This window comes from Brienomyrus brachyistius, chromosome 14, assembly GCF_023856365.1.
Source record: "Brienomyrus brachyistius isolate T26 chromosome 14, BBRACH_0.4, whole genome shotgun sequence".
NCBI lineage: Eukaryota > Metazoa > Chordata > Actinopteri > Osteoglossiformes > Mormyridae > Brienomyrus > Brienomyrus brachyistius.
This window is the reverse complement of record NC_064546.1, coordinates 194,701-309,143: the sequence shown is the minus strand read 5'-3', so window position 1 is coordinate 309,143 and position 114,443 is coordinate 194,701. Positions and strand designations below refer to the sequence as shown.

Here is a 114,443-nt window from a genome sequence, read left to right as displayed (position 1 = left end):
GATAGACTCCAGGACGGCTGTGTTTACTGGTTAAGCAGCTGGGCGATGATGGATGGATTTTGCTCAGGCAAGATGAAACGAGCTTCCCCTGTATGCCTTCTCCACATGCTTTCACCGTTTGACACACTTCATGCATCTGGATTTTCTAGCTTCGTCAAAACTCATCTGTGCCTATTGATGATTTTCATTATTCCACAACCAGGGGTAAATGTTTCATTAACAAAAATTAGCAAAAGTAGCAATATCACTAAATGTTTGCCTGTAGCGACTGTTTCTGTATTTTTAATCAGATATAATTTTGCTGAATTAAATCCTCGTGTGAAACAACAAGAAACTGATCTTGAAAATGCATCCAATGCATGTATAAGCTGAGTTACGGCACATTTCATGTCCTCTTAGGGATTTTGTGTGAACTTTATGATACTGGACATACAATTTAAGGTTTACTAACTATATAGTACAAGTCTAAATATTCTTTCTGGACATCCTTAGTAAGCGAGGTATCAGTATACAGGGTGGTTCTCCTGTCAAAGAGTGAAAAATTACACTGAATTTAGTATTATCAGCTCTGTATTGCTCTGTGAGATTAGTCTATAATTTTGGTTGCCCCAAAGAGCAGATGTTCTCCTTCAGGGGAAGAGGGGAAATTGAATGGCTCCCCTTTCACAAATTACTGAAGTAGTCCAGTAATTGTTTTTTCAGCACCAGTCCTTACATGCAAGAAGACGAGAGCTCTTTTCCTGGTCAGGGTACGGACCCGTGGCGAGGATGGGCTCTCTGTAGCTGTACTTCAGGGAACATATTCAGTGAAAAGGTGCTGGGGGTAGACTATCGGATTTTGCATTTGTGGCTGTCGGGAGAGGTCTCACTGGAGGCCGGCAATGAAGGATGTGTTGGCCCAAGTTTTCAAAGTCAAACATGCATATTACTTCTGAGCCTGGCTGGATGTCAGACTCGCAGCGCTTGTGGATAAATGACTCTCATTATGTAGTAATTAATTCACTTCAAGTTTTGTGATGTCATCACAAATGATTGATGAGATCTTGCTACTAGTTTCATGTTGGATAATAGAAGCATCAAAATATCTGTAAAAAGGTTTAGGTTTAAGACGCTGTTCACCGGCAGATTTAGGGTAGGGTTTGGTGGGAGGGAAAGGGTTATCAAGCCACTTCAGATTTAGAATTTACCAATAGTACCAACAATACCAGGTCATTCATATAGCTGGCACCAGTTTCGTGCTAGTTTGCTTTTGCGTATTACTCGAATTGCTGCCTGCTGTCTCATCACACACTCCTGGCACAGTTTCAGTCACCTTAGATGCAACAGAATGAAGATTTCAAACCAGTTTTCTTGTAGCCACCACTGGTCTCCTCTCCGTGCCGCTTTCCGTGAAAAGCGGTTACTTTATCAGTTTTTGCTTGGGGTGTGAAACTAAGGGTGATTCACTTTTATTACACTTTCTTTTAGGCATGGAGAGTGTGGGAATGGGTTATTGGAAATTAGATTTTTATTTTTAATGGTCTTGAGAAAATCAAAGCAATTTTAAGTGCAGGTCTCTAGCATCAATTACCGCATCAGTGTTGGAATATAGTGAATTGAGAATGAAGTTCTCTCTGTTCTATAAAATGCTGAAAAAATCAATGTCACCCGTGTCTTTGGGGGAAGCCACTTTTTAATAGATTGACTTCAATTGCTGTGATGATGTCTGTGTCTCCTGGCAATGTTAAGAAGCTGGATCACAATTCTGATGACCAGATGATTGTCCATGTCTCTAAAGCCATTAAGAATGAGATTTGTCCAGTTAAGGGTCTCATAAGGGTTTGTTTTCAATGGAGAGTCGTAATTGTACAGCTGCAGGTTTTATGCAAGTCATTTAGAAAGTGATGTAGAGCAGGTCAATGATGCCTGATTCAAAAACCGCTGAAAGTTGTAATTATTGATAATTTTTAATGAGCTGGTGATGCAAGAGTGTGTGGTGATGTTCCAGTTTTTTTTCTAGCCTATGTGTAAGGATGTTTGTTTTTTGTCATGAATGTGGCAGTGGCCCACATAAGGACTGCGACGCAAAGTGGGCTGCAGGCATGCAGGATGAAGCTCTGACGTGCTGTCAGGAAGTGATCCCTTGCCTCTTCATTCATTTCCATGAGCTTTGAATCTGGCAAAGCTGCTCATCAGCATGTCCAGGCGTAACCTGATTAATTACCTTGCGGGCTGTTTAATCGTGTTGCGTTGCGTGTGTTGGTTATTTGATAATGATGCACTTTATTTTGTTTGCATTTATAAATGGGTACACAGATTGCTTTTTGGAATAGCCGTGTTGATCATTTGTGTGTATGGTGGTGGGGGGGGGGGTCTAACTGTCGCCTCGTTCTTTTAACTAAAAAACAGAAGTCAATGTGCAATCACTGGGCTTTCAGTGTAGGGCTCTCAAGTGAAAATGACGAAATCGGTATACAGTGAATTTCAGAAATTTGATTAGACATGATTATAAAGAAAGGAAATTGCATCTTTGGTCATTTCAGCATGTTTGTCTTTTTAAGCTGACAAAAATATAGGCAGCTCAGGTTAGATCAGATGGCTGTCGGCCTTTCGTAATCACATAGTAATTGGAAGATTGGCGGTTATCTTAGATCAGTATATTCATGAATTCCTGAACTTATCCTTGCCACTTCTCCAGGCAGACACGTTCATATCTCTGGGCTGCTGCAGGAATGGCATCTACTGTGTATAGCACACCTGCCACAACACATAAAAGGCGTATATGCAGATTACTCATCTTACACCAGGACACGCTACTCACACCACCTTCCAGAATCTTCTGCTGAAACAGTGGCACTTGTTACTCAGACCCCCCTTTTTTGTTAATCTCAGACTTTACTCCTGTGTATGTGTGAGTATCTCCTAATCATCTATTACAAGAAACTCCAATACAAAGCATTAAGTATGTAATCAGTAACAGCTACTTGTTGTATGTCTGTAATGTTTCTTTTCAGCAGGTTATAAAGCATTAGCCCTGGTAGGGTAGCTATGCATAATGATATTAAAATATCGCTGCATCACAACCTGGATGCTAAGTGTTAGTATCTAATTTGACATTGTAGCAACAGTAAACAGAAAGCGTTTCACTTGCTAGGTCCTTAATGTTCTCTCTCTCAGACTGGGTGGACGTCCGCTTCTGGCCAATCAGGTGGACTCCAGTTTGCAGAGTGGACTGTATAGTTTTTTTGCTGCCTTTAATTTGTAATAGTCATCATTGGTGTGCAGTGCAGCTGTATTTTCAGCTCCTGATTCAGAGCAGAGCTTGTTGACACTGCCCTGTTTCCATCCAAGTACATGTTGGCATGTATCTCAGGATACACAGGACTTTTATTGCATTTTTTTTTTGTTTAAAGTTTGAAATTTTTTATGTACATACTGTGGTGGTGTATAAAAATTACACCACTGATTTGATAGAATGTGAAAGTCTCTGTGTGTGGGGGGGGGGGGGGGGTCAACCACACAAACTAAGGCATGTGCCCCCCTCCCTATCCATTTGCATGAATGATCTCCCCAGCTGGCAGTTCTCCACCAGGGGGCTCCTGCAGTGGGTAGATGGCTGAATGTCTGTCGCCATGAGTGTATTGCAGGCAGACTGGAGCAGTTTGCTGAACGGATTCACTGGAAAGCTGCACATTGCCTGTCCTGTTCTTCTCTGTCATCTTTAGTGATCCCTCAGATGTCCCGATTGGTCAATGGCCCTGAGGCCTCACCGAGTTCTTTCTTGATGTGGTTCCAGAATCACAGTTTCATCCGACTCTGCACTTGCAGAAGGCCCCAGGACGCGGCCAGATGTCTCCTAACGCATCTCGTTCCAGCAGATCCTGTGAGTGCGGTGGCCTGGAGACTATAAAAGCATACAGTAATATGGATTTAACTTGGGGCTGGGCGATATGCAGAAACATTTCATCATTTTTCTCATATCAGTCATATTGATAATTAGGGTTTCTTGTAAATTGAATTGGCTGAAAACTGACATCTAATTTAATTAACTAAAAACTAAAAATTTATTTATTTTTGTAACTTATGTTTGTAACTTCAAGCACTTGCATTCTTTATGTTCTGCTGGTTGGCAGTGCTTCAGTTGGGACATACTGTAAGTTCATGGTATTAAAAGGTTTAGTTTTCAACAGAATCTACAATAGATACCAGTCTGTGTGCTGGACTTTAAATAGCCAAAGTACCGCCACACCACTCATGTGTTTTTGCCTTATTCTTCCTCACTTTCTCCTTTTTTTAATAATGTGGCTGCTGAGCTGTTGCCTTCTCCTCCGACGTTTGAAGCTTCCTCCGAGGGATCACTCATCTCTTCCCTGACTCATGTATAGCCGGGGAAAAAAATTAAGAGACCACTGTATATTTTTAATCAAATCTGCATTTTTAAATCCTGGTTTAATCCCGGTTCTGCTGGCAGAAGGATACACTGACCGGCAGGATGCTTCCAGGTGAGAAATGTCTAAGACAGCAGGACACATGAATAAGGTGAAGCAGGAGACACTGGGAAAGACTAGAAAACAGCCAGGTGGGGGGCAGAAGGAACTTCCTAATGCCAGAGGTGACTGTCAACTTATCCCACAGTTTCTCATGAATCGAAGGGTGACATCCAGTGTCCTTCTGCTGGAATGGCAAACATTACAAGCAGGTGTGAAGTGCACTGCTAGGATAGTTTGTATCAGGCTCCTAGAAGCAGGACTGAGGTCCCATAAAGGAAGGAAGAAGCTCTTCAGTAATGAGAAACAGGGAAGAACCAGGCTGCAGTTTGCAGAAAAATATATATAATTCGCAGACGCACAGCCATAAACTGAGAAATGAGTGACACAAAAAATTGTCCGGTGGTCTCTTAATTTTTTCTGCGGCTGTATATTACCAACAGTAACATATGCATATAAGTGTATATATCATTTATATCGCACATGCTGACTGGCTTATGCCATTTCCTGTCTAGTGGTGTTCTTGGAACAGAGCTGTCAGGTCCTCTTGCATCTGCTATCGGGTGAATGACAAATAAGATTTTCGCAAACTGACAGATGGCGCAACCAAAAAAAATGGTATTTTGCAGTTTTGTTTTTAATGAATACATTAATAAAGTTACCATATATGTGTCCAGAATGCATTACATGTTAATTTTTATTTGCTTTTTGCATTTTAGATCAGTAGTTCAATTATTTGCAGTTGCACCACTTGTCTTTTCAAGCTAATTTCAGATTAATCATGTCCACTTGGACACCTGCACAAACTTTCATCCTTGATATATACATGTTTATACATACAGTTTTCAACACAAATAAAGAATTTTATCAAATAACAACATGATCATAGTTTTCCATGAGTTGTACTACCTGACATGAAAACATGATCCCAGCCATGAGTTGAAAATGGTCATTTTTGTCAGTATTTAAGTTATATCTACTGACTTTCTCACTGTGCCCTGAAGATCACTTGGGGTCGTCTTTATGATGTAGCATCCAGTCAACTATTTTATAAAAATTACTTTTAAATAAAGATCTCCCATTGTGCCACCTGACATTTGAAGTAATATAATTTTGCAGACTGATGTTTTCCAATTATCTTAATGGTGCTTTGTACCTTTTTCATCTTTGTAGAGGTTTCAAGCATAGAATTTTGCTAAGTTAATGATTTTTTTGAATTTCTTAAATGCCAGTTTTAGTAGGTTTCATTCTCTGCCCATTTGTTCAGATGGTTGCACTATCTGACGTCAAAACTGTACATTATTTGAATTTTTAAAAAATATATATCCACATTAAAGAGGTTTCATGCAATAATGTTAGGATTTTTATGTACTTATTAACTAAAAAGTAATAATGGACTGGGGCACAGAGATATGCATGTCATTTTATTCACCCTGTTTCACTTACAAATCATTCCTGCTTCATGTAGGAAGAAAAATTTCGTATGGTTTTGATTTTCAGTCCTCTCCCAAAGGCTTATTGTGTGTTATGAAGTGTTTCCACAATCAGGCTTTTCTTGCAAAAAAAAAGAAAAAAACCTAAGTTCGATATCTTAATGTACAGTTTTATACCAGATACATGATAATATTCTGTCAGCTTCTGTGTAATACTGATAGATGGTGCTTACATCAGCTTTGTGAGCAGCTGAGGGACACTGCAGAAGTGAGGGTTGATGTCAGCCAGGCAGACCTATCTGGTTTCCATAGGCGTCAGTGAGGAAGCAGTTTGCTGCCGTGACCTTCATTCCCTTCCCTCTTCATGAGTGCCCTCCTGCCCCCATGACTGTCACATCACCCATCCAAAGAGAAACAGCTTCTGCAGAAAAAGTACTGACTTTTGACAGAGACGTCAAAAGTGTGAATGTTGGGATGTACCTCTGTTCGCATTTAACCTGTTATCGTTCTACATTTTTGATTGTGAACAGTCTTGTGAATGGATTTCACCTTTTCTGTCTCAACAACAGGTTAATTGTTTGTAATTTGACGCGGTGGTGATGGGGCAGTTTTTTGAATTGCAGTTCTCAAAGGATGAAAGTTAACTGTAATCAGCATAGTGGCAAGGGTGTGAATGAAGGTCAGAGAGACTGGTCTGCAGTGTTATTCTGTCTTTTGTGCTTGTTAAACGCTTACAATGAGCGCTCCTTCTGTAAGACAACCCCAGGCTATTTGCAGTGGTGAGCGTCTCCACGTTCTCCTTCAGCCTTGGCTGCCTAAGAAGTGGTGCCCCCACTGTATTCACTGCTACTTCTTGGGGTGTTCTGGTATTGTGTTTGAAGAAAGAAACACAAGAGGCAAAGTACGTTTTTTGCATATGTATTTTGACTGGTCACTTTGGTCCTATTCTGCGTGTACTGGCACCACAAAATATAGCAGATGCCCAAACAAACTTGGAATGTTGTAGTGGTGTACCAAATGTGGAAATTCAGATTTTTCGCCAAGCTTGCCGTTGCTGATTAGCAGAATGATGATACGTTTTTTAGCCTCTGTGAAAAAGCCAGATCTTGGTTGCAGGCTGGTACTTTGAGAGCTTCTGGTGAAACTGGTGAACTTTTGAGAGAGCTGGTGAATGAGTGAATGAAATCCCTCATCCTCCACTATGGAAACTGACTGATTGTCCAATTCAACCATTCCTTTATTGTAGTAATATATTTACCTCTGATGCTGCTAGCTTTCAATTTTACCTAAAGTCTAAATATTAGCCATTAATATTGATCAAAACTGACACCTCAGATTGTTGCCGATGGCTTAACGTTTTACAAACATTGTAAAGAGTTGATTCGGATTTGTTATCAGATGTATAACAGTAGATCAAAAATAGTGTAGCCTGCTTGCATCTATGTTGTGTTTTGTCAAACAAATGAAATCTGGGAAATCTGTTTTATCGCCTTAACATATAGCTGGTTAATATGGGAGACTCTTCTGTACAGTAAGGCTGGATTTCTGTTTGTATCTTCCTGGTTGATCCGCTCGCATGTTGGTTCGTTGTCCAGGCATTACTTCCGGCAGTGCTAGCTATCTGAAAGGCCAGGCATTAATAAGGAATAGGAATGTAGGGTGTTAAGTAAACAGGTGTGATGCAATCCATTTATGTGTCGGTACTGAAATGTCAGATGCGTTAAGATCTTAACCTGTTCAAACGATATCCTTCATTAGATGACGGGGTTATATTTGAGTGCCCACAGGAACTTGCCCATTTACATGTCTTTAAATTGGAGCTTGAGCGTGAGTGAACAGTGTAACCTATCGTAGACGAAGATTTTAGCCCATGTGAATCTCATTTGTAGTTTTCCCATACAAAATTACAAGGAATGAATATGAATTGGTTGTGCACTATGTTTAGACTATTTTTTAGATTACAGTTACTTATCGATCTTGCATCCTTTATCGATAATAATTGATAAATCGATAAGTGGTCCCAGCCATAAAAATGTCTGCAATTTAGCATCAAGGTTCACAATAGTGCAAAATTTATTTTTTGGGGAATGAGAAGGTTCAGAGTTTTGCAAAAAGGGTGAATCAGATCTGCGAATTGTGTCTAACTAGGTGAACATCGTTTAAGGTTTTGCCAAATGAGTGATTGATTAGAAAATTGTGGTGATTGACAGTTTTGTTCCATGAACGGGGTGTCGCGTTTTAGAAATTCAGAAATGTTGTAATAGTCATGCCTGCATTATGAGCACTGGTGGGAATGAAAGTTAAAATGCCTTCTGAAGTGTGGCAGTTTAAGCCTGAGGACCAAAAACAAAAAAGCTATTTGCAAGCAGTATTAGAGGAGTTTTTCAAGAAAATTGTGGGATCATTTGAAAAGCTGATGCCCTTCCATCCGTACAAGCAAAGGAAGACGCATCTGTAACCAGCTTCTGCACATTTTGGAGGAAAAGGTCAACCTGCATTAAGCTAAAGGCATCACAGTCTAGATTGTCGATATTATGGTGGATGGATTGCCTATTAACACAGTCAAGAGAAAGTTATTTAATAAATTAATCAGAGTATTTGCCCCAAGTGGCCGGACAGTGTTAGCATTAGAGATAGATGTGATTGGTAAACAAGATCAACACTTGTTTTATAATCACGTTGCAACCCTGTCCAAAATAATGGATGAAGTTTTCTAATTAGTGTTGTTTTAAGGCAGAACAGAATGCATTTAGCCTTTGGAATCTGAATTTGCCATCTTGACCACAGGTGGTTCTTTGTACTCCAAAAGAGAACATGTTGTCTTCTTCTGTAATTTTTAAAAATGACTTGCGGTAACATTCCGGACAGAGTTGTCTGTGATATGTCTAAAAATGGTTTCTGAGAAGTATTATCAGCATTGACAATGAGGAGCATGTTTGTATGCTTGCTGCACATACATGGTACTGTTGTATAGGCTGTAGGCCCGGTGTACAAGAAGGGAGAGGTTCTCCAATCAGAACTGCCGATTGTGATGTGCAGTGAGAGCTCAATGGTGATGCTTGTCATCCTGAGCGGTGAACACTATCCACAATGATGGAAGTGGTCGTGTGGGGTTCAGCTCTCATGATCAGCCAAAAACCGCCATTACCTTCACTGTTAGCTCACATGGATCAACTTTACCTTGATCTCTCCTTGACTTGCAAGATTAAATTTTATATCAGGAGTGCTGCTTAATATGTCTGGCTTTCTTTCCATACGTCTGGTGGGTTATATAACGCACTTGATGTAGGGCTTACGCTGGAGCCGGCTGTGGACTAAAAATAATCTAACATCACGGTTGAGGACATCTGCAGTGTTCGTAAAATTGCATGAGATGGGGTATAATGTGGGAAATAAGCCTGAGGAACAGAGACAGGGGGAAGATGGGCACTGAAGAATGAGATTGAACTACTACCTCCCTGTAGCAGTGAGAACTCCTTAAGCTCCTGTTTCAGTACCATGACAGTTGAGACTTCTTAGCTGCCAGGTTTGAGGACCTTCAGGAAGTCCAGAAAGCATAATTTACTGCTATAAAGATAAAGTACCTGACAAGTGGATGTTGAGTTTATTTTCCACTTTTAATGAACTATAATTATCAGCCTCTACTTTGATACATTACATAATGCACTGGACATAAAACTCAATTTTTCTGATGGTGCTGTAATATTTTAATCTCTCCTGGCACTTGGCTAAATGCTTTGCTGCCTCTGATGCCATATTCACTAGCCTTCTGTTCTCTGTGCTTACCTGTCCGTGCATGATCATGCAGTCCGGATGATGATCTGGGACAGGCGTATTAAAAATTAAACCTGATAAAATCTCATTTGTGTATTCTTAAGGAGCACAAAGAGCTGTCCTCAGCCTCGCAGCCATCACAGTCACCCCACACCCCCCTTTCACGGGCAGCACACTCGGCTATGCTGGGATGCTCTCTCTCTTTCTGTGGTTGGTGTTTTTTGGTTTTTAAAGTGGCCTGACTGGATCTGGAATTTTGTGCAAAGATGCTTACTTGATTCTTCCAAAGCAGCAGTAGGGATTTATGCAGAAGGTTCAGACTGGACTCGGAACATTCATTGCTACGTGCTGTCTGTCTCACTTTAGACAGAAGCGTCTGCTAAGTGAAGTAAATGTAAATATGTGCTTGACTTGTGTGATCGGGTTGTTCATATAAATCTCATGCCACATTACAACAAGATTTCTGATATTCTGATAGTGGTGGGGGTCCATTTGTACTACTTGTACTCGCATTAACCCCCTCCCACATTAACCCCCTCCTACATTTTCATACCGGCCAGTAGGAACAGCAGTCAGTGGGGCAACCAGCCTTATAGGTTTTGTAATTCTGAAAAATGTGATGACAGCATTTTGAAGTGGACAAATCTGTCCTAAGGGTTAGACCCCTGAATGTACACTGATGTAATATGAAACAAAATTTTTTTCCACATTAATCATGATGAATAAAGAACTTCTGTTCCCCCCCTCCCCCCCCCATGTGATATTGGAATTCAAGGCTCACGTAGCAATGACTGACACGAGGAGCAGTGCCTGCTCAGAAACCAAACATGGGGGGGGGGCTCTTATTCAGTCATGTTAAATGGCTTTTCGGATAATAATGCTTCTAATGATGAGCAATCTGATGGCAGCCTGTAGGAGACAGGACGGCAAACAGCTGCGCGTGTGTTTTTTTGGGGGTTGGGGCTGTTTACTTACAGACCAACAACAGCAAGAAATAAATTAATCACAGAATCAGTTAACGGATATCAACGACGGTTTACTCATGCCTGTATTTATCTACCGCCCCCAGCTTTTTCTGCCCCTAGCTTGTTTTGCTCCTCTCTTGTTGTGCTAGTGTGTGGTTATGCAATGCAGCCTCTGGGGCTGTAGGACACAGGCTGAGCAGGAGAAATTCACCCCCTAAGCGGTGCCGTCCTGTAACTCCACATCTTACTACCTCCCCTGGATCTTAAGGAGGCCGCGAGTGGCTCAAGGCAGGAGATACTGTAGTCCCCATCAGCGAATGGCCATTTGACAAGTGTAGTGAATCACCAGGAGCGCCCTGGGACGCATCTCCCGTCTGACCTTGTAACCAATTCTCCTCGCACAGCAGTCCTGCTTCCTGCACTGCTCTGAAGCACATGGGCTGCTCATCAATTCTCAGCTTTCAAGGAGCCCGTCTCACCCCACCCACTGGCAGCAGAGGTGGTGCTCATCCCACAGCTCAAATTCTTATGCTGATTTCAGTGACCTTTTGTTGGCAAGGTGCTGTGTAATTATGGAGAAAAAAAGTGACTAATCTATTAAAGCTGATTCTTTGTTATTCAGATAACAAGAATGTGTTAATGATGAACCGCTTTTTGGCTAAGAGTTAACAAAGAGTATTAACACGGAGACTAATTTCAATTACATTATGCTGGTTTCATAATTGTTCTTTTTGACAGCCCACAGTGTGAGATGCAGGAGAGGAGCTCTTCTTCCGCAGAAGCTGAAAGCTCTTCTCCCTGAGTGCTCTGGGTAGCTTCCTTAGATCCAGGCTTATCGGTTTTCTTTTCCCCCCAGTACTCAAACCCTAAATACACAGTAGGGAGCTAAACGTCAACGGGTGAAGGTGTTGAAACAACTGATGAAATTGTTGTGGTGTTAAACCTGGCCTCTTGGGGGGGTGGTCAGCTGCCCGCTCATTTTAAGATCGGGGTTTTAAGAGGGGATGGTGTTTATCTCTGGGGCTCACTAGTGCATTTCTCACAAGACAAGCATTCAGGACGATCAGTACTAGTCATCGCCAGAGCTGGTCAGGGTGAAAATGATCTGATCATTTAAATGTGTTAAATGTGAGGTGCTTTTTTTTTGGTGACATTGACTGTATCTTAAATTAGTTTGTGTAATAAGCTTGTGCAAACTTAAATGTAACTTTAATACCAGCGTCAGCTGCAAGCAGATATGGAGATAAACACAGTTCCATCTATCAGTCTTTCAACTGCTGATCTCAGTCAGGGTCGTGTGGGGTGGGGCCTGGAGGCTGTCCCAGTCAGGGTTGTGGGGGGTGGGGCCTGGAGGCAGTGCTGTACTCTGACTGGAATGGCAGTTCATCACAAGGCACATGCGTGCACTCATTCGCACACACAGTCACACGCTATGAGCAACTTGGAGACACCGGTGAGTCTAAAAGCATGTCTTCAAACTGCAGGAGGACACTGGAGCACCCAGAGGAAAACCATGTGACACGGGTGGAACATGCAAACTCCAAATACGGCACCGAGGTGAGAGTCAGGCCACCAGCTCTGGAGGCACAAGGTGACATGCTGCTCCACACAATCCAGTTTGTCCTTACCTCAGTGACAGTGACATCCTAAACCATGATCTAACAAAGTTAATGAGAACAGGATTGTTTTATGAGGTAAACTGACAGTGACTATACCCCCTTCCCCCCACACACACACACACCTGAGTCCAGATGCCAGTGCAGAGCAGCAGGAGTGGAGGGTGGGCACATCTGTTAGTAAGCCCATGCCAGTTCTGCAGAGCAGTCACCAGCAGCTGAAACACTGAAGCTTCAGTTTACAGCTGGCCTCTTCAGCTCCTCTCAGGGTTGTAGATTCATGTCTTTTGGTCCAGCAGCATATCTATAAAATAGCTTGATTGTTGTTCTTCCTGCAGGCAGTGCATTTTTGGAACACCCTCCATATGTAGCCTGACATTATTGCAACCCCCAGTAATCTGCAGCAGCATGATCTATGGGGACATTGGTTCCTGTTTTAGGCATTGGTTCAGTCATCACTCTCTGTGCTTTATGGTGCTATCTGACGAGTGTGTGTATGATTCTGGGAAAATCAGTCACATGAGTCGTAATTAAGAGGGTAAACATACATAATATGTATCAATTTGTCTCGCTAAAGTTGTAGAACTTCAGAAGATCCCAAAAGGTAATAGAATCAATGATGAAACTGCACTATTAATCATCATTAGGTTTGTGTGTGTGTGTGTGGGGGGGGGGAACTTGTTCCTGCCCAGGGACTGTGACATTTAATTCAGAATAATCTTTCAGGTTAGTGGACTTGGCAGAAATGCTCTTGATTCATGCTTCTCAATCAGTTGGCCTGCAAAAGTGCCAATCCTCATTAGCAAACACTGCTGTCTGTGACACGTGCGCATGCTTGAAGCACATATCGTTAGAAGTGGATTCATTAAAGGCGGAAGAGGCATCGCAAACCATCTGTCCACTTCTCTCTTTTGCTGCCCCCCTCTGTTCCTTTTGGCAGAGTAATTAGAAGCTGAGTCGGTGTTTCTTCAATGCGATACGGCGCTGAAAGCCACGTACGTAGTGCTGGGGGGCGTGTGTGGGGAGTGGGGTAGGCATGGCTTACAGGCCTGGCAGATACTGCTGTCCAGGTGCCCAGCTGCTGCAGACAGGGCATCAATCCTTCCTCTCGCTGTCCTTATAAGAGACAGGCTTTCATCTTCAAGATTACAAACACCAAAGCCCCTGAAAACATTACTTTCTCTGTAGTATTACCTTACGATCAAAAACCCTTTCATCTGTATTGGCGTTTATGCTGCAGATAAGCGCGGTAATTTGTGGAACCAGTATTCAGTCATGCTGCATTCTCTGTCCTGCTGATTTTATATTTGTTGTCGAGTTCAAGTAATTTTTTGTAGTTTAAGGTTTTTGATCACAGGGGCTAACAATATCCTTTTATCAGTATATTAGAAGGAACTCAGGAACTTATACCGACAAGCCATCAGATTGCCAAACACCTCTGTGACAGTTAATTTAATACTCGCTAATTACACCACACACTTTGAGCTACTCTATATAGATACATACAGTAGTATTGGAACATGCGTCTTAATCATAAAACTCAGGTAGTTCATTCAGATGCATTGGCACAGGTGTGTAAAATCAAGCACCTACCCATGCAGTCAGGTGTGCAAACATTTCTGATTGTGAAAGAATGAGCTGTTCTGAAGAGCTTTGTGAATTCAAGCATGCTACAGTTCTGCCATAGGATGCCACTTTTTCAATAAGTGAGCCTGTGAAAATTCTTCCCTGATAGATATTCCGTGGTCAACTGTATGTGGTATTATTGCAAAGTGGAATTGTTTAGGAACAACAGAAACTCACGAACTGGCAGACCACATAAAGTAACAGAGCGGGATTACTGAGTGCTGAGGCACATAGTGTGTAAAAGTCGCCAACGCTGTTGATTCAGTAACTGCAGAGTTACACACATCCACTGGCATTAACTCCAACACAAAAATTGTGCACCGGGAGCTTCATGGAATGGGCTTCCATGGCCAAGCGGCTGCATGCAAACTTCACATCACCAAGCTCAGTGCCAGGTGTCAGATGGAGTGATGCAAAGCTTGTCACCACTGGAATTTTGAGCAGTGGAAACGTGTTTTGTGGAGTGTTGAATGAAGCTTCTTTGGTGGGCAGTCTGATGGACAAATTTGGGTTGGCAAGATGCCAGGAGAACATTACCTGCCTGACTGCATTGTGCTAACGCTAAGGTTTTCTGGAGGAGGGATAATAGTATGGGGTTGTTTTTCAGGAGTTGGACGAGGCCCCTTAGTTTTCAATGAAGGGACCTTTTAATCCTTCTGCATACTAAGATGTTTTGGACAAATCTATGCTTCCAGCTTTGGGGAAGGCCCTTCTCGGTTACAGCATAACTGTTCCCCAGTACACAAAATAATAAAGACATGGTAAGGTGAGCTTGGTGTGGAAGAACTTGACTGGCCCACACATAGCCCTGATCTTAACCCCTTCAAACACCTTTGGGATGAACTGGAAAGGAGACCGTGGGCCAGGCCTTTGCATCCAACATTCCCGGACACACTCAAAAATATTGTGCAAAGCCTTCCCAGAAGAGTGGCAGCTGTTGCAGCTGCAAAGAGGGGACCAGTTCCAGATTGATGCCTGTGGATTTAGGATGGGGTGTCATAAAAGTTCCTGTAGGTGCAGCTGTCCCGATACTTTCGTCCATATAGTGTACATTGCACTTTTTTCTTTTTTAGTATAAATTTCTGTCACTTGTTTATTATATAATTATGTTGCCATCTTTTTTATTCTTGTATTGCTATTACTGATTTTAAAGGCAGTGATGACTACCTTTCATTTCACTGCAGCTTATAGTCTATGACAAAAATTCTCGAGTATTAATCCTTACAGAAAGATGCAGTGCTTCCGACTGAAAATTTTAACTTGGGCAAGTTTCCTTGTCTTTTTGCTGGGAACCTTCCAAGGGGGCCTTGCATCAAAGGAACAAACAGCCACGACCTTGTTTCCACTCATGTATGTATGTCATCATTTCAATGGCACAGTGACCTCATATCCAGTGACTCCCACCGGCCACCGTCCCTGCAGCCCAGGCTGCTATGAAACATGGACTTTGCTGGGTCTGGGCCCAAAGAGGCAGGCCAAGCAGAAGGCCAGGCGCATGGGCGGCACGACGGGAGGTAGCAGGGAGTCGTAAAAGCGGCCTGCTAATCTTCCAGGCTCTCACCAATCTCCCGGTGCGCTGGCATTCACACGCACGGCATGAGTATGACATGACATCAGCGGGTCACATGGACACAGTATCTGTGGCAGGGAGCTTGTGGGTGACCAGTCTGAAAGTTTTGAAGGTGAAACTAAAATGGAAGTAGCACCAGCTTTCAGCTCAAAGGAACATACAGCCCAACTTTTATATAGAAGCTATGGTGACTGACCTTCAATGATAAGAAGTGTTCCCTCTTGCAAACTGCAGCATGTTTAAGCTGTGGCTGCAGCAGTAAATCTACCTGGCCCTCGTCACCTCCATGGACCAGTAGGCTGCTGCTGTGCTTGTTTAAAATCCAGCATAGACAGCCTTCTTTTCAGGCTGATTGGTGTGACTGGTTCGGACTGCAGCCCAGCAGTGATCCATCATTATGGGGCCCAGCTTGTTGCTTCGTCCAAAATGTGTTTAGTTATTTATCTGACTTTGTCTGAATGGCCTGTTGCGAAGAGAATATTGATCATGATGGTGAGATCCTGTTACTAGCAGAAAATTCACATGCTGTTTGTCAGAAGGGGAAGTGAGCTTTCCCGTTGTGCCTGTTGTCGAGGGACAATCAAATAGCAAGACAAAGGACAAATTCTGCCTGGGCCCTCAAAGCAGAATAAAACAATGAAAACCTATACATTTCCCACTTGTTTTGATTGTCAACTAATTAGATTGGCAAAGAAAAATGGATATTTTTCCAATCAGAAGGACAATTTAAAATACAGTTGTTTTTAATTTTTTACTACTGCATTTTTGTTTTATGATGTTGATGTTAAAAAGAAAAAAGAAAATGCTGGAAACGTATGATTTAACTTGCAATGTCTGTAAAAGCTCCTCAACTCTATCTGTGGACGGTGTCCTGGAAAGACTGGGAGCTGTTGCTGCTACACGTTCAGCATGAACTCAGGCTGAATGTTTCTACCCTTAAGCTGTCCTTGTCGCGTTCAGGTCCTGGGTTATGACTGTGTGCGGTGAGTGTTAAATGACAATTATGTGCTGTGTTCACTGCTATATCCCAGGGGTGGTGAGGTAGCAGCCAGGGAAAGCAGGAGTGTCAGGAGGAGCCCCCTTGACTTTTGGATGCAGGGATGAGGGAAACAGCTGGTTAGTTTCACCTCCCTCAGCATGCCAGCAGAGTCCAGCTGATTTCCTCACTACATAGGTTTGGCTGTGGGAGAAACAGCAGCCCGATAGCACAAACGGTTTAGGCCTGTCCTTATAAATCAAGCAATGGATTGTCCCCCTCTGCTAAATCACCAATACATCTTTAAAGTGGGGAGGCGTTAGAGGGCCGCCATGTGTTAAGCTGTGCTCTAAGCATGGATGGTCACTCTACGAAGGAGGGGTTAAGCTCTGAGCTGGCTGCTTGCATGTAGTACATAAGTCTTAATACTTTGCCTATATCAGTCTCTTCAGAATGATACAACGGCACGTTCAATAGCAGCACCATGGGCCATTAGCTCTTTGGAAGGTCAGCCTTGAAAGATCTGTAAGTAATCTGTATTTTTTTCCCTTTGGATATACATGCTGCATTCATTCAAACTTACAGCATCAGTTCAAGCAGAAATATTTTATTGCAAGTGGGTTCTTTATTTCCCCCCTCAAAAGAAATACACAGGTTAGCAAAGCTACTACATACAAATGGCCATACAACAGCATTTATTCCCATTGGTGACTTTTTGAATGGTGATTTCTTAGCAGTTTAATTGTATTGTGAAGATTTGCAGTTGGGTTGCTGCAGTTGGAGAGAAACTGAATAGAATTTACATGTCCCTTAATTTTAAAACAAAAGCCACAAAACTAACCTTGGTACATCTGCTTGTCGCTAATCCAGGAAAACTACAGCACTACCATACTAGAAAGAACAGAAATGGTTTTGCATAGCTTTGTCATGTCAGTAAGGCACTTTGATACTTGATAGTAGGCATTTCAAAGCATGTTCAACCCTTTAGCTCAACTTCATTTAAACTGTTTTTCATCTGATCAGGCAGAGTGACAGTTTAAATATTACAACACTGTGTATAAATCTACGCGTACAACCATTTGGCATAAGTCTCAATTTCAACATTCTGTGAATATTGAAGTGGTAATTCTTGTGCATAATTAGGACAGAGATTGAAACCTCATTCCAAAACCCTACACAATCCAGTGTTTGTCAGAGACGAAAAATTTTATGCAACGGCTCGGTATTATTCATAAGAAAGGCAACATGTCAAAAGAACAGACTGTTCCCAAAAAAAAACAAAACTTTGTATCTTTTTTGTAAGTTTTGGTACACCGAAATGTGGCACTGTACCATACAATGGAAATATTTAACGCTGATACAGGATGGTTTCACTTTAATACAAAATAATAGTATGACTTTTGCATCTGGTCTCTCTGATGATCGAGGGCTTATGTTCTCTTAAGTTCAGATGTCTGAGGATACCTGTGGTGCAGTTGTATAACAGTTTGGAGGTTCTTTCATGGTGTCTGTGTGTTTCTTCAGCAGTTGACAGGGAACTGAAGATACAAGGTCTGATCTACCCCAGTTGGTCCTCGTACTGCTTGCGGAAACAGTCTCCGGCAGGGAAGAAGTCCCAGCATCTCTCCTGATACATCTTCCACACGTACGACTCCTGGAGACATCATAAGATTGCGTATGAATGTGTGCTCGTAGGAGTCGAAAAGCGCTATATAAATACAATCCATTTACCATTTACCACATAAACGTACAGAGCAACCATAGTGTTAAACAGGGACATTGTAGATGCGACTGTTCAGAGATCTGTTGTTTAATTGTTTTGAACTATATGGCTCGGTCAAAAAAACCCAGGTATCTGGGCAGCTTAGTGATTAGACAGCATTGAAGGTGTTCCAAAGTCACGCCACGATGGCACCATCAGCATAAGTGGACCCCCATTCCTGTGCTTTTTGCTAGCCAAAGACAATGCATGCTTCTCATAGTGACAGAATGAATCACTTCCATTTATTCTGTCAACATTAAGGGCCATTGAACACCCACAAACTACTCTATTTTTACTGGCAGTATCATTACAATTTACCTTGACTAACAATCTAACAACTTTGGTTCTGATTATTTTGCACGTCAGCAATGACATTTATATATATTACAGACAGTCAGTATGGAGAACTGGGCCTGTGTACCTGACCAGTGTGCTCCGTCTCATCTTTGTTGACGAGGTACATCAGGAAGAACCTGCCAGCACAGGGGAAGGATCAGAGCATGGCAGCAGTGAAGCTCTACAGAAGTGTTTCTCAGTCCCGTCTTTGGGGACCTCCAGATGATTCACATGTTTGCTTCCTCCCAGATGGTTCACATTTTTGCTTCCTCCCAGCTCCCCGCAGCAAAAATGTGGTCTGTCTGGGGGTCCCCAAGGATCAGTTTGCGAAACACTGCTCTATAGCATTCAGCTTATACATCGGTGATCTCTAAAATAACCTGGGCTTTTTAAAGTCACTTATCACCACAATGCCATTACGTTCTAATGGAGTCATTCTGTCCTGCCCTACTTGTGGTTTGAATGAGTATGAAAATGTTTCTGTAAATTGGTAAGCTCCTGGGTGACTCCAATTCGATCAAGCTGCTGTTGTCAAGGGAACGGCAAAAACAGAAACTGTTCCCCCCACTGTGGATGTCTAAAAGCTTCAGCCTAAAGGTATCTATAACAGCACTAGATGAACATTTGCTAATGGTGCGCCATCACCACAGATCCCTTGGAGAGGAAGTGCCATACATCTGCGTGTAAAAGAACCCAACAGTCATAACCATTACCACAGACGTGCAAAACACAATCTAAGCAGGGTCAACCAGTTGTAATATCTGGACTCAACAGATCCAAACTGTCCACTGCTATGTACTGGATTGGTGACAGGTACTCACAAGTAGTTAGCCAGGTTGTGCTCCTGTAAGGTGTGTGTCTCAAAGCCATGTGGTGTTGTGTCAAAGTAATCATTTCCAATTCCACAGATGAAGCATTTGGTCTGGGTTTAAACAAAAGGACATGGATTTGCATGAATAATGGATAAAGATGTAAAATAGTAGCTTTTGCCAAGTACCAAGCACACATTAACATTTTGATTTAACAGAAGTGATCTAGAGATAGATTTCTTAGCAAAACAGGTTACATCTCTACATACTCACCTCCATGTCTTCTTTCACTTGTTCCTGTTGATCTCTTAGCTCTCCAAACGCATCAATGATTAGACCTGTTTCAGCACACAGACAGCTTAGGCATGCATGGAACAGCAAAGAATTTTACTGAGAAGTCATTAGATCGAAATGTGAAATTGCATGAATGTCAGTGTGATATCGGTGGAAGGGAGCTGGGACTATGCATTACAGAACCTCAGTGTGAATTCTCTTCTCCACCCCACCAGGTCCTACGATTTATCACTGTGCAGCCAGAAGGTCTTCCTGGTAAACAGACATTGACAGAGCCCCATACCTTGGATGATAGCCAGCAGGATGACAATGACAAAGAAGAAGAAGGTGATATCAAAGAGGATGCGGTAAAGCTCATAAGGGTCGCCTGCAGGGTCCTCAATCTCATCCCCGATGCCACCACCGGCCCTCACACCCACATACATGTGGAACAGGTAGCACTGAAGGGGGAACAAGATGACTTCAATGACACTGCTCATATTATCCAAAGCAAAATACAATTCTTATTTACATTTACACATTTTATTTAGCAGATGCTTTTGACCAAAGCAATGTATAATTGTGGATCAGAGACCAGGCTCTAACAGTATCCCTAGAGTAATTGGGTTCATACGCCCTGACCAGGGAGCCAGTGGCAAAATCATTCTGCCAACCATGGTATCTGAACCGGTGACCTTGTAATCACAGGTAGCGTGAGCCACTCAGCACTTATTGACTCTTTGAAATGGAAAGGATGCAATAATTTCTTCTGATCCTCCCAGGAAAGTGAATGAGAGAGTTATATGTCACGATCCTATTTTGGGTGAGTAGTGAAGACACCCGCCTAGGTAAATAAGTGTTCTGTTTTTATCTGCTTGCCAGTAATGTGGAGCAAGAGTGTGTAGGAAGAAGTTTTATGGAGAATAACAGCCACCACTGATCCAGATACTGAGTTCAAGTGTACCAGCGTCCCCTTCAACCTTTCAAGCCACCTAACCACTTTAGCTACTGTTCCACAGCATTTAGAATAAGGAGATAACTTACGGTCATCATGTCATCACACTTCATGTCTGGTTCATCTTCATCCTCGCTCTTGTTGTAGAACTTGCGGAAGAAGTTAAAGGCCACTACAGTGTACAGGTACACCACCACTGCCAGCAGCCCTACCGTCAGCACCAGCTATTTTAAGGGGGAAGAATTGTTACTAATGCATGGCTGTTGTACAAAACAAGGCTCATGGATGTGACAAGCTTTTAAAACCTTTCTTACCTGTTTGCCATTATGAGTAACTGAAGACAAGATCGTTCTCAAGGTTTTGAAGCCCATAGCAATGTCCAGCAAGTGAGCAGCAAAGAAGAAGTTGTTGTAGTGTCCAAGGATCGACATGGTGGTGTACCAGACCAGGTAGAGAAAAGGCTGCAACAGGACCACATAGTTAACAGCAACATCTGGTGAGCAACTGGGGCCTCTGGTGGAACAGAGGAGAAGTACTCACGTTATCTGTAAATACCACACCCATTTTCCAGATGTGGTATTTGGTGTCGATGGAGCTAAGCCTATGGCAGAGGAGTAGATGAAAAAAAAAATGTTGCATTGTTTGTCATCTATCCACTCCATCAAACCATAGCTGTCTTTATTAAGGTGGTGGGTGTAAGATTCCCTGCAGGTATGAAGTCACTCACCATGACACCAGCGAGGCCTCCTTAACGACGGCCTCCTTGGTGGGGTTGAAGTCCAGAGCGCTCTTATCTAGACCCAGCAATTCAGCTATCCTCTCTGCACCATAAAGATCTCCATACTTATTGATCACCTGCAAGCAATGGTAATGAGCTGTGTTAGAGGGCAGTACTACTTAATAAAACAAAACACATTCTGGCTTTTAACTAGAAAGAACATCGTAAGCAAGTATTAAGCGCTATATAAATATACTTTGCTTGAAATACTGTAATAATACTGTTAGTGGCTTCAAACTGGTCACTAAAGGGTCAAAAATGTAATGTGATAAATTTAAATTTAACTTACCTTGCGTTTAACAAATTTGTCCCAGTAGTTGTTGGGAAAAGAACTATAAGCAGACAAGAATTATAAATATGTAAGTCTCCTTGTGACTCCAGCAGATTGGCAATAAGGGGTAAGTGGGCAGTCAGCTGTGTTTAACAAAACAAGGACCCAAAACGAGGATTAAACCTGGACTGTAGGATGGAGGCAGGGGGCGGGGGTGGGGGGGCTTTTTTCCATTACAGTGCAAACTGACATCTACACAGCCACTCCACACAGGGGGTAGACACTTCTGTCTCTCACAGACAGCAGCTTAAATTGAGGCCATTTCTTCACTAATAGGGATCATGCAGTGGGCATTGTGAGGACGTACGGGGTGTTGATGACCAGTCGATCCCACTGTCCTTTGATGTCATCATCCGAGGGCTGCTCAGTGATGTACAGGCCATCAAACTCCAGCTTCCTGGCTATCTCTTTCTCACGCTTAAACACCACCAAGGGCACCTTGGAGTAGAGGTCATTCAGGGGTTAAACAGGAAACACTCGGCCATGTAATTTAATCCTCACATCCGGCTTTTAGCAAAGTGGGTCACCTTGAGGTAATAGTATCCCACCACACACAGGAAAGAGATGACTGTGTGCAGGATGGCCAGGAAGCGGAGAGTGGGTGCCATGTACCCTGTGCTCTCCTGCAGCACAAAGTACTCCGTTCCGCCTTCCTCATTTTCATCATCACCATTCCAGGGATCTGCCTCCTCATCCGAGTCATCGCCTGTGACCTTAACACAGCATACATTTACAGCCAAAAGAGGCAAATATGGCTATACTGCCCTCCTAGGCTGAGGAGGCAGGCCTTGTACAGACTGAAAGGTCAGCTGTAATTCAGAAAAAATGCCAGTATGTTGCACAATCTACATTTCTAAAAGCAGACTGTGACATGTTGAATAGAGAAGTAGCTTTTCAGTCTAACAGCAGGATTTACATACTTAGTCTGAGTTACCTTATAGAAGAGCAGAATGAAATTGATGGCAAAGGCAACGAACAAAGCCAGGAGACGGAGATTGTAGAAGTTCCTGGCCAGATAGTTCTGCAAAGACACAATTGCATTTTACCATCGACCATACAGAGTCTTTCAGCATGCAGGATAGAGAGCTCAACATGTTGCCTAATGAAAAACCAAGTGTTTTATGAAAACAAAAACTCACAAGCATCTTGGTCTGGTAGACCTCCAGTCCAGCAAAGAAGCTGGCCATGAAAGCCTCGGGCGCCTCCTTCTTTTGACCTCGTCTTTTCTTGGGCACCTTCTTCTCCTCCTCCGTGGGAGGCTCAGATGGCATCTCCTCTTTGGCTTTGTCCTTTTTCTCTCCATCCTCTGTGCTGAAATGGCAAAACACCACAATCCAAGAGAGTCAGAGAGCAACAGGCCTCCACAACAGACAGTTCTGCTGTGGCTGAGCCGACACTCACTCTGCCTTCTCAGGCTCTGCTTTCTGGTCCGTCTCAGTGGCCTCGATGCCAGCAGCCTCCTTCTGTAGAGCACAAACCCAAAGACCAAAGTTGTTTAAAAAGAAAAAGCCCCAAACTGCTTTTACTGAGACATACCAGCATATGGAGCTTACAGAACATACAGGATCAGTTTAAAATTAAAATTGGCTTTTTCTTTTAATACGCTAAAAATAAAGCTAGCAACATGCACCAAGTATAGTACGGAAGTTCTTTGTCTCCTATGAAAACACTGCTGCAATAAATGCTTTAAAGCAACACTGTACATCATTCCTACAAAAGCCAGCCACAACTGCTACTCTTTCCTGCACACTAAAGCTGACATGGCCACCCTGCATGTGATTTGTTGGGTATTTAGGACACTGTTGCCTGAGCCACCCATAAGCCATGTGGCTGCCCATGACGTGTTAGTATCATTCGCAGTAAATCAGTGGGCACGTGCCTGAGCTTTTTTCTGGCGCACAGCACTTGCAATGGAGGGCGCGTCAGAGCCAACAATCTCAGACACGTCGCCTAAGCCAGGCTCCAGTGCATGCTTTCCTCCTTCCCTCTTTGGCTGGATATTTAATAGCTCAGTCATAAGGTCAGCCTCCACCTTGTCTCCTTTAGCCATCTGTACCAGCTCTGCTGTAGATGATAGATCACCAGGCTCCAGCTTCTCTGCCTCCAGCACATCACCATGGATACCAAACTGTGTGGGATCAGGCATGTTTCCCAGGATGTCAGTCACTTTCATATTCTTAGCCCCCTCTACAAGGCCTCCTCCAAACATGGACGTCCAGAGGATGTGGAAAAAGCCCCAGACCAGGTTGAACATGAAGTAGAAAATGCCAGTGAAAATCATCCAGAAGAAAGAGAAAAACCCTTTGATCATCTCCTTCACAGTCATTTTTCTTAACTTTTTATATCGCTTTCGCATGCTTCTGATGGTCAACATCTGACGGAAACTGGAGAGGTTTTTCTTCATCGAGGCACAGGCAATGGAGAAGGCAGAGGATGACTCGAGTGCATGCTCCTCATCCTCCTCCTCCAGCTCCTCCAAGAGACTATGTAAATCTTCCTCATCATCCTCTGGTCGCTCCACTGCATCTGGTTCTGAGATCTGTGAGGCCAGCTGCATCTCAAAGATGGTGTCCTCACAGAAGTTGACAAAAAGCTCCATCTTTTCACTCTCACCACCCTCATTGACAACATCAAAGATGAATTGTCGCTTAGATTCCTTGACCTGGGGTTTCTCCCATTGGGTCCTACTGGACTCGCTGATCTCAAAGTAGACCCTCTCAATCCTTTTAGCACCTCCCATTATCTCAATGCGCCCCAGGTACGGTTCAAAGTAGCTGAGAACGCTTTCAGCGAGGTCAAGGAAGGTACTGAGTCGTGAGTCATGGGGCATATGTTCTGAGAGATTGGTGAGGAGCACAGCCACATTAAAGCCAATATCCTTGGCAGGCTCATGGAAGCGTTCCACAAACTCCTTATAACTAAACATATCATTCTCATCAGCCTCTGCACAGGAAAGAAGGAACTCAATCTCTGACTGGGAGTACTGCTTTTGATTCTCCATGGATTTTTGGAATTCCTTTTTGGAGATCACACCCTTGCTTTCAGGATCATATTCTTTGAAGTTGTCAGAGGTAGTCAGGTCCTTCAGTTTGAGGAACATGTCAAAGAACTTCAGGATCATCTCCACGTTGCTGGAGGATTCCACCAAGGTGTCCACCATCTGCTTACCAATTGTTCCATTTACCACGTTTCCTGTGGAACAGCAGCAAAGGATATTGACATGCATGGACAGTGTAATCATGCCACAATTCACCACCTTACAGCCTGTGCAGAAAAGCTATCAACAATTTGAATCAGTGATTAATGAAAACCTGAAGAATCTATCTATTGAAATTACAGCAGCTGCTATCACTAACAACAAATTTTAATTCTCATTTCCTGTTCTTCTGCCATACAGCCTAACCTTCCAGAAGAGACAACAGCATGACTATCATATCCTTCTGCAAGTCCAGCAGTTCCTTCAGTAGCTTGATCTGGCTTGAGTCCTACAGAAAAACAGAAACCACTTGAAGATGACCTGTATTTCAAAACTACAAGTAGGCAATCACATTTAAGTGTTTAATAAACCTAATTTGAAAGGTGGGTGAAATTCAGGCTATTTTTCAAAAGATGAGTCTCATCTGGGCAGTGCCATCCATCAGCACATGCTAATGTCATTCTATTCATCAGGAACAGGTGGCGGGGAAGGCCTGACTCAGTTTTGGGCTACCTCGAAGTCCAGCTCCCAGCAAGAAATAAAATGTAGGCCAGCACTTTACTCAGCAAAAACTGTGCCCAGACTGTCCTGTTGAGCAAATTCAATCTGTGAGGTCTGCTCTAAATGGTAGTGAGATTTTTGCCACTTGGGCCACATACTATAGAAGTAATGTAATAAGCGTACAGTGCTTCTGATAACTGAAAAAGACCCTCAGTATAAGAATTGTTCAAAGGGAGACATCTAGTGGTAAATTTGTAAAAAATACACTGCTCCATTTTAAATGTTAGTACAGACGCTCCTCTACTTATGAACATTCAACTTCCAAACTTTCAGACATACGAACCAAGAGGACTGTAAGTCCAAATTGTGTTCCTTGGGCTCCAGTTTCCTGTCCGCAACATAATTTTTTTTTCTGCATTCCAATTCCGGGTAGTACAACTTCTGGTCGCTACTCCTGCCACGCAGCAGTGTAGCGTGCGTACTCCCACCATCCTAGTTCATTGTACTTGCGTATAGCCTTAAAATTATGTTCGGAACATATCTCATTCGTAAGTAGAGGAGCATCTGTAGTTAACTACTGTATTGATTTATTATATTCTGTTTCATCTAGGGGGCGGCATGGTGGTGCAGTGGTTAGCACCCGGGTTCGAGTCTCCGCCTGGGTCACATGTGTGTGGAGTTTGCATGTTCTCCCCATGTCGTCATGGGGTTTCCTCCGGGTACTCCGGTTTCCCCCCATAGTCCAAAGACATGCTAAGGCTAATTGGACTTGCTAAATTGCCCGTAGGAATGCATGTGTGAGTGAATGGTGTGTGAGTGTGCCCTGTGATGGGCTGGCTCCCAGTAGGATAAGCGGTTTGGAAAATGGATGGATGTATGGATGTTCCATCTCTAGTAAAACCATAGAAAAGAATAAGGACAATACCTGTGACAGCTTCATCTGCATATTGGCAAAGACATGCAGAAAGCCTACTACTGCATCCCACAGTCTGCTGTGAGCCAAACTTTGCTGGTTCCCAATACAGGGGCCCTGCAGCAGAAAGGTTTGCCACAGCTGTGTTCATTATCGGTTCAAATTCAATATAAGATAAACTTGTATATTACTACAAGAGGCATTGCCATAACATGCCAGCACAGGGGCATGTTAGTATAGAGAAAGGAGCACAAACTATAATCCCTAATGATATGTAGATAGACAGATTAGATAGATACATAGATAGACAGAATCTTTATTGTCATTATACCAAATATAATGAAATTGGATGCAGTCCCTTCAGTGCAAATTAAGCATTTAAACACATACACTAATAGAATGATTAAATACATAAAACAAACTAGATGTTTATATGAACGGTGTTAAAATGTAAAAAAATAAATCATAAATTATTCAATACTATAACACAATAAAAAATTATACTAAAATTTATATTGATTTATATTTATATGAGAAGCGGGTGGTGAAAGTCCATACCTGGATGTACTCAGTGAGGGAATTGAAGATCTGCCGGGCTACAGCCAAGGCTTTGGAGAAGTTACGTTGGCCAGTTTCATCCATGACATCCTTTCCAGAGTAGTACCAGTAAAAATCGCTGATGGATTCCTTCAGGGTCAGAAGATCAGAGCAATGGAATGTGAAGCAACCACTGGAGTCTGCGACTGAAAAGTGTTTTCCTAATTATGTGTTTTACCTGCAGCCGAAGCAGATAATCCACGGTACTGATGATTATGTTAACGGTGGTGGTGTTTCCAGTTTGGGTACGCAGGAAATTTTGGAAGTCTGTGCAGTTTAGAGAAAAAGGAGGAGAAAAAATGACCTATTCTAATTATTTAATGTACCTGATAAAGACTGAATTACATGACTTGGCACGAGTAAAAAAAATCTGCCTATGTTCTCCAGTTCATAAAGCCTATATTTTTGCTGGGCACATTTAACTAAAAAAAAAAAAAAACCTTATACATAAAATGGTGTTTAGTAATGCATGGTCTATGGTGTTTATTCCAAGCCAAGCCTCATAGCCAGATAATAAACTATGGATGTTGTGTACAGGTGGAGAAATGAATAAATTGTACCTGGTACCTACCGTTATTGTGACCTTCACAGAGAAGTTGCAGGAACCTAAAGAGATCCTTTGTGAAATCATCGTTCTGCAGTACCTTAGAGCCTTTGGAGACAGAAGTGGTCTTTGATTAGCACTGGGAAGAATCTTAGACCTCATAGGTCTGAGGAAATCTGGCACAGGCAGGTTATTCTAGCAAAACGTTGACGTCCAGCTTTTGCTTTGTAAGCATGTGAGCTTTGTAGGGTAAGCTTAGAACTACCGCTACAGATCAGACTGTATCACTACTGGGGGAGCAACAGTAAAGAAACTGCATTGCAGGGGTTTGTCCTTTCTGATTCACACATACAGAGGTGTATTCATTTGTATTAAAGTACCATTTGTATTATTTCTGGTTAGTATTGTTATAACAGGAAAAGGTTTCCACACAAATCACAAGCACAAATTTAGTATAGAGGGTGAGTCAGTTGGAGTCTCTGTCTATGTCTATACACACTACTCTTAGCATGCATGTTTTCCTGCAGATCACAGCAGGACTAACACATCCAAGACAGGGAGGAAAGGGGATGGGAGTGCAGAAGTTGTAATGCCAGCATTCGGGACGGCAGCATTGCGAAATGAGGAGAATCTAAACCGTGTATTTACCCTGCTCACTCACGTTGACTGCGACCGATGAGAAAAAAAATGACAAAGAAGAAACAAACAAACAAAAAAGCAGACATAAGCAAGGGAGAAGACACTGAATTTCAATAAGAAGTAAGAGAGAGAAAATTGACATCACTTTCCAGTATAGAGACATTGACATGCGCTTAAGAGAGTCTCAAGTACAAGTTCTGCACAGATCGGCAGGTGTTTGACTGGAGGTGAAATACAGTACAGGACTCAAGTCACCATCACTTATGCCTGATTTAATGAGGTGGGAAAATGACGAAGAACACATAACACAACTGTCTATGAAAACAGAAGTCAAAGAACCCAATGAAATATCTTCTGTGAACAGATTACTAATGTTTCATTAGTTTTTTTTGGCGCTACTCTTAACAGGTGGTGCGGACATAGATAAACTCCTGAGGTTAAGTGAGGATGGCATGGTGATGAGGATTTTCATCAAAAAGAAAAATGCTAATGCTGACTGGTGTGCCTGCATCCCCAAGCCCCTTAGATGAGCGCCGTGATGGGATCAATTTCAACAGGGCAAGTGCATGGAACACAGCTGGCCTGGTATGAGCCAAGCTCTGTAAAAGTGCCCCACATTCCGACAGAGAAATATACTGGCAGTGCACTGAAATCTGCCTGGAAGAAGACAGACAAAAGGCATTGAAGGGAGTTTTGGAGACTGCAGGGAGGGTCTGTATTGCCTGAAAAACTTCAGCTAACCACAGGCACTAGTGTATGCTGAACCCTTAAATGAGAATTTCGCTGGCAAGCTCAAGCTGTAGCACGTTGTGATTCTGCCAGGTGTCAGAGTGCTGCTGCATTGTATTAAAGTATCAGGACCGTTCCATTCAAAATGTTAAGCAACTTTTTCACAAAATTCGTATGAGCAAATATAAATCATCTTCTCTGGAGGACTACAGTTATGTTTAATGAAAAAAATGTGCTTAACCTAAAGATATTTTTCTTTAGAATTGCTCTTATTCATAAATAACCTTTTCATTTCAATACTATGCCTTTCCAAAGCTATTCACTAAGAAATATGAATCAAAGTTAATGATTCATGTTAATCCTCTAGCTAATCTGGCAGCCCTTTCAAAGTTAATATATTAATTGTTATATATGAATCCATCGTTTGTGCTGTGATTAAAACCAGTCCATTTAACCTCTGTGCTTTGTCTATGAGTGTCACATCTATTTAAATGTGGTGTGATTTCTTGAGTTGAATCGGTACCTGTAGACAAGACAACAAAATGTTAATGAGACAACACGGACCACTGTCTGTAGGGCAGGCAGTAAGGGTGTGCCACGAAAAGAAAAAATGCATTACAGGGATAATGCAGTTTTATACTTGTTTCTGCCGTTGTGCAACTCAGTCCTTGAAGATCAAAAGAGAGTTACCTGCTAAACTGGGATCTCGTTACTATGGTATATTATGGTTGCCAAATCCGTATCTATGGCTTTGCTTAGTCTGCAGTGCTCAGTAGCTATAAAAAACCATCAAGTGCTGGCAGTAATATATATAACTAATTTACTGCATTTGATTAAATAAGTTACATAACAGATGGTAGCTCAAGTTGCTAGTAGCCAGACTGATTACAGAAGATTTGGCTCAGGAAGCAGTTTTCTATTTGGTGCCTTTGTAAGCTTCAGCATAAGGGCTCTGAGGCTCTGTAATGTGAAGTATGGTCAGAAATTATAACAGGGGCATCTAAGACAGACTTAAACAGAGGCACCTAAGATAAACCTACAGAGGAACCTAACACAGACCCATAGAGAGGCAGCTCTTCCATCAGTCTCCTGCCCTGGGTGGTTCCCCACACTTACTTGAACCTTCCTCAGTCACCATTCCCAGACCTTCTGCTTTGTTCTGCCTTTCAAATGCATTCAAATCCAGGACACTGAAGATTAAATAAAATACATAAAAAAATTATATAGAATCAGTCTGAAGAAAGCAAACTACAGTTTGCTCCATGTGGAAAACCCTGCTCTTCTGATTGGTGAACAGGCCCACGGGACACTTGGTGGCTGGAACGGAGCCCATTTTAGCGGCACCCTCGGGATCTTCCAGGATGGCAAACCCAGCAAGTGACAAAACAAGTTAGGCACTCTAACATAAACTAAACATGAGCCACAAGAGCGAGACTGCTGCCCTAATCTCCCTCCCCACTAACACACAATGAGCTGCTTTCTATCTAGGAAAACTGGCTCATGGCACAGAGGACCCCCAACCTCACGCATCTCCCGAAACATCCACAGGCGCCCTGTTTCTGACACTCCTATACTGAGTGAAATCAAGACCAAGGGTACAGCACCTGCAAGACTGCATCAGTCCAGATAAACTCTTGAAGAATCCAGCATCTCTTTTCTCCTTTAGGTAATCCAGCATTTTCTGCAAAATGATAGGTGCAAATTTCTCTAAATATAATATGACACTAGAAAATATACAACCCACAAACAGGAATAAGATTTAAAGTGAAGGGTGAATCGCCTTTCTGTAGTTAACATTATCACTGTCTGTGAACATCTGTACCTGCTGGACCAGCACGTTTCCGCCGTTGAGAATGGAGATGCCCAATTTCAGTGTGACTGTGACCATAGGACCCAACCGGCCTGAGGAGGCAAAGGAGAACAGCCTTGTCAAGTACAGCCCCTGTGGACTATTTGTGTGCATGTGCCTCTTCCTGCCCGTACCTTTACTGGCACTGATCATTTGCAGGACCATCTCAGCCGCCCCTCTGTCATGCAGCCTGGCCTGCTGGTAGAGAGTCCTCTGCTTCTCCATCTCCTTCTCCTACAGCCCCCAGGCACATGAAATGGTACCATTGGACCCATTTTCATTTTGCAGACGATGCTACAGGTGTTCTAACAAACCTGTTCTAACACAGAAATATTTACCTCAAAGGTCTTCTCTTTCTCCTCATCCTCCTCTTCTTCTTCTTCACCTTCGGCACAGCTCTAGGGAGGAAACACTTATGAAACCGCTGAGCATGGCCGCCCTGGTAAATGTGGTGTATTATCTTTTCTTGTTACCTTTGCCATCATGTCAGCATATGCAATGTATAAAGCGTCCTCTTCCAAGTAACTGGAGGGAGGAAAAATACTTATACATGAGAAGCAAAGGCAAGGTAACAACAGATCATATAGGACACAATCTCTGAGCTTGTGTGGGAATGAGCTGTGAGGCCTTATGCATCATGTACTGTAACCGTGTGCATATGTAGCCTGTAGCCTATGTCCTGGTTGTGTAGAGGCGTGTGAGCGAAAGTTTCTGTCTGTCCATGTAGAATTTGGGAGGGTTTACAAGCACCTCACCTCCGTTCTGTGAGTGCATTGTGACTGAAATGAAGGATAAGCTGATGAAGAGGGTCTGGCTGCACCTCTCTTTCCTCCTCCTCTTCCTCCTCCACCTTCATCTGGATCTTCTGCACACATATCCAGAGCCATCAACATCTTTTAAATGGCCCCTCGGACAGAATTCCGTGACTCGTGTTTTTTTTTCCACTTTCACAGCATTCAGTGAAATGAATTCTGATTAATTAAACCCTCTTCAGCCATTTTATGGTTCACGGAATGCCATTAATATCCATAATTCCGAGAAAGTTAATGTTGAAAAATACATCATAAATCTCAGGAAAGCTTTGCTATGATCTAAACAAAACAGATGCAAATCTCACAAACTGCACACACAGATGCCAAAGCAGAACAACTAGTAACTACAGCTTAACTACTCATTCTGGTGCACCATGCACAGAGACCTGCATCATTACGTTTAAATAATTATACATTATATGACATGAATAACTTACCTTTGAAAAATGGATCTACCTTGTTTAGTTAAATATATGCTACTTTGTGAGGCTGATTCCAATCAAATGAGAGCTTTGATATGATATCGGGAGTTTCTGTAAAGAGGAGGATAGAACTGGATGCTCTTACATGCATGCACATACAGTATATTCACACACAGCCTCGATGAACATTCAGTGAGTTGACACTATAACAAAAAAGGGCATGAGTTGTCAAGCATGAAATTATGACAGCTATCGATTAATTCCCAGTTTAAAGCACATGGCTCATAAATGAGAACGACAGAAGTTAGATGAGTTCAATGAGAGGCTACCTATGTCATGTGATTTCAAAGTCTTCACCGCTAATAAAAAATATATACGTATATATATGTGTGTGTGTATATATATATATATATATATATATATATATATATATATATATATATATATATATATATATATATATATATATATGTCTTCACTATAGTTGATGTGTCTTTTTTGGCTGTGTGTTTTGGGGTGATATATGCTTCGGCCACTAATCAGTCATAGCCACGGAGCCAAGTATATCAAGTTCTGATGATGAAATTCTCAACCTAGAAAGAACTGCATAGGTAATTAAGATGATCTTAAAATGATGTGGCGATGACAATAATGTAGACCGCAACAAATTTACGAAAGAGACTTCCATAAATTTCCATGGTTAAGTCAAAGCATTGGGGACCAATGCCCTGTGGTCACCGTAGGGAGACGGGCCATATTACTAGTGAGCTCACAGTTTGCGCTGACATTGAAGAGAATGTCATGCTGGCCGGAGCTGCGACACTGAGCCGGAGCCAGACACGAATGACAGAGACAGCAGGCACACGGGGGCAGGCAGGCGCGTTTCCCGCGGCCCAGCTGATAACTGCGCTTGCGAAATGCTCGGCGGTGGGGGGAAGGGGCGGCCCACGATGCAGAAGAGGCCGGCGCCGCAGGGCAGGTACTTACTGCCAGGTCCTGCACTAGGCTCTCCTCAAAGGAGTACGTCTCTGTCTCTATCCAAATTTTCTGATAGCCCATGAGGAAGAGGTTAATAGAGCGATGCCTGGGAAGGGGGGGAGAGGAAGATTAGGAGGGGTTAAGGGCTTAAGGTAGGAAGGGAAGACTGTTCGGACCAGGGTCAGCTGGACCTAGGTGGTTAATGGTTAGTGTGAAACACTGGCTCAGCTAACTGGTCGCCAATACTGAAAAGTGGGACATTTCAGACACTAGTCCAAAACCCCCATATTTCATATATATAGAGGCAACAAAATGTATATATAATATATGTAGCAATACCCCCAGTTTAAAATTTTAAATACATTGTTGAATTATAGACATGCTAAAAAAAGTTGTTTGTCCTAAAATCTTGGTCTGGATCTGTAATGTGCACCTCTTGTGCTAAGTAATAATTCAAATTCGGGGGGTCGGATGGGGGGGGGATGGGGGCAGGGCCGGGGGCAAAAACATGACGTCTCTAACACCCTGAATCAATGACTAGAATTCAGCAGCACCCCCCAGTTTGTAGGCTGACCAGTTAGAATCCCAGTGAAATCAGTGTATGAAAGTTATAATACAAACCATGGCTGGAAGGGGAGGGGGGGGGGGGGGTACAGGTCACAGACGCCGGGTCTCCAAGTCATTACGTTACCGTTAGCATGGAGAGCAGACTGTCATAGTCTGTGTTCTCATGCATTTTTTCCAGCCAAAAGTGTCGATAGGAGTTCAGGAAGTAATTGTTATTTTTGTGCCTGAAGAAAAGGTATTGTCATAGAACAAAGAAGAGGATGTGTCAAGACAGGGAAACGAAAGGGGGGGAACCATGGTTATTACTACCAAAAAATGGTTATTCATATCAGAAAGACATTCAATATACAGTATGAGGCTCTTTAGTATTTAAGGTTGAAGGGCATTAGCTATCAATAAGAAGACAAAGAAATGAGGATTACGGAAAAAGGAAAACCCTAAAATCTGGTGATTGAACATGTTCCGAAATGAAAACCAAGTGCTAGCTGCAGATTACACTCTCTCCCTCTGCTATACTTCACCTCATAATGAAAGGAGACAGTACTGATGTACCCTCAATTACTCTCAGTATGTGAACAGCACCTGGGCCAATAATCAGCAATGAAAACTGCTCCTACCCCACCCCCCCCCCCCCCAACGTTTTAGTTCAGCTATAATTGGATTGCAATAATTTTTCGTTCCAAGAATGTTAACCAAACATTACGATTAAGGTATGGAAATCTTTAAAGTGTCCAGTTTTGCTGATGTTCCCAGAACATTATCTCACTACTACAACTACAATTAAGAATATTAATGTACAAACAAATACAGGGCATGCTACAAGCAGCAGGCAACACTGTGGCTTCACAACCCTAAGGTCGTGGGTTCGAGGCTGGATGGCATAATAGTTTTATTATATAACAATACTTTTAAACATTATTTTAAAATGATGTCCACGTGATAATGTTACCTTGCTATCATTGACAGAACCTCTCATCAAACGTGGAAATAACGTTCCATTAACGTTACAGTAAGAACGTTCTCTGACCTTTAAATAGGGATGCATGGGTATCGGGCCAATACTGCACTCATACGCTCATAAAATTGTCCAATACAAAGAATCGATACCACGTAGTTGCAACATTACATTAAAACTCGAAGCCATAGCATTTTTGGACATATTTTACGATGAGGTATGACGACAGAAGTAAAGCAGACTGTAAGCTCCGTTCTGCTGAAGTGTCAAGAAGAGGAAGGGACAGCACGTCATTTAACACAAGTAATCTGCACAAACATCTAGAGACACACTACAGTGCAGATGCACGCGGAGCCTGATAATGTCAGCAGAGAAAGACCGAAACAACAAAGTCTAGTGCAAATTCTGGAGAAGCAGGAGAAAATAAAACTGAAGCGTTATATGTACCTAACATTAAATAACTAAATAAGTTATTTAATGTTAGATATAGCTAATGCTTCAGGTTCAGTCACCAATATAAGTACACCTGGGTGTATGCTTTCTTCACTATAAAAAAAAATAGAATGTAACCAAGTGGACCAATCACAGTTTTTGTGGTCTGCATTGCCGCGATGTGTAGTTACATTTCTGGGGAGGTGCACGGTAAGCTATGGCATAGGGTCCACGGCCACGTCGTACTTACGTCGTATATTTGACACAAAAGTATACATGATTGAATTGACAACTGAGGTGGCAAGTAAGGTAATATATATATATATATATATATATATATATATATATATACACACACACAGTACTGTGCAAAAGTCTTAGGCAGGCAAAGAAAATGATGTTTAGATTATCCACATGTTGGTGTATAACTATGATATTATGCCTGTCAAAGTGTGTCAGCTTAGCCATTTCAGAACCTCTGCTAAAATCATCCTAGTATTTGCAGCGACTGTCCAGTGCAGCCATGTATTTTTGACTTGGCCACTAGCACACCTCATACAGCTAGTCAATCTGTCACTGACTTTTTAATCCAATATATTTAATTATTTAACTGAGCTGCTGGTGAAATTTAACAAAATCATGGAACGGCTGAGGTGCCCCTGAGGAGAAGTTTGGGAACTGACGCGCTGTTCATCTAGCCATCCAACTAGATATCAGTAACTTTTTAGAAAACAGAAGAAATTATTACTAGTTTTTATTGTGTTACTCTTAATTTGCTCATGTTCTAATGTTAAATTGTGTTTTTTGTTCTAAGCCAAAGTACACTTGCTACCCAGATAAACAGCTTTAAACATTTCTTTGGACAGCCTAAGACTATTGCACTGTACTGTATAAAATGCTTTGAATAGTCATTACACACACATGCATGTGTTACATTTTGTTTTACAAAGTAAGGAAAGTTTTGTTAACGGTTTAAGTTAACCCTGATGTTGCCTTCACATTAAAGAATGATCACAGTCTTTTCAACACAGTGAGGCAGAAACCTACAGCTTATTAATTAAACACCGGTATCGGATCGGTACTTGGTATCGGATCAGTACTTGGTATCGGATCAGTACTTGGTATCGGATCGGTACTTGGTATCGGCCGATACACAAACCCCAGGTATCGGTATTGGGACAGAAAAAGCGGCATCTGTGCATCACAGTTAAATTATCCTAGCAAAAGTTCTGGGAACATCCCCTGTTAGCTGGGACACTTGAGGGTGTATAACTGGAATCAAGAGCTTGTGAATCCCGTTCGATGAAACGATTAGAAGGGAGTACTGTCCAGAGTTCACCTTGAACAAAGCATCAAAACCCTTTCCGTAGTTGTCATTAACCTGGGTTTACTGGTACTGTCACACGTGCAAAATTAAACAATAAAAGGTCTGCTCTGATAAAGGCTCGCGGAAAATGTCATGATAAACCTTGTGGTACGAATGGTGACTCGTACCTGGGCAGGTTGTAGAGAGGAGCCATGCGAAAGCAGGCCACCACAGCACGCTTACGCTGTTTGGAAAGCAGCTTCTGCCACACACACTTTTTGGACCTCAGCGGCTGCTCCACCTGGTGCAGACGAATAGCCGGGAGATAAAGACAAACACTGGCCTCAGCAATCTGGGCTGCTCTTGACAGGAGAACATATCGACACCTTGAACTGGTAAGAGGAGGTGGTCAGCGTGAGCTCATGGAAAAAGGCAATGGCTCACCTGCTCCAAGTGAAATACGGCAGCGGAGATCCTCTGCACGCGGTCCACGATGCGATCGGGGTCAGGCGGCTCCTCATTCTTCACCACCACATCTTTGTAAAGGTTCAGCTGCCACCTCACTGCTGGGTCCTCAGACTGAAGGCATGTCAGCAGCTATTTAATTACTATCAATCATTTTCAGTCTAATATTCCTTGCCAACATACCCCTCGTTAATGGGTGAAACATTCATTCTTTTTATTGCTGTTGGTTGTAAACTTTGAAGCCAGATGTGGAACGTGATAATCAGTGAGGATCAATATGTGTCATCACAATTTACAGCCACTACTTAGCAGGTCTGATAGTTCATTTGGGCTTGATATTGAAATGACAATGTTCTTTGCCTGGCGGCTGATGACTCCCTCATCTCACCTTCTCCTGCAGGTGCAGATTCTGCCGCACGTGCTCCTTGACCTCCTCATCTGTGTCTTTCTGTTGAAACGGTTAGAGTGGGGAAGAAAAACATAAGATAACTGTATCAAGGCAACTGGACAGCATCTGTGGAGCCGCCCTCCGCCAATTGTGAATGACGGCACAGCACTTCCTCACCAGAGTGTAACGGCTCTTGGCCAGGGAAATGAGCTCCTGGTCACCCGGGGTGCACATGTTGAGGCCAATGGGCAGCATTTTCTTCAGAGCTGCCACGATGAGGGAGGTCTGGATGGAGTAGAACTCGCCACGTCGTTTTTTGTGCCTCCTCTCCTGGTCCTGTCCTCCTGACTGGCAAGGAACACGTGTGCATGTACATCTGCAGGTTTATGGTTTACTGTAGCACTAATGCAGAAAGATAACAGGATCTTTTGATGTAGATTCTATAAAAATACTGGGCTACCAATGACGTATAAATTGACGTCGATTTAAAAATAACAGTGACCATTTCTCAGACTAAGATTTAAATCTGCAACTTTATGCGGTGTAACTCTTTATTTTTTCTGTGCTGACACAAAAAAATCATATCAAAAAGTATTTAAATGCTATACTGCACTCTCATTTTAACAAGCTGTTGTATTTATTCAAAATAAGCAGGAAATCCAGTGTATTTTTTTTACAACAAAAGTTGCCCCAAAGCAAAGAATAAAACTGGTGCCAATTAAGCGTTTCCATGTGAGATGCAGCCCGGGTAGCTGCACTAGCCTGGCCTTTGCCTCAGTCAGCACATAACACTTATAAAGGGCCGGTTTGTGCTGGGGGGGGAGGAGAAGGCAAAAAGGACTAGCCGGCACAGCAGCGACACAGACGCCTAACAGATAAACTGACAGTGTATCACACCAAAGTGGGAACACAAGCAACAATGGGCAGTGGAAGCAGAACGACATTTAAAAATACAGGACTTGGCATGTAATAAACAGCTGCTGGTAACTCGTCACCTGATGACATGTCACAGATGGTTACCATGGAATTTGTCTGAAGAAGTTGGAGGGATGTCTGTCAACATAGGTGTGGAAGGTTGTACTTGTTATTACATCGACGGTGACCAATGAGGTCATTAGTGACTGACTCGTGAAATGTGTTTATCACACGCCACACACTGCCCTTCCCTGAGAACAGACCGCAGCGCGAGGCAAGCGCTAGGCAGGCGCTAAGATGTTTGTCTGAAAGACACAGCTCATGCACTCTGACTGTACCTTTCCCAGATAAGACTGTGTGAGGGGAAAAAGCACAGGTTAGACGTACTTAGACTTCTTTGTAAGTTGCAGGATTCCACTTATATATATTTAAAAAAGCATTTTTAATTCACATATAATGTCACTTAATATCTCAGTCTTGAAAATTAGCAGAGTTCTGACATTCTGCTTCATTAAGTTCATTATAAAGGTCTCAAAAATAAAAATAAATGGTAATAGCATAACTTATAACAATTGTTAAAGGTTTCCATTAGTCTTCATAGTTCTTTAAACCACCTGAAAATGTCATGCCCCCATTATATGAGAATATTGTTCTGGATCTGCAGCATAAGCCAATAATGTATTACAGTACCTGCAAAAGTGCTGACAGTAAGCACAGAGTGGAACTAACCAGGAAAATACTGCAGGAAAGTTACAGAGCAGATTCAAACTACTCCCCTGTGCAATTAAGATGATTCTGGCTCTGAGGTACAAACACAGGTCATTTCCGTGGGCCTGCCTGTTGCTGTGATAAATGGGCTGATTTTATAACTGTTAAAGAAAATATTCCAAAATGCTTTACCTTGGACATCTTGGTCTTGCTGTCTCCGGTCAGGAAGGAGAGGTTGTTGATTTCATTCTGAACCACAAAGTTCTGCTCTTCACGTTTGAAGTTCTTCAGGAAAAAGAGAGAAAGAGAGTGAGGTCATCATTGGCTCGTGTATCTCAGTTCTTAGCGCTGCTATGCAACTTACATGTGATTTACACCAGAGGATGAAGATCTCAGCCACCATTCTGAAGAGCTCATTAGAATCAGCATCTGGCTCCTTCAGCCATCTTGATCTGAAGGTTAGATACCATTAAATCATGTCAGAAGAGTGGAAGCAAGCCAGGTTTTGTATCAGTTTTGACTCTGAAGTCTCTGATTTTCATCCCACTCGTAAACGAATAGATATTCCCTATATTCTGAAGAATACGTGTTGGATTACCTGTTGTTGTCTACGTAGCGAATCAACATGGGGTAGAAGGCATAGAGGTCACGGCACAACACGGCAAACTCATCCAAGATCAAGAGCTCTGCTTCTTGCGTGTCAGCCTTGCTGTCAGCTTTGAGAAGCTCCTCCTCTGCCACCACCTTTACGGTCTTCTTCTTCAACTTCTCCAGTGTGGGCAGGAAGTGGGTCTTCAGCAGATCAGCCCGTGCCTTGCTGATGATGGGTTGGGCGTATACTGGCAGAGCAGAAGATACGATAAAGACCATACGCTACAAGATACTTAGAGTGCTGTAACTTTCATGGGTCACAGAATCACTGTACACTGCTAAGATTAATAGTGGCAGAAGTGTTCATCACTCGTCATTTACTCTCTTAGTAAATCATTTCCCATTATTTGCTATTTTAATACATGACAGAGATGTGCTAAAATATCATGGTAAGATCTCTAGTGATGGTAGCTTTGGACCCCCCTGGTCTATGGCCAAATATGGTCGTGTAACGCCATAATTAAATAAGCAGAAGCCCAAGGACAGTCTTGACACTTCCCACTCACCAGCAATCCTCTTCATCCATAAGGCCTCGTCGATGCCCAGGTTGCTGTTGAGAATCCTGAGGATGTTGCCCAAGATGACGCTAAGATGCTCGGAAGTTACGGTGGTGCAGCAGGCACCAGAGCTGCCCTCAGTGGTATTTTCTGGCCCCTTCTCCCACCAGTAGGAAAGGTAACTGCAGATCATGGGCAGCACCACCTCTATGACATGAGGCATCTCTGTGTAACGTGCACCAGATTCTGACATATCATTGATGTCAGACATTAAGCCATCAAGACGAGGTATCTCCGGACACATCTCTTCCACTGTATCCGGCATGGCTAGAACTGGACACATAGAGAGCAAGTGGCTTTACCCGACAACAAAAGGGCACAGAATAAATTTGCACTCAAGCACAAAGGGATACTCACTGGCACGCTCGCGAGCGGTCTTTGTGTTAAAAACTGAGCAGGGGTTGTGCATGTTTAGCTGGGGCTCCAGAAAGGCTACAGGCATGGCTCCTGCTAGAGTAGCCAGACACTCCCCCAGGGCCGGAAGCTGCCTAGGGAATGAGGCACAGCTGCTTCACACCACTACACTTTGTTACAGTTGCATGCTTTCAGAAATGCAGTATTTGTAATCTCTTTATATCCATCTAATTATCGGAAAGGTTGATTTACCTTGTAGCTATTAATAAATCAGTACGCTAAACTATGATATATTACAACACAGTAGCCGTACAACCAGTCTGCTTTTCCTACAAAAGGTTTGCTGTAAGTTCGGTTCACCTCTCTACATAGATGTTCTTTCCAGTTCCCAGCGAGTACAGGCTAGTCAGGATACGGTAGCAGGACACCTGGACATCATCCACTAAAACGCACAATGATGCACACATCTTTGAAAACAATCTCTGCTTAATAGAATACAACACTATGGCAATGCTTGAAGTTCAGGCACTTCTTCTATCTACAAAACTTTGTGTTTATGGTCAGACCTATGAGAATCCTGAGAGAAAGTCAATGCATCAATAACTGAATAAAGTGTTGGGACTTAAAAAATAAATAAATAAATAAGGGTCAACATACATAGCAGGTCCACACCAAACTGGTGTTGGGTGATGTGCTGGAAAAGGGCTGTGAGGATTGGCAGAAGGGCCACTGTGGTGTAGTTGATATTCTGGGAGACACCCTTCATCTGGCTACGAGAATGTGTGAACTTCCCCAGCTTCAGGTTTTCCAGCGTCTTCTCCAGGTCCTCTGCGGCGTTCTCAAAGAAGGTCCGCAGTCCCGCCTTCACTAGCTCTGAGCCGGACTTCATCACCGTCCTGAGGGAGGGAAGAGCGCAGACACCCACAAAATCCATTACATAAATAACACTGCACAATACACTGCACAGGACTCATACATTTATGCTGATATAAAACTCTTATTTATGGAAGAGAGCGTAGCTTTAGTCACTATGCATAACTGTCAGTACAGAGAAAAGGAGAAGCAGATGACTGGAGCCTAGATCTATACCAAATGCAGAGGGAAATCTACATCATGCACACATGGTTCTATATGCTTCTTCAGACACACTTGGCATGTCTGACACAGAAGAGGATCAGGTTAACTAGTCTAAGTCATGGATTCGGTTCACAACACAGAAGCATACCTGGTATCAAGAGTGTGTGCCAGGATGTGGAGACAGCTCACCATGGTGGCTGAATCGCTTCCTTAGGGAAAACAAACCCAAGAGGGGAGTCGTGTCAGTTCTCTAAAGCGGACAACGAGGAAAACTGTGCGTGTAAAAGAGAGGCCAAGGCGTCCATCGTTTCCCTTACCAAAAAGAGAAATCCGGTGCCTGACAAGAGCTGCCAGTTTACAGAAAAGGCTAAAGAACAGTGGAGACCAAGAAGAGAGCTGTGAGCAGATACACAGGGAGTGAGATTTGTTCAGGTCACAGTGACAAAGAGTGACCCTTTGATGGGCACAGAGCACTCTCACATATGAACAGACACACACACATGCTCTCACAGTCATTTGGAGTTGCCAATTTAGAAGACCCGGCAGAATTTCTTTGGACTGTGAAGAGAACAAAAGAACAATAAAGGGGCACATGCATAGTCCTGAGACCAGAGTGAAAGGTCAATGTTGAAAATGTCCATCCTCAAGCTGCAGCACCACTAGTCCGCAGCTTTGCCCCAATACCTAGTTACTGCATTATATGCAGTGTGGCGAGCCTGTGGGATTATAAACACACTGTATCAGTCACTGGTGCAGTGTCTGAGATGTTACCTGGTGACCATCTCCTTCTCTTTGTTGGAGGCATAGCCGCTGCTACTCAGGTTCTTGCTAGGAGATGAAAGAAAATAGAGACTGTGGTTCTTGAAGTACTGGTCTATTAGCGGGAGCAAGACCTGTTATCCAAGAATGGGCAGACAAGAGGAGACAAGAACACATGAATGGTGAAGTATTACGATAAACATAAACACTGCAGAGAAACAGGGAGCTGAGAACATATCATTCTAGCAAATAACTCCGAACATAACTTTTACATTTAAATAATGTGTATGTGAAAATTGTTTTTGAATTAGCAGAACTAGTGGGCCTTTCTTACTTTTGCAAAGAATTTGATTTCCTGCTCATGTGGAGACTTATCAGTCTTGCCGCTGGAGGCCATAGCCTCTGAAACAAGAAGATCAAAAGTCAATAATCGCATGCAGTGAGGAGATGAATCCCACAAGGTAATAACACCCTCTATACAATGGGAGGGGGGCTCTGGTACCAGAGCTTTCCATCTACACATGTGAGAAAATTCCAAAGGGTTCACAAGCATTATCTGGAGATCTGAATGAAAGCCTCTTAAAAAATAATCTGATCCAGGTTGTCAGCAGTGTTGGGGAGTAAGTAGTTACATGTAATGGCGTGATGTAATTAAATTACAAAATAAATGTAATTGTAATCCGTTACATCTAGAAAAAATATGCAATTAAATTACAGTTACCAATCAAAATGCTGGTAATTACAGGCTACATCGTAATATTTTCCTTTTGGTAAAAAGCTTCTGTATTATATAACATTCGTTTGTTGCTTCGCAGCATGCAGAAATGCCTTATTTTGGAATATTTCCAAACAATGCGGGTTAGCAAAGCCGTCAGGATATTTCAGCTTTACTGCCCAGTTTAAAGTATCTGTTATACATTTGTTAGAAATCTAATCAAGAATCAAACAAAGGTAACACGTTTCATTACTTTGATGAAGTCATCGAAATAGTCACATTACTTATTACATTTTAAATAGCATAACTAGCATCAGTATCTGTAACCTGAAACATTTCAAAAGTATCATTCCCAACACTGGTTGTAATAATAAGTCCTAATGTGCTCTAAATCATAATAAGATCTTTATCTTTCTTGTAAATGGCCACTGTAACTGTACTCAGTCACACACCTAAGTGAGCAATGAACTCCTGTGCAGAGTCCACGTATTTCAGCAGTTTTTTCAGAAATTTGTAGGCGAAGCGCCTCTCCATGGAAGAAGAGTCCTGCTCCATGTCCTTCAGGCCTCTATGGCACAGAGGGAAACAGGATGAGTAAAGAGGTGCTGAAATAATCATTAGGGTACTGAGATGCGTTTCAACTTTTCACGCTCGTTGGCTGTATACTGGGCATTCGCCCATTTACCAAGCAGACTGTTATTCAAATGGCCTAAGACCATAGTCATTGAAAAGTTCCGAATGTGTACATCTAAGATGGTGAAAGTTGCAGACTGTTCAAGGTGGTGCTACAGGAGTCACCTGACCTTGTGATAGCGTATCCATTAATTTGCAAGAAGCGGAACAGCTCCTGGGACTTCTCCCGATCCCGGGCCTTCTCTTTGGCCGTCAGGGTGTCGTAGGGCACCAACAAGGGGTGTGTCCCACCACCTGGGCAGAACAGATACAGTCAATCCCAGTCAAAGTGACAAAAGGACAAATGAAAAAAGGAGATTGTGACAGGAAAGCGAATGTCCTACAGAAACCGATTTTCACGATGAAATGTCACAAAATACCATACGATCATTTCCCTTTTGGAACTGTCAGTTTCTTATATAGGCAATTTCAGTAAATGGCATTTTCATCCTGGTGCTGATAATAAACTGTGTGAGGAGCCACTGTTTCCCTGGGGTCTGCGATTTGTGTCAAAAGGCTTTGGACTAGGCCTTGTCAGCCGCATCAGAGCAGATGGTGCGCTGGAACAGATCCACGGCTCACAGACTAGAGGAGACTCTCCGATCGGAAACACTCTCTCTGTCGCTTTTGCTCCATTCTAGACCTTCACAGCACTGCAGGCACAGGACCAGACAACAGCACAACACTAAAGTTCCAGCAGTTAGTTGTATATGCAAAAGAAAAAGGTACCTCTGCTTCCAAGTTCAGTTTTCTTTTTCTTTGCCCAAATATTGTGGTAGTTTTCTGCTACCACCTCAACCATGCCCTGCAATGAAAACACCATGTAATTTAGATGTAAGTGCACAGACCTGTACAATATTGTTTTTGCTATTTAAAAAAAAAAAAAAAACAATGCACTATCAAAGGCACAAAATCATCTGCAATTAATCTTCCATCAATCATTATGGGGATACCTGGACACCCAGCCACCCCCCCCCACCCCTCCCGATCAGCACAAAATGGTTAGAAGATGAATGGATGGGTGAATGGATGGATTATGGTGATATTAATGTTAAAAGCATCACCTACTCCAGAAACACAATAACAGATAATACCACAAAGGAAGAGCAAGTCTATCTTTACTTTTGGCAAATTCTGGTATTCTGGTCTGACAGTTTCTTCTGTATACCAAGATCAAATGATGTCAGAGATGACATTTACTGTGGATGCGGGTAACACTAAAAGGAAAAATGTAGATAGGCTTGTAATTAGCTACGTCATGCAGACCTAAACTAGATTTCTTCAGTAGGGGTTTGATTACAGCAGTTTTAAGTTACTTGGGAACATATCCAGAATGACTACATCTTTATATTATACAACATAGGTTTTCAAAATACAGCAAAGAGTTCTTTCATTGACTTTGCAGATATGTGATCCAGTAACTGCCTTGCACCCTGCTGTGCCTGGGATACGCTCCAGGTCCCCCATAGCCCTGTCCAGCATAAGCATTTGGAAGATGGTTAGATGGATGGATTGATCAATCATTATGCTTTTACCATTATTACTCTTAATTAAAACTTGGCAGTGTGATTTGTCACAGAGTAATACATTTAAGTGCTAAGAAATAAAGACAAACTTTCATGCTAACCTGTAACTCTCTTGACAGAAGTACATTACTCATATCCACTGGACACGGGCTGTAGCCATTTCCCTGCTAAAATTCAGACACTGATTACTAGTGATGCACCATCAACAGACACTATAAACCAAGAACACATTTTATAGGTAAAAGAAAGCAGATTGTTAGAGCTCAACAGCATTATTGCAATAAATGGCAGGAGTGATGAAAGAGAGATAATGAATCCAAAGATAGCATTTCAAAGTATGACAGCATGGGCGAGCATGCACACAGTCTTCTCAAGCTTTTAGAGATGCTCTACTTCAGTGTTTTCTATGTAATTCATTGAGATGGTCATGCGGTCTGATGGATAAATGCAGAAGAGATATTCGGCGAGAGAAATACATGTACAGCATACAATGTAAAACAGAAAACAGTGTTTACCTGAGAGGACTGGGAAATCCTACGTAGCTTCTCACTCTCCCGCTGCTGGACCATAGCTTCGCCCTCCTTGGTCCTCTCCATGTTCCAGCCCATAGCTAGCATGCTCTTCAGAGACTCCTTCACAGGCCAGCGATAAACCTCCCTCTCCTTGGCATAGAAATGCACACACTCAGATTCTTTCAGCCCCTTGACACACCTGTCCTGGCTGACCACAGCTGGCATGTTACGTAAACGGATCTCCATACCAGTGCAACTCTGCTAGGTCATACCTTCTCTGCCAGGGACTTGTAAGTCTTCAGCAGAGGGTGGGTCTTGGCCTTCTCGTCTACCGTCTCCCCAAACTTCCAACCCAAGGTCAACTGAATATTTACAGATAACAAATTAAAGCCACCCACAACACTTAAAGAAAACCATTTATTTCTTTAGCCTTGCTCTCAACTCTGTTTTCATTCAAAGGTGTAGCACAAGCATCCAAGTGACAATAGTTATGAAATTTTAACTAGTCCATCAAACAACATTTTCCTTTAAATGCCAAATGGAAGGGTGCTATATATTCAATATAAAGTCAGATTACATATGATCAAACTGATGCAGGCACACCTGGAGTGGGACTAACCTCCACTGCCCACCTACCTTTTCTGCAGCCCATTTGTCATGACAATGCTCTGCATATTTGTTGGCAACATATTCCAGCTTCTCTGGAAGCGAAATGCTGAAAATACATTTAAAAATAAATACAATTCTTTTTTGCAGCCAAATACTAATTTGTAATACAGACATATAAACCATTAAAACTTATACTGGTACTTTACAGACTAAGGTAAAGAATATTAGTATCAATTACTGTGTTTAATTTATTATCAAAAAGTCTCAGGCAGTCAAAGAAAATGATGTTTAAATGATGTTGGTGTGAAACTATGATATTATGTCTATCGTGTTAGCTTAACCACTTCAAATCTCCTAAAATCACACCAGTATTTGCATCAAACACCCTATATATCTATGTATTTTTTGACTCTACCACTAGCATAGCATGTTTGGCTAATCAATACCCCACTTAACTATTGAAGTATGTGAGTTGAGCTTGTGGTGAAAGTTAACAAATACATGGAATGGCTGAGGTGCTCCTGAGGAGAGGTTTGAGGACTGAAGTGTTGTTCTGGCATCCAACAAGATACCAGTAACTTAAAGTTCTTATTACTTTTTATTGTGTTATGTCAATTGTATGCTCTTATGTTAAACTGTGTTTTTTGTAGTAAATATACAGTTACTACCCAGATAAATGGCTTTAAACATTTTGACTGGCTAAGACTTCTGCGTAGTACTGAATATGACAGAAGGGAGGGCACACTAGTGGCTGCGATGGCTGGAACCTCTGTGTTTTCAGGGTGCAGTCAAATACGTATACTTGGGTATGGATGGTAGAGACAGTATTGTGGGAGTGCTGTGTGTGTTTAGGGGAGGGCCGATTTGGTCCATACCAATGCTGAAAACAAGCCTACCCACCCGCAGTCCCACGGGACTCACTTAGCAGTGTTGATAGGTTTGGGGTCGAAGTTGCCCTGGGCATCCACCGAAGCCTGCTTCTCCAGGGTGGTGCTAATAGAGGAGTCCACATAGTCAGGCGGCAGTGCTCCGGAGATGGCGCTCAGGCAGGGCATGGCCATTTTGAAGAGCTCCGGGTCGTATTTCTGTCACAGGAGTTTATGGGAGAGTTAAATTAGCAGAAACGACCAATCAGCTGAGTCGAAAGGAGAATTGCTTGATCCATGCAGCCAGCCTGCTGTGAAACGGATTGAGCAGAGGCCAGCTGCTTAATGGACTGCCGTTTTAAAAAGCAAAAAGCAATGAGGGAAAGAGGCTGAAATCCCATATGCCAGCTGAAATATTTACGTTTTCAGCCTAGATTTTCAGCAGCTTTACTTTTATGTGTGCTTGTAATGTCCTTAAAAAGATTCAGAGCGCCATAGCAAGTGTTAAGCTGGAACCATGATATTTAAACTGGAACTTTTATGGTGTTAGACATTATGAATTACAAATATGTATATCTGACCACTGCATTGTTTGCAAAATGCTTGATTTCTTAATACATATTAAAGGAGAAAGAGAAGAGTAAAGAAAACAAGCTTTGAAAATCCATTCTCTACCCTATTAAAGGAAATTTGTACCATGGTTAATAGCATTCATGGGAATAAGTAACCAATATTTTTCCAACAAGAGCCAAATTGTTGATTATATTTCAAAAATTAAGAACAGGCCACATTTCCCAAATGGTAAAGCAACGCTATACCTTCTGTGAGAGAGAGTCGAAGATTCCCCAGAACAGCTTCTTGGTAAGAAGCAGCTCCTCCTCAGATGCCATACCATACCCACCGCCTCCCGCAGGCAAGCAGTAGTACTTCCAGCTCTGCTCGTAGTGATTGGTCAGGAGCTAAAGGACACAAGACAGGATTGGACAGTTAGTTGCCCAGAACAACTAGTAGTCAACATAATGAGTAGTGAGACTACACAGTAGTCAACATAGTGAGACTGGATCAGAGCCCAACACCCTATCATTTTTAATGAATGCAGATAGGCCTGAACCAGGCCTGATGGCTGTCATACAGCTAGCAGAGTGCATGCTGTGTGCCTTAAGTGAGATGTAACTCTGTTTTCTTCATCAGATGGTGACAGGGTTCTGGATGTGTGTCTTTGTGTACTTCATTTCGGGCCAGCACAGAGATACCCAAACATCAGTTCTACTGACAATGACACTTGGCGGTACTTAGGGGGCATAACAGCATCAGGGGTGGCCTGTTATAGACGTCTTGGTTGAGACGATTGGGACAGGGGAGCTGTCATACAGTAGACACTGCAGGTTCAGGCACTTTATCTGCCACTGAGTCACCAAGCAGCCACGAATACTAAACAGCTGACGTCAGGAACGAGAGCCAAAAGCAGAACCTCACAGCGAGTAGGTCTCCTATCATCTAATGATTCTCAGTTCAGTTCCCAGGCAGAAGGTGATCTGGCTGTTAAAGAAGTGGTTCTTGAGTACAGCACTCAACTTGAGGTGTTCGGTGCTGTTTTTCATATGCAAATAAATCTAACTTCTCAGCAAAATACTAGCAATACCGTTTTTTTTTATTAAATCCTACACAATCACATCCATAGGGGTGACAGTATGACCCTGCAACCTGAGCTTGCATTCTGGCGGCAGGATGAACACACTGACATGTTTCCCTTCACAAAAATACTAAGCACAGCATTATGTTCAACATTCAGCATTAATGATTTCATTCTTGTCCGCAGCTCCCTGGGGCTGCCTGTTTTAAAGTCAGGGCTGCTGACATCTGTTTAACTTGGCAACACCATCTCCGATACACCTACCCTTAACGGGGAGCCTTCGTAGGAAACAAACTGGCCCGGCATGACAAACAGAAATCGTGTGTACTGTCAAGGTTAGGCAGCTAAAACAGGAGATGCTGGAGGCAGCAAGGATGGGGGAAACTCACTTTTAGGGGCATTTTGCAGTACTCCGAAAGCAAGGGCACGTCGAAGACGAGGCGCCGCAGTAGCTGCTGAAGCATCGAGGGCCGGAGATGCCTATGGAAAGGTGCCATCATGTTACCATCTGGAGGGCGAAAGACCGCGCAAGCTAAGATCTCCGTGATTTTGGAACGTCGAGTGGCCATACTTGCAGATGGCGAGCAGGCACTCCTCGATCGCGTCGCGCTGGGCCTTGGTGAGAGAGCGGCCCTTGGAGAGTCGGTAGATGGTGTGCAGGGTAGAGTCGATGAGCGTCGCGTAGTGCTCCGTGCCCGCGAAGTGCGAGGCGCAGCGGGTCAGCAGAGGCAGCATCGCAGAGCATATGTACCTGTTCATGGCCAGCGCTGTCTCTGTGGTGCTCAGTGTCTCCTGCAGGTAGAAGCCCAGAACATAATAATGGAGCCAGGCCAGGACACATGCCTGTGAATCTCTGCACCAGTTGTTGGGGCTTCTGTTGATATTTCATCCATGACACCGATCTATCAGCATTCAACTTTATGGAAAACATACTACTGATGTCCATGACATTATGAGTAATACCAGAGTATTAGGCCCTATAAGGAGTATAGTACCTACTATAACATCCCATGTAACATTTAAAATATAATTTAAAAGCAGGAAATACTAGTCTAATAAGCAGATTTGTTAAATCTTTTAATCAAACTTTATGTAAACTTTATTGAAATCTTCAGCTTAGAAGTTATGAGTACCATTCATGATCTTATTTTATTTCTGTGTGAAATCTAAAGCAAGCTTTCCCTGGTGCACTGGGGGCAAGACTGCAAGCACCCTGAAAATGTGTCAAACATGCAAGCCAGTGGTTATGGTCCTCGCTCACCGTGTCCAAAGAGGCAGAGGCACGCAGGTCAGGCAGAAAGCCAACCTCCAGCAGCTGTAGAAGGAAGCTTTGGTCCTCGACACCATATACACGGTCCAAAAACAGCACCATGGGTGCCTTGTGGTCCGGACAAAAGCTGGCTGACATGTCAGGCTCCGTTACAGTTCCATCTGAAAGAAGATGCAAGACAATGGTGCTGTCTCACACTTTGGCATTTGGACAGTTACTGAAGCAATGTAGCTACCTCAGAAGAACCAAAACAAACAACGTTTATTATCTATGACTGCAAACATAAACTCTGAGCCTGACCCTAATGCAACAGACTGCATTCACATAACAATTATCATTAAGCAAAATTTAGTGCCCTACTTGAAACCATAGAACGAATGAGTATCACAGGGAACAAATATAAAGTAAAGGAGAGGTGGCTGGGTTCCACTAGTCTAGAACATTAAGACATTGGACGTTAATTCCAGGCAATGATTTATGGGAAATAATATTAAGGCTGCAGCATAATAAAGGAAGGGAAATTCTATTGTGATTATTTTCACTGCCTTTGTCAGAGGGCTTTTAGTGATAGTGCAAAGGCCTGGGGCACTGGGGATGACTGCAGCTGCATTGAGAAAAGAGAGCAGGAACACCTTCAGTGGGATTAGAGTGATGGAGACAAGGATCCCATTTAGTCATAACAGTGGGTGACAACTGCACTGATTTTTTTTGCCAACTTTCTTCAAAGCTTTCATCAGATGAATACCAAAGACTTGGTATTAACAGCACTATGACACAATTACTACAGTTAGAGAGAGGAATTACTGAGGTGACGCTTGGTATAGCAGGTAGCCTGCTGTGACTGAAGCAGACTGAGAGACTGGGAAGAGTGGCTAAAGAAGATTAGCCTTGTACCTTTGTTCACTACAGGCATTTTCAGGGGTATACTGATGATTCCCACCAAGTCTTCTGTGGGAACCAGAGATCGCAGGATGGCACGGATCCGCAGGGCCTCCCCTTTACCCTTGTTGATCAGCTGCTCGGAAAGAGAGCACAGTCAGGGGCGACGAGTCATGGTTCCCTCTGAGGCATCATTAACTGAGGAGAATCACCCCCCGACCCCGAATACAGGACTAACAGCAATGCTGGAAATCAACTATAATCACATCCGAATAATGCTTCAGATTTGTCCCTGTCACAGAAGCTAAAATCAGCCGTCAGTCCCCAGCTTCATCTCCAGATGTCCTCCGTATGACTCACATGCATCTCCGGGGCGCAGCGCCCCAGCAGGTCAATAAGAGCGGAGTAGAAGGACATGATGGCGTTGCCCATGTGCACCACTTCTTCCTCCTCTTCATCTTCAGCAGAGCTGGATGGATCAGAAAAGGAATGGAGAATTTGTGTCAGGATGTAATGCAGTGTGGTGGTCAGTGGGATCACTGGGAATGGCTACTTACACGTGTGAGCTGACCCCCTGGCCAGCACTGGGCAGGTCCAGGGCTGGGGTCTCGGAGATCTTGATGGCTTCCTTCATGGCAGCCAGGAGGCCATTGCCCCCCTCGCCCCGAAGGGCTGGACCAAAACATTCTGGCCGCCGGATCAGCAACTTCACCACAACAGTAGAGTTCTCCTCCACGCTTTCACCTGGGACAGTGCACACATATGCTTTTAAATACACACACACACACACATACATACATACACACACACACAAATATAGGGTCCTATTATTGCAATTATATGTACCTATCTGGGTTTTATAGTCAGTGAGATCCTGTGATCAATAGGTATGACATACCATTGACAAAAACAGCAAAACGAAGGAAGGACAGGTAGCGTTCGCCTTCAATAGGGTTCCAGCCAACGTCAGGATATCCTTTCGCCAAGAGCATTGGGCAGCTCTGGAGCCCACAGCCAGCCAGGTATGTCACCACCTATATCGTACAAGCAGACCTCAGCTAAGGATGGCCTCTTTTCTGAAGACATCCTCAGCCGACCACTGCTCACTGCCCCTCCCCTTTGCACGCACAGACAACATACACACCTTGTCCAGGTCTGGCTCCTCTAGTGCCAACGCTAGACCATTGTTGTCCATCACTGATGAGGCGGCTACATCCAGAGGCGTAGAGCCCCGCATAGAAGGAGATGCTACAGATAGACAAACATGAGAATTACTGGGGAAATTACACAGTGAGTCTCATAGTGCCTCCAGTTCTGGGGCCGAATTATAGAAACTTCATAACTTGCAGACCGTATCATAACTGTTTGGTAACCATGGTAACTAGGGTTAAGACCTCATTTAGGAAAAAGAAAACATTAAACACGAACAGTTCCTTAGTCTCTATTACGATCATAAGAAAGGAAAAGTGTACTACACAAGCTCGCGAAAAAATCTACAAGAAGCTCTCCTAACATCAGGATGATCGTTAAGCTGTCCTAACCTTCACTGGCCACCACACCGTTAGCTATAGCTAAACGTATTTAATCCATATTTCTGCTCTTTTATCATTTTTTGTCAACCAAAAAAAATGTCACCAGGCATAATTTCTTCATGGAGAAGCTTGCAGCAGACACTAACGATGTGTTATGGTTTGATGACCAAACGCTCATTAGTAGATTTAGGCTACCCCAAGCTATGATCCTGCAGATAGCCAAGCAACTATGACCAGCTTTGGAGAGGCTGACCAGGGTACAGGGCTCTCCCGGTTGTGGTGCAACTGCGAAATGCAATTCTTTTTTCTTTTCTTTTTTTTTTTTTTTTTTACTAAACAGGACGGCAAACTTGGCATGTGAAGTGAAGTGGCAAGTGAAGCAAAAATTTCTCAGTCCGCTATGCCATGCAATTTAACCGAGGTGGCAACAGCAATTAGTAATTTGGCTGATCATTACATGCAGGTTCCTGCGGACTCCCATTCATGACATCGTCATAAAAATGATATATATTGAGACCACGTTTTACTCATTTGTTCCCTCATTTTATATACATCACGTTTTGCTCCGGGAATGAATTAAGAAAACGTGGCCACAATTTAATTAAAATAGGGGAATGAATTTGAGAGTTCAGAGTGGGGAGGATGAGGCAACGCATGTGTACTGCAAAGGATACTATGCCATGAACATCCAAGCCGCGGCAGATTATAACATGATGATTACGCATTTAACAGCAAGGTCACCTTGTTCAACTCATGATGCTCTCTTCTTTACGAGAAAGTGGTGTATTATTATTCTTATTATTTTTAGTTTTAAATATTTGATGCTCTTTTTTGATAAAATATAATGCTAATGGGTCACAAAATAGCTCTGTGAGATGTGAAAATTAACGTTTTTTGCCAGGTAACAGACATAAAAACTGATAAACGTTGTCAGATTGAGTGCTCTGGATTTCCTAGATAAGATAGGATTCCTAAAGTTAGCTAGGATTTGCTTCTGCAAAACCAAACTGGAGAAAATCCTGCCTTATACTCAGCCTATCTTACCTTAAGAATATGGGCCCCTGGAAACTACTGACCTCGTGTTTCATTCAGTGATTCAGCAGATCTATATTGCCGTACTACAACATTAATAATAAAACTGTAATATACCCACTTTATTTAAATAAGTTAATTCTCCCCACTACCCCAAAAGCATATGCTGTCACAAAACAGCAGGTGGCAGCATTTTGACTCTCAGTATAGAATGCAATTCTATTCCTGTTACCAAACTGATAATCCGTTAACAGCCTTAAGTTACACATTCAGATTTAAACTATCAAGGAGCTCCTTACAATGGTTACCTAAAAATCCTTCCTGAAGTGAATGCATTTGCAAGTACCCCAGAATACCACAGCAATACAACTACAGAGCGGCCATAAAGTTAAGGTCGATGTTATTACTGTATATCTGTCAGAGGCACTGATGGGATGTCATTTATTAACCAGAGCAGACTGCTGCCAGCCCAGGTGTAGTTTTACATACCCAGTCCCACACTGCTGTTCTCCAGCAGGTAGCTCAGGTGGTCGAACATGGCCTTCTGGTTCTGACGGCTGATCCGACAGAAGTAGCACAGGAAGCGGCAGCAGCTGGCCACCATCTTCGGGAAGGCGATCTCCTGCAGAGTGGCATGAACTTCACATCAGCTCACATCTCGAATAATATGTACATGACTACAGACACTAAAATGCTAATGCTAACTAATACTCCCACCGGGGTGCATTTTCAATATGCTACATCATCCTCCGACTGAAATAGTGTAGACACATGACATTTACATTAACATATTTATGAGACTAGTACATCAACTGGTACTAAACCATATTTACATGTATCTATTTTAAATGGCTGGTTTCTAAATGGGAACACAGATGGTAGACAAGACATTAACTAAACAAAAGGAAAGGAGGGCAGGCTAACAGCATGGCAGTTAAATAATCACTAAAATACAACTCACTTTGCCCCCCACCCCCAGTGCATGTGCCCCTCCTTACCTGAGACTTGCCACCCCCAAGTACATTCACCATCACCTCCATCACAGTCTCATGCATGCCCAGGACCCGCATCAGGTTGGGGTGTTGGTAAAAAACTTTATTGTTCATGATGTCGCTAGAGAGAGGAGAGAAACATTGAAGGGTTTGACTGAGTGCTCCAATCCTGGCTCATCTCACATATCCACCAGTACGAATGACAATCCATGACACTTTCCAGCTACGTGGGATACTTATGGTAATAATGCCTATCCCACTTCAAAACGCGCGGTTAATGAGAGCCGCAGGGTTAGCGGAGCTAGGCTGAGTACACGTGCAGAGAGATGCACACCTCAAGCCGTCGATCATAAGCCGCTCCTCCTCCTGACCCATGCGTACGCTGAGCAGTGAGCGGATCTGGCCCAGCGAGGCTAGCAGGTGGATGGTATCCTGCACGGAGGCGGCGCTGATGCTGTAGCTCTTGCGCATGGCCCGCAGGAGCTCACCGATGCTGTCGTACTGCCGTCGCAGCAGGCTGAACATGACCCGCACCAGCTCCGGGTCTTGGATGTGGCACTCCTGGGCCCAGCTCACCATGGTCTGGGAGATCAGCTCCTTCAGATTGGCTGGGGAGGTTACGGCAGGGAATGGCAATTAGTGTTCAGCTTGATTAACTGCATATTAACTATGTCATTATAAACACTTACAATGATATGACCCTTAGAGTCTGAGAATCCTATGTGAATTGGTGACACTAATGGGAAACTGCACCATCTCCTCCTCAGTTGATTAACTAACAAAAAATCTGTGATAGTTAAATCAAGTATTTCTTCATGCATAGAAAACAAAAAAGCAGCCAAATTCGAACCCAACACAGTCACAGTCTCTTGGCCACAGTGACCAGGGTTGGCATTGTCGGCAAGGCCCGAGAATGATGTGCGCGGTGGAGCAAGTGGTCTGTTGTGTCTAGCCAGCAGCTATGGCGTGCAGCTCAGACATGCCTGCTGGAACGCAGCAGGGACACAGGGCTGCGGAGAAAAGGCGCAGTTTGTGCCCGTGATCCCACTTGTAACTGCTACAACAAGTGCAGGCCATAAAGGAGCACCTGTCAGTGATGAATTCAGCCATTATGGTGCATTTACAGCCTTTATGCTCTTTCGCGGTTTTTCAGGAGAATAAAATTTCATTTATATTCATAGGATATAAACAGCATCGATGAAGCTAAAGTGCACAATTTTTTTGGGCTGTCTACTAACAAAATTTGCATTGGCATAAATAAAGTATATCTTTTTATAGGTCATGTTTTTATAGACAGAAACAATATGACATAAAATAATTTGAGACATTATAATTTATATTAATGGTGCATTAATTAGAAGTACTAATAATGTTATGTTGCTTGTGGTCAACAGTTTGTCTGGATAGCTATTGTGTGGATAAACCTTAAAGCTTCATTAAAACTAAATCAATATCAAGGCAGCTTAGCAACACAGGATAAAGATCCAATTTAGGGCAGAGATCATTTCCAAACAACCGATTAAACCTATACAATAGCTGAGCATAACATTTGCATTCCATTGGGCCCTTCTGACGTGACTAATTGGTGTGGTTTATATTCTGATGCTGCACCTCCTAATGCCATGCGTGTCACTCGTCAGCTGAGCGTTGGATGGCCTGTGGAATGCTCTGCTCAGCGACAACCAATACGATGGTTAACACTCATAAAGTGGGGGTTATGCAAAGGCATCTCCGGACAGAGATCCACCACATTCCTAAGTTTTGCCTGGACGAGGCACTTGAGGTGCAAACGATAGATTCTTCCAAATAAAAACGCACTGCTCTCTTGCGCAAAGCGTGTCGGAAACCCTAAAGGGTAAATTCTACTCGCCAGTCATGGCAGGATATTCTAAGGCCGCCACATTTCGCACCTGTCAGGTCCTTCATTCCATCATCCATGCCACCACTACACCATCTTCCCCAAGTGGAATCACACAGTGTCTACAAACCTCCATTGTTACTGGGTTCAAGAGAAGACGCTACCAAGAAAGTTAACATTTACGGTACCAAGGCACATCTATCACAGCTGCTGGGCCCATTCTAGACAGCCTGTCTTGCAGTGGTCATAAATAACACCATTTATAGGCCCCACCTTCCCCCATAGACTGGGCCAATTATGGGGGGGGGGTAACTGCAAACTTGGCATAACCGGGGGAGATTAACAGGTGGCTGTCTGGCTCAGGGGGAGCCCTGCTAACGCAATGTGGGGCTGACTGTAATCAGAGTCCGACCTCTCTCCCAAGCCCCTTACTGAGCTTGTGCCCCAAACCTTCTTTGGTCAGGTGCATCCTTTAGACCAAAGGAGCCCTGCCCCCCTACCTCCTCAAACCTCTAACTGCTCTGTAAACTTTCCTATCCATGCCAGAATTTCCTGGCCATGGCTGAGGAATAAACCACAAAGCCAGAGTAAAAAATGCTACGTTTACATCTTCAACTTCCTCGTCCTGGAGAAAATCGATACAGAGAATTCCTCTTCTTGGCACAGGCCAAACGCAACACAACAAATGTGCTACCACAGAAACTAATGTAATGGCCCAGGCTCCTCACAACTCTGCAAAAGCTGATTTCCATTACTGTGATCACTGGAATGCATACAAACCCCATGTTCCTTTTAAAGGACTCATAGACAGATCACGTCCCTGCTGACACAGTGCTTTTAATGCCATGAGATGACGCTCTAGGTGCCAAGAAATCTGGCATCGGTCATTTCAACTGTACTGCCTGCAATTAGACAAGAGAATACCAATCGCATTTGGGACAATTGCTCCTGCTAATACAGTCTGCATTATTTGCATTTATTCAGAATGCCCTTAGTAAGCTGACATTTCACTCAAAGCTTTTCATGTGGTTAACAATTAGGACAAAGTGCTTTTTGGTAGGTGACATAAAACAAAGAAAATTCAGAAGTAAGCACACTGATGATTACCTTTAGTTTTAAAACAGTGCATGTTTAATTTTTTTTTAGGAAAATGTCCTTTAACAAACATATATATTATATGAGTCTTTTGGGGGCCCCAGAGTGACATGGCTTTGTTTGAAGATGTAGATATTCACACACTGACTTGATATACTATTTCGGTTATATGCATGTGCCACTTAAGCTAAGTGAAAAAATTAAAATAACAGGTGTAGGTTTCATTTGAGTCTGTGAAAGATGCTCAGGCTGTAGATCATAGGCTGGAAACCACAAGATCGGTGGAACCAATAGCTGGATGGTATCAAGCTGAGACATGCAGTATAGAGTCTCAAGCCCAATAAAAAACTGCTGCATCATACAGTGTACTGACCTTAGTGCAAGTTTAACACCCCAGATTGTACGTACTGCAATCAAATTTTTCATTTAAACGGTGATTTCCAAACCCCCAACGGATGGCAGTTTCAAGCCGACAACAGCAGTTTCTTGCTTCTAAAGAGCATATGCATCTTCAAACACCAGCACAATACTGGTGCCAGCACTGGAATCCAGAGTCTCACTGTGAACTGCTTAGCCTCTCCTTACAGCTAGGAGGCAGTTCACTGGCCAAGGCTTAATGCATGGGTCACATTTCCATTAAAAACACATTTTAAACCAAAATGAAATGTAGATATCAACGTTCATATCACTGGTAGCTGAAATATAAATCAGAATACCTGCAAAATAGACTGAATGGAAGGGTTGTGGCAACAGTGAGTTACTTATAGTCTAATCAAATATTAAATAGCAATCGCTATGTACCCCATCACACGATCATCTCAGAGTCCATGAGTGCATTAGTATTACTGGCCTGAATAAAATGACTTGGTGAGCTCAGCTGATGTTTTCAGACATCAACTGGCTGCTAAAATCAGAAGCTCTCCTGCAAGTAGTAAAAATGGAAACGTAACTAGACGTGTTCAGTGTTGGCTACATTGTACTGAGAGCGTGAGTCTTAGGGTGTACTCACACTAGTGATCCGTTCGGTGCCTGAAGCACATTTGACCCCCAAAGTCTGGTTCGTTTGACTAGTGTGATCATTTTGTACCGTGTCTGGGCATGGTACACTGAACTGTGCTGAGACCCACCTCTTCAAGCAGGTCCAGGAAAGGTTGAGTTGGACTGTACCCATCTAGTGTGATCGCTAATTGCGCTTGAGCACGGAACACAGATATGATGTCAAGGAAGCGACTGGAACATGCATAAGCACATTTAGACTATACATGAACTGGACCTGGAAGGAACAGATGGGGTAGACTGTACAGAAAAGGGTAACAACAATCATTTAACAAACATACTGTAGCAGCAAAGGGATCACTTTGGCCTACGGCAGAGGTGCAGTGTTTACTGGAAATTTCGGCTGATGAGAATATCCAGGAACAACAGGATGCAGCTCAGAGTATTTGGTAAAATACAGCAGTAATTACATGAAAACCACTGTGCTGCATACACGATATAACTGTAAGAGGTCCTGGGGCCAATATGACTCCAAATAAGTTACAAAATAAGGAGACTAATCATGAATTCCATTGTGCTGTGTGATACCACTTTTCTTCTGGTATTCTTTGGCACAAAAAGTCGCATGGTGATGATGAAAGCATGCTTGGGCCTGGAACATTAAGTGCAATGTGAGTGCAGACCAGCAGGGGGGTGAGGACGGGGGACGTTTGGGCGTGGTACATGGCAAGCGGGCCAAGTGTGAGTATGGCCTTACTGGGAGCTGACTTCTCCTCCAATGTAGGCTCCTCCTTGGTTTTCTGTGGGGGGCCTTTGATCTTGTAGATCAGAGCCAGTAAGCGACCCTTGATGGAAGTGTCCTGCTCCTCTTCCTCCTCCTCGGTGGGGATTCCTGAATGAACAGGCACAGGTATTTGTAGAGTTCAAGTAATTTCTCAGGCATCATCCTGGCATTAAGTGAGAAAATATTGCTTAGTATGGATACAAAAGACAAGGAGTTTAATATGAAAATGGGTCCCTCAGGACTTTGATTTAGATCTTAATTTGAGGTCAGGTAAGATCTTATTTACTCTGTCATTGTTGTGTAAAAGAAAACAGATTTTGAAGACTACAAATGTTTAGAAACTGTTTGCAGATGCAAATGTCTGGGACAGTGTTCCTGTAAGATAAACTGATACTATCTAAAAGCAAAGAATAACATGATAGAGAGCAATGAGATTGATGATCAAACGCATCCTCGTTTTTTTGCTTTAATAGTGTTGCTTTAACAGCAGAGCTAACCATTGCCATTCTTTCTAATGGAGGGCATTTGATTCACACACAAGTCTTGCACAGAACAGGTCCTTAGCGCAGCATGTAACTGGCTAGAGTTGACAATGATTCAGAAAACTGAAGTCCTTCTAGAAAATTTTAAAGCTGAATGACAACTGTAGGACAGCTGGTTATCTGTGTCCAATTTATAGTGATGAAACCCATCCCACACACAGTGACAATATGAGACTCTGCCCATACCACAGTGCAGGCGCAGCTCATTATGGAAGTCATACAGCTCCTCCTGGATATCCTCTGGACACGGGCAATCCTCGCCCATGCTGAAATTCAGCAACATATTAATCTGGAAATAGGAAAAATCACAGAGCTAGCATCTGTTGGCTACTAAGACAACAGCAGCAAAATGCTCATCTCATCAGTGGTTCTGCTAAGTATACGACCCTGGACCCTATGCCATCCAAGTGTCACACAAGACCATTTCTTCTTTGGGACTGAAAAGCCAAAAAAAGCAGCAAAGCACAGCATCACAGTGTAAATTACATGTCAAAAACAGGGCTGGTGTAATTGTTGGGGCAGGCGTAGACTAAGCCATGGATAAGCAAGCTTTCCCCAGCCGTAGGGCTGGAACTTCACAGTCCCTAAGGGACTACCTTTTGTACAACCAATAAACATACCAAGTAACTCAACGAAAACCTAAGCAATCTCATTAAAGTAACATCAATCAGGCTCATCAAAGTAACATCAAACAGGCTCATATATGTGTCCCTCACCCATGTCAACCGACATTTACATATAAACAATGCTCCTTATGAGTGCAATACCTGCTGCAAATCCTAGAGCTCCAGAACCACTGGGACAATGTTAAGGTGGCACAGATCGTGACAGCCATTCTCGGTTGCGGCCATAATAAACGACAGATCGAAGCGTAAATGAAACAGCAGCTACAAATATGAGACGGCAAAAAAAAACAAAAAACGTAAAGACTGCAAAACTGTCAGAATCGGAGAACAGTACGCCGGCAGCTGCATGTATTTCCCTTTGCAGCATTTCTGTAGGTTCCCACCTGCTCCTGGGGAGGCGAGCGAAACTCTTTCGTCTTCTTGGCGGTGACGGCAGCAGACATGTTGAGGGCCTGCATCAGCTCATTGTATCGGAACTTCTGGTTGTACTGAAGCTTGGAGACAAAGCTGTCTGAGAAAGACACGATGGCTTCGATGCGGTGCCTCAGCTCGCAGTCGCAGAAGTAGTGGAGGAGTTCGCACATCTAGGGCACAGATGTGCTTATGGGATTAGTATCGGTGCTAAACCGACTGAAAAAGCCACAAACGGGAGAAGGAAACCCATGCAGAATTACGACATTTTTATTTGTGTGATAAGAGGAATTGGCTGGAAATGATTTAACTCACTAATAAACTACACACACATGGATGTATATGCGTGTATGTATATATGTATATATATAATGTATATATGAAATCTACATTGACATGTATAAAGTTCTGGTGCTCCGTACCTGTCGTTTGACAGACTCAGGCAGTCTCTTTTCCAGCAGGCCCTTAATTGGCTGCCTAGCATCCTTGGCCTCCTCCTCCCCTGCTTCCACGGCCTTTTCCTCATTGCTAGTCACCTCCTCCTTCTTGGTGGCCTCTTCTGGTTCTTCCTCCTTGGAGTCACCAAAGACATTGGGGTCAATGAGCAGCAGAATCTTGTGCACGTCCTCACTGGCCAGCACGCCCATGGTGAGCAGTGTGCCGATCAGCTTGAGGATGGGCACAAACTGGTACTCCACGCTGCCTCCCACTGGGTCACGGATGTGGTGGCCGCCGCCCTGAACGGCCTCCGTCAGCATGCTGATGGCCTTCTCCTTGAGCGCGTCCAGCGGGATCTGCGGGCTGTAGAGGTGCTGCTCCCGCTTGGTGGTGATGAAGCAGGGCGGCACGAAGTTGAGCCGGGGCTTGAGCGAGGTACTGAGGCTCACGCCTGGAGGTGAGTGGATCTTGGATTCGTCGCGGAAGAGGCGGATGCTGCGTGTCTCGTCGGTTACGGGGATGATGAACTCGTTATTCATCATGAGGCGGGCCTCCTTCGCCGTCTCCAGGTGAATGCTGACGAGAACGTCATAAAAGCCCTCCCGCAACATGCCGGACAGATACTGGTTATCGATGGTGTATAGCAGCTGGGACTGGTCAAGGTGGCTGCAGAGGGCGTGTGCCACCCGGGTGTTCCCCAGGGCACAGAGGGCGCAGTAGAGATTAAGCGTGTGGTAGTGGAACTTCCTCAGATCCTCCTGTTCTGAGAGTTCCATTATGTCCACACACCTGGGGACAAGAGGGAGACTTTTCATTACGGGGATATGCAAGATGATGCACCTGAACGGCTTGAGCTGTACACGTTCTCATGTGAGTGTTTGTCTGATTCACTTGGAGCAGACAGCTGTGTGTGCATGTTACAGACAGAGTGCGTGGGTGCACACGTGTCCTGACCTGTTCTCCTCAGGGATATGCACAGCCAGCATCTGTAGGGGCTCCAGGCACTGCACCACCCAGCCATGCCGCTCGCTCACCCTGGCAGTCTCCACCTTCAGGAAGGTGTTGGGCATCCGGCTCCACAGCACAGAGATGATGGTCTGTACGTCCAGACGGGGCGGGCACTGTGGCACCGGATTTTTGTGCTCGCTCTTAAAGATGGCGGATGACAGGGGCATGGCATTCTGCAGGTAGCGCAAGGTCATAGATTAAAATGCTGCAAAAACGCACCTAGAAAATGCCTCGAGGCAGTGCTTAAAGATCCAAGACCAACAAACCTTTATCTTCGTCAGCTCAAACTGAAACAGATTGGGACTTGTGGGTTGCACAAACACTGCTGGGAACAGCTTTGTGTTGGGCTCAACCTGAGCATGAGACAGGGAACAGCGAGCTTCCATTATACATTTATCTGTTAATTCCTCCACATAAAAAAAGCAATGGGATATGCTGCAGTTTAGCATCAGGATGACAAACATGCGGAGGGTAGCCGTGTACAGTGCCGCATGGAGCTGTGCTCTGAATACTCCAAGTTGCATTCATCTGCAGTGCCACTGGTCCCCCAGTTGCAATTTTGTCACCTTGTCCACAGTTCAGTAGCTGGTATGTATATTACAGAGATGGACGAAGCAGCACTAGTGGCAGTTCTGACAGACCCTGCTCAGGCTTCATCTTATCGGAAGAGACCGCTGAACCATGTCACCCAGCTTTCCATTCTGACAAGGTGTTAGAAATGGAAGCCTATATGAGAGGCCCAGGACAAGGGGATAGCTGACTGAAGGGGAAGCCCAGTCACTAGGCTTCATGCGCGTAACAGTGCTCTAGTATTTGTGTATCTCTGCGAAATGTACCCACGTCGGAAGTATGTAGGTGAAAAAACAGCTTTCTAGACCATGTTTTTACTCCCTCCCACCTCCCAGCAGGCAAAAATGAGGACTTTCTGGGGGGTCTCCAAGGACAGCGTTTGGAAACACTGTTCTCGACAATGGTAATATATTTCTAGGCTGTTTTCCAGGAAGCAACTTGGAGCATGTTCATCTCTGACATGTGGTCCTCTATAGTGATTGTCCTGGCTTCTAAGTCAGCAATCATGATAAACAGTCTGCAAGAGAAGTGCAGGAAACAGCACATAGCTGGGTCTCTCCTGCTAAGGAGTCTTGCACATGCATTCGCTCAAACTCTTTTTATAACACATCCACTGCTTGCCTACATGTTCCTGTGGTTTTGAACCATTCGATGGTAGGTACCTGGTAGGAGGTAGGCAGCTCCTTGCCATTAGCAGAGAAAGACACAAGGCCAGTGGCCAGGTCGATGAGGCACCCGACCTCCAAGTCCACGTTGCTGCGGCCAGAGGAGGGGGCGGTGCTGGCGATGTCCCCTCCCCACACCATGTAGCAGTTGCTCCTCTTAATGCTACGCAAGAAAGGACACAAAATTGGCAAATTAACTCAAACTTTTAATTACACCAAAAGGAAAAGGCAGCTTGATGCTAATTTTAAGCAGCAGTGATTCAGCGCACATACCTTTCGTGGACCCGCCCTCTCTCATCTCCCAGAGTAACAGTGACCGTTCGGTTCTTGCTGAGGCTGAAGTTGTTGCTATAGTAATGGTAGTCAGGAGTGACCCAACCCACCCACACACAGGAGGGGTCCTGACCGGCGAAAACCCGCACAGAGTGATAGTACTGCGAAACAGAACACAGGCAGGTTACCTACAGCATCTCATGCTGCTTTTACCGAAATTACAACATCGTTTTTACATACCATCGTGATGCTACTGTAATCTGTCCTCCTTCCATCTTCCTGATGTTTCTGGGCTTTGCCAGCATGTCTGCAAACCAAGATGATGAGGAAACGTAATTTTCTAGCACTTATGGCCAAAATAATAATATAAAAAAGGTAGAAGCAATGTACCAACTACTAAGATCAAGTATCTTAGTAACTTCCAGCAGCTCTGAGGTGCTCTGGGGTGGGAGATTCACACCTGTGTTTGGGTTTCTGAGACTCGTCCTCAAGCACCCCATTTATGTCAATAGAGGGACTGCTCCGAAAGGTGGGTTGGAACTCCACTGGCATGCTCAGCCGGCAAAACACCATATTAGCATTGCTGTTCTGGGTCCCGAAGGTCTTGTGGGTCACTTTGAGACACGGCGGACTGTCGATGGTGCCATCAATTCTGGTCACCTGCATACATCCAGCATTCAGCAGACAGAACTGAAATTCTTAGCTGCATCTTCACTATAAGATTGCAGAACATGAGATAAATGCAAATAACTGCTTCTATTACCTTCTGGCTCTATGATAATAATGGTCTACAATGTGTATGCATGCACGTCTGGCGAGTGTGGTTCCTATAATGACTTGCCTCTATATGGTTGTGGTTTTTTGGCACATTGACGAAGGTAGGTAGACGTTTACTGAACCACATAGTAACTTCCCGGTTCATGTTAACGGCGAAAGGCTCAAAGCCCTCCTGAAGACCACACATGGTGTAGTATTTGAAGGTGCTGGCATCCTTCCCAAGGTTCATGCGACCAATCTCAGAGAGACCCAGGCTACATACTGGAATGAATCCTAGAAGGAGAAAGGTGAAGAGATTATACTGGCAAAACAAACATTATTTATGGAACAGTCTGCATCAAGAACTGTTAGGCCTGTATGACATGGCTTCCTCAGCTAAAACAGCACTCACCCTCCTCAGTCTCAAAATCTGTGAAGCATAGTTCGGAGCCCTTATTGGTAATGAGGATCTCTCCATTCAGGGTGAAGATCATAGATTTATCCTCCATATTGATCATGCAGCCGACTACATCGCCCGCATGCCATGTACGACCAAAGAAGCGGCTGCCCATGTTCAATCGGTGACCCTGAAAATGTCACATGGCTTCAGCTTCAAAATACATATAAAAAAAACAGGAGTTGCATGGACTGCATTCAAATACAGATATTCAATGCATTTAGCAGGTAAATGTGACGAAGTGGGACTTACCTTGTACCCATCGAAAACAAATGCCTGGTCATCCATGCCCAGATCTATGTCAGGCCTGCATCCTGGTCGGGCCCAACCTACACGCATGTCTCCCCCGGTGACAGCCTCAAATTCAAAGTACCACTTCCCTGTTTTCACAGCATACGTCTGCTCCACACGGAAAAAGCGGATCTTGTCAATACTCAGCCTCTCACTGACATGGCCGGCTTGAGAGAAAGAGAGAAAGTCTTACCTATGTAGATGTACTCCATAAATATGAAAAGACATTTTTCAAAAAACAAAATATACATTGCCTAAAGCCCCTGAAATACAAAAGGGAGATAAAACTATTCTGATCCAACACCGAATACAACAGCCCACACTCAACTCTACAGAGTAACAACAACAAGGAAGATGTCATTTTACATTTAATCACCCCATAGCCTCACAGAACAGAGCAGATCAACTCACCACTCTCTTGGTCTGGAGGTTCAATATTGTATCCATATCCAATCAGCGTTCTGATAGCCTCACGGAGGCTGTCCCTGTTCGACTTCTTTGTGCGCTCATCTAATAAAGCATATGGCACCAGGCGAGGATTGCGCTTGCTCTTCAAATCCTTCACAAAACAAAGACATCTTTCAATTTCCAGTCTCTTGTGCTTCAGTGCCTTGGTTACCCATGAGTGCTACGTTCTGGTGGTTATGAGTGAGCGGACAGTCCCTTCAGCATAAATGAATACTTAATTGAATGTTTCCTTCATTGGTGCACCCATGTGAAATTATGGTTTAATGCTCAGTTTGCGAAAGCAAAGAACAAAAATTATGAATCAATGTCATATACGAGTGTATTTTTCTAATATGGATCAAACAGGTTAAACTGTTATAAATGGAATTTTCAAAACATCCAGATAAAAGACAGTCATTTTTTCATTACATATGGTTGCTTATGTTGAATCTGTTATTCCAAGATATTTCGCTATTAGATTCTCTTTGAAATAAATCATCACCACGAGCCTCAGTTCTTTTCACATCCCAACTGTCACGCACAGCTTGGCAGGATAATTAATGTGCTGCTTTGCAGGCCATCACCTGCTGAATGCCATAGGTCCATCCTTGCTTGATTCTGTCCTTTGCCCAAACATTGTGAGCATTCTCAGCCAGCTTATCGACCAGAATTTCCTGAGCAGGTGTCAGCTTTACGTCGGAAAGCTCCAGTGGAGTGGGTTTATAACCATTGGACATCATGTAGCTGCAAGAGAGACACAGTGATCAGGTGACAGAGTATTATCTGGACAAATGGTCTATAATAAGCTTTAAAGAATCCCATTCCTTGTAATGTGTACATAAATACACAATTCGCTGATATATAAACTCTGGTACATTTCTTTTTACCTAGTTGGGTGGGAATAGACTATAAACAGTCCTGTTTAGACTCTTACTTCTTGGGAAGCTTCATTTTTTTCAGATCATCTTCTGCGTTGACATTGACATGGACAACATGGCAGCCCAATGCCAACAAGGTCCTGAAAAAAATAATGCGATCAGGGTGGAACTGTGGCCTTGGGGGGGTTTCAATACCACCCACTGTGTAAAGGTTTCCTTGGGGTCCACTCTTAATCTATCGCAGTCCACGCTGTTGTGTGAGCTGGACTCTCTATGCTGCCCATAGTGTGTGGGTGCGTGTGCCCTGCCATGGCGTGGCATCTCATTCAGTGTTTCCCTTTAGAACACAGGAAATTTACAAACGAGAGGAGGCCATTCGGCCCATCAAGCTCGTTTGGGGAGAACTTAACTAATAGCTCAGAGTTGTTAAAATCTTATCTAGCTCTGATTTAAAGGAACCCAGGGTTTTACTGTAGCTTGCGCTACACTAACAGGAAGACTATTCCATACTCTAACTACACGCTGTGTAAAGAAGTGCTTCCTCAAATTCATTTTACAATGTTCTCCTGCTAATTTCCACTTATAGCCACAAGTTCTAGTATTTAAACTAGTATTTAAATAGCCATTTGGCTGAACAACATCCCAACCTGTTAGAATCTTATATAGCTGGATCATGTCCCCCCCTCAGTCTCCTTTGCTCCAGGCTAAACAGATTCAGCTCAGCTAACCTCTCCTCATAAGACATTCGTCTAAGACCAGGAATCATTCTCGTCGCCCTGCGTTGCACCCTTTCCAAGGCAGCAATGTCCTTCTTAAGGTATGGTGACCAAACCTGCACACAATATTCTAGGTGGGGTCTTACCAAGGAATTATATAATCATAGCATCACCTCCCTTGACTTAAACCCCACACACCTAGAGATGTAACCCAACATCCTATTGGCCTTTTTTATTGCTTCCCCACACTGGGGAGAGTGAGACATGGAAGCATCAACATACACACCAAGGTCTTTCTCGTAATCAGCTACCTTTATTTCCGTGGAACCTATAAAATATCTGTACTATATATTTCTGCTCCCTGCATGGATTACCTTACATTTATCTATGTTAAACTTCATCTGCCAGGTATCAGCCCAGTCGCTAATTAAATCCGGATCCTGTTGTAGCCTCTCCGCTGCTAGATCAGTATCTGCTACACCACCCAGCTTGGTGTCATCTGCAAATTTAACCAGTTTACTGTACGTATTGGTGTCAATATCATTAATGCAAATTAGGAATAACAGTGGTCCTAAAATTGAACCCTGCAGTACCCCACTATGAATGCAGGCCCACTCTGACATTGTGCCTGTAATAACTACCCACTGCTTCCTGTCAGTTAACCAGTTTTCGATCGAAGCTGCCACAGTTCCTAAAATCCCTGCAGCTTTGAGCTTAAGCAAGAGCCGTTTGTGGGGGATAATATCAAAGGCCTTCTGGAAGTCTAAGTAGATCACATCGTAGGCCTTTTGGTGTTCAATTTCTCTTGCAGCTTCCTCAAAGAACTCAAGTAGATTAGTTAAACAGAATCTACCTCTGCATTAGGCAATCGTTCAGTCACGTTGGCTAATGAAGTAGGCCCACCATGGCAGAACTTTCCCTCTCTCTATCCGACCGACAACTTACTTCAGCGTCTCAGTTGACATCTGCAGGTTGTAATTCTTTTCAGTTTCAGGAAGCTTCGAGAAATCCACCAGGCAAGGATGCTGTCTCTTGTTGTCATCCCGCACCTACAAATAATACAAGTCCTCATTCATATACACCATAACACAAAACCGTCCACTGTCAGCAGAAGATGGACTCCAATTTCCTCTTTTGGCAAACCAACACCATTTATAATTCATTTAGATGACCATGTTAACTGCCACTACCAAAGTTCAGGGTTTCGTAGTAGGAGTGTAATTGTACACGTATTTGTACCGAAAATTTTTGGTATGGGTTCGGTTCGGTATATGTACTTAATGCCGAAAATGCAGAACCTTTGTGTGATTCCCCCGACAAACTTTCATAAAGGGGTGGATGAAGCCACACCACTATGCATGCGTGTATGTCCTAATGTGAAGCTTGACGTTGTTAATGTGAGTATAGCATCAGTATTTTTTTAAATACTGCACCATAACGGTTATTTATTCAGTTATGCTTTGTATTTTTTGAGACGATATTTGTGTTGCACAGTTAATATGAAGCTGAAAGCTGCTACTGTGAATACAGTACAGATCAGGTACAGTTTATTTTCTAAATGTGCACCTTAATGCATATTTATTTTATTTTGATTTACTTGAGATAATTTTAATTTTAATTTATTTTTAAGTAAATTTTTGTTTTTTATTAGTAGGTTGCACCAGTATTAACAAAAACTTGACAGAGACAGACATACTTTTTTCAGTAAACCACTGTTTGATAAAGAAAAAAGAAGCAATTTATGTTTTGATTCTTTTACCCCTGCTATACCAAAAATGTACCTACCTAAACCGAAGCACATACCGAACCGTGATTTTGTGTACTGTTACACCCCTAATATTTAGGCTTTTGAGCAAAGTCTTTCTTTGCTTTCAAACTCAACAACATAAACATCCATATTAATATTACTGAACATTAAGCTTAATTATCATTACACAAAATATTATCCCATGACTAGGGCTGGGTACCGAACTTCCACACTTTTGTGGTACTGACAGAAATGCTCCAATCCTATCGAGGATCGAAAAATTAATTTTCTTTTAGTGCCAAATTCCGATATCCAAACAGTAAATCTCAGCGCCTGTGGGCTAATAAGCCTGCAGCATATATCATGTAAAGATCCAGTTGCTAGTGATTGTCTGTCTAACGAAACGTTATGCCTGCGTCTCCAGCCGGTGCTGGCGGTGAAACATTTAATGAAACTGGAGAGCCCGGGCAAAATATAAATAAAAGGCCTGTTTTATGTCCTGTTATGATCATGATCATAGATTGTTACTGTAATGTTTAATGTATTCTTCTTGTTGCTGAAATTGATTTAAAAACATATCGGTATCGAAAAAAGCATTGTTCAGGAATCGGTATCGAAATCAAGGTATCGTACTTGTATTGGTATCGAAACATTTTGAACGATGCCCAGCCCTGCCCATGACCCTGAACAGGATAAGCATTTGAAGGTTGAATGAAAGGATGGACAGGTAATATTACGCCTACACACACAAACAAGGTAAGAATATTATTCTTTACAAGCCTAATTGAAACTACTCTAGTGGACATGACATGGATGCATGCGAGCTGGTTTTCTTGGTGAATGATATGTAAGCAAACAGCTCATATTGCCAAGTCAGGATTAAAACTATTTGTATTCTGCATTTTATACTGCAGCATATTGGAAAATTATCCATTCGTACACCAGTCTGAAACTGCTCCAGTGTCAGATTAATACTGCCCAAGAAAACACACCACAAATATGCTCAGTGCTGTAAGGCGTCTCAGGTGTGTAGCAGTTTGTACTAACTGAATGAACACCAATTGCCTGGGATAATTCCGCCAAAGAAGTGCAACTTGTAGTGTTCATAATAGACAGCTGCCCCAGGCCCATTAGAGGGCCTGTACATCATCATCTTCTCACTTAAAACTACACCTGACAAGTCAGCTCCCCCTCTTTGCTTTCTAGTGCTTGAACAAGAGAAACACATTCTGTGAGAGTGGTGGCACTGCGGTGTAACTTGTTAACGGTGCTGGTGGAGAATGTATTCATGCATAAATGCGCTTCATTTAAATAATTCACGCTGCAGCTCTGGTTTGGCAATGCAGAGGACACTGCGTGTGCAGGGCACTCTGGGGTACACAGATGCTCACTATTAACAAATGCAATTAGGCCCTTGGGTTTCTCTGAGTCTAACTGTGTTAGTAGAGAACAAGGTATCACGCAAAACATGGAAATGATCAATAGCTAATGGTGCCCTCAAGGAAACAGGGTGGATAATATAACAGCAGTAAATGAAGGAGATGAGAAATCGCAAAATTCAAAGATATCACCTTTAGTAAAAAACGTCCCACACACATCATGGAGATCTCCTCTACGAGGCCTACACTAGCACTTCTATGGGCTAAGAAGGTCTCATTAAAAAGGGAAATGAAATCAATTCTGCAATAGCTGTGGCTCCAAAACAATGTTTTAATGAACACAAAGTATGACCTTAACATAATAGATATCTTCCCTCTCAAAGAAGTTGCCTATTAAAATCTTGGAAGGCAGGGAGCTTTACAGATGGAGCGATTCGTCATAGAGGACTATGCTGAGAAAAGGGGCAGAGGGCACACAGTGCAGAAAAGCTGATCTACTGCAACATGGCCATTTTTGGCCAGATTTTCACTTTTCCCATAATCAGATAGCACATGGCCCCATACTTCTGGCTTGTGATAAACTGGACTTTATTAAAATTTAGCTGTAGCCAGAATGGTTGTTAAGAGACTGATCTGATGGGGAAAAGGATAACTGAATTATTACAACAAGGAAAACAGCTGGGAATGGGACCAAACTTATTACAGCGGAACACGGATGAAGACATGACTGACTTTGGTTATATACCACCTCGCCAGACCATGATATCCTTGATTTTGATTGCTGTTAACCTTTTGTTTCCAGTCTTGTCCTCTGTTGATTATTCATGAGGTTAGGTACACCAGTCTATTGTGTAATAGATGTTAAAAAAATGAAGGTATGGCAACTACAAGCAAACTAATGCAGCATTTCTATAAACAACTGATGACAATGGCTCAATGGAAAACAATCTTATGTTATTTCCACTTACCCTCTGTTTAATTCGAACCGCAAATTATAAAAGAGAAAGCAAAATGACGTAGAGGCTATTTTTATTTTTTAACTTCACAAAGGTGAAAAAACGATTGGAAATTGGTTAGATTTAAGTTCATGCAGGTTATATCTTAACCTTAACCCTAAAACATACTCTGTGTCCTTCAAGCAGTTGCATCTCACATTGACCCTGACACACTAAATCTTTATATACTGTATGAGAATTGATCGCTTCCTCAAATTCCAAACTGTGTTTATGGATTTAGCAACGTGATAAGGTACAATATGTAACTGATATCCCCATTATTTTCCCTTTTGTAATAACTATGCTAATACTTAATATGGATTAACTTGCACACAACAGAGGAATATGCAATACTGTTCATTTTCCACTGGTGTTCATATATTGACCTCATGGGATTTGTCATCCTTATTTCAGAGTGTACCTACCTTACCGTAAGACCAGCCAAGCTCGATCTTGTTCATACCCCACAGTTCATGGATGTTTTCTGCCAGTTTGTCCCGAACCTTCTCAAGATGAGGAGGCAGGACGATCTAAGAAAACAGGAAAGTGACTCCATACCATAGGATTGCTGCTGAAGGCCCTCCCATGCACACAATGCATCAGCAACAGTATGACTATATCACCAGCATATCTAAGAGGATGTTTAGTCTGTTTTGCCTTGCATGTATACAAGAGCACATAGAGAGACATGCTAACCTGGCTGGTCTCCACAGGTTTGGGGATGAAGGACGCTTGGGACATAAACTGGGTCGTACCCAGCAGGTCCCTCACACCATCTACATCACGCTTGTACTCCTTCACTGGCTCCACCCGCATCTTCTCCTTGGGCAGCAAGGCCTCATAACATGGCGCGTAACCCAAGGGGGGAAGGAACTTGAAATCACCATGGCGACCCCCCAGCAAGAAACGCACTCTGAAAAGACCAAACGCACTACTGATCTATCATCAATTGCTGACACTAGATTCCTTTAGCATAACAAATCCCAAAGCATTTGGCATTAACTTCCTTTATATGATACATCTGTGGTAGCATGAGTGCGAAACCGAAGGCATTCATAAACCCGACACCCCATCCTATTTCCATGAGATAGCTACTGACACCCAGGCAAAGACCTGCTAAAGTAGCACCGTCCCCACCTACACCATCTCAGATACACAGAGATTCTGATGTCCCTCTGCTCTGCACACCAATCAATTATTAAAGACCAGAATATAACCACTACCCATTTCCTGTAGAGTGGGGCCCTCAATGGATCATTTCCTGTAGAGTGGGACCCTCAATGGATCATTTCCTACAGAGTGGGGCCCTCAATGGATCATTTCCTACAGAGTAGGACCCTCAATGGATCATTTCCTATAGAGTGGGACTCTCAATGGATCATTTACTACAGAATGGGACCCTCAATGGATCATTTCCTACAGAGTGAGACCTTCAATGGTTCATTTCCTACAGAGTGAGACCCTCAATGGTTCATTTCCTACAGAGTGGGACTCTCAATGGATCATTTACTACAGAATGGGACCCTCAATGGATCATTTCCTACAGAGTGAGACCTTCAATGGTTCATTTCCTACAGAGTGAGACCCTCAATGGTTCATTTCCTACAGAGTGGGCCCTCAATGTATTGTTTACTACTGACATAGCCTCTTTATTAACCCTCCAAATCTGGCTTGCAATACAAAAACCAGAAGATATTCAATGACATACCCCTTGAAGCCATGAGCCCTGGCTAACGTCAACCACAAAACAAGAAGTACGGAGAGCACAGGGCTGATCATAGGTGCCATGTTAGTCAGCTGAAGCTATAAATTCCTTCCGCAGGCATGCCAATCAAATAATCTGAAGTAACCATAGCAACACCTGTGTGCAGAATGTTAGCTTCAGTCTCTATAAATAGCCTGATACTTGTGTTTCTTACTGTGTTCAAAGTAATTCTCTGACATTTAGCTAGAAAACCAGTGCCAGCACACAAACAGATGGAAGGAACATGTGTGCATTAGCGTAGAAAGTGCATCAGTAGCTTTTGCATTTGTGCTTATTAAAATGTGTTTGTCCTTGTGTGGGAGAGAAACAGAAATTTTTATTTTTAAGAAGTAAAAAAAATCCTGTGAGCTTGCATAAGCATTCATTCTTGTCTTTGGCTGATCATGTGTTGAAGGAGTGCAAAGCGTGTGCACATACTTGACCCCAGCAGAGAAGCTGACGATAGGGAAGAAGAGGCCGTCTGTGTTGAAGTTCTCAAACATGCCCTGAACGGGCTGCCCATTGATGCGGAAGGAGATGCTGGGGGCACCCAGGTCTAGGCAGCAGCTCACCACGTCATCAGAGGTCAGAAGGTGCTGGTTAATGGAGGCTACCGCCCGTGGAACGCGTCCTGTGACATTCAAATCAAGGGGGCATTACGGAACCTGCACCTGCCTTACTGAAGCTGATCAGTCCTGAAGAGAAGAATCAAAACTCACCGGACCAGAGGTGCAGTCCATCAAAGCTGTAGGAGTAGAGGTCGTCGCCCACACCATTACCCCCCCAGCCCTCTCCACCCCCAGGGTATGGGGCATACCCTTTGGTGTTGGCCCAGCCAACACGCAAGTGGGAGGGCTCACTGGTCAAGAAAGGGTCCACCTGGTCAATCATGAGCTCATAATACCACTTCTTATACTGGGCCGAACCTTCACTCATACCCAGGAAAATATTGGGCCTCATGCTATAAGGTAAAGAAAGCCAGAGTGCGGTTACTCAAAAGCAAAAATAGTATTTTAAAAAAGCAAAACAAAGCTTTCTTTATGAATATCAATATGTTCTTAAAGGTAAATGAAAGTGAAGATATCTCACGACAAATTTTTACTTACTGTTTTTAAACCTAAAATCATGTCTCATAGCAAGATCACACATACAAGAACAGGCCTGTTACTGTACCTCTGGACGTCATTAACCAATCGCGTCTGGAGAAGCAGATCTCTGTTGGGAAGCAGGTGATCGCAGATGAAGTTCTGATTGGCTCGCACAGCAACCCCATTGCAGACGCACAAAGAACACAGCACATCGAGAATCTGAATCATCCAGAAATGAAAGCACAGTGAGCCAAGGTAGGAAAAAGTTAAAATAAATGCTTAACACTCCATGTTTTTCCAAGCCCTATTTTCGCGTGACAAATTATTTTTAATTGCAGTGCTTATTCCATTTATAACAGCATTTAACCTCATGTCATTTTTCTCTTGTATGGATGCCCTGTTTTACTGGTGCTAACATTTTTTTTCTCCCAAAATATAACTGGATAATATAACCTTTGCATAAAAAGGAGGGGTTTCACTGAAAATAGTGTAAAGTGACGCAGTCTGCTATACACACAAGCAAACTGTCCATATCATTATTCATTCCCCACTACTCTCAAGTTGTAAAAATTCTCCTGTCGGCTGAGTGGCGGTGTTTAGAATGCACCAGGCATCTGCTCAACACCTCTGTGCATCACCTTGTGGTTACGCCCATGTTTGTACAGCAGGGAGATGATGGACTTGATGTGCCCTTTCTGGATGATGTTCAGAGCCTCAGGGCTCTCAATCAGGATGCAGTGGAGGACTTCAAGGATTCCTTCAAAAGGCAAAAGAACCATCTTTAACAAAAAAAGATATTTTTTAACCAAAAGATGACTTCCTGAGACTGATAGGCCAGATTAAGTTTCCCTTGTGACCGAGGTGGAAGCAAAGACTGTCTCAGACATCTGTCAGCCTTTATCACAAAGATGTTCCCATATGTTAGAATCCCAGTTAAAGACCCTATCAATATCACAGAGCAAGCATATCAGCTATAAAAAGCCAGTTGTGTGGCCCTGTCTAGCCAGATTGCTTGGAATGGACCCAGGCTGAGGGACAGGAGGCCACCGCAAAGTCAAACCTGCAAGGCACTGGCACTATTACAGGAGCTAGTGGCCCCACAATTAATCTCTGATTAGCACATCCTCTCTATAGCCTGAAGTGTCAGCAGTTCTCCAACAGACTAAAGCACGGTAATCGGGGTTAGGATAGTAAGGCAGCACTGGGGATTTCTAGGCCATTGGTTGGCAGCTCTGCGGCATACCTGAGGATGACTCCAGTCTCTCAAGCTTGCTGACCAACCAGTCCAGGTTTTGGGAGAACTGGGCACAGTTGTTTCTGTTCCCCTTTATGAGGGCAGCTGAATGTGAATGACAAGAGTTAATTTATATGATATTACTCCGTAGGATATTCTATGTTGGTTTGTCCGCAAACAAGAAACATACTTTACTTATAAACCCCCACATTCCAGGTTAAAAATAGCAAATTAGCTAAAACAAACACACCTCTGAAAAAACAGACCTCCCAAATAGAGTTTATGCATACTAATTACCCAGCTAATTACTGAGGAAGGCACAGCACTGAGCAAAAGCAAAATAGCAGGGTCACTTAAACCAATGTAAAAGAAGTGTCTTTAAATGTATTAAATGCTGGCTGCATGATAGCAACATAGAATGCGAGAATGTCTGTACAGAAATGTGGTCCATGAAAAACAATAATCTGAAGTGAGCTCAGTATGAAGGGCATCCTCCACAGCACATGTGGGGATGGAGAGCCTTGTATGAGGAATGAGAAATTACAGTGCAAACTACACAGGCCCAGAGCAAGTCCATAGAAACCTCTACGTATGATAAGGTCTGGTACCACCTGCACACCTCGTCCAGATAAACACCATTAGCACCTCAGATAGGGATTAACGGCTAGTTCACTGGGTGTGCTGTTAGTGAGGCTACACAATGGGAAAGTGGGTCAGCTGGTTACTAGTTCTGAAACTACAACATAAACAGTCCTGCCACATTCCTAGAACCAGGCAATCATGTGACACACTTAGGGGCAAAATGCTCCCCAGCCACAAGCTGCGAATGGAAGGTATGGACAGAGTGTATGCCGCCATCCCATCTTACCCAACAGCTCATAAAGGAGGTTGAGGATGTCCTTCCAAGCTGCACCGGCCTCCTCCCCAGCACACTCCCCAAAATGGGCCGCACTGTTATACACACTCAGCCGGTCAATGCAGCTGGACACCAGGGTCAGCATTCCCTGAAACACAAACACTGTCAGCTGGGTGACCTGCTCTGTCCAACGTCAGCTTTAGCTTCCATCACACCTACACCCCTCTGCGCTGCTATAACAGGCATGAGGACAGGCTCTGAGTCATAGAGGGTGAATAAAGAGCATTGGGAGAGACAGTGTGATAATCACTGAACTGCTGGTGATCTACAACATTTAACAAAGTCTCTGTCAATTAACAAAAATGACAAACTGACATATAAACATTCCATGAATATTTTAATCGAATTATAATAATTATTAAATAAATTATTAATCAGGACCAAATTAAATTCAATTCACACTGAAAGGCTAAGGACCAATGCAAAACGATTTCAAGAATGATGTCCTGAGCACACGGACCAACCCGTTGCCTAAATATCTTCTTTCCTCATGCCATTGCTCCTCTAATTAAGGACCCATGAGAAACTGTCTCATAATCTCACCACCCACTCTACAAGTTTCATACCCTTATAGACTCGTTTGCACTATACCCAAACTGTTTGCACATTACATTTATTCACTTTATATTTGCACATTTATTATTATTTCTTTATTTGTCCACATCCTTGTCACATCATTTCATATCTTTTTCTGTTACTTTGTTTTTAATTATATCTTTTACTATATATATTTAATGTGAAAAAGACCTATTTTTTGCTTTATTCTATTTACTCTTTGTACTTTTACATTTACAGTAGATTTTAAGTTGTGCATTTAATTTGCATAAGTCATAACACCACCTAGACCAAAAGAGATTCCTTGTTCTTCTCTGCACTTAGCAAATAAAAAACGATTGATTCCGATTAACTGCTAGTAACTTAACAAAAGGAATCAAAATTAGAATAATGTAAAAGAATAAATACAGAACTGATATTTGTTACTCTCAGTAGAAAGCTCTTAATGCTTATAGTAGGTTTAACTGCTATTTTGACCAACCAGGATGCTGAGTGAAACTGGGGCAATAAAACTGTGTTACATTGAATTCTTCAGCATTACAGCTGCAACTGAATGTCTCTGGGGAGGGAGGATCATTTCAAAATTAATGAGCGCAATTTAGGGCCTGGGAGCACTACGATCAAAGCTATACTGCTTTGCTGTCAGTCAGAGATTAACATATCACTTGAAAGCGGCTTACAGTTATAAGGCAACACTGTAAGCTGAGATTCAGGAAACAAAGAAATCCATTGCTTCTGTAAAATATCGCCTCTCGTCTGTGACCAATTGTTGCTATTTTAGATAGATGGCCTCTTACTAAAATTGACTGAACCAATAAAGGGAGCACAGGCGGTTTCCCTTTGAATGTCAACCCAATATAGTCGGCCCTGGTTCTGCATCCTGGACATGTTGCATCTGCCCACATGTAAGGTGCTTTCCTTATGTACAGAGTAATGCACAGCTCCATCTGCATTTCTCACTTCCTCGGTACAGCCGGACGTACTTCCTGTTTGAAGAGGTTCTGCCGGTTCTTGAGTGAGCGGAGCTTGTTCTGTTTTTCCTCGTGCTCCAGCTCGGCATCGGGCAGCTGGAAGTAGGTGATGAGGTCATTCAGAGTCTGCAGGACCTCCTCAATCGGCAAGGCGACAGCCGCACGGTTCTTTCCACTCAAACTGTCCAAGTCTCTGAGGGACAGAGTGCGAAAATGAGAAAAGACAATGACGATGTCTCCGTGCATTGGACTAGGGTACAACTGGAATAACAGTGGAAATTATGACAGGAATGAGGCAAGACTTTCAAGAGCTACATGAAATTCCCGTTTGTAAGGCATCTGTGTTGTGTGGATGGTGGTGGGGTCAAAGGTCAAATGGAAAGCGTCCGATGAGCAAGGAACGGCAAATCAGCATAACCAAAGACATTCACGATGTGACCGTGACAAAGCATAGTTTCTTAAATACCCTTGAGTAAATTTCTGCTGAAGTGTTCATTTCTGTCAACGGGATAAAAATACGCCCTGTCACATCATGGGGCAAGGTGGAGATTTGGGGGGTGGTGCACGTTCTGATCCAGGCATGGGGCCAGAAACGGCAGAGCCACTGAGTCTTCTGGTGATAGAACATGGTGCGTAGAAAAGAGTGGCGGAGCATTAGCCTTCTGGGAGGCTGAGTCATAGTCATGGGGGGGGGGGCAAAGAAAACATGTCTGCTGCAGAGGAGCCTTAATGGAGTGCCCCCGCACACATTTCACATTTCACAGCAGTAGCTAACAGAGCTGCTTAGTTTTCTTTTTCTTATTATATAAGATTCTAACAGGTCTGGATGCTGTTCGGCCAAATGGCTATTTTAATATTAGTTTAAATACTAGAACTCGAGGCCATAAGTGGAAATTAGCGGGAGAACATTTTAAAGTGAATCTGAGGAAGCACTTCTTTACACAGCGTGTAGTTGGAGTATGGAATAGTCTTCCTGCTAGTGTAGCGCAAGCTAAACCCCTGGGTTCCTTTAAATCAGAGCTAGATAAGATTTTAACAACACTGAGCTATTAGTTAAGTTCTCCCCAAATTAGCTTGATGGGCCGAATGGCCTCCTCTCGTTTGTAAATTTCTTATGTTCTTATGCAAGTTAACAGTAAAAGCATTTGAGCAAAGGAATGGCAGGGCATGGAAGGATTGGGCTCTACCTAATGAACAGTATAACCAGTATAACCATTAAAAAACAATGCTGGCTAAGTCTCTGCCTACCTGATGAAGTGGTGAAAGAGCCTGGTGGTGTTGCGGATGATGCGAGCTGCCCTCGACTCCTCATGCTGGCAGCGCTGGAGGGTCAACCCATCGTCCATGTGACCCTCTGAGTGGAGACAGGCCTGCACAAGGATTGACGTTGATGGTTCAAACCAGCACTGATTTTCCATCAGCAGAGCGTCACAAAAGCGCATGCGACCGCACTCACTGAAGACCTGTGCACATCTGATCCATCATCCCAGTAGGATTTTCCATTTATTATTAATAAGCTCCTGTTCAAATGCTGTGGAAGCATTCAATGTAAGGCATTTCTTCACAGAGCACTCAAAATTGCTCACCCTTCTCTTGAGTGGTCCCAGGCGAGCAGATTTCACATCTGGAGCCTGGTAGGACAGCCACAGCCCCGTGGCCACATGCATGACGAAGCAGATGGAGTCCCCGTACTTTATCTCCGGCGCCCCCATTCCTTCAATGTCACGTTTTGGGCTGGACTCCACCTTTTCCTGATAGGGAGAGACAGACAAACATGAAGAATGCCTAGCACTGCTACAACTTACTGCGGACAACTTACTCTACAAAGAGCAAGTCGAGGGAGGAGTAAGAGACAATTTCCCCACAGGGATTAATAATGTGATGATTATTATTATTATTAAATCACTTACATCCATCTCTAACTGGCATCCGTTATGGATAAATCAGAGAACTGCACACTTGATGAGACCGAAAGGTATAAAAAAAGCTTTTTAAAACATATACACCCGAATCACAGTAGCATTAATACCCACAAAGTCTCTTAATTATGCCAAAAAGTGTATCCATCCATCCATTCATTTTCCAAACCGCTTATCCTACTGGGTCGCGGGGGGTCTGGAGCCTATCCTGGAACCAATGGGCACGAGGCAGGGAACAACCCAGGATGGGGGGGCCAGCCCATCGCAGGGCACACTCACACACCATTCACTCACACATGCACACCTATGGGCAATTTAGCAACTCCAATTAGTCTCAGCATGTCTTTGGAGTGTGGGGGGAAACTGGAGTACCTAGAGGAAACCCCATTTCAACATGGGGAGAACATGCAAACTCCACACACATGTGACCCAGGAGGAGGCTCGAACCCGGGTCCCAAAGGTGCGAGGCAACAGTGCTAACCACTGCACCACCATGCCGCCCCGCCAAATAGTGCAATGGCATTGAAATGGTGAAGGGGACTTCACAACAGGGACAATAATTTATTGAGGAACAAAACAGTAGAAAGGCAGGATAGGACATGCATTATGATTATTATTATTATTATTATTTCCATCCATTGTCCATTATTTTTATCATAACCTTGGTTCAGGTCCGCCATTTTGGAGTTCATGTTACGGAAACTTTATTCATAACACTGTTCTCAAGCCCTGCATACGTATTAGCAAGCCGCACAGTTGTGCCAGTCCTCAGGGACCTTAGCGGACATTGGTTGGCCCAACCATCTGGAGTCGTTTGGATTCTATGCATAGGAAAATGTCTCCAGGGTCTTGTGAGGCTTCTGGACAGAACTGACCTTGGAGGGTCTGAAGCAGAAGGCAGTGGAGGCCGTGTCAGACTTTTCCCGGTCCTGCAAGACCAACCCCCTGTCCTCTGTCAGCGCCAGGTAGTGGCCCGTGGTGAGGTGTCGAAGGCGAAATGGCTGGCCCCAGCGGATGTGACTCCCACTCCAACTGACAAAGACAACACACCATGCAGCATGCAAGCACGAACGCACATCACACACACATACATACACACACATATATGAACACCACAGTCAATTATAAATAACACTCAATAGTTGAACATATCTATTACTCAGTCCAACTTATGTAGGGAGGTTGGCTTCTAATCACACCTGGTGTTTAAACTCAAGATCAAATCAAAATCTTTGTGCCAGATCTGACCTCAGCCCCAGAAGCCTCTCGTAGACTAGCTGGCTTATCATACACCTCCATCAAAATGGAAATAAAATACCCTACTTCCTTCCTTAGATGCCATACTATGCAAAGGGGGTAGATGAGCCCACCTGATCCGAAGAGGCTCCAGTCTCCAGAGGGACCTGGCTTTGGCACCTGCTTTGCCCGTCTCATAGTTCACAATTCTGTAAAAATAACCAGAAAGATCACCTGTTGGTGTTCAGCTTCAAGGCAGAGCCTATACATTCGACTAGAATTTTAACTTGAAATGCACTGACACATTAACCCTGTGGTGGACAGTGACACTTTATTCCATCAATGAGAACATATAAATACATAGAGCACTACACATGAACTGTACATCATCAGTGTGAATGGCAGAGTCAGAAGATGAAAAAATCTTTAATTTTCATGAGCAACATGTCTGAATGTGTTGTTGATGGACCTGGTCAAAATTTAGCTACTTTAAAAATGTCCCCTCTATTAAATTTCAAGGACATGTCTAAAAGTAATGCAAAAGCTGACAACCAATATTTAATCTGCTGTGTATTTGCCAAAGGCTTCACACTAAAAATAGGCCCCGTGACTGAAGAGAAGATGAAGGGTCCTATCACCTCTCAGCCGACTGGCAATACCTCTCCTGGTTTCTACAGCGACCCATTTCTCTGTCTGTGTGCCACTTCCCACTGTTTACTGTCAGGTCCGGTGTAGAACATCTATAGATAGTAGAGCGGCCGTTTCTTTCCCACCTCAGGGACTAAACTCACAAGGAGTCACGGCACCATACTGTCATGCCCCAAGCCTTTTCCTCTCTGGCTTTTTAAAGCAAGCTTGGCCGACCAGCCTCAGGCAGTCTCGGCTCTTCTTCTTTCTTTTCGTGCCAAGGTCTATGGAACACAACCGGCACTGACTACTTGGCCTCCAGACCTACAGAGGGCACTATGCTCACATGTGGCACCTTGCCAATATGACTCTAAAACAAATGAAAAACAAGCCATTTTTTCTTTAATTTTGTATTTAGCTTAGTTTACCAGGGGGTAGCCTAGCTAGAAAATGGACAGAACAGAGTAAGTTAGTCTATCTAATTTGTGTAGAAAATGGTGGTACTTAAGCAAATACTAAGAAAACACATATTGATAAAAATATATGAAATGGAACATAACAACGAGCCCTTGTACAAATCAACTGAAGATCCATTGTACATCTACTCATTCAAACAGTCTCATGATAATCCTGTGAGTGTATGGGACCTTGCATAAAATGAGTCTGAGGTACAGAACTTCACCAAATCATAGGAGTCCCAAAAACAGAAAAGAATCAGCATGATATGACATTCTGACACTGGATGAAAAAAAGGGATATACAGTTTGTGATCTGATATTCGGATCGATATTAGGACTGATCCAGATCTATTTCACGAATCGGGTATCGGCCATACATGACCGATCCACTTCCAATTCTTAATTATTTAGTTAAGCATTAACGCTGCCACTCAGTTGTTTTTGCTATTCTGGGTATGAGGGCAGTGACTTCCCCCTGCTGTGACATCATGCGCATACACTTCGTAGTAGGGGGATACGTGAGAAAATCAGATAAGAGAGTGAAGATCTGCAAGTATTTTACGCTTTTAGCAGCAACTAGCACCACAACGATTCGTAATCTTTGTAAAAACAGTTTGTGAAAAGGTTTTGAGAGGTGGGAGTAGCGCATGCGAATGTGCATGACAATGTGAGTAACATGAAACAAGCAGTGGATGCTCTGGGAGTCGCTAGCTTGGGCTGTACTGCGTACTCGCTACAGCTCGTGATACAGGGGTGGCCGCTGTTGTAACGAAGTGTAAGTGACGCTGTTGCCTGCGGGAAAAAAATTGTGCGGCATTTTAAACATTCGCCACTTGAGTATACTCACTTGGAAGATATTCATACTGAATTGCAAATGCCTCAAAGATGCTTAAAACAAGATGTACAAATGAGGTGGAACAGTACGTTATGTATGTTTCTAGTAGCCTAATTAAAGATTTTTTTGGCATAGATTTTCTCATCTTTATTTACCAGCTTAAAAATGAATATATAAAGCATTAATATATTAATGTATTATTAATTATTAATGTATATTTATTATATTAAAATATTAAAGTAAAAAGAGCTCTTATATCGGAATCTGTATTGGTATCGGCAGTCGTGTATCGGAATCGGATCAGAACTGAAAAAATGTTGATCGGCCCACCCTAGTTTGTAGATTAAATCAGATGATAATGAAGAGATATAAAAAGCCAAATGATTTGAGAAAGCACTCCTAGAGATGATTATGTACTGTCGGGGCTGTTTCTAGCCAAGTCAAGTTTACTGAAGCTTGATTTTTTATTTTTTTTTGAAGGAAGGGAGATTGACATCGTGGTTAAAATACTTGAGGCTATAGCCCGATGTGATCAGGCCTAACGACGCACTTGTGTACTGTTCGGTAACTCACCTCTGCTGCTCTTCACTCTGGTCTGACCCAGGAATGGTGAGGCTCTCATCGTGTCCATGAAACAGACGCATCACATGACCTCCTAGCAAATAGCCTATCCAAAGACAGACGAAGGTCTCAATTGTGATAACACCAAAGCACTCCTTCAAAACCGATGACAAGTGGCAAAAGATTAGATCTGATTTGCCCCTGGGAGTCATTTTTAATAGAAATAACTTTTGTAATGGAAACACTTATCACAAAATTTTAATTAAGTATTTTGGAAATACCTTGGAGCAAACTGACTCGGCCCATTTTACATTAACCAAATATACTTCATTTTTTATGATTAGATTTGGATCATACAGTATAAGTCACTGCAGATATACATGCTTTTTACAAGTTTAATCACTATGCATTTACTCATCTAAGCTTGGGATGCACATTTCCATTGAAAAAAAAAAAAATGAGCTGAGACAGTGAGTGTCACACTTGCCTTCTTCCACGCTGCTTCCCGATCGGGTGGGATGGACATTCCACAGTGTCTGCATGAAGGAGGCATCCACTTGTATGCTGCCGTTGGAAATGGACAGGTGCTGGGGAAGAGGAGCCATTTAGTACCTCCTAAATGTGCAGAGATTTATCTACCTGAATGGCATTTTGCATTAACAGTTGTATCAAACAGCATCATCATTACTTTTAATAAGACATTATTATGGGATGTGACATTAAAACTACTGGGAATAAAAGGACACCAGCTTTTCCATACTTTTATACAGTGTCAGGTTGAGTGCTGCTGTCACACGAACCACTAAAATGCCATCAAATGCGTCTCTGGTGCCAGAAAAAGAAGCTGGTCATAATCTGTAACCTAATACACACACTAGGATAAAGAGCTTCATTGCTTTTCCTCCATGTGCCTGGTAGCCTCATTTGAGGGCAACTAATCACAGGCCTAACCTGAAAAATTAAATGTGTTTAAATCCACACATCTACAGTGGTGCCTGTGCATATTTTAACTATGCCTGACAACCACAGGAACTAAAATCAGCTCTACTTATTGGCAGCACCTTGTAACAGAGGTGAACCTACAAAAAAGGCAGGTCTCACATGCTAAGGTACACAGTAAAAAGCACTAAATAGAGCATATGGAAAAGTGCCAATTTCTATGTTCATGCATTGTTTCCGAAAAACAGAATTTAAAATCCGCTGTCTTGAAATGCAGAAGAAAAAAAACCTTTAATCTCTCCTTACATTGCAAAACAGGATCTCAGCACTAATACTAAATTTTGTCAAGGCAAAAAAGGGGGGAAGTATACTTACAAGGTACCGCTCTGAGGACACGCTGACTAGGATGAGGTCATCACCGATGCGCACCTTCTCACCCTCCGATCTCTGCTTGGAGGCAGGGTGGATTGTCCACCAACAAGCCTCACCTGCAGAAAGAGCTTGTATCAGAGGCTCATACAGTATGCTGCACACAGTAACCACACAACTTAAACATTGCAATTAGAAGCTATTACCATTCTACCACAATGCCTTATATGACCTACAGAATGACTTTTATGATAACGCAAGTCTACACTAGATTTCTTAAAAATGACAAGGTCTCCCTGAGCACATGAAAGGCCTTCAGACTCAGAAAATTGAAAAAATGGCACTGGCAAACTTATTTGTCTTTACAATGTGAAGAGAAACGCACCTAACTAACAGAGGATCATTCAATCATTCAAATCATACTAAAGATTACACACACTCTCGATAATGCTAATAATTATTTTGTAGCTATTAAAGCACAAACAGTGTTGTAATAACCACATCAGAGCAAATTACCAGTTGAATCTTCTTGAAGTCCCACATCAAAAGACAACTTATCAGTTAGGGACCTAGATGTCTTCAAACAAGTCAGGTACTGCAAAAGAAAAATTGCTAAATAATCAAGCTTACAAAAAAATTAGATCTGTAGAACAGATTTTACTGGTTACACAATATTGACACTCCTCATTTAATGACCGAGCTCCATTACTACAACTAGGTCGTTAAGCAAATTGGTCGAAAAGTTAGGAGCTGCCCCTTGCCAATATTTCAAGCATACTGTACTGGTAGTGGGATTGTGTCAACCATCTTTAGATAGTGTTTTAATGTCACCTTTACATCATTTATAATAATTTTAGTATATTTATAAATGTTTATACAGCAGTGTATTGAATATTATAACTGAATGGAGGAAATCAGCTCTAACATACATTACTTAGGTTTGCGTACTGTAAATACAGGTAATCATTTTTATTTATTCTGAAAAAAAAGCTCTAAAGGAAACTCCAGGTTGATAACTGTTTTAATTTGTGATCTTGATGATTTCATCAAATTCGTCAACAAAATTTTCCCTGCTTCCATGTCCTCGCTTCCCGCCTCACCGCTGATACTCCATGATTATGCATGTTGAATCTCCGACGATAGAAATTTATAGATGGAATTTGTAGTCTTGGAGATTGTGAACTGAGAAAAGGTGATGTGAGATGAGATGCTTGACACTGAGACGACGCGTTGCCATTTCCACGGCCAAAGTTCTCTACAGCGTACAACACCCACTGGTCGGAGAGCTGGTCATAAGTCCGGGCCGTCATTAACCAGGTAGGTCATTAACCAGGTAGGTCATTAACCAGGTAGGTCATTAAGTGAGGAATGTCTGTACCGAGATACAAGAGCAGGACAATCCTCCTTCTACTGTGGCATCATAGTCACCATGTGTTCTTACCATCCCGCTAAAAGAGTGGCAAAGGAGGATGGCATGGCCATACAGCAGGGTCCGATGCCCACCTCCTTGCACTGCCTGAAAGAAAAATACATCTAGATCAGTCACCCACAAGCAGGGTGGGGAAGGCCGGGCTCTAGGGTTACTGTCCTTTGCTACCAACCCGCCCTGCCCCACCTGACTAGCACAACTGAAAGTAGCCAAAGCTACAACCACCCCAAAGTGTCTAGGTGAATTACGACCTCTCGCCAAGTCAGATCCAGGTTCAAGCCAATGAACGCATGCAACCTCACTCGCATTATTTTGTTAGACTGTTCCCGTTCGTTTGAACGGGAAAAATTTCTTCACAGTACCGAAGAAGAAGGAAATGAAGAGGAAAAGAGGGGCTCAAAATCCATTTGGTCTGTGTGGTTGGGGGTGGGACTCAAAACATACACAAATACAGCTCAAAGAGTCACACGAGAATCGTACGTTAACATTTAGTGTGCTCACTGCTTCCCAGTCGCTGCTGTTTGTGCATTTAAAAGAACACTTACTCACCTTCCGGATGAGCCTCTGAGAAGCATCAAAGTAGAAGAAAAGAACATGTGTTTATTTTAACATCGCATATAGGATATAAAAAAAAATCCGGAGGGGCATGGGATACTTCTTTATTTAAAGGTGAACATATACCTCCCTCATATTCAGGAGAGTGTAGGTAGTGTCTTCACAAATATTCTTGTTTCAATGAACAGTTCAGTTGCTATCGGTGGGTGGAGGGGAATCGCCATTGTGCTTAAAAATATATTTGTAATGTGGCAATCTCATTAAAGACAACCTGCGGGCTTGTAGCCCTTAGAATGGGGTTTGTTGGCTGCGTGGAAGCGACTCAACATAGACATTCAGCCATGGCATCACCTGTATGTAGCTCACCCACAAAACCAAAAATAAGAAAAGGCTCTTAAATCAAAGGCCATAAATAAACAAATAAATGAATAGAATCTTTACTCCAGCTGTTGCTGGAAGATGACATATTGACAGCTGGGGAGCAGTGACCTTTCGCTTGGTGGCAGCTCCCCTGGATCTCTGGCCAAGTGGAGCCATTAGATAGTAGGGATTTCCTCCCTGTGATGCAAGATGCTCACCCGACTGCAGGTGAGCAGGGGTAGAAAAAAAAATAAAACTGCATGACCTGGTTTCACTCATCAAAGTCCTTAATCTAAAAACATGGAGAGAGGCTTCCCTGTTGGTCTTTGGTCTAAAATAAATCAACAAATTGCCGATAGATCACATTATCAAGGCCATTTTCAAATTCAGAAGAATTCGGGAGAAATGCTGTGTTTCATTAACGTGAAAATATTAAAGACTAGTGCAAGAATGTAATTCTTAAGAACGGTAAGAGAAAAAAAGAAGGAATTTCTTCCACTTCAGGGACCTATGATTCCGGCACACACAAAAAAAAAAAAACACAATCACAAAGACATTTTCAGTTCTGTAATGACGACCCACAAATAAAAATTTAAAACAGACAGAAAGAAACTTTCTGGAACCAACAGAGATTCCAGAACATTTCCTCCTCCTCGGTACCCTTGAAATTTTAAATAGTTAGATCACAAAGAGTAATACCAACAACAACATCCATCGTACGCATTCAAACGATCAGAAAAAAGACTTTCCGCCATCTCTGCGACAGCCTCAGTCCCAAGAGCGGCACAGCTGCTCCGTGTATCAGTTTGCAGCTCTGTGAATAACCCTCCTGAGCATTCATCAGAGTCGTCAATGGGATAATCCATAGACAGCTTAACAAAACTGCAGGCAAAAACATCAGGGAACTGATATGTACACTTAATGTGCCCTCTGGGTCACACAGGGGATTCCATATTTTTTTTTAAGACAGGTTAGTTAGAGGCTTTTAGTTATGGTTCAGAACAGCAACCCCAGCCACTAATGTAGTCTGAAGTTGCAGTACTCCACGGTGCTGAAAAGGGGCATTTAGCAGTGGCTTTAAAAACACTGATGGTGTACACCTTTAATTGTCATGATGTGCAACCATATACCAGCTGAACAGCATGTGATGCATCAAAGGGATATGAATGTAATTAGCATGGACTGAAAATACAGAGTGTAGTGGCAGGTGCCAACGCTGACACATTTATCTTTAAACACCACATGCTCTGTGAGAGGTATGGCGACGTGTGTAATGTTGCTTGACACACTCACTTTAAACAGTGCAGGGGGTGCTTCAAATATTTCATTAAGCACCATTTCCTCCCATCTGTAAGTATCACAGGAGCTCCTATCTACATCGGATACCACTTGTCATGTTACTGAATGCCTCTACAAGAGAAACTAAAATGTGTTTCAAGATCGAATCCACTGATGAGTTCATGTATGCAAATCATTCCTTTTAGTTTATGCAAAACTCTTACCAATAATGCCTTATCTGCTATTAACCCCAGCACCAAGGAGACTCGTAAAAAGTTGTGGGAATAATGGAGGAAAATATACAAAAATATGTTGGATTGTTACAAAATAAAAAGAGAGCATTTGCATGCACTTGATATATCAAAATGAGCCGTGGACATACCCATTGATCCATGTCACGTGGCTAACAACAAGGAAAGGGGTGGGGGGCAGGTTTGGAATAATACAGCACAGACAAATGAAAGCATTATTGCCTGATTGCGGCCAATGAAGGCAAGCATGAAACAAACTGGGCACAGTTCACTTCCATGAAAGGTCCAGTTAACCAATTTCTATAAGGATAATGCAGAAGAGCAGCAAAGATGCTCAATGTACGTTTAGCAGTACAGCCAGTTTCACGCTTCCACTATCCTTAGGAAGCAGCATCTTAGTTTTATGAGAAGCAACAATGAAACTGGAAAAAAAACTACTTCACTGCTTACCATTCAATTCAAACTAGCGAACATACAGTACCATCAATTATTTTTTTACTCGATTGAATTTCATATAAGATGAGATATATTTAATTGATCCCAGGGGGAAATTCTGATGCACACAGCAGCAAGGCACAGAAAGTGCGCAGACACAAACATATAGTGCAAAAAGAAAAGCCTGACAGTTTACTAATAAAGATGGTACTGCGCAAGCTCTGCTCTTATGCTGAATATGCACATTCTGCCTGACATATTAATACAGGGCTCTACAGTCAATTCCTCATGGCTGGAATGCAGCACTACAAGCCTATACAATTTCAAAAGGAAGGTCTTACTATATTAGGGCTGCTAGCAGGTGTTGCACTGTTGAGCACTTACATGACAGAAATACTATAAAAGCCTCGGAAAAAAATAAAATTATTTCATAAAATGCATTAATACATTTTACTTAATACATAGAGCTTCTGTTTCTAACATTGGCAGTTGCTTCCAGAGCCATTAATCAATCAAGGTCAAGAAATGACCAAACTGGGCCACCATGATGACAGTTGTTGTGCTAGTTAAACACTGATACTAATTTTATTGCAGGAAATGTATAAAATAGCTGTGTATCCCTCCATTTATTTTTTTGCTTGTATGATAGTGCTCAGGTAGCCGACAATATGCCACTTCGATTTAAAATCCCTTAAAAAAGAGATTACAGTAAATAAATTCCCAAAAAATACCGATTAAAGGAAAATACTTAAAGATTATTCTTATAAAACTGCCATAACTAAAAATGTTATGGTACATTCATAGGAACATAAAAACAAAGCATAGTGTAATTTTAAACTGGGAAAGTCCGCGTTCACTGTTGCATGCCCAACAGTACTTTTGAAGGCATTTCATCTGTATGTATTATACAGTCCTGTAAACGATTTCAGAATTTACCCAAATTACTGTAGAGCCGTGCATTAACTCTATTTGCACAGTAGATAGCTGATTCCGATCTGGTGGCCTTTGGATTAACAGGTTAAGGGAAACAGTAACAATTTACTGCCTCAATGATGGCTATGCTGCTCAGACATTAAGCAAGCAAACCTGCCTTAAGTTTTTCAGCCACAGAATGTAAATCATACAAACAACAAGTCAAGGGATGGCATTCTTGAAAAAGATGTTCAGAAGGGATCCCCTGCATTATCATGAGATTCTCAAACGATCTGTTATTCAAAAAAAGCCTCGACAGGTATATAACCCCGACTTCAAAGCCCTGGTTATAACAGAATCCTCTTCTTTGTCTCTGAAAAAAAACTGGCAATAGTACAGAACCAAGTAAATGTCGGGGAGAGAGACATTAAATGAGAAACTCCTTAAACTCATTTCAGATGGTAGGATTAAACATTTCAAGTCTTGTTACATAATTATGCATTATTATGGAAATACAAGTGGTAGTTGGACATATACTGTGCACACATGTTTAACACCGCATACAGCAATACTGTGAACACTATGAAGAACAAAATTGAAAATCTTAAACAAATTACATGTTCACTAACTCTCACACCAGTAAGAAAAAATTATATCGGTGCCAATGAATATGCGCTACAACAAATACACAGAGGTGAGGCAATGATACTTACTCCCTCGCTGTTGTCTCCGGTTTTGGCCAACATCTCTTGCAGGGCACGCACCGACAGGGACTGCTCCAACACAAAGTTACAGATGCACAAATCTGGAGGGACATACTGCAGAGAATGGGACAAAGGAGACTCTCAGTTTGTTCTAAAGTGCAGATGACTTCTGTACATAATTGGATACGGATGGATTTTACACTGATCCCGGAACAGCACTTACACAACAGAGTCATTGTAGAGGGCTGACAATTTGGCATTGTGAAAATGTTTGTGAAAGGGAAAAAAAAATCAAAAACTGGATGTTTTTTTCCCTTTGATACTACCCAAATTGCTGAAAAGGGAATCCGTCTGCTTCTTGTGTTGAAAAGCACTTAAGTGACGTGTTATATATCTATCCATCTTCCGACTGCTTATCTTGGTCAGAGTTACAGGGCAATTTGGAGTTGTTCCCTGGCAGCACATAGCACAAGGCTGGGCTACACCAGGCGATAGATGTCAGTTTACCACAGGTCATACAGTATACATGCCAGTTAGCCTAAGTGCATGTCTTCAGAATACCCCTAAACCCAGGTGGGGTAAGGCAACAGGTTTAAATATTATATAAAGGTAGAAATATTTTTAACTGTCCATTGCCAAACTACTTTCAGCTAAATGCCCCGCCCTAAGAATATTTGATGGCATTTTCCTGCATCAGATTATCACTTTCTCTGAGATTGGCACCCCAACCTGAGCGTAGCTGCTGAAGTGTTCTAGCGCAGTTGTGTCGGCAAGCACCTAGATAATTACAATTATTTAGAGCCACAAATTCAGCTGATCTACATGACTGCAGCCTGCACAAATAAGAAAGAAATGCACGTGTCACCTGACGACATTCATTGTTAATGTGGTCCCATTAGGTTCATGGATTTTCAAAGGGATGGCAAATAACTCTGGAGGCCTGTTAACTTCTAATGCCCCGGTTACAAAAGGCTTTATATACAGGAGCACATACCTACAGCACTGCCTGGGCTTCACTGACTGCTGAAACTGAGATACCTCTGAACTAAACCAGACCCCCAAGGCCCACAGGGCAGGTCAGGAAGTCAATCAACACAGGTGACAACTGAAAATGAAGACATGCTGTGCCTCACTCTGACTGAGAGGAAACAGCCACTCTGGGATGACAGCGTAGCCCTTAAGTTCAACATGGGAGTCACACCACTGCAACATAGATAAAGGCTGACCATCGGTTAACACAGCATGCTAATCAAATTTGGACAATACGACAAAAGAGAAAAACATGGACCCAGTTTAATCGAAGTTGACAGGTCAGCTTTGTGATGCCAGGAGTTTAAGGTAAAGAAGGAAAGGGACGAGCGAAAAAGACAAACTGATGCACCCCATAGTAAGCAGAAGCACCCCCACATGCTTCGGAATACCAGAAAAGGAGGCTACTGGCAAGGCGCTATGGCATACAACTTGGAAAACTCTTTGTCCTCATTTCCCTAGTCACACTGCGATCCCTGATAATCTACCTGCCCACACAAGATAAATATCAGATAAATACCAGAGTTTGCAATGAATTAGCAGTCAGTTTCCATTACCGCACCACAGTTTTTGGCCTGCTGTGGACACCCCGGGTAGCGGCTATTTTCTGCTTAACATTGGTCGATATAAATTTCAGACCGACACATATAGAATGTCACACAGATCAATATTGTGTGCATGAGACAGTGAAAAATCGATGCCTTCCGACATTGTTTTGGCATTTAATGCTTAGTTTAAATTAAAAGATGGTAAGATAATCATCTTATGACTACCTGAAGGAATAGTGGGATTCTTTAAATAAAACAATTATTTGATATATTGATTCGCCACGTGAATCAAGAGCATATAGGAAAAGTCATGAATATTAACAGCTACATTGATGATTTCCAAAGATGTCTTTTGGTAAAAATTCCATTTTCAGATACACTTCTGTACTCACTACATTATAAATAACATATTTGTTCGTGTTTCCTCTGCCTTTTTATTGAAGTCTTTATATTGTGTCCTGTGATAAGGGAGGGTCCTAACTTACAGTGACTGTCAAGAGGTGGCGGCCTGACAATCATTTACTAATCAAGGTTCCCTCCTGCCTGCAACCTCCAAGCTTTACATTCTCTGGGAGAGCGTGATGAAACACAGAAGACCTCTGACTTCTCTGTCTACAAATGGCCTTCCATTCACTTTTTACAGATAAGGAAGCAATATTTATGATATTCCCAGGGGACCAGCGGCCATCTGTGCCATTTCACTGCCGGACGTCAAACGAATGCAGTGTTCTCTCACCAAAAGCTGTGTTTGCAGAGGATTCCTTTTACCGAAGAATGCAGGGTAAAGTGAAACAGGACCCCGGACCCCTCATGCACTGGTAACCCATCAGGCACAGTGCTTAACATGAGAGTGTCCACTGCACTAGTGACGTGATGACATGGAAACAATGAAGAGTATATAGGCCAGACTGAATGGCACAACTACCGAAGATGATTTAACGTTCAGTCTCGGCACCACCAAAGGTAAGACAGTAATGAATGGACCTTTATCACAGGCATTATATTTTAATTATTAGGTCTCCATAGAATCATTGAAAAATATGCTGAAGTTGTAATTAAAATATGCCAAAGTACTAATTAAACTCCCTTTAATTGTCCAAATGTAGTAAGGTGTGCATCTCTGACAGAAATCCTGCTATTATTCTTCTTTTAGTAGCAATTCAAACTCTCTTGGAAAAGACCATGTAGACAAGTACAGTAAAGTGTAAATAAAACCATCAGAGGCAAGACACAGGAGGCTGAAAAACAGTGTGTCAACCTCAAAAATAGATGGTTTACATTCAACATTTTTTTCACTAATTCTAACTGGATTGTGAGGCTTGTACTCTTCATGCTTGTGTAGCCAGACATCCCCCCAGGAAGCCAGTCATGCTGGTTTTCCTCATCCAGAAACCAAGCACTAGAACCAAAGCACTAGGACACAATAGCAGGTGTCAAGAGCAGTGATGAGTAAAGGCCAGGGATGTGCAGCAAAGCACACCTTCCCACAATTCCATTTTCGTATGATCTCCACCCCAACAGAAGGGGTCATGGACCTGCGATGGCAAGGCAATATGTTATACACATTAAGAGGCAATGAAGACAAACTGGCATACGCAGAAGTCATGAATCACTGCTGCAAGCTTCAATAATCATTGAATATGGTGCACAGACATTTAACCGTTTCTGATTCCATTGTAGAAGGTACAGAGGAACAGGTATTTGCAAACCGCTGTGTTGCCCTATCCACCAGCATTGCATCCTGGAGAAATTTCTTATAGACAACAGAAATGTTGATTAACATAGTAACCAAAGTGTGAAATCTAAACATGCATGAGCCATTTAGGGTCACTGCTATGGGAGAATAATAATATAGGATTAAAGAAGGGGGGTTAACGTGTAAATCATAATTTTAAAAACAGATTTGCTTTCTGTTCACTGAATATCTACATTGCTGCAATATTACATTTTCCACTCAGAATAGTGAAAATATTATCTATCCCCAAACAGAAAATGAAAAAACACATCAATTTACTCATTGAACAAGGAGAACTGTGTCTGCAGTTAGATTTATGTGACAGGAATTACATCAACTACTCAGATTTTAAACATTTATAGAAGTAGTTCCCAGTTTGAACTGTATGGTTAAATGTCCAAAATAGGGCTTGGTGATATGACCTCAAATCACCTCTGGGTCCTGGGTTTGAGTCTCCGCCTGGGTCACATGTGTGTGGAGTTTGCATGTTCTCCCCATATCGTCGTGGGGTTTTCTCCGCGTACTCCGGTTTCCCCCCACAGTCCAAAGACAAGCTTAGGCTAATTGGACTTGCTAAATTGCTCGTAGGAATGCATGTGTGAGTGACTGGTGTGTGAGTGTGCCCTGTGATGGGCTGGCCCCCCATTCTGGGTTGTTCCCTGCCTTGTGCCCATTGCTTCCGCGATAGGCTCCGGAGCCCCCGCGACCCAGTAGGATAAGCGCTTTGGAAAATGGATGGATGGATATTTATTACATACATATAAGGTCATAAAATTTTGCCTTGTTCAAAATACAGTACAGCTGTTTCAGAGGTACTAGAATGCTTTTCAAATTATACAAATTAAATTACTGAATTGTGTATATTTTAAATGCGCTATAATATAGTACTGAACGTAAAATTTACCTTATTGTAGATTCACTGCTGCATTTTGTTGACTGTTTTGACAGTTTATCATAAACTTTGATGAGTCTATATTCGTAATTGACAGAAAATAACATTCTTTTTCCCGTTATGTTTTCTGTGCACGCAGTATTAGCCTCAGATAGCTAGCCTGAGGTAGATGGGTTAAAGCAAAGTGGGCAAGTAAAAAAAGAATTACCGTAATTTTCAGTTCTTCCATATGTTTTTATGTGTAAAAAGACCCAAAATGAACACTGTAAGCAGACTGCTTGATTACTAGAAGTGAATTATTTAAACAGTATTTGTAGAGGAATGATTCTGCCCCAAGCATTTTGATCCATACAGTATAAGTGGTTGATCGGTATAACCGTGATCAATATAAGTGGTTTCCACTGTATTTCAAATATTGCTAGTAGTGAAACTGATTGGTGGTTATTACCTTTGGTAGCTGAAACTGGTTTTCCGCACTGCTTATACAGTATTTGCACTGCACTGCTTATACAGTATTTGACCTCTTTTTGTTCGAGGTCATCGTCACTAAAGTCGCAATGTGTCCAAATGACGGACACGGCATTTTTCTTTGGTACAAGCTGCTCGAGTTACTCAGTCGGCTCAGTTCTCCTCAATGCTTCCATGTCGCAGACTGGACAAGGCAGAGTCACATAACAACACGCGCAGCAGTGTGTTTCTAAGGGGACAGTGCATGAACACACGCTGGGGAAAGTATTAACAAAATATATATATATTTTTAAGTACTAACAGAATTTAAAAAAACCGAAGTAACCGACATGGGCAGGGTAACGTCGATTAGAGGTTCTGCAGGTCGGTTTTGATTCATTTTCGATTAATTGTCCGGAAATCAGAAAAGCATTATGAATTAAAATACTATATATTTACATTGATCTATGGTTTTGCACAGTCACCAGAGTAAAAGAAAATATTTAGACTATTTAAAAACGCAGAATTATGAATTAGAATTGTGCAAGAGCAAATGGACTGTTGAATGAAGAAGGTGTCCCCAGCCTTATGCCCCATGAATCCTGGGAACAGGCTCCAGGTGAATAAAAGAGCAAATGCAGCGTAGTCATTTCTAAAGGGGGTGAAAAATGCAGCATCTTTGAAACATTGTGCTTTTGAGCTGCAAAGGATGCAGGCTTGCTACCCTTCCATCTCTTCATTTTATTCCTAGGTAATCGCAGAGAAAATTCAGCCTCTGATTGTCATAGAGCCCCACATTGGGATTCTATACCTGCTATCATACACGTGAAGAGGGGAACTGCAAGAGATTCACCTAAATCATGGCATTATCTGTTGTGCAGCTAACTAAAGAGTTTTATTTCAGATTAAATACTTGAGTATTAAATGACATAATGTAGAGCCAAACTGGTATCTTACAAGATCTGTTTAGAATCTTCAGCGAGAAAGGTGACTCAGAATCTATTTTTAAACCAATGTATCCTCATACTGTAGGTTATAACCCCACAAGGAAAATGTGGTCTGTTTGATTGATTACTGCTTACAATGGCTTTGAAAGCTAGTTTAAATGAGGAGACATGCAGGGCTGGTCACTTCAGTACATTTTTCACTGGATCCATCTTGCCAGTTCCCCTACCTTGGCCTCTGATGTGGGTTCCAAGTAGCACAGTCGGTTCCCCAATCCCTCAGCAGATAGACAGAACTTGCGATTCTCCTTCTGAATGCTGGCGACACACTGCAGCACCACTTCATCATCCTGTTAAAAGACACAGCAGGGCAGTTCAATGCATGGTAGAAAGGCAGGAAACTTCCAACACTCATTTCAAGTTAGTCTCAGCCTTCAGTAACTTATCGTTAGCAGGACCAGCCATTTTGGACACAGAGTACAGGTCACACATGGACCAGTTTCCCTTGACTGTAGGTTAATGCTACAGTAATCCACACATAGGACAGCCACTTGTATTCCATTATCTGAAAGTTGTGTCACTGTTGTTAAACAAAACCAGAAAATTGATAAAAGAAGCTAAAAGGCAATTCAGCTCTTTACAATACTTAACATCATTGCTTACCTTATGAGGGTGATTTGTAACACATTAAACTACAGAGATGGGTATATGGAAAAGAAAGGAACAATTTAGTCTCTCCTCAAGAAAATGTCAAGAACTATACCATTTAATAACACCATCAACTGAAACACATTATATGGACAAAAATACTGGAACACCTGGCTATTGCACCCACAGGATCTTTTATGATACCCCATTCTAAATCCATAGGCATCGATATGGAGCTGCTCCTCTCTTTGCAGCCATAACAGCTGCCATGCTTCTGGGTAGGCTTTCCACAAGATTTTGGACTGTGTGCGTGTGGGAATTTCTGTCCACTGATCCAGAAGAGCATTTACGAGGTCAAGTACTGATGTTGCACGTGAAGGCCTAGCTTGCAATGACTTATAGTTCAGGTGTTTGAAGGGCTTGAAGTCAGGGCCATGTGTGGACCAGTCAAGTTCTTTCACACCAAACTCACCCAACCATGTCTTTATGAACATTTCTTTGTGCACTTGGGGATAGTCATGATGGAACAGAAAAGGGCCTTCCCTAAACTGTTCCCACAAAGTTGGAGGCATAGAACTGTGCAAAATTTCTTGATATGCATACCAAGACATTTTAGACAATTTTACGTCCCAATGCTTTTGTCCATACAGTGTGATAATAGAGATCAGAATCTCCTGCTGATATACTTAGGAAAAGGCAAGGAAGACCAGCTGAAGTGCCACCACAAATGACGCAATGAGATACGACATGACTCAACATGAGACGATGAGAGAAGTTTTGATGACCCCAGGGGGAAAATTTTCACTTTTCATCAAAACGCACAAAATGACACTATTCCCAAGTGAGCAGGAAATACACAGAAAATCTATGTTTGTATATGAAATATCTGGAAATGGCCCACAAGGTCTTGTGGGGTCACTACTAGCATACAGCTAAGATAAGCAACCTTGCTGATGAAGTACACATTAGACTTTAAGGAAGAGGAGAGACAAAAATTGCAGGCAGCATGAGACGCTATGCATAAGCACATAAATCAACAATGCACAGCCTGCCTGTTAAATGGAAATAATAATCTTACATGAACCACTCTGGGAATCAGTGGGGTGTCCTTTACAGATGTGGTTTAGCCTGTTTAGATAGTAGAAATGCTGAAGTCGCCAGTCGCACCTCTGACACAACGATAAAACACGGCTGAGGAGGGAGCCTTCATCAGCGAGAGTGGTTTACACTTCGCTTCAGGGAGGTTTAATTTGGACAGAAAGAAAACCTGAGTCAGCACTCCTTCCCATCCAAAACTTTCCAAAGTCATCTTTTAAGCTACACCAAGGGACTGCGCAGAACACATGCTTTATGAAGCTCATTAGCTACATTAAAAAAATGATTCTGACACATTTTACCTAGGTGTTGGGGTTAATGACTACATTTCCCAGTACAGCAAACAGAACCAGAAAACCTGGAACAATTGTTTTTTTTTCTCATGTGTAAGATCAGTATTGACATTAGTTATGATGACTAATTTGAACACGGCTGGGATTGATAAATCCAGGTCTTCACCACAGCTTACAGCTGGATAACATAATATGTATCATATACAGTACACCACATGAAAAACTATGCAATGGTCTTAGAGCATTTTTATATATCATCACAATAGACACGAAAGAGGAGTTTATATTAAACTAGATTTGGTGCTGTCAGAAATGACAGCAATTTAATCTCTTTTCCCAGAGCTTCCATGTACCTTCCAAGACAATAAAGAGTTGTGGAACTGCCTCTGAGGAACTACAATCAGGCCAAGTTATTGTGTTCTCAATGCAGGAAAAGTTTCTAGTTATGGAAAAAGGTTCTGGTTACTCAAAAATGTTCCCGCGGTGTGAAAGCGCCCATAACATTCCCCGGACGGCCCTATCATTTGGTCTGGCTATCCACGCCATACTCATCTCCCACTCATCTCACAAAGTTAGAAGAAGATCCGTTAAACGGTTTACAACAGGGCTATTCAAATCAAAGTCCTTAAGGGCCGAGCAATGCTGATTTTTCGGCCTTCCTTTACCTTTGAGCCAGATAAAGGAAGGCTCAATAACTAACTCCATTTAGACACTTTTGCATTCATACAGAAAGTAGTAGCACCAGAATTCAAATTTCAAAATGTAGGCTCATTAATATTAGTAAAAGAGGCACTACTTGATGACTGTTGGGCTGCAGCAATGATTTTGGCGCTGTGACACTTCCAGGAAACTCACTCTTTTTGTAGCGCAGAACATTCTATCTATTGGTTAAGATAACCTAAGTTAGCAGCACCAGAGCTAAAGACACAATTAGTAGCATAATGGCTCATTCACCGTTTACGAGAGGTCTCTAAGTACCGACCCATGACATGTGTATAATTCATTATTAAATCTGGTCCAGAGATCGATATTTCATTTTCCACAGAATAAAAAATAATGTAATGTCAACCCTCCCCCCACCTCAGGCAAGTAGCTCAGAGATATTAGATATATATATCCGAAAATCAACATTGGTACACCTCTAGCTTGGGTAAATGTGGCCAACAGATAGCGCTTCCTGTATAACAACACATTACTAGAATAATACAAGGTAACACTGTAACTATTTTTAATTAGATGCCTAAGCGAACAGTTGTTTCCTTAATACATAAAAAATCTTTTTCTCCAAAAGACTTCATTGCATACATTAGTGTATACATTTAAAAATAGCCATCCCCTTATAACTAATTCCATGACTTAACAATTTTAAGTATTTTCCAATTTATGTATCTTGTCCCACGATTAATAAAATTCAAGCACCGGCAAAATCATTCATATTCTGATAGACTCTGAATATGACAGCTGTTGTCATCAGCTGAAAAGTATGTCATTCTTTCAGTTAGATAACTAGAAAAACTGACCTTGCCCATGCAACTGAAAAGCCTCTTTACAAGCGTTTTACATAAAGTCCAGTAATGGTATTGATTTTCTTGTGGGGGAAATTGCTTGGTGTTTATATTATTTGTTTGCTCCAGGCTGGAATGTGCTGATCAGGTTCTTAAATGAGAGAAGCTGCTTCGATGGCATGATAGCAGCCTGCATTATTAAATAGGAGATTCTGAAGAAATGGAAACGCAGCATTTTGGACAAGCATAGGAGACCCTTCTACCAAACAGTGGCATTTGTAGGGTGAGATGAACAATGCCCTTTGTAGGGTACGCTAGTCCAAAAACTTACATAACCCAGTACAGTTCCTTAAATGTATTGCTGTGAATAAAATAGGAGAGAATGTATATTAATCCACAGTTCATTCAGCTCTGGTTGTCTTTATACCTTGAGCTTTACTGATTATTCTGTTTAAATTCCAGAGCACATGACATATACAAAATATTCATAGGGGAATTAGAATATAACAAACTGTTAAGTCCAATCCCATAATATTAAATAATATTAAAACATTGCATTAACACTTGGCCAATTAAAAATGATTTAGTACCTGGACAGAGCCCCTGCCTTCCCTTTGCCAGGGCTGTAGGAGAGCAGTATTGATTTGTGTTTCATTCTTGCAGCAGCTCAGCTGGCCTGCTAACTCGTGGGTCATATTAATTTGAGAAGATGGTTGCCATGGTTCTCAGAGTCCCCTCTTCTCCAGGCAAGCATTAGGATATTACAATAAGAAGGGGGGGGATAATCATACTAAGCCTTGAATGCACCTCCTAAGCTATGACAGTGTATGATCGATTTAGACTCATGGTAAAAATGACTGTGATCAACACAAAGCTAAACCTCCTAGACAATGGAATTCGGAAAGGGGGGGGGGGGATTCTTCTTACTGCAAGCACCAAGATCAAACTCAGCTGAAACAACACATGCTACCATGTTACACATGTTACCTTATCACACACCAGAGGACTGCCCCTCAAGAGATGACAGCCACCCCTCTCCCTGGGGAACCCCCTAAGCCACAGTGCATTCTGATACTTAATCAGGAGCCTGCATTCCATTCTTTGCCACTGCTTTAATCAAAGTGTGGTAGAGAAGGCATGTTAACACCCCGGAAAGATCTACCACGCTACATGTAGTCCAAGAAGCACTTACTATTTCAATACTTATCCGTGCCGTGCATCTAAAGTGGACTCATGGCTGCCCAGTGTCCTAGTTCAGCCTCTGCCTCAGCTCAGTTTGCTGGTCATATCATTACTGTTTAGGCAAACCGTAAACTCTTGCCGTAGCAAGATAGCAGGCAGTGGAAGCCATATAACGCTTTCCTGGTTTCTTAGCCATGTCGTGCATTGTTAGAACTGTTATTTCACCTCAGCACAGAGATTTTGATTGTATTGCCCAAACCCAAAAGGTGTTAGAGAAACTTGTTATACAAGCAAAAACAGTATCACCTCCACAAGCTTTAGTTTATAAAATATTAACATGCATGAAAGCTATGAAAGAAGGCACCCTTAGTTAATGCAATGAACGATTTAGAAAATTACTGAAATGTGTACCATTTATTTCAGATGCTGGGATTAAGTGGCAAGATTCCAAAATGGATGATATCATATCACAGTTTAAAAAGAGATCCCCTATAATGTTCTACCAGGATCATAAATCTTTTCCTTTCCCCTAAATATTCATTGTTTATTTTAACATTAAAGGGGATGAATAACCTCCCATATACAGAAAACATGGAAGCTTTAATCACCACTGTGAAGACAAAATAAAGAGATTACACTTTGTTTTTTAGTAAAGAGATTAAACACAAATCTAGATTTTTTTTTTCTCATAACCAGACTGTTGTGGGTCTCAATCCGGGTCCTGACTCTGGGTGTGGGGAGCTACCATGTTTGCATGAGTCTCCAAGGTCTCCTCCAGGGGTTAAAAGATTTGCAATTTAGGTCAATCTGAACCTAAATTACTCAGAGTACAAAGATCTGGATTCCCTGCAACAGACTGGCATCTAGTCCTGGATTTGTCCTGCATTCTGCGTGTTTAACTGTTTCATTTGCAGGAGTATCACAACCATGACAGAGAGCTCGTGTTGTCGTAACATGACAAGAATCAAAAGAAATCTTGTATAGCAGCTAAAAATTCAATCAAGGCTCAAGTGCCGCAAAACTCAGGTATCAGTGATCTATCATGCAATCATATGAACATCATGCTTTTCCCATAATTCTCTACTCCAAGTTCAAGCCGCTGAGAAATGACAGGATTCTTTTGGGCACTACTCTTAGCAAAAAGGCAGCCTTCCGGTCCACACTGGGCTCCATGAACTTAATGTGGGAAGGCAGAGGCTTCTCTCTGTCCTCATCTGATCCCCTGCCAAGGAATCTGGTGAATCTGCTGCAAAGTGATCTTGGTGGGGAGTGTCTAAGGAACCATCTGCTGGAGAGATAAAGACACACATCAATCTATCTATAGACCTGGGGGAAGAAACGGGGTGAGGGGGTGGGGTTGGCAGGCCATATCTTTCCAGGGCAGCCCTTCCCTGGAGCAACAACCTGAACCAAGCCTACTTTCATATACATTTCCTCTGGTGGCCAGCGGAGCTCTACCAGAACTCCCCATCAAGCCACATTGAACAATTCCAGTAATTTCCATGGCCATGGCAAAGAAAGAACAACTCAAAAGGTATACTGTCCCATCCACTCTGAGGAGCCTTCTGCAGTCACTGCAGGACAGGAGCAGGTGTCCCCACAACCCCTACATTCATCAGAAGTAACCTGAGATCCCCAGAAGTACAGCTCTGTCAACTGACCCTGTACACAACGGATATGGGCACAGAAAGAAAAAACCTTAAACACGATGGCCTCCCTACATTGCTATTTTCATATACATACAACAGTATAGATTCCTCTACAGAAGGCAGAAATTACAATTCCGGACAAAAAGGGACAAACCAAGCCCACAAGCTTAACCAATCCTAAGAACCCTCTGTTGGTGTTTACACCAACATGTTGGAAGAGCTCTGGATAGCACTGACTTTCTCATAAATGTCAGGCGAGGTGAGAGGGTCATTTTCAAAAGGGTAGCTGAAGCAGTAAAGAATGTCCTTAAAAGAGCATAAGGAAAAGATTCGCAAAGGCTACGTTAAGCCCAATCTAATTAAATAAAAAACAAAATACATATATGAAACGGGTAAGACTCAGACACTGATCTGACTGCAGACTCAACAATCCATCTAACTTCCACCCCAGGATGATACTCGGTTACCGAGTTCGCCGTCAATCGTCATTGTGTTAGTCAGATGAGGGAGAAGGAAGGAGCGGTTTGGTTCACGGTTGCCATGGAGAGATAGCTCATGTTCATGAGGTCACTGATGCTAGGATGAAGGCTCGCTGAACAAGCTGCCCACCACTGCAACCCCCCCCTAAGAATACCCCAAGAGAGACATGAGAAATTCATTGACATCCACAAACTATTTCAGACTGTGTCGACTTCGCTTGCTAACGGTCCTGTATCAGACAGCTTTATGATGTGCTATTGGCCATAAATTCTTGTGGCTAGACTGAGCTCCAGTAAGCCAGCAAAAATCTGCAGGGAGTTGCTGCAAATCACTATTCCATCACAGTGTATTTCAGAGTTGTTTTCAGATTCCACTTCACAAACAACAACAACAACATGCAATTATATATTCCTATTCCTAAATGATTAAGATCTAAGCATCAGGTCTTGTGTTCTGGTATAAAATGAAGTAGATTAATAATTTCCACAGTTGCTCATAGCTACATCCTAGTAACAGACCCACAAGGGCAGGGTTGGGCAGAGACTTGGAGGGGTCAAGGGGGTCTATTCTAATGAAACTTTCAATGATTTGAGCAAATCACCACCCCCTAAACCTCCTGGAATCTTCCTGCATAAGGACACTGAAACAGTGCAACACCAAATAAAATAAAAAAGGACTTCTCATTCTCATAAAATTAAGAGAGTGATTTGGAAAGTGGATGTTTTTTAGGGTTTTTCTGGACAAAGTATACCTATCCCCAAACAAGATTCACATCCAGCCTGTAGGGAAAAATACAGGTACAGGCTGGAAAAATCTTATCCACTAAATACCAGTAATTTCTGACATCAAAAAATAAATTAACAGTTACCCTGACATGGATAGCATGCACCAACAGACTTAACACCAGACAAATACACCCTTTAGGGTTTGACGTATGTAGAATTCACTGATCTTATAACAGAATATATTTCCACCAGTAGGGGCTAAACATGCTTTATGTCAGAATCTCCATGAACAGAAGACTTGCCAGCAGGAACGTGAGGATGGCAAATTTTATTCCTGGGGCAATATTTTGAACAGGTGATGCAAGAAAAAAATTACATGGCAACAAGGATTAAAAAAAAATGTGCGCAGGCATGGGAAGTGTTTAGTACTATATATAATACAGATTGTCCCAATCCACTTTTCACCTTGCCTCTCTGAAGCCCAATAACAAGCTTTCCTTGTCAACAAGGACACAGACTCTTCATTCATGTGACCATGAGTACAAAAAGACCTCAACAGGGGGGAGCAGCCATTCCAAGGATCTCCCACTTTGTCAAATACAATTTAAATTGGGATCGTCAGAGAAGCCAGGACCAGATGCTGTTGTAAATCAGTGCATTTTGCTATCATTGGAAATGCTGGATACACCGAGGCTGACTAACATAAACCCTCCTGTGGCTTGAGTCCACCAAAACTAACATAAAAGGAAAAATTCAATCAAAGGAGGCACATAGAAGAAAAACACAAAGCTCCTAAAGTGGAAGGAAAGATTTTATTGGACTGTGACATCTTACATCAGTCTGTTTCCCTCACTCACAGATCAATCCTAAACACATTGTGGAACAGTGCTAAGTTACTAGCTATAGGAACGTAATGTTAAAGAGGGAAACAGATGGGGCACCCTAGGTAGGTCAAGAGCTTCAAACAAATCAGGTAGCTTGTTCTGCTTTCATTTTGACTATGACTAACCAAATTGACTGCTACATTTTAGGTGGAGATCAGTATGTCTTAATTAGGCATCTGTATCCTTAAAAAGGTGTAAGAGCTGACCAATAATGCCTGGAGGTCTGGGGCCCATTAATGTCAATACCTATGGAATTGAGGTTTATCTGCCACTTTATAAATACAAGAATGTCAGAATTCTTTAGCTTCTCATCCCATATTGCTCTCCTGTGAGACATACAAAAATATTCAGGTGAGAGTAAAGCTTGGCTCCTGAACACAGGGTCAGCCATTTAGCCTGCACCCCAAGAGCATATTTCAGGGGGTTAAGGGTCTTGCTCAAGAGCCCAACAGTGATGTGATCATTCTAACAAGCATGGGATGTGACCCAACAACCTTCTGATCACAGGTACAGTCTTACTGAACCACACAATGCCCTCCTATGCCGGCATAGGGGCAAAATCACAGTCAGTAATCAGCACTTCCTCTGCATGCTTACAGATGCAACCCTGGCAGAATATATTATTTTACTGTGCACATAATTGACTTAACGACACAACCAATAAAAACACAGATCTCTCTTACTCTATATCAGGGGTGTCAGACTCCATTCCTGGAGGGCTGGAGCCCTGCACAGTTTTTGGTTTACCGTCATTTAACACACCTGATTCAACTCCTTCTGGTAATCACCACACAGCTCTTCAGCTGAATAATTTGTGGTGGAATGGGGAAAGAACTAAGCTACACAGTGCTCCGGCCCTCCAGGACCAGAGTTTAAGACCCCTGCTCTACATTGCTGGTGAAAGTGGAAAATACAGAGGTTCTCAAAGTGGCATGAATCTTTTATGAGATGAATAATGGGAACAGGATCAATACTGGTCATTAAGCCTGCCATAGGCCTAAAGAATCTTTATCACATATCAATTAATGAAAATGAAGCTGAAGCCTATTGCAAGGGGACCCATACAAGCAAATCTGATGGCAGTCAATTAAAGTTAATTTTGCAATTAGAAGTGTTTTATGTTGCTCATGTTATCAGGCACAATTATAACTATCAGAATTCCACATGCACAAATCTCAATCTGTAAAATGTTCACTTCTGATATCATGTTTAGTACACAGAAGAAAAAAAGGAGATGCCACAGTGTTTTTGCTTAAGACATTCGTGGTGTTAGGGTTAGGGTTCTGCAAAATAAACCAAAGGACAATGAAGCAGGCTTCTAAAAACGATTAGTTTAGCTTCTGAAGAAACAGAAGAGGTTTGCACAGTCTGAGCATGAAAAACAGATATGAACCTATATAGCTTACATTGCCTTTAAGGATCCAGGGCACAGGAGGCATTAAACTTGACCCAGGAACAGGCCAACTGCTGAGCCAATGCAAAGGCATACCAGGAAAGTCAATCCTGGTAACATGCAAGCAAACTATAATTCACCTCCAAACCATAACTCTCTTCCTTTGCTTGACATGAGTCCCTATATATCGATCACCCATGGACACTATGCCTTACACGGTCAGTGTAAGAAATTACCCATCCCTCTGTCTTTTCATACACATACCTTGATTTCCTTACTAACAAGTAATTTCAACCAATAATAAAAATATTTTTCCCCCCAAGTGTGCTGTAGTTCACTGTGTTTTAGAGTCTGTTTTGCATAACGCACTAGTCTACTCAATACATGGATTTACTGTGCAGTGTGAGCATCAGCCTCAGGAGCCATTTGACACAATCAGGAAGCTCGCATGGAGCTTCAGGCATAGCAGTGACAACTGTGTGAGCAGAGACTGATTCACAGGTTCACAGCCTCCCACAGATTTCCACCTAGCACAGCCACAGCACTGACCGGCTTTTCCCAGACTGGATTTTCATTTACATGGCCCTATAGCCACTTTGTGCACACAACAGGCATTGTAAATTCACCGGGATGACCGTGCTGAACTGAGAATCCAAATTCAGCACTGAGAAACAGAGGAATGCAGCACTAACATGCTGTAGGCTGAACTTAGTCTTTGTGGTATTCTGCTTTAAATGTGCCTGCAAATCCTTATGTCAATTTATTAAATAAACCCCTATTAGACTGGCATTTTCCCAATAAAAGCAATATTCTGAATTGCTTACAAACACTGTTAGCCCACGGCCCAAGGAAAAAACATCTGCCTGTAAGCATGCTTTGCTTTAAATTTTGGCCTTCTCACATTCCTTCCTACAGGTTCTTAACAGCGTATTTGAACAAATTCAAAACATACATCTTTACAAGACTCTCAGCTTTGTCCAAATATAACCAGTCGTCCTGAGATGCATATTACAGATCAGAGCAATGGAGCTACCAAACATCTTTCTTAATTGGGTGGGAATCTTGGAGGCATCATATGACCAATACACCATAAAGGATTATCTTCTATTTAAGACAGAATACTATGAAAGATTTAAACTTGTTGATGTTGACTTCTCTATTAATTAGCTTTCCCACTTGTAACATGGAAGCATAAAAAATTCACACTTTATGAAGGAACAAATGTGACTTCTGAAAAACGAATCTACTATCTTGGCAACTTCCTCGAAAGCATTACAGACTGTCTGCTACGACTTAGTAGCCCAATCCATACCTTAGTAAAATAGGTATTTAACACCCAAAAACTTTCAAAGATTTTGCATTCTAAATTAATTTATCTTCTGAGAGACCCCTTAAATATAGTACATTATTTTTTATTATTAAAACTGCATTTAAACACAAAGTTTTAATTAATCTGAAAATGTCCTTGTAATGACTTGAAAGTGACTGCTTGTATGCAGTTTGTATGGTGGATCAAATTAGATTGTACTGTTGTTTTAAAAATAATAAATTATACAAAACTATATAATATAAAAGTCTAATTTTCGCTAGAAACAACAGAACCATTGACGTGATTTTGCGTATACGAGGAAAACCAAACTGAAACCCTGAAACTGTGGAGAGTGTGTGGTATTTTTCAAAAAATCTGCATTTTCCCCAAATCCAAGCTCAATAACAAAGGTAAACATAGAACAAAATAAATAACTGCTAACAAAACTCTAAGCCTTTCTCTCAAAACCAAGCTTACGGTACGTTCTTCTGGTTCCCTGAAACTACACCTGGTGAGACTCATCAGGTTTGCAGCAAGTGATGATTTCAAACAGCTGGAATCAGCCTCTAGACTCATCCTGCTATCTGGAAGGTTTCCATGACACCCTAACAGACAGCTCAGCAGAGCCTGATCTAAGAATACCGCCATCACAGTTCTGAATAACTTTGTATAAACGCAGACTCACGGTCCCCCACGGCAGAGCTGGAGCAAAAATGAGTCACGGAAGAGGGTGTGTGTGTGTGTGTGTGTGTGTGTGTGTGTGTGTGTGGGAGTTGGAGTGAGGTAGGCTCTGCTTTCTGGCATTTGGGCAAACACCCACCAGGATAGGCGCTCGCTGCTCACCCGCCTGTTTGGAAGCACAGCCTCACAGAGATACGGTGGTTCTAATTAAAAGCTCTGTGTGGCAGAACTGATACACAGATGCAATGCAAGCACACTGTTCACCTGAAAACCTGCCTCCACTCCTAAGAGTTTCATGTAAAGGCTGGTTCTTTTGCTAACCAGCCCCCCACAGCTCAGATTGCCACTACTCCTCCACTGAAGGATGTCTACCTCGGATGCTGAAGTAACAGTACCAGACACTATTGCGAAAGGGCAAGTAAACAAGAAAAAAAAACACATCGACCCAATTAATTTGGGGTAAGGGTGAGCAACTTAGTGTTTCAGTGGCTCATGACCAGGGGTAACAGAGGAAATGGGTCAGCCTGACTCTATAATGCTGCTTGCAACCAGCCCCAAACTTCCTTCCTCCATAAACGATTAGTGTCAGTAAAGACTGCCATGCCATATCATATAATTCCCCAACAATATCCCAATGAGATGTTCTTGCGAGAGGAAAACAGGTCATTTATGATATTGGGTCATACAGGTATCATCACTGATTTAGTTTCCCAGTACAATGCAATCTTATCATCCAATTAAGCTTCACCTTCTCCTCATACGTAATACAGGACAACGCCGGCTGAAAAATCTCAGCACCCCTAACAAGAAGCATTTCTCTTTCCATAGCATCAAAACACTCAAGGCAATGAAATCCTTTCTCTCTACTGGCCCTACAGTAACAGCCAAGCTGTGGTAATCTCTTTCCTCACCCTGGGGAAATAACTTCATTTTTGTTGTTAGAGGTATGCAGCAACAGCACTGCCTCCGCTTGCCTTTATTACAGAATTCAGTAACAACGATGAGAACAATCAGAACGCAGCTGACTGCCAGCAAATCACAGGTTGCACAATTACATATCAAGGGCAACAAAAGTCCTTTTGTCGAGTCCAGCAAGGCAGCACATCAATTCCAACTGTAAGGGACCAACAAAGGCTTTCATCATCGCCAAATAAATTAATCTCCTCGTGTATATATGTCGGTGTGTCCTTAGACAGCATGTGAGTGTGCGTTCCCATGGGAAAGGTATAAGACGCAGCTCTAGGGATCAGCTGTTACTGTACAAATGGACTAATGGGCTTATATGGTGTTCTGGAATATGATTTCTGAGACTTGCGCCATTTTTAAATTCGTCAGACCACCGCAAATCTTTTTTTCCCCCGCACAGCGTAAGTTCCCCATCTAAAATAGCTGGTCATGCTACCACATCTGCTGCTGTCCGAACTTGCTCTAGTCACACTTTCTCTGGACATGCATCTGTGCTGTGCAGCACCTGAGCCCCAATCATCCAGTCATATGCTGCCCCGTGTGGAGGAATAAGAGGAGCCTCTTGACTTCTTAAAGACACACAGTCTTTGCCCCTTCAGGAGGTGGGGGCGCCTATACATGCAGTACATGCCAGTTTGCACTTATGTGACCTGCAAGTGACCCTCACATACCATTCCAGATTTTTTACATATTAATGACACCGATGCCTGTATGGGATACTGAGGCAGGGAATACAACGCAACGCACCTGTTTCTCTGATAATAAGCGAATTACAATTTTTACCATTTCATAAAACATTTCAGCGGAACAATTCCACTTCGGTATCTTGTTACCACAGCAACAGTGATCCTCAGACTGAAACCAGTAACAACCGGGTTATGAGTCCATGTTTTTATCTGCTACACAGTAACACACTAAGAACAAGCACTACAATAACTGTTACAATAACTGTTATTCCATGTCACTTGGTGTCTGACTTAAGAGCAAAGCAAAGGTTATTTCTAAACACTGTGCCTCCTAATATTATTGGCAGTAATATTAAACTCATCTTGCGCGACACAAGCTGAAGCAATGGCCCCTGCTGGCAATAACGAATAGCAAGGAGGCGCTGTGGAAGCATCAGCTTTTTAAAGGCTAATTATAAACTCTAGAGTCATCTCAAGGAATGCAGATGGCCTCCAGAACAACAACCTCCAAATAAGATCAACGCTACTGTTTGGGGCCCTCCACAGCACCTCGTTTAATAGGTGTACTTTACTCTCATATGCATGTTCACAGCGCCGTGCTGACCACTCAGGCAATAATCACGCACAATTATTCACAAGTCTTTTCATATTGAATGAATTTTGATCAAGAACATAGGCTACTTTCATATTTACTACTATACTATCATCTGTAACTGCACAGCCGAGAAAAGACAAGACCACCAAACTCAAACCAAATACGTGAAAATTTAACTTGTCTACTTTACATAAGCGGTACTTTACAAATCATAACAGTTTATTTCCGTAATATAACAGGTTATCTTTAAATGCAGGGCGAAGTCCAGAAATAGCCTATTAGGTTTCACATAATACTTAAAAAACATGCCAGTTCCATTCTGATATATTCACAACCAGTGTCTCTCTATTTAATGAGGAAAGAAACTTATTTCATACTGACCACAGAGACAGACATATTTCCAAAGACAATGTCACAAAAGCATAAATTCTGGATTTGCTTTCAATTTAGCTGCATCTCTTTACTACCACTGACAGGCACTAATTCCATTAAACCATCAGTCTGAAGCAACAAAGCAAATGTGGGCTATTGGTGGAAAAAATCTGCAAATGTTCTAATAAGTCACCATCATGCAATTCAACAAACATACCTCTAACATTTTGCACATTTTGAAGATGCAAATTGAAAAGTCGTTATTGGAAATGCACACGTTTCAAGAACAACCCTCAATTATCCCAAAAAAGTTATGTTAGCTCGAGGTGTTTTGTGGTGAGTTGAAAAGTAAGCAAATTGCAAACCTAGAAGGAACACAAAAAAATGTATATTAGTAGATACATAAGACATGATATTTCAAAAATCTAGAATTAAGCATTATTCACGTGACATCCATTAATAGAAAAACACGCTATTTGCAATTTCACTTTGTCTTATTGATAATTCACTTAAATTTGTGCAAAACTTGAAAGGAGACAAAGCTAGAGTCTTTCAAGATAGATTTTTTTGTGCATCTCAGAAACATTTCCCATAACCGTGAGCGCCTTCAATATCCACTAGCTGAAAGCAGAATAAAAAGCTATAACCCGCATTCTTTTCAGACCCTCAAAATCACCTATATGTTTTAGAAAACAAAGGCATAATCTGGATCACACGTGGTCAAGAACCTCTCGCTTCTTGAAAGACTTTCCTGCTATAAGTTGTCATTATGAAAACCATCTATTTCACTGTCAGTTTTCCCACCTTTACGCATCAGTGATGCAAGAAGTTTAAGCTCCAAATTCCGGCAATTGACAAAGTAATTCTTGCGATTAATAAGAACATTTATCAGCCTCTGACTTTTTATATAATGAGAGAAGTGTTTTTTTCATATAGTTCTCTGCATTGACTGTAAGGTTTCAAGGCTACAAAATGAAGAAAACAGCAATAAACTGTTAATAAGAGGATAAACTAAAATGCAGGTATCTTAAATGAAAATGCAAGTGTTAGACTACTAGGATCCATGCAGTCAAATCTGATGTGACAGTTTAGATAATTGCATATCTGGGCAGCAGCAAATCACAAACAACAACTGGGTGATCTGATGCAATGTGTCTTCTGCTCAATTTTTTCTAAAATTTGTTTCCAACTAAACATTGTCCATGTCTACAGCAAAATGAACTTCACTGCTGTATTCCCAGAAGGTGCACACAGTGCATTTCTACACAACACTGAGCAATGAACAGAAGACTCCAGGTGGTGATCCTGTTATGGAAAGGCATCATCTTTAAGGGTCACACATTTATGCATCAAGCAGTTTCCAACAGTAAGACATGCAGCAGAAAGATAAAACTAATATCTTTATTTATAGCAGTGTTGTCCAGAGACTTACAACCACTCAGCCATATTAAAGACATAAATACTTATTAGGCACCAAAACAGCCATATCTAACTCATTAAGCGAGCATGCGTATAAGAAGAACAATAATATACATTTCATCAACCACTATAACATCTGAAGTTTAATAGCTAAAAGTGAAATTGTCAGACAGCAGAAAATAGCATAACACCTGACTGTTTTACTATACAACATACCATCCAACTATTTACTGGACTATAGTGACATTATGACCTTTACTATAACACAGGCAGTGTTTGAACCAAACACAAAGCAGATTGTGAACAGAAACTTTTAATGGTCCATTTTCCGTCTTTTGCTATAATAGTAACATGACTATACTATGGAAAAAAGGAAACCCTATCATTAGGCTACTAAGAGTTATGGGGAAAAAAACTTCTATGGAAAAAGTGTCCAACTTAAATGTAATTCAAAGCATCAGAATGATCTATTCTAGTTGAAGTCTGGACCCCTTCCCATTCTCACATCTTTAAATGAACAACTGGGCTGCTATTGGATCGGCACAACACCAGAAAAAGGGCATGCAACCATCCTCACCACCAGCAGGTGACCATCTCTTCATCATTATACTCCACTCCATTCATTTGTCTCCAGATGTTCCTGTCATCAGGACAAGGCTCTACAGCTGCTCTGGCTCCTTCTTTTGACACACAACTTAAAAGCCTCGAGGAAGCCCTCTGAAACAGTCACTGCTGCTACAAGGTCTTTATCAGTGCAGAAGGGAGCAGAAGGGAGCCAAGACTGAAAGCACATTAGGCACTGGGAGAGCTGTCCATTACCACAGTTTTCTTTTGAGTGAAAATCTCTCCCAGGAGACATATATAATCTATAATGTTAAACAACAAGCAAGTGTGACTCTTCTGTATATGAACATGAAAAAAAACCTAGAATAATAAGCATAACCAGTCAGCTTTAAGACACAAACATCTACAAACATACAAGGGTCTCTTGAAAAAAGATGGAGGCTGTCTAACAACTGACATCTTGAGGTGTCACTTGCAAAGACCACTGCCAAGCTGCACCACTACCCTTTATGTAATTAATTCCAGTCAATTCACAAAAATAGAATCGCCTCTTAGAAGCTAATGTGTTAAGAGAAACTGTCGGTCTCATTTTCCTTGAGCACTACGTAGATCCTGCAAAGGGCAGGAAGGTCTTTTTGAAAAAAATTATGCAGCCACTGTCAAATTTACAGACGGGATGATATCTAAACCACCACTTGTTACAAAGTGGCTATGCTGCCCGCGAAAACACAATATTACGGCGTTGTTTACATCGCAACTTACTTGTTGTCCTGAATATTACACATTTGTGACAATATTTCATTATACATTAGTAAAATTAATTATCCTTGAATTATAAAATACGAAACTTTTAGGTGAATCCTGGAGACCAATAACGTGGGTTTCAAGTCACGAACAAAGATATTGCCTAAGTGCGTATCTAGTAAAAGAAAAACAAAACCTGCATACAGGGTGTTGTAAAACAAGTTTTAAATGAGCACACAATCGCAGCGCTCTATGCGCAAAACAAAAGGAGTACCCCTCCGGTCAAAGAAAAAACAAAAGACAGATCATTTCGCCAGTTTCCCTGAAAGGCTTTCCTGACGATCAGTGCATTGAAAGGACCACGACAATCTGGGATTTATTAGTGGCGGAATCCGCGTCGAGGGAATGATGCTACTGTATGGACCACACAAGAAATCATCACGTCCACGGGCTTGACAGCAGCGACAATGCATTACATAGACAAAGAGATCAGACATTCAACGACATCCTGACTTCGAATGATACATCAACGAAATGAATTACTTACAGTTCTCAAGAACTGAATTTCATCTTCCCCTTCTCCACCTTCAGCCATGGCTGTTGAGGAGCCTGCTTAGACTCTGATAGCCTCCACTGTCGCCTTGCAGCACGGCGCTGCTGCTCCTCTCTCCTATCGATATTAGCATATAGCTAATCCACAGCCATATAGGGGAGCTCGAGCAAACGCACTGCACTGCAGCCTGTCACTCACGCCCGCTCACCGCCAATGCCAGCGGCGCCGTTCCCCTAAGGGGGGCAAGCGGGAATCGCTTTCGCGGGGACTCCGGATCTAATACGGGGGAGGGGGGATGGAGAAATAACAAAACGTAGCCTTGCAGTCAAAATACGGCACTGGGTACGGAAATCTGACGTCAGCGATGGCGTTCATTAGCCGATAGTGAAAAGCAGGAACCGCCGCTTAACTGGCAGACTTTCATCACTCAGACAGTTGCCGGTTAACTAACCGGCGGCATCTTTTATGAAAATGGTGACATCCAGACCTGGGAGGAATACTGCTATACGCCGTTATTAAAAAGAAAAAAATGTTCCCTCCTTTAGTAACCCAGTAGTTTACGGAGTGCGGTTTTA

The 114,443-nt window shown here is 42.4% G+C and overlaps 1 protein-coding gene across 6 annotated transcripts; it reads right to left on the bottom strand.

The window, feature by feature from the left end:
* Nucleotides 1–17,017: 17,017 nt before the first annotated feature.
* On the bottom strand, nt 17,018–114,114 carry ryr3 (ryanodine receptor 3). 6 transcript variants are annotated; one of them, XM_048974238.1, is made up of 106 exons: nt 113,863–114,114; nt 96,356–96,475; nt 90,540–90,644; nt 88,611–88,631; nt 86,585–86,599; nt 86,048–86,122; nt 85,123–85,201; nt 84,613–84,725; nt 83,786–83,885; nt 83,311–83,404; nt 80,952–81,026; nt 80,457–80,613; nt 79,249–79,413; nt 78,911–79,032; nt 77,675–77,855; nt 76,089–76,224; nt 75,230–75,325; nt 74,625–74,743; nt 74,072–74,205; nt 73,618–73,859; nt 73,337–73,529; nt 71,851–72,067; nt 71,580–71,684; nt 67,979–68,082; nt 66,374–66,457; nt 66,024–66,183; nt 65,404–65,551; nt 64,954–65,159; nt 64,657–64,831; nt 64,330–64,538; nt 63,949–64,148; nt 63,729–63,795; nt 63,489–63,649; nt 63,213–63,378; nt 62,247–62,333; nt 61,927–62,153; nt 60,957–61,761; nt 60,507–60,707; nt 59,684–59,786; nt 58,929–59,063; nt 54,557–54,830; nt 54,229–54,343; nt 53,720–53,852; nt 51,811–51,914; nt 51,565–51,700; nt 51,224–51,410; nt 51,027–51,135; nt 50,682–50,802; nt 49,779–49,948; nt 49,089–49,309; nt 48,907–48,997; nt 47,703–47,843; nt 46,940–47,103; nt 46,046–46,124; nt 45,682–45,771; nt 45,413–45,559; nt 44,999–45,064; nt 44,101–44,176; nt 43,503–43,626; nt 43,152–43,267; nt 42,319–42,386; nt 41,997–42,118; nt 41,543–41,592; nt 41,374–41,434; nt 40,806–41,044; nt 40,509–40,590; nt 40,152–40,282; nt 39,744–40,067; nt 39,185–39,425; nt 38,951–39,038; nt 38,779–38,871; nt 38,217–38,231; nt 37,141–37,311; nt 36,964–37,023; nt 36,555–36,689; nt 36,299–36,411; nt 32,860–32,956; nt 31,394–31,503; nt 31,112–31,163; nt 30,977–31,036; nt 30,773–30,872; nt 30,612–30,691; nt 30,394–30,470; nt 29,906–29,979; nt 28,070–28,087; nt 27,449–27,529; nt 27,056–27,144; nt 26,839–26,967; nt 26,293–26,397; nt 25,074–25,155; nt 23,550–24,862; nt 23,072–23,133; nt 22,810–22,981; nt 22,605–22,691; nt 22,198–22,383; nt 21,978–22,108; nt 21,629–21,671; nt 21,289–21,416; nt 21,102–21,162; nt 20,876–21,022; nt 20,651–20,785; nt 19,911–20,067; nt 19,607–19,671; nt 19,346–19,446; nt 18,610–18,661; nt 17,018–18,080 (listed from the first exon to the last, which is right to left on the bottom strand). In XM_048974238.1, exons 1-106 carry the CDS (start codon nt 113,908–113,910, stop codon nt 17,985–17,987), a joined length of 14,697 nt encoding a protein of 4,898 aa, XP_048830195.1. In that variant the 5' UTR covers nt 113,911–114,114; the 3' UTR covers nt 17,018–17,984. The 6 variants fall into 6 exon arrangements, with proteins under 6 accessions (XP_048830195.1, XP_048830196.1, XP_048830197.1 ...); XM_048974239.1 differs by lacking the exon at nt 86,585–86,599; XM_048974240.1 differs by lacking the exon at nt 88,611–88,631.
* Between the last annotated feature and the right edge of the window lie 329 nt (nt 114,115–114,443).

Coding starts and splice junctions, on each gene's coding strand:
- ryr3 (XM_048974238.1), bottom strand. CDS start 113,910: ATGGCTGAAGGTGGAGAAGGGGAAGATGAAATTCAGTTCTTGAGAACT. Junction 49,310..49,778: donor CCTCTGCCTCTTTGGACACG/GTGAGCGAGGAC, acceptor TTCTACCTGCAG/GAGACACTGAGCACCACAGA. Junction 30,471..30,611: donor GAAACGTGCTGGTCCAGCAG/GTACAGATGTTC, acceptor ATCATTTTGCAG/AAAATGCTGGATTACCTAAA.